Below are 144,179 nucleotides of genomic sequence, written 5' to 3' on the forward strand. Positions count from 1 at the left end.
ACATGAAAGCCTTAATACAATGGAGTAACAGTGAATACTCACATTTTCTCCTGCTGTACATGCATTCACATAAAAAGAGGTATGTTAAATGATTTCTTCTCTTTCATGCAGAGAAGGGCGACAAAGCTGGTGAGGGGCCTGGAGAACAAGTCCTACGAGGAGCGGCTGAGGGAGCTGGGCTTGTTCAGCCTGGAGAAGAGGAGGCTCAGGGGTGACCTTATCGCTCTTTTTAGGTACCTCAAGGGAGGCTGTAGCGAGGTGGGGGTTGGCCTGTTCTCCCACGTGCCTGGTGACAGGACGAGGGGGAATGGGCTTAAGTTGAGCCAGGGGAGTTTTAGGTTAGATGTTAGGAAGAACTTCTTCACTGAAAGGGTTGTGAGGCATTGGAACAGGCTGCCCAGGGAAGTGGTGGAGTCACCATCCCTGGAAGTCTTCAAAAGACGCTTAGATGTAGAGCTTAGGGATATGGTTTAGTGGAGGGCTGTTAGCGTTAGGTTGGAGGTTGGACTCGATGACCTTGAGGTCTCTTCCAACCTAGAAATTCTGTGATTAATCTGTGATTAATTTGATGCTTTCTTCTGAAGAATACCTCCAAAAACTGTCTGAACTTGTTTCAGCTTTGCTTTGAACAGCAGAGAGCAATCTCAACAGTTAATCAACCGCTTTACAAGGCTATTTCCTCCAATGTAAATACCAGCAACAGATTCACATCTGTAAAATTTCCTATTGCAGACAGTTCAGAACAACATGAAAATTTGCTTTCATCAGTCACTGGAAGTTGCCCTTGGTAATCCAAGAAGACCTATAGGGATCATGTCAGAGAGAGTCAGCACATTTGTTAATTGTGTGCTGTGCCTGTCTTCTGGCAGCCTGGCATGCACAGGTATGGAAAAACAACCTGGTCTTGTGTTTGATGTCCTGCTTTCCAAAAAGTCAAGAAGCATACAAGCTATTAGTGAACAAATTTTTAGTTTCTGTTTAATGACTGTTGGTAAATTAATGAACATTCAGTCATTAAACATTTTACTGTGTAAAAACATACGCACAACCTATCACATGTAATTTCTTACCTCACTAATCATTTTCATGTGTACGTTCTGTTGCTGAGCTGAAGAGGAATAAAAAAATGTCAGCATATTAAAGTGTTGTCATAAATAAAATTGTGAAGTTGCATGGGGGTAGCAATAGAAATGCCCAGTTATTCTTTTTCCTTTCCCAGTCTGAATGTTTTCCAAAAGTCCTTGCTTCATCCCTGGTTAATCCACTATAACCTAGGTCAACTGTGCAGAGCCAAAAAGAGTGTAGGGAGATGCTTCCTGTCTTCCCTCAGCTGCCAATGGTACCTTGTAAAATAAGAAATGATGAGTATCTTGGCTTGTATAGTTGTTAGTAATGACAAAAACAATAATGGGTTTATTTTTTAAAAGTTATGGCAGTGAAGAGTAGTATTATTTGAAAATCTCCAGCTCTAATACTTCTAGTCATATGACTCGTTTGCCTGCGGCAGTGAATTCAGCTAGCTGATTATGCACTACACAATAAGCTTCTCCTCAGGCAAGGCTATGGCATTACAGCTTCAAATTCTGCAGTCAGGTTGCCCCATTGTCCCGTCCCTGAGCAAGAGATGATGTAAAATACACTATGTTGTGAAAATAATTGACAAAACAGCTTGGTGAGTTCTGTGCAAGGCTGCTTGTCAGTGCATTCACCTTTAACACGGGAAGTTTCATGCTTTCTGCATCACTAATTTCAGCAGGTTGTCTGAAAAAGGAAAGACAAGAAAAGATAAAAAAGAAACAAACAAACAACTTGATATAAGCTGCACTGTTTTTTGCATTTCCACACTTCAGAGTCCAGAACTCACTGGATTATTACTTTGGGGTGTGCAAGAAGGCAAAGCACTGGTAAATAATAGATGCCTCTTTATAACTCCGGGAACAAGGGGAGCATAGTGATGCTGACCAGGAGACCACTGTGTATTAAGGAGTCGCTGATCCACAATACAGTTCAGCTGAGTATGCACAGGTCTGTGCTGTGTCCTTCAGGCTGCGTTGTGCTGCACTGATCCCTTGTCCTCAGGATAAACTCCACCAGCTCATTACAAAAAAGGAGCCTGCAGGCAGCTCCCTCTTTGTGCTAGCGATTACGCCACCTGCGTGGCCTTGCCTTTATCTGACAATGCAGCAAGAAGTTCTCATGCAAACATCCTCTATGATAGTTGTTTTCTTGTAAGAAAATTATACAAGAGCTCGAATAACCAAAGAAGGAGTTTCCTTCCACAGATGGCATCTGCTAGAGTGTGCCATGGGAGAAATCCATCCAGGGTCAGTCTGATGTTGTATGAAAGTAGGGTTCACAGCATTTGAAGAGGTGCAAGATTTACACACTATATATATATCACTTTTCTTATTCTTAGTAAAACAGATATTTCACTAAGCCATTTGTAGATGGCTTAGTTTTCTTACTGAGATCCAGAAAACCTGCTGGACTATTGCTCCTACTCACCAGTGCAGGATAGGGAGCTACAACACGACTAACTCCTGGCTGAAGGGTAAAGCCCCGTGCTGTAAGCACCGCACTGCATTGCAATGGGCTGTGGAGCAGGAGGGCTGCTGATACTTTGATCTTGCCACCAAAATTTATGATAAACATGGGGAAGTATATAAATATACATAGCATTTGTGTATGTAAAATATAATAAAAATAGGAAAAGAAAGGGAGGCTTGGTTTTATTGTGATGCTGCTTGGAGCAGTTATTGCATTATGAAAGATGGCTCAAAGCCAGAAACAAGAGGAAGAAATAAAACGAAAAAAGCTTAGGAGCAGCTGAGCATGTAAGAAAAAATAGGAATGTGAGTATGAGACTGTCAGTGCTCTAAAAGTAAGGACAGCAACCCGAAGAGCTGCTCCTAAAGGAAAGTCAATGGGATCCTTCACTGAAATCTCTCAGATGCTGTGTACCTGAAGCATCCCTGGAAGCAGGCCTCTTAACAGTGGTCAACTAATTTGAACTAATGAAAAGCAGGAGAAATCCAAACACAGTAGGTTTGTGTGATGTCCGTAGGTATGGAGCTGCCGTTTGCCTTTTGGTTCTTCGTTCTTAGAAGGGTAGAGATATACACAGCTACATATAAAAAAAAAAAAAAAAAAAAAAAAAAGTATGCCTCTTTACATATATCCTAAGAGTTTCACAATAATTGCTCAGGTTTGAACTTGTCCACTTTTGGAAGCGGAGTTTCGTCCTGATCTTTTGAGATCCTGCCTCATGGCACCTGTGACGCCTGCCCTGCTTTTCCAGCGCTCCTCCTGCACACAACACAGCCTTGGCCGTGCCCCCGCACCCCAAACCTTCCCCGCTTCCTTTAAGCCTGTCCCTGCAGGCTTTCAGCAGCACCGTGGGACCTTCCAACACGCAGAACCCCTCTCAGGTGCTGGAGGCCGAGCAGCAAGCTACGGGTTTTGGGCGAAGCGGGTCAGAGAGATGAAACAAGGGCAGGGCGGTGGGGGGAGCGGGGAGCAGCTCAACCTGCCCCAGCAGCACCCCACCTCCTCCTTTAGGGTGCTTCTCCGTGTGTTATTTGCAGGACCCGCGTGCTTACTCGCTTTCACACTTATATATATAAAACGAAGGCGATTTCCCAAACCACCTTTCCCTTCACAGGCAGCACAGCGCTGCTGTTTGCCCAGAGGCCTCCTCCGAGCACGCCCCCCACCCCCCCCTCCCTCCCCGGCCATGGCGGCCTGAGGGGCCGCGGCGGGGAGGCGGCCCCGCGCCTCCTCCTCCTCCTCCCGCCCCGGGAAGGGCGGTGGCAGGCGGCTGCCCGGCCCCACGCACCGAGGGGGCGCCGGGAGCCCCAGCTCGGCCCCTGGGCGGGCTGCCGGGGCCGGGGCGGAGCTGTGCCGAGCCCAGCAGAGCCGGGGGGGGAGCGGCCGGCGGTGCCGGTGCGTATCGCGCAGCGTGGGGCTGGGCGGCGGGGACCGGACCCCACCGCACCGTCAGGGCTGCGGGGCTGGCAGCGGGCTCGGCTCGGCCCCGGATGGGTTTTATCCCCCTCCTCCGGCCCCTCTGGCCCCTCCGGCCTCCGGGGTGTTATCACGGGGTCGAGGTGGCGAGGCCGGAGGGTGCGGGGCGCTGCCCGGGTTGCTCCGCCAGCCCCCAGGGCGGCCCCGGCGCTGTGGGGTTGGGGAGCGGGGGGCGCTGCTGCTGGGGTGGTCGCCCCCTTTTGGCGTCTGCTCGTGGCCTGGTGGTGCTCGTGGAGAGCTTGCCTCAGGTCCCTGCGATGGGAAAAGTGGTGGGAGAAGGGAGGCGAGACACGTGTGGGGTGCCAAAAAATGAGGGGGGGTCAGTTTAGAGCCTGCTGCCCCAGCGAGGGTGCTGCACCTGCGGCAGCGATTTCTCCTCAGGTAGGCACGTGAGGCGCCGAAGCACGGTTTGTGAACCCCATAACATCGCTGGGCCCTTGTGATATCCCACCTCTTTTCCCCTTGTTGTGCCATTTGCCGTGTGGGTTTGCTGACTGGTTGTGTCGGTGCGGTGGGGTGCTCCCTGTCCGCCGCTTTTACGAGCATCGCTCCATGAGGCGTGCTTGCTGGGACACGTAAAAAGTCTTCTTAAGCAACTATCGTCCTCTCCTACAGGAGCCCGATCTTCGCTGCTGGAGGGAGGTCTCCTGAAATACCAGCCAACGCGGTGCTCCCTGCCAGCCTTCCTGCGTGTCATGAATTGAAAGCTTCCTACGCTACCGGTAGGTGCTGACTCAGAGCCTCGACGTTAAATTGGGCAGTGCCAGTCCTCATTCTGCTGTTTGCAACTCTGTCAAGCTGCAGCAGAGTGCAAACCAACAATGTTCTTGTTAGCATGTCTTGTTGCTGTTCTGGGCTGTGTACGTGTGGCAGGAGGCCTTGGCAGGAGACAAAAGACGTGAAAGCAAATGGTTGATATCAACAGTATTGCTGCTTGGTGAGGGACAGTGCTTTAGGTCTTCGTAGACTACTTGGTGAGAAAAGCAACTACTTCTTTTTCTTCACTTGGATTCTTCTGGCAGTTGAGTAACTGCATTTGGTACATCAGCTGCTGTTAGGTCATCTTTCGTGGTTGAGTATCCTGAAAGACTCCTTAAGCATGTGTGCAAACAAAATGGTAACCTGGGTTCTCTAGTGTGTGTCGGGAAACAATCCCTGGCAGGTGCTGCAATTGAGTGAGAAATCACTCTGGTATAGAATTCATAGAGGAAGATAAAAGCAGAGCATCTGAAATGCTCTTCTTCTAGCCTCTTAAAAGATAAGATTGAACTAGCAGTCAAGTACTGCTCAGGTACTACTACTGAGTTCAATGGGAGTGCTTTGCAATCACATCTTGACTGTGTTGAAGGCACTATTATTCTTGTGCATTTTTCTTATGGTATAGCAGTGAGTGTATGGGCCAGTGTACAAGCCTTTCAACAGTAGGAAGCAAAAAGACGAGCTGTGAAAGGCAGTTTAACTTGTATCCACCAATGAATGGAATAAGCCAATGTTGGCAACATTGCTGACTGTGAACAGATGCCTGCTCTTTGAAGTGGCTGGTAGCTTTGCATTCAGGCAGCACAATTCATATAGGTTGACCTGGTACTAGTGTCTCATGAATGATAAATCGGAACTAAACTCTTCAGTTTCTGCCTTGATGATCTGTTTCAGTACCTCAAAGCCGGTAGGTGAGGATTTTGGAGCTATTTTGATGGTAGGCTATGTGACCAAACAATAAATTCCCTTTCGCAGTGGAACACAGGCACATGAAATTTAACTGTAAGCACGTAGAATTTGAGTGCCCACGTATTGATTTCTTTCAGTACTGTAAGCTTGCCACTCAAAATTCTCTTGGCAGTTGCTTGTCTCCATTAAGGAGCAAATCATATTGCTTAAAACAGGGTTTTGAAGACTATGCTGAGTTCTGTTAAGAGTCCCTTTGCTGTCAGCTTCATTTAGGCACTTAATTTAGCTAGTTAGCTAAAACTTCAGGCTCTGTATCACTTGCATAGTGAGTAACTGCACACAGATTCACTTTCCAGCCCCAGAAGTAGGAACAATTTCATGTGAATGGTCCTTCTAACTATGAATAATTGCCAGACAGTCATTCTTCTGCATCGTTGCATGCTCCAAGCTTACAAAGTGTATTGAAATTAGAGACTCGGCCTAAGCAGCAAAAGCTTTGGGGACTGAAACAGTGAAGCAAACAGACCTTTCTCAGCTGTGTTACCACACGTCGCTTTACTGGTAGTAATATTTGCTGTAAGAGTACAAACAAGTCACAGGGATTTTAACTGAATGACCGCTCGGGGAGGGAGAAATCATGCAAGTAGTTATACCAAGTGATTCAGCTCTCTGCTGAACACAGCCGTTTAACATTCTGCTCATGCACACAACTGCCCTTGCTGCATACAAGAGTTGTGCACTTGGATCAGTTTCTTGGTTCCTTCCCAAGCAGTCTTTTCTTCCTTCTCGTCAATATCAAATGGAACCAGCAGGTCCTTAATGTGTTGGAAGCGTATTGCTGTTCGTACCTGCTGTGTATGTGAGATGTTGACAAATGATAGGGAGTAACGATAAGAGAGTATTTCTCTCAGCTGATGTATTTAAGAGATTGCTAAAGAAATACTGTGTGCGTGTAATGAAGGATGAGTTTTGCTTCCTTCCCCTCCTCCTCCTCTCTGGGTAAGCCAGCAAAATGAGCTCTAACTATCCTCTGCAGCTTCTGTCTGTGTGATTCTCAGTGCTGTGTTTTGTGTCCCACTGAAACAGCATTGCTCAGCTTCAGGGAAACCATTGCAGACTGATAATACATTAACATACTTGATTTCAATCTTTCTCTAGACACCGGTGGAACTGAATCACTGAAGAAAATTATACCTGTCCCAGCAAAAACAAACCACTGTGTTGCCTCAGACAAGTGGGTAGACTCCTTTTTAAAGGAGAAGGTAGCTTTAGGGCTTGAAGGCTTACTAGAAGGACTAACACTGTTTTTCCTAGCAGAACTGAAAAGCAGGAACAAACAGGAGTATTTTAACCTCTACTGGAGAAGGAGGTTGTATCCTGTGTCTGTGATAGCTTGCAGGTGACTGATCCAGTTTGTTCTTCCAAAATGTGTTAGAGAGGGCTTTGTTAGTCTCTCCAGCAAAGCCTTCACTCTGAAAACTGATTCTATCCTTTAATGTTTGAGCAAAAGGTAGGTGGCCACTTGGCACTCTGTTCTACTCTAGGTTTCTTTCTCCCAGTCTTGGATATTAACAAGATCTGTTATTGTTACAGGCTTTCTTTTGCTTACCCAGTGCTCTTACTGTCTTTTCTTGCTGAGAGCCTTCTCGTCTTACAGTAGTGGAAGAGCTCCCTGCATCTGTTTTTAGTTTTGAATGTTTGTAGTGCAATTGAGCTGCCTCTCCAATGCAGCAGTGTAAACAAGTTGTGGAACTGCTTTTTTGATTTTCAGGTTAGTATAGGAAAACTAACTGTGTTAGACCAGTTATGTTCCCTGTAATCATTAACTGACTTTAGGAATCTTGATTCATCAGGCTCAAGCCTGGTGTGTCAGGTGAAGATACCAAACTGGAGACATCAAGTTTGGGCAAGCTCTTCTATTATTGTTGGTTTTGGCAGCAATACAATGTGTATCAGAGCCTTCTGAGGCTGCTTTGAAAATTTGACTCCTCTTACTGTACTCTTGTGCTTCTTAGAAAGAAGGTCAAATCTACAAAAATGTTTGAGTATCTGATTCCCCTTCAAATCAGGTTTGTGGGATCAGGTATCTGAGTTCTAAGAATTGATTATACCAGTCCCTGATGAGAATTTGAGGCCTCCATGTGAATGTGGATTCTGTTCCCCACGGTTAGCAGTCAAAATAAGTCTCAGTTAATTCTGAAGACGTGGGTTAAAAAGTGTACAACTTTTTTTTTCACCCTGCCCACCCCCCAATGCCTCTTAAAAGCTTAAGTGCTTTGCTAATATGAAGAATTTTAATGCCTCTTAGGGGCATGACTGCGTGCTGGACAGTTGAGAACAGCTTGTGCATTAAACGTGTTCAACATAGGAAATAATCATCTTTCTCATACTGGTGTTAATATTTAAGGGAGAAAAGTGAGTTATTATTAAGCCATATCTTATAGAAAAGACACTGCAAAATTGGTTCTTTTATGTCTTTATTAGAGATGAGTACTGAAGCAGAACAGCAGCTTCTCCATGATGCTAGAAATGGAAATGCTGAAGAAGTTAAGCAACTGTTGGATACCATGAACAAAGGAGAAATAATCTTTGATATCAACTGTAAAGGTTAGTAACCCTCCTCAAATGTTTAACCTCGCTGTTGAAGCCACAGATAGTGGAATTGTCACTGTCAGTATAACCTTGTTTTCTTTGGAGTGCTCAACAGAGTAATAAAAAAAACTTATACAACAGTTTTTACCCTGTGGCTCTTAAGACCATACTTGCATAGGGGAGAGAGCATAAAAGCAGAGTACAGAAGTATGTACAGAAACTGAGTAATTCACGAAAGCCAGAAATGTCAACAAGACAAAAAAAAATCAGTACCTCTTTCTACTTACGTTCAAGCTTATGTCAACTTTGGAGCTCTAATATTAAACAAAACAGACCATGGTGCCATGGGATGGTTCTGGGAGGTAAAGAGTCTCCATCAAGGCTGCAGAAAAGATCAGGTACTGTATTTGTGCTCTGCTAAATATGATTTTTAGGCCCGTGTTTCATTATCGTGCAATGGCAGCAGCTATATCTCTTGTCACGTGTGAGCACGGTTGGGATAAAGGCATAGCTTTTGCTGTGTAGTGTACTAGGTCACTTGGGAAATGAAAGTAAAACTGCTAGTTGTCTGTGTCTGGGTCTTTGGCCAATGTTAAAGTTTGGCATATGCATAGCTCACATAGTTAAGCTTGCTGAGCGTTAAAACTTCAAACCGGGGCTGGCTCAGCAAGCTTGTTAGCAGTAGCAGTCTGCCCTATTTCTTTATTCATTTAGCAGCTTTATATTTCTTTACACAAGTATGTTTCTGGTTGCTTCAAAAAAAGTGGATGTGTATCCCACTTTTTTTAGGCAGCCTGGCAATTCTATGTTTAACTGTTGAGCAACACTGAGACAATAGCACTACAGAGGGATGGGAGAGAGAGCAGCTATGCTTCCTGTCAGCCGCGACAGAGGGAACACCTTGCCCTAGAGAGCAGGGAAGGCTGTTATCTAAATAAGCTCTGATCCTTTCCCAACTCTAGTTCTTAATCAGCAGTTTACTCATCCTTTTGTTTGGCTACTCATTCGTGGCTGTGTTTTTCCAATAGTTAATGTGCTCACCTCAGGAAAAACAAGTTGTGTGGAAAACCCAGACTCCTGATACTTCATCCTCAGTGAGCTAGTTCATAACTTAAAAGGAAGCTAGGTAGAGCTTGAAGGAGCTAGAATCCTTCTCCCTCACAACCGTGTCCTTTGCAAATATTCATGGCATTGTGTGTAGTCTAAACAACTGGAATAAAAAAAGTGCCTGGAAGAGTTTGCAGAGCTTCTCAGATGTGTTTCTAAACATGATCTGAAGTCGAGAAAGCATAATGAAGTTGTATAATGTGCAGTCCTATGTTATGTCAAACAAATTAGTTTCTGGTCAGCATTCCTGCTCCCAGTTGAGTGTTGATATTGTGAAAGACTGTAGCTAGGTAGAAGAGATTGAGCTAATGAAAGGAAATGTGGATGATGTTTAGCTGTTCCTCTTTCAGTTCAGTAATACATGGCCAGCCAGCTAATACATGCTTGCTAATGGAAGGTCTAGGAAACTAGAGGGAATGTGCTGATGATAGTTGAGGTTAAACTAAATCTGAATAGGGAATCTATATGCAGTGAAATCTCTGTTATGTCCTGGTTCCTCTAAGTGTTAGAGGACAGAAGTGCAACTAAAGCGTTCTCTGGAGGAACTGTTCTGGTTGTGTGAAACCTGAGTTAAATCTCCATCCTTCCGCAGTCACTCTTTGGAGACTGGCTGTTTCAATTAACTCTCCTCCTGTAGAGTATCCCATTGAAAGCAGTCTAAGACAAATGCCATCCAACCAGCCTCTACTGCCTCCTCATTACCAAAACCACCGTGTATTGCTACAAATCCTATCTGGCAGTTCCCAAGAGATCAGTAATTGCATAACCACAGGATGATTAACTAAAATGCAGGCTGTAGACTGTAACTGACATTTTTGCAACCCTCAATCTTCCTCTCTTCAGCCTCTTGTCCTTCTGTCATTGCCTTCTGGATAATCACAGATCTCCCTAGAAAGTCAGGGTATGGGGATTGTCTTCAATGCTGCAGAAGTGCCTTCAGGACTTGCATCCGATGTGGTAAAGATGCTTGCCTTGAAATAAAGTACTTCTGGAGGAGGTGGAAGGATGTACTGGAGGTAGTGTAAATCGCTCCTGAGCGTGCCTTGGGAGACTCAAATCTGACAGGTTAATGCGCCTGGGTGTCTTGTCTTCCCAAGGCTGACACTGTTTCTGAGGCTGTACTCTAGGTACACAAGCATGAAGTCTTACAACAGTGGTCCCAAGCATCCCAATTTCAGACAAAGTGAAGAAAGGGAAAATAAATCCACACTTCTCACACTTGCTATTCTGTGGCTGGATTCTAGTCAGTCAGTGCTTGCAGATAAGCAAGATTTGCTTGATGATAATCCAGCTAAGCGGTGTGAACTTCCCTTTCCAGTTTTCTCAGTTTGCCAGCTTCAAAAAAAGATATCCACGTTAAAACACCAACAAACCAGGGTTTCATCCAAAACGGTCGTACTTCCTATGGCCATCTTCTTAAATTCAAGAAAATAGAATGTTTAGGACTTTGCAAACAAAACAAACAGAAAAACCACAGAACTGTGAAATAAAGACAATGGTCAATAGTGTCATGCCACGATATTCATTTGAATGACTATAGAGTAGCCTGGCAGACCACAACCAAAATATGACTGCCTTGATTGTCTTAATTCTGTAAATAAATGGTAACATTTGAGAGTTACAGCTAACTGCCATCAAAGCAAAGAATTGGGTAGGGGAGGTTGTTTTGTTGTGCTAGTCTACTTTTATATCCCTGCGTTCTTCCCGGTGTAATGATGTCCTGTTGTTAAATAAAGAAAGTAGGACACATCAAAGTGCAAACATTTGTGGTCACTTGAAGAGGAGTAACAAATGCCTCAAGGTTGAGAAGTAACATGTTGGCTAACATCAAAAATGCAAACACTGAGTGGGTGCAGAACAAGGGCCTCTGGCACTTTATTGAATAAGAACTGCAAATCTGGACAGGTTCCTGAATTTTTCATGACTGAAGTCCTTGGCAGCAGCATTGCCTTGTCAGTGCTATAACTAAGCACTGTCTTTGGCTAATTGTATGAATTCAGTGTAGCTAGGCTCCTTTTTGTGGTCTTTGGAAGAACCTTCTGCTCTACTAGAGTGAGGGGTGAATGATGTCCATTTAGTGTGTGTTACCAAGCATACATAGCCCCAAAGTTAGTGATCCACACAGCATTTGTCTTCTTTGGTGCTTGAGCCCATTGGTCATATGGGGCAGGAATTCTGTTGTAGGCCAGGCTGGGATGAGGGGAAGGTATTAAATCTGGGGTTGGAACAACAGAAGGAGCAGAGAAGAAGGAAACAAACCAAAGAAACGGCCAATAGAATATAGAAATATTAGCTGGAAACAATCATAAGAAATGGGAAAGTGTTTCAGCTGTGATCTACCTTCTAATGTTACTTTGTAAAATGAGAGCAGAAAGAGAATGACAAACTTGAAAGTCTGCTCAGCAGTTCTTTTTTCCTCATGCAAGTGGCTTGTTTCCTCATGGCAAACTTACATTGTTTACATGTTCCCAACTTCAGCATACACAAAAAGGGAAACATGAAGGTGGAAGTAACTTAAATTATTTTCTAATGCCTCATTTTCATTTTGCTTCCAAACAGAGTGATAGCTTTTAGGTGGCCCTCAGAATGCTGTGGGTCTGTTGCTTAGTAAAAAAGAAACACACAGCATCTTTTCTTAACACGTGTCAGCATTGCAATGGGCAAGTAAGAGGCATTTGTCAACTTAGTTATTTTTAATGCTTTAATATCTTAATTGTAAAGAAGTGATTGTAGGACGGTTCTTGACTTTCAATCATACAGCCAGTCCTCCAAGACATGCTTTAAATGCTCCCTAAGAAAGACTTTGTGGGTTGGAATCTGTGACTTTCTCAAACTACATAGTGATTTAATAGTTTAGATGGCATAATACTGATGCTTCCACCCTCCTTGTTCCTCTGTTACTGTGAAGAATGAGGGTACGTACAAAGCTCCAAACGCATGACAAAGTCTTTTTTGTGCTCTGTGATCAAAAGTTAATTTACCTGACTCTGTTTTGTGTCTTTTAGGCAGAAGTAAATCTAATATGGGTTGGACACCTCTGCACCTTGCATGCTACTTTGGACATGCTGTTGTGGTAGAGGATTTGCTGAAGGTATATTTCTATTTACCTCAGTGTATAAGGCTGAAAAATCTTTGTTATTTTAGAAGCACTTAGTATTTATTCAGTTTTTTGCAATAGAAGAAAGTATTTGTTGCAGAGAGACGGAGCCATTCCTACAGTTTATCAGCAGGTAATGGAGATAACTAAGCTGATCCTCAAAATGAACGAGTAAAATAGTTGCAGTATTAAGACCAGCCCAGTTTATAAGGATCCAAAATAGTAATATTGGAAGTCTCTGAGATACTGCAGTAGTATGCAGCTGTTACTTAGAACAGTGTTTATCAGTACTAGCAGTGCTAAGCTGACTTTCTCATTAAGCATGTGTGCCACCTATGTAACCATAACCAGATCTACCTTACTGTGGTATATAAAGTGTATAATTTAGGAAATTTCACTTAGTGAGTTGTAAGAAAGTCCAAAATGTTTCACGTGCAGGCACTTATGTTACCTAACTATAAGTTTTGTGTAGAAGTATTTGCAGAACTCTGTGCAGGGTAACTTGTATGCAGTTTTTTTTTTTTTTTTTTTTTTTTTTTTTCTAGGCACGTGTTACTGTAGTTTGACTCATTATTTCTTTTGTACATCTTTGAAATGATGAACTGTTAACCTTTGTGGTCAAACCTAACCTATTTGTATCTTTGTAGTCACATCTGCACTGTGTTTTGAGTTGTTTCTGGCTGAGGTTTTTTCCCCTCATCTCTCACAGTAACTTCAACCAATCCTACTTGTATTATACCATATTCTTGTTTGAAAGATTTTGCTGTAGATGGTAGGAACATGCGGAACAGTATCAAATACAAAGGTAGCTAATCAAAACTTGTATTTCATTCAGAATAAAGGCTACCAACCATAATCATGACTCTAAAGCAGGAAACAAAGGTGATATTTCTCTAGAGCTCTTCTCTAGCCTACGTGCCTGCTCAGTAGATAATGTTGTTCTCGATCCAAGAGGGCTACTTAAAACAAAAGGTAAAGTTTTGTCACTTAACATAGTTATCAACACTTCCAGAGATGAAAGGCTGTGTGTAATTTTAAGTGTTTTCTTCATAGCTTGTAGTGCTCTTGAAAAGGTATTATTTAAAGAATAAATAGAGTGATAAAGGAGGCTGTGCCCTGCTGGAAGCTAGGCATGTAGTGTGCTCTCTGTACTTGTGCCTAGGTTTTGTGCTCAATGACTTAGCAAGTGAGGAATTGTCAGGAACAGGGCCCTGGAACCAGAGTCAGACAGCAGTGGTCTGATTTAAATTACGTGACCTAGACAGAAGCCATAAAGGTACACACATTCTGTCCTCTTCCTGAGCTTCTGAGAGGTTAGGCAAAGAAGAATAGAAAAATCCCTACAGAAGACTGGTAAGATCTTCTGTTTTCCTATGTAGTATGCCAAGCAGTCTTCCTTTCAGAGAAACAGTATGGGATGGGGAAGGCATGTGACAAGAGGAAGTGGTATTCAAGCCAAAGATTACAGGAGGGAAGGGAGGAGATACAGGTTATATTTCAGGTAGGTACCATCTTAATGCTGACGAGGAAGTTTTCTCTTCAAGTGAAAGTGCAGCAATATTTGCCAGAGAGAATATTACTTGTTAAATTGGCAGCACCAGCAGACTAGTGCTGCTGTGTGTATACAGCTGTGATATGCACATTCCCATTGCTATTGCAGTTCTTTCAGTAAGTTGGAAAAAAAAATAAAATAAATAAAAATGCAAAACCGGCAAACTAAAAAAAACAATCCCACAAACTGTTAAACTTTTTCTGTTTGCCTTCTAAAAAGCAAAAGAGATGCCTGGAAAAAACACAAGAGACTTTTCCTTTTTAAACAGCTTGTACAGTTCTGGCTATGAATCTTGCATACATAATTCACCTTTATTTCCTGTATGGTTACATTAAGCTCTGATCCAATTTTGTCATGAGGCCCCCTTTAGTCAGAAGGAGTATCTATGCAGTTCCTGTTGGAAGGACATTCAGATACCTTTTGCTCTTTCCATTTAGGCTGGTGCGGATGTGAATGTGCTGAATGACATGGGAGACACTCCGCTCCATCGTGCAGCTTTCACAGGACGTAAGGTAAAGTACGTTAGCTTTTCTTTTTAACTTCACTCATGGGATTGCTAAGGAAACTCTAGCAGTAAGATCACTTCACAAAGATATTTATACAGCATCTCTCTGAAGAAGACTTATCGTTTGTTTTGGTACAGCGTGTTCAAAAGAACTGTGCACATTGCATAGCTGCTGTAACTCTGTCCAAAACAAAAACACGGTACAAATATCTTCTTTTCCTGAAGACAGGAGAAGACTGGTCTGTGGTTTTCTGTGGTAGGCTATGTCATATCTTTTTTGTTTTTTTGGTGGTGACAGTGTGTCTGGCAAACGGAAAGAAATAGTAGTGTTTGTCTTCCACTGACGTGCTGTGCATCAATTGTGTAACTGGAGCTTCTGCTCTGCTTCGGCTTTATGCCAGAGAAAATGCTTAAGTGTGGCACTATCTGTAGCTGCAGGTGCTAGTTACCATGTGGAGAACAGTGTAAAGATCTCTGCTAGGAGATCTCATCTACTGCTGAAGTACAACAGGTCAATTTGTGCCCGGTATGTTTGGGTAAGAGGAGTAGGAATTGTTCCTCCTAATTAAATGCATATTTACATAGACAGAAAGCACGTTTTATTTTAATCTCAGGGGCTTCTGGAGGGGCGAAAACATCAATTTAAAAATAAATTATCTTATCTTTAAAAATAAGACAGACCGTTTGCTGTCTGGAACTGTTGTTTCTTCATAGATAAGTAGAACTAGCGGGCTTCTTAAAGGTCTGTGATGTGAGACTAGTTTGATTTGTTCCCTGCTTCCTATCATTACTCCCAAACTAGCACTACATCTGTGAATAATCACTTGGCCCTAATGAAAGAGTGACTATTTAGCCATAAGATTTCTCTTATCAAGAGCCAGTAATATTATTTTAACCTGTTGAATTCAGTATTTGGACCAGATACACATACATGCTTTTAAATCAGAGTGGGTCTGTTCAGCCATAACCCTGTTAGTTCCCTCAGCCTGGCTGCTGTGAAAGAGAAGGTGGCAGCTAGTCCTGCTCTTCAATCTCTCAGAAACATTCCTTCCTGTTTTCGTTAGTGGTGATAGGTTATTGTACTACTCCTCCTACAGGATGTCAAAAGCTGGAAAGCTGGGTTCTGGTCTTACCACAACTGCAATAGATAAGCAGTGTTCTTCAAATTGTTTTCCAGGAGGTGGTGATGTTACTCTTGCAGTGTAATGCTGATACTTCTATTGTTAATGGGAGTGGAGAGACAGCAAAAGAAGTTACTCATGATAAAGACATAAGGAATATGTTGGAAGGTAACTTTAGTAGGTTATAGACCGTTTGCTAAACACTTGTACTTTCTAAAAGCTGTTATTTTCTTGCAAGCTATAAAAGCTCAATTGAATTTTCTATCTAAATATGGTAATTAGAAAGAAAAAATACACTTTTTTTTCCTGAATTACTGATGGGTTATTTTTTCTATGGTATGTCTGCAAGTGACTTGAAGAGCTATGTATTATAAATGTTAATAGCATTATTCAAGTAAATATTTCAATCCTGTTGGGCTGATCCTTGCTACAGCTCTGAATAGTACATGGCAGTCAATGCTGTAGCACTCTCAAAAAGGAGAAGTTGAAGTCAAGAATAGAAAATGGCTTTGTCAACAAGATTGATAAAAAGCAAAATTCTGAACAGCTTGCAAAGGTGACTCAGTGTTAGATCAAATTTAGAGCTTGTTGTTGCAGTCTTGGAGCTTATCCCAAACGAAGAAGAAGAAATAAAAACAAAAACCAACCTTCCCACATTTCTTCCACCATCTTGTAGGTGATGAAAGTGAGGGAAGTGGTGTCCAAATACCTACATAGCATCACTATTTACAGTTCTGGAGAGTCCAAGAGCTGTTACTTCCTAGTGTTACTATGTACTGCCCCTAAATACTGTTGAAGAGCTGCGTCCAGTGCTACAGACTGTATATGTGAGAAGGGATCTCTTCTGGTTTGACACTCAGTTGCACAGATAACAGTCCTTCCCAATGCTCATCTGCTGGATTGTAAGAGAATAATAAAACTTCTGTGGGATGAAAGGAAGAATAGGAGAGAAATTGAAAGGAACGCAAGGACGATATGATGGGGCTGGCATGTAGTTTTCTCATTTTCTATTTTACTGGAGGCTGGATTTGGGCTATAAGTGTTTAAAAGTAATTAATGCATGTGTGTACACATACTTGCATGTCTTGTCAAATATTATTACTTTTCTGAACATCAGATTTTTGTCTTTGACACAGTTGCTTCTGAGTAAATAATCCATTTATACCTATCCCAAATAAATAATACTGTAATTGCTACTTTCTTCCTATGCTTGTGTACTTTAGACATACCAGCCAGTTCATTGAGACTGATTGATTGTATTTTATTTTTATTTTTTCTCTAACAGCAGTGGAAAGGACACAGGAAAGGAAATTGGAGGAAGAACTCTTAGGAGCAGCAAGAGATGGGGAAACAGGGAAACTGTCTGCTTTGGTAAGGATTCAAGTACTTGCAATACTTCAGTGTCCAATGGTTGAAGCTACGACGGTAATGTGTAACAAAGTGACATTGGGCCTTACATTTCAAAGTGCTGTGACTTCCGAATGTTAGTGCTGTGTACAATATTATGTTGGTAAGATGCTGAAGCCCCAGGTGTTTATTGGCCACCTTGTTGGAGGTTGCAAAGCAGTTGTTTTCTACGTCTTTCATGTTAGTTTTCTAAATGGTCTTCATGTAGTTTTAAATTCCAGTGTTCTGGATCTCTTGACATAGCAGTGTGTTTTCACTGCAGTATGGCCTATTTTCAGTCTTGAAAGTAACCCTTTGTCCCCACCAACCAGTGCAGCTGAAATCTCTAGTTTTTAATGAACAGTAATCTGCACAACACAGTTCCACTCTGAGAAAAGCTTGAAGACTTTGTATTTGTACACACGCTGAAAGTAATTTAAACTGAACAGTACCATGGTATAGTAAGGCAATGGGAGAAGCAGAATCACTGAAAAATTGAGACCAGAATGTGCCTCTAAATTATCTAGTCCAATTAAATAACCGCTTGCAGAACAGAGTCAGCTGGAGCAGGCTGCCAAGAACCAGTTGTATTTTGAAGCAGGGCCTCAGTGTTTAACTCAAGTTTTCTTGAGAGTACTGAAGAGTTTCCTTGGAAGTCAGATGTGCATTGTGGAACACTTTCCATCCAATTAGTATCTTTAGTCTTAAAAGGTAATATGTTAAAGCAGTCTGAAGGCTTCTATTTGCTTTTAATGGAAAATTCACAACTGTGGGATTTGTATGTTTAATGATTTGGCATTCTGTTAATTTTACCCTCATCTAAATTGATCCCTTCAAGGCTGAAGAGCCCTTGTCCGTCCAACTACCTGCATGGAAACTTTTTAAATCTTCAGTTAGCCTTGTTGTTCTTATCTGTACTTCTTGTACTATCCTCTGAACTGGAGAGAGAACCAGAGATGTACAGAATACCTCATGTAGAAGAATAGTACATTAATGTACTGGCATGATTGTACTAATTGTAATTAATATGCTGGCATAAGTGGTCTGTTCTTGATTCTGGTGATTCATAACACCTGCTGCATTTGACGATGTGTGCCTGTTGACTATTACAGTAATATGGGGAAAGAAACAGAAAAGGGTGACTCCTCTTAGTAATCTGTTGTTAAAGAGCTTTGTGCTTTTTTTCATGTGCCATGTAACTGTATATCCACATATAATTCTTGCTGTAAACTTTTTTAATTTCTAAGCTACGTATACATTTCAGATGTAGCATCACTGAGCTGTGTATATGTGAGGACAGCTATATGTGGACCTCTAAACATCTCAGAGCACTTAAGTGTTTTTTGTTTTTTTTTTTTTGAGCCCAAGATTAAGTAGTGACATGGGTTTTTCCCAGAATCCTTTGAATTGGACCTGTGACCATTGCATTACAATTTTAAAACTACCGCTGATTCTTGAGGAAACCCAAAGAACTTTTTTCCACTTTACTTTTCTAACCTTAAGTAAAATCTCAATGGAGAGTTTGTGTAGCTCTCCTGAATGGCCCTTTATCTTGAGAGTTCCTTATATTTTGCCTACTGATGTTCAGGACTTCTCTGTTCCTTTGTCTTTTTTTTTTAATTATCAGACTATTATACTTATGAAACCACTTTAGCTGGTTAAGTCTTCTTTTGTGAGACATAATAGACTAGAATTTATTCTCTAGTGCCCTCCTTTTGGAACAGAACAGCACTTACTTGAAAGATACCTTTATTGTTAATTCTCCTTTATCCTGATAATTTTACTAAAAAATACTGTGGTGTGTATTTTAACCCAATTGTCTGAGAGAAATAACTTAATTGTATAGTTTCTCCATATAGTTCTCTCCATTTCTAATTGAACTTCAGACCATTTTCTCTCCTTTTCCTGCATATGTTTCTAACCTAGTTACTCCTATTGTAGTTTCTTGAAGTCAACCTACTGGTGGCTCTTGTGCTTTCCTTCTGTTGAGATTCTCACTAGATCATAGTATGTTTTGCTACTAAAAGTTAGACTTTCAGTAGCTGTCTTAAATGGTGTTCTTCAGTCTATGTGACTCAAAACCAGTAAGCATTCTTCCTCTGAGTTCTCAAAAACTTACTTGTACATACACTGACACGGCTGGAGGTTTTCTTGTCTCAATGAGTCTATGCATGAAACTTCCTTCAAATAGTACCTCGTGACAAGGTAAAAGATTCTGAAAGTACAGTCAAGTGGCTTAAAAGGTGCTTTGACAGGCAGTGGTAGAGCGGATATAAAACAGCTGCTCTGAAGGAGTAAAAATCTGCATGCTCAGGGGCTTGGGTATTTGAGATCTTGGTGTTGATGAGGTTATACTTTTACAAGCTGTTTCTTCTTGACTTCTCTTTCCAGTTAAACTGTACATAACAGTTGTAGCAGTTTATCCTTTATGAGGCACATTAAGCTGGTTAATATTGATGCTAACTTAAATTGTTGCCACAGGAATCCTGTTATTAAGGAATAATTTCTCTGATATAGCGTGTCTGATCTAGAGAAACTCAGTTTAAGTCTTCTACAATTGTCATCAGGCACTTGTAAATCTAGTTTCCCAAGACTGCTGAACACCAACTTAGTGTTTTTATTAAGAAAGTTCCATTTGGTTTGGAAGTTTAACGATAATTGTGTGTATACATCAAATAGCCACATATTACAGTGGAATTAGTGGTATTTTAGGGGTGGTAGTTGTGTCATGCTTAATAACGTTTTTCTTTGAGAAAAGGGTCGGTTTCTCGAAGCCATGTCCAATTAAAACTCTTTTTTTCCACTCCTCATTTACATAGCTGCTCAAATCTTAAGTTTCTGTGGTAGTTAGACGTGAGAATATAGCAAAACTGTATGACAGGCTGCCTATACCAGGAACTGTTAAATGGCTGTTGCTTTTGAAGTGCTGTCACTGAGAATGACAGGCCTACCACCCTACTACACAAAACCCTTATTCTCTGAAGCAGTGTGGCTGCATAAACTTGTTTTGGATGGAGTGCTGGCCAGTACTAACTTTCAGACTGTGGATAATAGTCTTCCACAAAAAACAGTAAGTTTTGGCTCAGCTCAAAAGTCGGATAATGTAACAGATGACTGAACTGTGGTTTTGGGGAGTTCTCTCTGACACTGTGTGGCTTAGCAAGATTCTGAGCAGAGAAAGAGGTGAGAAGGATACAGCATACAAAAAAAAAAAAAAAGAGTTCCTTACTGCAGCTGAACATTTTCCTTGATTGCTGTAGTCTTTGCCTTTCTCAGAACATCTGCTACCTGCCTGTTTCATTGCCAGACCTGCACAACTGTTCCGAACTAGGATACTTCAAGCTTTCAAAAGGATGAAGGTGGCATCTGGAGGGGGGGAGGGGAAACTGGTAAGCCAACCAAACTTTTTTTTTTTCCAGTTAAACAAGCCCAAACCACCTGATATCAACTGTACAGATCAGATGGGGAACACACCATTGCATTGTGCAGCATACCGTGCCCATAAGCACTGTGCATTAAAACTTCTGAAAAGTGGAGCAGATCCTAAAATAAGAAACAAAAATGGTGAGTACCGAATAAAAGTACATAAAGTGTTAAGATAAAACAAAAACTTAACTGTTTCTATAAGCTATGTTACTTACAACTTAATGTTCAGGGAAAATCTTAGTGCTTTACAAGCTCTGTATCAGTAATACAGGTAGCCCAACATTGACTAAATTGTAGGAGACTTACGAACTGTGGTGAAATACTTCTCATACAAGCTCTTATTTTCCTACCTTAGCCATTTCTAGAAAGTTTACTTGTTATCTGTCTTAACCATGAAACGTGCCCGGCTTTTGTTTTCTGATGCTAAACACTGAACTTTAGACACTGGTAACAAAAGTGCTAAGGTTGAAGGCATGACCCAGACAAAGTGACTCTTCAGGAAAAGGCTTCTGATCATTAGATTAATCATGAAAGCAAGTCCAGGAAATCTTTACGCAGATGTTATGCAGATTTTGTATTTGTCATCTGATTAAAGACACCTCCACCTTGATAACTGTGAATGTTCCAAACTGTTTTACAAACTGAAGTGCTGAAAACAAATTTAAATAACTAAGAGCAAAGGCTCCCTTGGTGGCTGGCAGAACTCTGTAGGGCAGCTCAGTGCACGAAAGTTCAGAATCCTTGGTCATCTTCTGCCCCGGGGGAGCTTGGGTTCCCCATTTCCAGTAAACTTCAGATGCCTGTGGGACCAGTGGGTTTGCACAGCGTTAGGGTGATTATCTTAAGCCAGTTGCATTTATTTTTTATCAAATTCTCATGCTTTGTCTTGGTTACTGAGCAGATCAGACACCCCTTGATTTAGCCCAAGGTGCAGAAATGAAACTGATACTGGGAGGTAAAACTGGAAAGGTAAGAAGTTTTGTACCCATTTAAAATGCCACTTGCAAAGGTTGTCTAGTTTTGAGCTATTCCTATATAAGCTTTAATTTTTGTGCAGGTTATCAACAAACCCTTGAGAAGATACGAAGGTCTCCTGTGGAAGGTATGTCTTAATTCTTTTTCTAAAATAGCGTATAAGATCTACAAGTATGTAACCTCCTGTACATAAGTAGCAGTTGATGGATGAGGGAGCTTTTCAATAATACATAACTTGAGTATACTGGACAAATTACAAGTTGGCTGAGTAAAGCAGTTATTAGATTTGTGGCACTCCGATCTTAACCTCTGTCCTTAGAATTACTTCTTGGTAATTTTTCTGACAAGGCTTCACTATAGTAAAACATTGTGCCTTTATCTGTGTGATAGGCAAAACACTTCTTCCCTGAATAGGTGTGTGTTTAATTTATGACTAATATTTTGCCACAAGTTCAACTTGTGAAAATCTTTAAAACTTTCAGGGAAAATGTCAGTCAAGTGCTTGTTTTTCTATAATATTTAAAGAACTTTTTTCCCCATTGAACTTGTTTTTTTAATCTTGTACAAGTGCTTTTTTATATTCCTTCATGAAATCTTTGAAGACTTGTTGAAGCTTTCTTCAGTGTAAATTTTCCTATTCGCACACACAAATATAAGAGCTGGTTTTTAAATCAAAATTACGTACCAAGACTTGTGAAAGGTAAAATTTTGCAGTTTAGATATCTTGATGTTTTGTTTCTCTTCTGATTTTCTTACAAAGTAGAATTGTGTGGTGATTAACAATCCCCGTAAAAGTAAAAAATAAAAAGCACAGTTTAAATATGTCAGTTGCTATATGACTGAATAGCAAACTTATTAAAGCTTTTGTCTTATGACATTTCCAGAAAAGAAAATAGCGCTATAATTGTAAAGTATTCTCAGATGTCTGCGACCAACAAGATAGCCTGAAGAAGAGAAGGCCTTGGGGTAACCTCATTGAAGCCTTTCAATACTTAGAGTGCTTATAAAAAAAGATGGAGAGCAACCTCTTGCTTGGGAGAGATAATGACAGAACAAGAGGAAAGAGTTTTAAACTAGGAGAAGGGAGATTTAGATTAGAGGTTAGGAGGAAATTCTTCACTCAGAGGGTGGTGAGGCACTGGCCCAAGCTGCCCAGAGAAGCTGTGGATGCCCCATCCCTGGAGGTGTCCAATGCCAGGCTGAATGGGGCTTTGGGCAGCCTGGTTTGGTGAGAGGTGTCCCTGCACATGGTGGGGGAGTTGGAACGATATGGTCTTCAAGGTCCCTTCCAACCCAAGCCATTTTATGATGTGTAGCAGGTAAAATGTTTTCCTCATGACTGATGGCTTTATGTAATCACCTTCAAGCAATCAAGCTTACTGGGAATAGTAACTGTTCAGCTTTTAACCTTACTTTTTTTCTGGTTTGGTTTTGTTTTCCTTAGAGCTCACGATTTTTTGGTTGGAAACTCTACTGGATAGTACTTGACCGTGGAGTCCTTTCCTGGTATCGGAGACAGTAAGTTCGTTATTTAAATTTCTAATAAGTGATTTAAATAATTCCAACCTTTGTTACTAAATCTCTTTTTCTTTCAAAGAGCTGATGCAGTAAATAACGAGCATCGTCAGGGATGCAAGCATCTAACACAAGCTGTGTGCACGGTAGGAAGTGAAATAAGACTTGTAACTACTGTATGATTTTTTTTAATTTGTTGTTGTTTTGTGGTAGTGTTCTGTTCCTAGATGATGAAAGCTTCAGCTAGGTTGCTAAGCCTGCCTATTATTTTTACTAAGTGAAAAAGCTTGCACTGTTGCAAAAACCACAGTGGTTCTTGTCAAGTAAAGTATTCTGTGTTGCTTTTTAGCTCTTTCACTTCTTCCCAAAGTCCTGAAAATTTAAACAAACGTAAGACTTCCTGATAGTATGCCTCTTCAGTTGTGCCAAACAGTTATCTGTAGCATGTGATACAGAATAGCAAATAACTAGTTCCTCTTGTAGCTGTTGCTGACTACTAGTGACTGAATGTGTAAATTAAATTCATTTCAGATGAGAACAAATCGGTTCTGAAGTTGACTTCTGAGCACTTCCTTAAATTCAGTTATGCTTGTTGGAATCCTTTTTGGGAAGGAAGGGAGGGGAAGACAGTAAAAAAAAAAAAAAAAAAAAAAAAAATCAGGTGTGACAATCCACCTCTCAGGAGAAAGAATAATTGTATCTCAGACCTTACTGCTGAAGTATGTGAGAAGGAAGGAAAGGCGTATAATGTGCAGAAAGATGAAGTGCTCAAGGGGAATGCATTTAGGATAATCTCAGTACTTCTGTAGATAGCCTGTCCTAGATATGTAAACTGGCACCACAAGCTCTGTTACATATGTTCTTGTATGAAAAGTCATTCTTTCCTTTTTATACCTACAAATTCCTTAACTTCAGTGGCTTTACACCATTACTGATATCTTGTCTGAATCGATTAATGCTATGCAAATATAATGTCTTGACATAATGAACTTCTGTATTTTCATATGGGGTAAAGTGCAAGTCAGCACATTCTGCACAACTGTTCTGAGAAAGCTTTTTTGCTTTCTCAAAAGCAATTCAAAGCTCAAAAGCGTATCTGTTTTGCATCAAAACGGAGGCAAAAACTTCTGAGAGTAATTCTCCACCTTGCTTACTCTTACTGTTTTGCCTTTTCTTACTGCTTGTTTATACTCATTTTGTCTCCTCTCCCCATTGCTTTAGGTAAAATCTACAGACAGTTGCTTCTTTTCTGTCAGGTGTTTTGATGACACCGTTCATCGTTTCAAGATCCCTAAAAATAGCCTTCCTTCTCAAACTAGAGAGGTAATAATGAGCTTTTATTAAAGGCTTTAAGATGTAATGATTTCTATAATGAAAATATTTGCATACAGCTATCTATGGGTGCATTAGTGACAGATTCAGGATCTTGACTATCAGGACTTGGTAACCTAAGTGCATGTGTTAAATCTCTTAGCATGACTACAGACTAGCTTGCAGAAATGGGCATATTGTTGCTAGCATCTTTAAAACTAGTGCTTCCTTCTTTTCCAGCCCTTAGTCTGTATTGTGCCCTGTAGTTTAACTTCTTCTTTTTCATTAACTTCTCCATCTGGTAGATTTCTACTGCAACTTCCTTCTGTTGTACTTTGTCATAGTTCGTTATCCCAAACAAAAGGAGGTTTCATGATATGGTCTACTCTTAGCCAATTGCCCAGATGATAAATAATTTTTTTTTTTTTTTGGGGGGGGGGGAGGGGGTAGAGGATATGGGGATGGGGACAACATGAGTTGTCTTTTGTTTTTTGTTTGTTTGTTTGTTTGTTTGTTTTTTTGTAGTGTAGTTAGTACTGTACTTCTATAGGTGTGCCAGCTAGAGATGAAGTAGAGGTGGAGGCACCTGGAATGCTGCGTCCAGTTCTGGGCTCCCCAATATGACAGATATATGGATATACTGGAGGGAGTCTGGTGAGGGGCACAGGTTGTCCAGAGAAGTTGTGGAGTTTCCATCCTTGGAGATATTCAGAAGCCATCTAGGTCAGGTCCTGGGCCAGCCCAGTGACCCTGCTTGAGCAGGGCTTGGACCAGATGACCTCTAAAGGTCCCTTCTAACCTCAGCCACCCTGTGATTCTGTGAGCAGTAAAAGAATCAACTTCTTAATTACAATAGTGCCTGAAGTTTTGTACACAGTTTGTCGTGCAAAAGAAGGCTGACTTTGCCATGGAGACCTTGCTGTCTGAACAGAAAACTGAAGGTGCAAAATACATTCTCTACAGTCTTTTATTAATCGATATGATGTTTTTATGTGAGCTTGGATAGACTTGGGGAGTGACTGGCATTTGTACTTCAAGTCTGATCAGTTAAGTCCTAGCAGCACTCTGACCACATTGCATCTTATCTTGAATATGTTGAAATTTTTGTCAGTCTCTTCTGCTCGCTAAGATGTTACATTTGCGAATGAATGTCATCTAGATAGAACGCTTTAATTTGCTCTTTTGCATATATGCTGTTGCCTTCGGGGGATGACCTTTGAAATGTATTAACTTTTGTTTTTCTGTTCAGAGTTGGCTGGAAGCCATAGAAGACCACTCTGCCTATAGCACTCATTACTGCACACAGGAACAGCTGAGTAGTGATGATGAGGAAGATGATACAGTATCTGTTACAGATCTACAAGAAACTCTGAAAGTATGTACTAAATGCTTGTTTCGTGTATCTAGGCAGTTGCACTGTTCCGTGCAGGGATACTTCAGTGTACTTTTAGCCAAAAATAATGGTTCTTCCTTTCCAGGGGTGCATAAATGCTGCTTGTATTTGTATTGCTTATTGTGATATATTCCTGTTTGGAATGTGTGCATAAAATGACATGTTTATTGTAGTTACAGGATGGTGGTTTTTTTTTTTTCTTTTCAATTTTACCAGCACTACTGTAAGGTAGAATGTTGTTTTTAAGTCTTTCGGCCAGGAGAGGGAGCCTTGTATACTATGCTTGTACTCTAGCTTTGATGTTACCGAAGTTAATCTTCAGCTATATGTACCTCTATAAAAGAGGCAGTGAAATGACTTAGAAACGAGCCTTTAACACCTCAGGACCCATCAGGTGTACTGCACAGTGATTGTTCAGGCCTCCGATGTAAATGAGTCGTCTTGTGATTATTTTAGCATCAAGGCTGGGATTCTTGTTTTTTGCTGTATGCATGCTTCTAAAACCCTTTCACTTTAATGAGGAGTAGGCAGAATTTCTGACTGTAATGCAAAAAAATAAATCATATGACTGAGCACCAAATGGTACAAGAGAATGGCAGAAAGGACATGGGAGGATAACTGCTGCTGGCAGTTCCCAGCAGCCTGCTCAAGAAGGTGATGTTATCAATAGACAACTGCAAGTTCAAATGCAGGCTTGGGATTTGATCTTGGAATGTGTTCCTGTAAGTCTCTGTACTTGCCAGATGTCAGCTAACTTATGCATTTGCTTACTCTTGCCTTTCTTATCAAAGGGCAAGCAATGGCTTTTCCTGGGTTTTCAAACTTTAATAAAAAAAAAAATAAAAAGAAAAGGGAGAAAAATTGGAAAAGCAGAACATATTATATAATTTTGAGGTTTAGTTTGTTATGCTAATTTAAACAAAATTAGTGCATAAATCTTCTGTTTGCTTTTGCCTTTGAAGGTAATTCAAAAACAAATTCAATTTTTTTTAATATGTAATGCTCTTCAAATTTAAAAGTTTCAGTGTACTTAAGATAATAGATGTATGCTTTCCCTAGAACAAGGCCCTCCTGAAATCACTGCCCTTGTTCTCTTCCAGAAAGCTCAAGCATGCCAACAAAGACTCAGTAAAGAGATTTCAGACTTCCTTGCAATGGTTAAATCTTTGGATGTTACAAAAGGTAAAACTTATTCTTATAAAATGCAGTTTGTTACCAGGCAATTTTCTTTTCCTTTTTTCCTTAAGCAGCATGTACTTTCATTTCACTGAAATGATATTTTCAAACTCCTGAAGACTTATGACTGCTTTCCTCAATTTATTAGTGTCTATAAATGAAGTGAATCTACCCTTAGATGTAGTACTTACTGGGGAGTATCACAGGAATATAAGGTAGAGGTTTACTTCCAAGAACTTTTAAAATCTGTAGTTGGTAGTTTATTGCAGAGTGTGTCACCTGAAAAGCACAAATAGCTGGCTCTCTTCATGTAGATTCCTCCTTAAAGAACTTTTGTTGTAGTGAGTAGAAACAGTGAAAGCTTGGGGCATAGTAAACAGGACACAAGCTGGAATTATAAAACTATACAGGGGAATGGAGGTATGGTGTGATGCGATATATTCCACAGACTTCTGCCATGAGTTTCATGCCAGCTTTAAAGATTTCAGGATTTATTTTAAGTAATAAATCTTAAATTGACATCTACCTGGAACTTCTGCAGCATAACTGACTGAAAATAACATAGGCATCAAGCTGTTAGAGATCAGAACACCTTAAATGTGTACAGTTCTTCATAGGTTAAATTTCTTATAGGATGCCTTTCTGTGTTCAACTGTTGTGCCTTTGTAACCTCAGTGCATCTTAAATATTGTTATTAAAATTTATGAAGCTCAAACTAGAAGACAAGTTTATTTGCACAAACCCATACCCTTGTAATACTTGCACAAATCATACCCTTATAATAGCAATTTTCATGCCTGTACCTTCTCAATGAGGAGTCTTTTCTCCAAATGCCACTGGGGTCAGTTACTTTGTGGCATTAACCTATCTTGCTCAAGCTGGATACACTTGCTCTAAGTGGATACACTGAGCTTTTGCTTCACAAAGAAAAGTAACATTTTGTATCAGATGTGAGTCTTTTATGACTAAGACTGTAATTCACAGACAAGACTAATTCATAATACAACAAAACAATCGTCACAGAATCACAGAATGGTTTGGGTTGGAAATAACCTTAAATATCACATAGTTCCAACGCCCTGCCATGGGCAGGGACACCTCCCACCAGACCAGGCTGCCCAAAGCTCCGTCCTGCCTGGCCTTGAACACCCCCAGGGATGGGGCATCCACAGCTTCTCTGGGCAGCCTGTGCCAGTGCCTCACCAGCATCACAGTGAAGAATTTCTTCCTAATATCTTATCTAAACCTACAGTCTTTTTGTTTAAAGCTGTTACCCCTTGTTATACCCCACGTCCTTGTCCTTCAGCAACCGCAAGAAGTTTAACAAGAGCAAGTGCTGGGTCCTGCACCTTGGACGGGGCAACCCTGGCTATACGTACAGACTGGGTGACGAGACACTGGAGAGCAGCCCTGCAGAGAGGGATCTGGGGGTTGTGGTTGACAGCAAGTTGAATATGAGCCAGCAGTGTGCCCTGGCAGCCAGGAGGGCCAACCATATCCTGGGGTGCATGAAGCACAGCATTGCTAGTCGGTTGAGGGAAGTGACTGTCCTGCTCCACTCTGTGCGGGTGCAGCCTCACCTGGAGTTCTGTGTGCAGTTCTGGGCACCACAGTACGAAAGGACTTTAAACTGTTGGAGAGTGTCCAGAGGAGGGCGACGAAGATGGTGTGAAGGGCCTAGAGGGGAAGACACATGAGTGGCTGAGGTCACTGGGCCTGTTCAGCCTGGAAAAGAGGAGGTTGAGGGGAGACCTTATCGTGGTCTACAGCTTCCTCACAGGGGGGAGTGGAGGGGCAGGTGCTGATCTATTCTCTTTAGTCACCAGTGATAGGACCCATGGGAATGGTGTCAAGCTGTGACAGGGGAGCTTCAGGCTGGACATCAGGAAGAGGCTCTTCACTGAGAGGGTGGTCACGCACTGGAGCAGGCTCCCCAGGGATGAAGCATGGCACCAAGCCTGTCAGAGTTTAAGAAGCGTTTGGGCTGTGCTCTCAGACACATGGTCTGAATTTTTGGGTGGTCCTGTATGGAGCCAGGAGTTGGACTCAATGATCCTTGTGGGTCCCGTCCAACTCAGGATATTCTATCATCCTATCACTACACTCCCTGATAAAGAGACCCTCTCCAGCTTTCCTGTAGCTTCCCCCTTTAGGTACTGGAAGGCCCCTGTAAGGTCTCTCTGGAGCCTTCTCTAGGCTGCACATCCCCAGCTCTCTCAGCCTCTCTTCATAGGAGAGGTGCTCCAGCCCTCTGGTCATCTTTGTGGCCCTCATCTGGACTCATTCCAACAACTTCATGTGTTTCTTGTGCTGGGGGCCCCAGAGCTGAACACAGTACTGCAGGTGGGGTCTCATGAGAGCAGATAATCACCTCCTTTGTCCTGCTAGCTACGCTTCTCTTGATGCAGCCCAGGATATGATTGGCTTTTGGGGCTGCAAGCACACATTGCTGGCTCATATTCAGTTTTTCATCTACCATTACCCCCAACTCCTTCTGTGCAGGGCTGCTCTTAATCCACTTATAACCCAGCCTGTGTTCATGTTTTGGAATAGCCCCCACCCAGGTGCAGGACCTGGCGCTTGGCCTTGCTGAACTTCATGAGGTTTACATGGGCCCACCTCTTGAGCCTGTCTCGGTCCCCTTGCGTGGGATCCCTTCCCTCCAGTATTTTGGCTGAATCACTCACTTTGATGTTGCCTGCAAACTTGCTGAGGAAATACTCAGTCCCACTGCCCATGTCACTGACAAAGATGTTGAATAATACCAGATGTTAAAGAATTATTCTCAAATTTTCAAAATTAGTATGGTGGTGGCTAAATTCCCTTTGGTAGATGTGGGAATGTTTTCTGACCCCACAATGCTGACCTGAAGAACCAATAAGGCCATTGACTTTTTTTCTTTTCTTTGAATACGCAGTTTGAATAAACAAAACCCATAGTAAAGCAAAACCAGATGCTATCTCTTTCCAAGAAACTGCTAGTCTTGGCCAATAGCAGTAATAAGTTCCTATTTTTTATTGTAATGAGTTTGCAGCTTCATGGGTCAGTGAACTGTTTACAGATTCACGCGTAATCTCTGTAGGTCTCAACAGAAAACTGCTGCAGCTCTCCCTGTTCTCAAAGTATTTGACAAGATATTTGGAGCAAGCCAGCGAGCTTGCTTTTGAGTAATATAAAAATGGCTATATTGGGGACTAGATACTTAAAAATCATTTTCTAGATGTCTGTCAACATGCCATTTATAAATCTAGGTATCTTTGGGATTTAAACATATTTATTACAAATGTGTCTCTGCCCCTGTATTCAGTGTGCTGCACCTCCTAGAGACGCTTGCTGTTCTTGGATGTTCTAAGCGGGAACTCCTAATTCCATTCAGATGGGAGCCTTGGTGTCAAAGACAACTAGTATGTGTTGTATGTGCTGTACCTTGTGTTCTGCACAAGGTGCAAAATAAATTCAGGAAGGTATTTTAAAGCTGTCATTGCTGAACCTTTACTGCTGTGGCATCAGCGTGGAGCTCCTGTGTTATAACGTGGATTCAACAGACCTAGAGGCTGGGACCACTAAAGGAACACTTAGTTTCATTGCAACAAATACACTGACTCAGAGAACGACGTGCTTCACTTCTGGGGAATTGCTGCACATCACGAAACTTGACAGATGAACTCAAATATTACTAAAATCTTGCTACCTGCTCTTTGGGTTATCGTAGTGTCCTGCTGGTTCTGGACATGTAGCCCCTGCCATAACTGGCCATAGCACAATGTGAGGTGGCATTGCTATGCGAGCCATGCTGCTTATCTAGGAGATGACTCCATGAAAATATTATCTCCTCCCCCTTTTATTGATCAATATCCTTATAGCTCCCCATCTATTTTTCAAAACTAAATCTCCAGCTGCATTGTCGTAAGCTTTTGCCTCCTGTATAAGTACCATGCTAGAAGGAAAAAACCTACATTTCTCACGTTAACTTATTTTAAACCAGTGCAGTGTCTTTTGTATTTGAATTCTAATGAGTCTCTTAAATCTAAACTAAGGTTGGACATTTGATCCATCCATGTGTCACTTATACCAATACTGGGTAAAGGATGCAAAAGAAAACCCACGTTTCTTCAGTGCTACTTCTGCTTGTTCTTCCCTCACGCTGACTTTCTGTAGAATATGAATGTTATGTCTGTATAATTTAGACAAAAAATAATAATTAAAAGAACCCTGTAGAATCCATAATGCCCCCCTAAAGCTACTAATCCTTTGGTGCTTTCAGGAATACCTTCTCCTCTCCTACAAAAAGTCGATGTAGTCTCTGAAGTATCCCAGGAAACTTGTGAGGCCCTGGCTGACTGCCTCCACCTATTCACAAAGCAGGAAGGGGTATGTATTGTGCTGTGTGTGGGGTTTTATAAAGGGTCTGAATAGCTTAGTATGTTTTGCTAGCTCCCCTGCTTACCTGCTTTAAACAAAACAAAATAACAAACAAACAAAACACCAACGCATCCTTAGAATTTCATACTGTTGACAGGTTGTCATTTTACATGCTGAATGTCTATTGAAAGCTTGCTCTTCTAAAGACTAGCTAAGTTCATCTAAAAATGGATATCTTAGTCTTTCTTCTGAATGCTCAATAGTCTGATTTGGCTTGCAAACTGCTGCTTTTAATGTTCAAATTGAATGCTTGAACTCAATGAAGCAGTTGCTTTGCTGATTCAAAGGTTAAAATATTGAATGTTTTTCTTCTTTATGGTGGCTAGCTGAAGTGTTGAACAGTACTGCTTCTGAATGTGTTTTCAGACCATGTGCTTAGTGGGTGTGTGAGTGATATCTGTTGAACTCCTGGCTTTTCCAGTGACAAGTATCTTGCGTGGTGCTAAACATAATGCAACCGCTTCAGTTTGGGTATATATGGCAAACTCATTACATCCTGGGTTGGAAGATCTAGAACTTCCCCCCTCCACCCCCTTAATCCCCCAGAAGACACCCTAGTGCCATGGAATAAATTTGTCTTCCTGAATTGTGGTAACAGTAGTGCTTCCCTTTAGCTCTTGTCATCAGCAAGCTACGTATCAAAATGAGGTTGTGTTCTTGCTGTTAGTCTTCTAGTTACTTAACAGTGAGCTGCAAACACTGGCTCCATTGTCTAGATTTGATTTAATATTTTTTTTCATTCCTTTCCAAGCCTTTTTGTCTCCAGTCACAAGTCTTCTAGACTTACTTGAGTCAAGCTCTAGCGAGAGAGGAACAAGAATTGCTTTTTAACATCTTGTTTTTTCCTTTAAGAAAATCTAATAGTGAAGTTGGCAGATCCATTTGTGGATGAGGGGGAAATTGTTACAACAGTGGGTGTATAGTGTTGGTTAGTATTCCTTAATTGTGCTGGCATCTTGCTCCGAGCAAGACTAAAATAGGTTTCCAGAGTGGAGTATGGCAAAACATATGGTGAAACTGTAGCTTCACCTTACTTGAACTTCAGCAGTCTTAGTAGGTGTTAAAGGCCTTGTTTCAATCTGGTAGCTCATGGATTTGGGCGCAGAGGGATAGGCAGAGGTGTGAACTTGAATTTCCACCATAGCTAGAGAAACCAGTCAGTCATGACAGGGGGAGATGTGATCCTGGGGAGTTTTGTCTCAAAATAGAATCCAGGGTTGTAAAGACACCAGAACTCATAAAGGGAAGGAACTACAGCAGAGATTTCTCCCTAAAACTTGAGCTTCTTGAAAAAGCACGTCCCTTAAGTGTTGCTGTGCTTAAACCCACGGTGTTTTTTGAAAGACACAGCACTGCTATTTACCATTCAGTGTTGATTTCCAGGCTGTAGTTCAGCTGGCATTGCCGAAGCGATATAGTGGGTTCTGTGTTAGCGAGTGACCCCACAGAAATCCTTTAATACTCCGTCAAGTATATGGAACAGCAAAGTAGGTCTGCTGAAGTATCAAACTCTATTATAAGAACACTCATCTAAACAATACTTAAGAACAAAAATACCTTCATTTGTTTTTCTTCTGACCATGATCTCGCTGATGAAACAAGAAACAAGGCTCAGGTGTTGTAACTGGGAACGACTCTGAATGCTCTGCTCTAGCAAGAAGTCGCTGCTGTGAGCTTAAAACCGCCCAGCTAGCTTTGGGAAGGGCAACCAACTACAGCAGCTGTTTTGAAGCTTATTTCGTGCCTGCCCTGCTGTTTCTGGGCCTCTTCCACTGCCCGCTGGGCTGTTTCCCTGCAGCTCGTCTCAGGGCAGCTCCCTGAGCGCGCTGTTTCTGCCGGAGAGGAACTGCTTGCTCCACGCTGCCTGTGCCATGCGTATCCCATGAAACCTGCTTCTGGCTCCAACAAACCCGTTTGCACCCTTTTTATCTTTCCTCTTTAAGGAGAATTTCTTTTCCCTTCTGGGTTCAACCATCAGCACACCAGGCGCTGCTGCCTGGGTGCCAACTGAGACAGCACAGCCCCATTTTGCCTCTCGGAGGCGAGTTTTGTTCCAGATTCCCCCCTCTTTAGGGCAAGCTGGAGCACAGGGAAACCAAACCAGCACCATAGGCGCACCAAACAGGGAAAGGGGCGATGCTCAACCCCCTTCCCCCTTGCGGCAGCGGTGCGGCAGGCGCTGATTTCCACCCCCCCCCTCCTTCTTCTTCCTCCTCCTCCTCCTCAGCGTGACCTCAGCGCTCCGTGACGCCACAGGGGGGGCCGTGACGGTGCCGCTGATGCCGCAGGGGGGTGTGTGCGCTGCCGGCACGACCCCCGAGAGGGGCGGGCCCGGAGCCCCGGCAGCTCCCAGCCCCATGCCCGCTGGCGGCGGGGCCTTCCCCGCCCCGGGAGCCGCGCTCCCGCCCTGCCCGCGGCCCCCCCGGGGCTTCGGCCACGTCCAGAGGCACCGGCAGGGCCCGGCAAGCCTCCTCCGGTCCCTCTCGGTCCCCGAGGGTCCCCCTCGGGTCCCCTCCTCGCCGCCCCCCGAGGCTCGCAGGGAGGCGCCGGCCCCGCCGGGGAGCGCCCGCGGCGCGCTGCGAGGCGAAGGACGGGGCTCCGGAGGAGCGGCTGGGCGGTAGGTAGCGCCTGCCCCAGGGGGGTTTTCCCCTTTCTGGCAACGGGGTGAGCCCTCCCGGCTCCGGGAGGACGTGAGGGGTGGGCTGGGCACCCCGCTGGAAGGTGCCGGGGGGAGCGGCAGGTGGGTTGCTCGCCGCCAAGCCGGGGCTGTGCCGGGTTTCTGCAGTGACTTTGGCACAAGGTGAGGGAGCGGGGTTTCTAGCAGGTAGCGGGAGCTGCCTTCTGGAAGCAGCCCGGTTCTCCTACCGCCGTGGTCCGCGGCGATTTTATATAACTGAAGTTTAACTTGAGGTTGGGATTTAATCCTCCGTTGCACGGTCGTTTTTGCTGGAGTAACGGGGTAAGGTTAAAATCCGTCCCTGCCATTTGAGCTCCATACGCTGAAGCCATACGAGCCTGAGAGGTATGATCTATCCTTCTTCCTTCAGAAAAGGAATCGGCTTCTTGTCTTTTTTAAGCTTGCTTCTTCATTAACGGGCGTTAGATAGTGTACTGATAAGTACCTCGACTCGCTTAAGTTTCACTTTTACTGTCTATATTTAGCATTAAATGCTGGATCTTGCAGTACGAATTTAGACCAAAAGCGGTCGACTTCATTTGCAGTCTGTTGGTGGCTTAGATTTTCTTCCTTTGTTTGTAGGTGTTGTTTTTTTTATAGCTTTTTTTTTTTTTTCAGAAGGGACTTTGTTTACAGGCTGATGAAAACCCTTTGCCACTGATATATAGGCTCAGAAAATGAAAGTTCTTTTTTCCTTCATCTCTTGGGTTAAATGAGTTGTATACTCAGAGTTTGTTGTAACATATTTAAGCTTGTCATTTCTGCAGGGACTTTAAGGTCAGCAAGCTGTAGGTCATAGTCCCTGGATTTAGTTATCTTTCCCATGGCGTAATATGTTATCTTCTGTATGTATAACTGTTGTACTGCAAATAGAAAAAAAAAAAAAAGTTCATGCAGTTCAATGAGTAAATATTAATCTTAGTTTAGAAGTCCAGTGTACTGCCTTGGTTTGTTTCATACGTCTTGAATATTGTGAGAGCATAATGGAGCATCCAAGGATTAGGTTTGTTCATGCATGTTTCAGTGAATGAATGTGTGCGTGCTCTTTGGGATACAAATGGTCTTTTGGTGTCTGTGATGTGGTCTGGAAGACGTGCGTGAGCATGGCTGTTGTAACATAGACCGGCTTATTGGATTGTGAATGAAGAAGGTGCTCGTAAGCTGTGGCCAGGTGACTTCGTAATGAGACTTTTCATTATCAATTCCCTCATCTGGGTTGAAGTGAGGGAGCAGCACTGATGCTCAGCAGTGGAGGGAGGATGGTTGGTTGATAGGGCACCCTGACCAAGTCTGTATAGAAAAAGCCCTGGAGGCAATCAGCGATCCTGTCCTGCCTGCTGCCTGGCTGAATACTCAGCTGCATTAACCTCTGTCAGGTAGTAATAGCCCTCCAAGTGGGGGAGGGAGAGGTGAAGATGGTTGAGGGACTGGAGTGAAACTAGGGAAGCAAAAAAACAAGGGGTTAAACTTCATGATTTTGGTGTTAGGGCTGGGGATGGAATCATGTTTTGGCTGGCTGGCTGTTGTGCTGGACTTAGCCCCTCAAGTCATGACATCAATGCCTTTTTCTCCGCTCTTTCTTGTGCTCAGGTACAGATGGCAGTCCTATTTTTTGTTGTTGTTTCTGTCAGTTGCTGGAGCACAATAGAGTGATTCTGTTATCCCTTCAGTTCTCAGCCTCTTGTTGAAGGTAGTGGAAACCAAGGTGAGAGAGACATTGGTGTGTCAAGGCCTTTAGGCAATGCTGCAAACAGTTGAAACACTGTTCAGCTTGTAAACTCGGTGAGAAGAGTTTTCAGACTGATCATTGCACTGGGCATGGTAAGAGGTGCCTGGTATTGAGAGACTTGAAGCGTCAAGAAAATCTTTATTGGCTGTAGGGGTCTCTGGCTTGACCCTATCCCCTCTCCCTCCAGGTAAGTACTAGGAACACCTCATTGTATTAATTACTTTAAGTAAGCCCTGAATCTTGTTCAGAAGTAACGAGTTCATTGGAAGGATCTCTATGCTAAAACAAATGCTGAGATAAAGACTGTATTTATCCCTTGAACAGGGGAGCATGGGATGTAACGTGCTGTGGAATGGCGTGTAGGCATGGAATACAAGAGAACAAAGCTGCTGACAGAAGTCATTTGGCAGATTGTTTCTCTCCTTCCTTGTCATGTCAACGGTTGTAGTCATGCCTTGATGATTCTTGCTGTGCTAATTTTTTGGTGCTTTACATACATATATGTCTTTTGCCTGTGCTAAAGCTCTAAAGATGAGATATTCAAATCAAGGCAATTCAATAGTGAAACGTTTGCAGATGGCATAATGTTCTTCCACTGGAAGCGTTTTCTTTACTTACTGCAGATTTGCAGATAGAAAGCGACCTAAAGGTCTGTGAAGATAGCATCCTTGTCAGCATTATGTAAAGGAAGCAATTAAGCAAGTCCGAAGTATCCATGAGATAGGGGAGTTCAAAACATAACTTGTTTTTTGCCGGGACTTTCCTAGAGCAGCCAAGACTAATAGGTCACCAGAATGGGCACGGAAGCTGAGCAGCAGCCCAGCTGGAGGCTTGGTAAAATAACAAATACTGGGACTCTGTTCAGGGAGAAGATAAGTGAGTATTATTCCTTTTCTTTTCTGAAAGAGTATTATGTATATTGACAGAATGCTTCAGTTTCAAAGCAGGTGATAAGATCTTTGGTCAAATGCTTATATGAAAGGCTGTTGGGCAGCGGACAGTCCTGGCAGACAGAAGGCTGCCTGGATATTACTACAGGACAAAAGATGAACGCTGCTGGCATTTGGTGCAGCAGGGGCCCAAAGGTTTTTTCCTTAAGCACGTATGCTTCAAAAGTTAATCCTTTTCTTTGTAGGTAATGATATGTTTGAACGTAATCTGATGGCAAATCTAAACACTTTTTAGTGGCCGGAAAACCCTTTGTGACTTGTTCTCTTACCAGCTTGTGTGCAAGCTAGTCATACATGTACCACTTGTCTGAAGGCATTCTGCACGCAGCACCGTATTGCCTGACTCAAAGCGCTCTGTTAACCTGTTCTTGCACTTTTTAGAGTGGATTAATATTTTTCTGAAAGCTTGGTTTGTAGATTTTTTGTTGTTGTTGTCATTCTCAGCAGTTGTTAAGCAGCCTTGTGTAAACTAACGTGGAATCAGTTCATGGGCCTCTGGGGAAACACAGTGTAAAAGCATATTAGCTTGAAATTAAACCCGTCCTCTCTGTGCTTCTGCAGCTCCAAGTCTGAGGTTTACTTCTGAGGTCTTGAATACAAATTGTTTGTGGATTATTTTTTTTTAAATGTATACACAGGGAGAAAGGGGGCTTAGCTGAGCCTGCAAGGAAAAGATGAAGCAGCAATCAAGTTTAATGGAATAGTATCTCATATAGTAAGCTTTTAAAATAGAAATCATCCAGTTCTGTTTTCTGTGAATGCATTTGAAAATGGTGCTCTTGTCTGTGTGCAAACTGACAGAGGGGAGCAAAAAGAAATGTGCAGAATGGAAACTGTATTTGGGTGTTCTTGCTCCTTATTATAATAAGGATGGTGGTTATTTTCTTCTCTACCATGCTTAGAAAAACAAACTGGAATGAGGAGGGTGCACATTTTTATCCTTCCACTGTCATTGCGATTTCATAATGGCATGTAAAGCTGACCAGCTTGTTTTTAGTTTTCTGGCTTAATTTGTATCTGATGTGTGTTGGAAGAACAGAGATAAGAAGCAGAGCTCTAAAACTTGCTAGGTCCCAGATCTAGTATTGTCAGATAGGGACTGGTAACATTTCAGGGGGAAAAAAAAAAAAAAGAAGCAGTAAAAAAAAACACACAGGATTTACGGTTGAATTTACGATACTTTGATCACTGGGATTTTGCCCACAAGTGTGTAAAATACTTGACTGCAGTGGCAGTCTGTCTGTGTGGTCTGTTCTTGTCTCTCAGTTGCATAAAACATTAGGATGCTGAACCAGGTGACTGCAGTCACACACGCTTACTAATTCTCTGGAGATATCTTCTCCATCTTGACCTTTCTTTCTCAGAACTTAGGGTTTTAATAATGCCTTTTTCCTTGTAAAGCTGATAAAAACTAGCTTCTTGGAATAATTTTTAAAAGTATATATTTCTCCACATCTGAAAAAATAAATTTCACTTACCCTGTTCAGTACTGGATATTAACACATGCTCGAGGGAGACACAATATTTAACTTTTTATTACCTGTATGTTTTATGTGAGGTTGTTTTAAAAAGATTGTTCTGAAGCCTTAAGTTACTTCTGCTACTCAATGTCACTTAACTGTTGTGAAATCCTCCTAGCTTGCCATGTGATGGGATTTTTTGGTATGTTTTATTTGACCTCCTTAAATGTCAGTGATTTAAGAGTTAAGATCTCTTGCCTGATGGCCTAGCAGGCTGTCAGTGTGCAGTCATGTGGCCTTTCCTTCAATAAAGGAGGGTGAGTCCAAATTTACTTTTCATGTTCTTTGCTGTGCTTTCGGGTGTATAGTTTGTTTCTGGCTCTATGAAATCCCAGGGTCTTCAGGGGTAAAGTAAGAGTGAAATGGGTGGTTTCCCATGTAGGCAGTATTAGCGGTGCGTACATGGGTGCCACTTTTTATAGTTAATTTCAGCTATCTGCAGCCTTGTCTTTTCAACCAAGCTATCCTTGTCACTTGTTTATTCAGAGATTCCTCAGAGCTGATAGCATTTTTATAATGGAGGTAAGCCATTGTGGAATTTGACCTCTTCTCTGATATATTTAATCTCACAACCTGAACGTGTACTTGTTGGCCTCTTGGTCTCTCCGACTGCTGGTGACTTTGAAAACATTTTTGGTGTTAATACGAATATTCAGAGCTGAGTTATCCCTGCTTGCTGTGCTGCCCAGTGAAGAAGTGCATTTGTGTAGTGCTGACTGCTGAGTCATTGAGGTTATCTCTAGAATTGGTAAATGGACTATATTTGGAAAGTGTTTATGTACTGAAAATAAATCACTGGTATTATACTTTTCCTTGGAGGTACATGCGAGGCCTGGGCATTAATGAATGTTAGTAACCTGTTCCTCCAAAGAGTGCTTGTTCTGTTCTTAGCATCGTTGCCTTTTAAATGAGTCGATAATAAACTTAAAAAATAAATGTGTGCCACATTATGCACAAATTGGAAATGCAGGCCTATGCTCACATAAGGACAGATGATAAGCACCCACAAAGCAAATGACGCTTCATTTATAGTAAAGAGCTAAGCTGAGTGTTGCTGCAAAGGAGTGGTAAGATACGGGGGCCCCTGATGAATAAAGCATATCCATTTGGTGTGAATATCCTGAAGAGACCAGTGCAAGAGATGTCTAGCTTTGATGTAAGGATAGCCCTCATCTGGATCTCTGTTGTCTTCACAGAATGCGTTTGGGAGTGACACCTGTGCTGTGTTTGCTTGGTTTGCATAGCTTTATGTTAAGCCACTTGTAAGGTAAACGTGGACTCAGTCAGTGGTATCTTGAGCAGGAGTGCTTTCTCTCCTCTTGTACTCGTCACTGCTACATTATTAATGTTAAAACTCGGATATCAATGCAATAACTCTCGGATCCATAGATATACTTTACAAAAATCCCTGTAAAGCATGCCTATTTGAAGGAAGTCTACAGTGTGCATCATAATGTAGGAGTAGTCCTTAGCTTATAACTGGAAGCAGGCTATGCGCTTGTATCTGCTTCAGAGAGGTTTGTGCTGCCACAGCTACCCTGCTTCTATAACATAAGCTTGTTTGGATTTGTTGTTTGATTCTTGAATAGAAATACGCCTTCCCATTAAGCTTGAAATTTGTTGTTGTTTGTTAGGTCTCTCTCTCTCTCTCTCCCATGAGCTATGGTGGCAGAAATGTTAGAGAGAAAAAAACTGCTTTCACCTTCTGGAAAGCAGAAACGCGTCTGCAGGAACTTGGACTTGAACTGATAGACAGTGGCACAAAGTCATACGTGGTGATTTCATCATTTTGATGGAGAATGTGTCAAGACAATGGTATAACTCCTCTAGGTAATGTGCTAATCCATATATGTCAGTAGTTTATACCTTCCTGGCAATGCCAAAAAGACTATTAATTGTGGAAGTGCTCTGTGCTATGCATGCAGATTGGATTGGCTGCTGTTCCAGTGTAACACCTTGCTGTAAGGTCAGACAAACCAAATAGAGGAGAAAATGAGCTGGCTGAGCCTTTAGCACAGCTTGAAACTTTAGGCAGTTGCAGTACCTATGGATAATAGGAATCTAACTTTATCTGTTCTATTTCTTCACCATCTCTACAGCCACAATTTCTGCTAAAGGAAAAATTCTAATCCCACAGAGATACAGGATGCTTGAGGTTGGAAGGGACCTCTGGAAGTTATCTTGTCCACTGCCTCTGTTCAAGCAGGAGCACCTAGAACTGGTTCCCCAGGGCCACATCCAGGTGACTTTTGAGCACATTCGACAATGGAGGCTCTACAACCACTCTGGGCAACATGTGCCGATGCTTGGCCACCCTGCATGGTGAAAAAGTGCTTCCTGATGTTCAAAGGGAACCTCCCATGTTTCAGTCTGTGCCCATTGCCTCTTGTCCTGTCACTGGACACCACTGAAAAGAGCCTGGCTCTGTCCTCTTTGTACTCTCCCTTCAGGTATCTATAGACATTGATGGGACCCCCCTGAGCCTTCTCTTCTGCAGGCTGAACAATCCCAGCTCTCTCAACCTCTCCTCAGAGGAGATGTTCCAGTCCTTTGATCCTCTTGGTGGCCCTGCATTGAACTCTGTCCAGTATGTCCATGCCTCTGTTTTACTGGGGAGCCCAGAACTGGATCCTGCGCTCCAGGGGTGGCCTCACCAGTTTGGGGTAGAGGGGAAGGATCTCCTCTCTCCACCTGCTGGCTGTGCTTTGCCTAATGCACCCCAGAATACTGTTGGCCTTGTTGTCTGCAAGGGCACACTACTGGATTGTTTTCAGCTTGGTGTCCACCAGGACCCCCAGGTCCTTTTCCACAAAGCTGCATTTCAGCTGGGTGGCCACCAGCATACACTGGAGTCTAACTCTCAGTTATACACAGCTTCCAGAGGCTGACTGCTTCACTGGAAAGAAGCAAAACCAGAGGCACCTAGTTGGATATGAAAGTCATCTTGATGTTGTTATCTTTGCTGAAACATCCACATAGTACTTAAGAGGCAGTGTAGTATAGTTGTTGGAGACACCTTGAAGGAATCATGTGTTGTAAATCAGCTGATAACATACAGTCTGTGTTTTTTAACTCTTATTGTCTTTCCTCTCACATGCAATTTTAAGAGTCTTAAAAGCAACCTGTCGCTCTAAGCTATCAGATCCTATTTCATTTTGAGAGGAGGGTGGTGGTGTGGTGGCATTCCTTAAGCTTGTACTTTCATCAAATCTACCTTCTAATTTTCTTCTAGGAGGCAGTGGTTTTTATTGGAGAAGTTCATAAAAGAGCTTACCAGAAGTTTAAGCTGGGGACATTTCTTCCTCTGAAGTGCAGGAACTACTGGATTGCATATTGGGGATTAATAAATGATTTATTATAAAAAAAAAAATTGTTAGATGAGCTAGCTGTCCACAGAAGCATACGTAACTCAGAAACAAGCTTGTTTTATTTCCTCAATTCTTTATTACATGTTGCACAAGAAAGACCTGGATAGCAGCGAATAGCACACTGAATTCTTGCCGCAGAAAAAGTGCTAAAACTCTCCAGATAAAGATAAAACTGACCAAATCATTCATGATGAGAAAAGATCTGTCCCACCAAGTGTGAACACTTGTTTGGATTATCTAGCTGTTCTGCATGGCAAGGGTGGTGTGTTGGGTAGCGTCTCATTGTAACGTAACAGTAGGTGTCATATTTTAGGATAACTGTAGTGTTTTTAGACTCTAGCAGTGTTTCCTAGTGGAAATGTGAACTGTGAGAAGGTATTTTGTACTGTCAGGAAGCAAATGTCTTTTTGCTAATTTGATAGAAGGGTGTGAACTTTGGATTTCTGTAGCCCAGAAGCGCAGTTGTATCTGCCCTAAATGCAGGATGAACTTCAGTACGACGTGCTCAAATTCCAGGAAGTGCCTTATCAGCCTACCCAGGGCCTAGCATGTGTCTGCCTGTTGTTGCCTGCTTCGGGGTAAGGTCAAAACAGCGCCCGAGAGGAAAAACTTCCCTAGAAAGAGACAAACTTCTTAACGCTGTAAGTCCTTCGCAAATCTCAACTAAAAATGAGATTTCTATGTTTGAAATCTTCTTTATGAAGTCTGAGTCTTTCATACTGGAACGCAGAGAAGCGTCTGTTCTCAGGGATAGGAAATGAGAATGCTTTCCAAAGTGGGTTTCGTTTAGAGGTCAGAACTCCAGCACTGTGTTGTGAAGCTAAAGCTGTTGACTTCTGGCCTAGGTAGGACTTCAGACTTTCTTATTTTTGAGCTAGTTTGTTTAGCATCCGTACTTGTTTAAGCATTCCTATTCTGAAGTAAGAACTAGCTAATAAAGCATCTGAGTTTTCATAATTGTGAAATAACTGTACAGCATGCATGGTTTTTGGAAATGCTTTAAAAAAAATTACTTATTCTTTATAATTAATTAAGAGGGTTCTGAATACAGAGCCTGCAGAGCAGACAACCAGCTTCAGAAGTGTTAATTTTTTGGATAGGAAGCTGGGCTCATTCTGAGTCCAAAATATGTCCAGTTGTGTAGTAGCACTAGAAAGCCAGTAAAAGCCAACACAAACATAGGAAAAATGTGACAGTTACTTCAAAAGGGAAAACATTAATACATGGGTTTGCTGTGATCCAGCTGGGAAGAAGTGTAGGGGAAGGGAGGGGATACAAACAGGTTGATCAAAGTAGGCAGTGGCTTATACTGAAAAAGACTTAAGGGAAGTAGCTAGATCAAAACTGCCTTAAGACCCGTTTTCAAAACAGTCCTTGAGAATAAAAAAGGAAATGTTTCCTGTGTGCGTTCTTAAGAACACTTACATCTTAGTCTCACAAACAGAGACCAGACTAACAATCTTCAAAGATGTCCAGAGCCTCTCAAAAGGAAAAGACCAAAAAAGTCCCTGGCAGACCTGAAAGCACGCAGCCATATACTGTTCTACTGCTGTTGGCAATATATCTGGTTGAACAAGGCCCTTAGTTGGGTAAGGTTACTTGTGGCATATGCCTCTGAGGAAACAGATGCTTAATCTTTCTAGGGCAGCAGAGTATCTTGGGGTGTGGGGCTTTTTTGTTTTTGTAATCCTGCTGCTCTGCAACTTGAAATGAACTTCCCAAACATGTACATCACCACTGATGTCATTCAGCCCCAACTTATTTTGGCTTAAGCTATTGGCAAATATGAATAGCAGCCATATTTAATTTCAGCTTGACTCAGAATAGAAACAATACTTAACAGAAAAAAAACAGAATCAGAAGGCTTTTTGTCTGAACTCCTGATATTTGACTAATCATCATTATAATAACACTGGAACACAAATAGGAACCAAATGTGCTCTGGAAGCTGGCAACTTCTGCAGCTCTCAAACCTAACTAAATTCCTTATGAGACTTATCAGCGTACATTGAATGATCTAAATAAAACGCAGCTGGGGGAAAAAAAAAGAAAAAAACTTTAGAGAAGACTTGGAATTGCCAAATAGTTTTATGTTAGAAACAAAACAGAAGAACTTCTGATAGAAAAGCTTAAGCCCAAGCTCTTAAGCCAAAGCCGTGCTTCGAATTTGTAATCAGAAATGAAGTCTTCACAATTAGTGCCTGCTCTCCCGGGTGGGGTCCTGGCCCAGAGCTGCAACTTTCTCCACTGGTAGAACTGGGATGCTTCCTGGGCCTCTGAAAGACGAACTTTGTTATAGCCAAATGTGTAAATAGGAGATGGGAAGCAAGGCAGCACAAGCTCCACATTGAAAGAGGAAGTGTCAGTGTCCTAGGAGGGAAAAGGTGGGAAACAAAAGGTATTTGTCTCTAGTATGTGAATGGTTCAGAAACCGTTAATTTAGGTGGTCTTAAATTAGGGATTTTCATAACACACGTTTGTATCCTGGAAGAAGATCAGAATCTCCAGCTTTCCTGTTGAATAACAGTTTTCTTGATACTTAGGTGTCCATGTGTGGCAGAGGTAAGTCCTGCTGAAGTCTGTGTTTCTTCTGAGTGGACAACAGCTTGGGTCTTGGTTCTAACAGTGGTTTTGCAGTCTCTGTTTTATGAGTGTATCTTGTCCTTCATTAGCAGAATTTTATTAATTAATCAAGTATAGGGATCTGTTGTAACTCTGCACTCAGAAGATTGAAATGTAGCCTTTCCAAATTAGCACCACTGTACTCGTCGTCTTGAACTTTGGGGTGAATGCTGGTAGTTGACTAACAATGAATCCTTTTGTTCATCTGGGGAATGATTGAGGCAGAGTCTTGTGACTTGAATCACAAAGTCTTTGGTTTCTTCTATGGGCTTTGCGTTGGGATGTGAGTGAATAGATGACGAGGACTAGGAATTTGTACGTATGGGATTTGCTTGTGTGTTTGGGGGACTTTCAGCCTTTGACCAAGAAGGAACTTTAATGGCAATGTTGCCTGTATATGAGTCTGACAGAGAGCAAAATGTTATGTTAGCATCTGGAGTTCTCTCTTTTGAATTTGATGACCTCAATAAGATGCTGTAGCTGTAGACTCAGCTGGCCAGACTTCTGTGGTGAGGGCTGGTGCTGTCTTGTGATACAGTAAGTAACCCTTTACCAATCATCAGAGAGATCGGTATCTCTTTGATTAACTGTTCACATCTCGGTTTGCATTTCAGTAATTGCACTAGCAGTAGTTCAAGTCACTGGCAAGTGCTACCTAATTATTCTATATTTAGCTAGAGATCTCATAAATCTCTAAAGCCAGGTAAATGGTAAGCTTATAGCACAGAGAGAAAACAAGAAGCAATGGTTGAAGTAAAGCATGGCATTTTTGTTCAGTTCTCTTCACCCTGGGGTGAGCAAAGGCCATGACCAAGTTTACAAGAGTTCGTTTCTCCAGGAGATGGGGATTAGGATATAAGGTCTTAACATATGTTAAGGTAGCGTATGTTTGTCGCAAGTTCCCCGTGGCTGATGGTGATTGCGAGTAGTGAGTCAGCAGGGCACTCTGTGGAAGGGCCTGTGTGTAAACAGATAGGAACTCAAAAGGTTTTGTAGAAAATGTTTACGTGTTTTAGGGCCTTAGGAATCTAGTGATGTATTCATAAAACTGTCTGGATCTGTTAAAGGAAAAAAACAAAGTGTTCCCAATGTGAGCTGTCACAGTTGCAGTTTTATGATGTGTCATAAGAGTATTCATAATGCACTTGAGCCTCTTGTAAGTCAAATACTGTACTTGGGCATGCTTACGTTATCCTTGTTTTTTGTTTTTTTTTGGGGGGGGATTAGTTAGGAAGGGTAGGAGAAAAGCAGGACCAAACATTTTTGTATTATACGCTACTAATTTGTGTTTAGTGAGTGTTAAGTCCCAAAAGCAGAGGTAAAATCAAGCTTTTTTCTCTTTTTTTTTTTTTTTCTGGAAAATGTCCTCTATTAAGGGTCAAGCATGTTTAAATCTATGAGAACTCCAAGTGAAAGTAACTGGTTTCAGTTTTCACTTCAGTAGCTGCTTAGGCAACAACTGAGTCCCACTCTAGGTAGTGGAAAGTCTAAAAACACTTCTTCATGGAAACAAGTCCTGTAGAGGTACAGTACTATAATAGCATGCTTCAAAGCTAGCTAACAAAATATATAGAACTGTTCCAGTTTTTAAATAGATATGCCTTGGGGAGGTTATTCTAAGTCTTTACTTCCTAGATGAAATGAAAAGACAGGTTTTCTCCAAGACACGGAGGCAGACCTGACTATGGAAATTATGTGGTGTTATTCCACGTTAAATGTGAAGTAATAACAGATTTACTCAGTACTAGTTCAAACTGGTCATCACAAAGAACTGGCTTATGCATGGAGGCGCTAGCAATAGGGGCAGTATTGTGCTAACAGCAAAATCGCAATTGTGAGCTTGTCTGTTAGAACAGACAAACAGTGCACATATCACAAACTGCATTGAGGTGGTGATTTGCTCTGTCAGCATCAGATTTTTGTAGGGGGGGAGTTCATTTGGTATGAAGATCACAGAACAAGGGGAAAAAAATCCTCATTTTTAATTCCCCGTGCTTCTTGTGAATAGTTTTCTACAGTCTAATGAGTTTCAAGGCACAGCTTTCTCCACTAGCTTAGGTCTTTCAGAATACCATGTGTGTTGTGTTGGAAAAGCTAATTCTGGAAACTAAGGGTTACATATAAATAGGTGTAGCATGAAACAGATTGCAGGTTTGGTTGGCATTTACTTTGTTACAGAAAGCAGGACTGCATTTCTGAATGTCAGGAGGTGTCTCCTGAAAGCTAACAGCTCTGCTGCAGCAGCATTTTTTAAGTAGTTTGCTTAAATGTTAATTTTCAGCCAGATATAGACTAGCCCTTAGCTTGCAACTGAAGACTTGAGTCCTTGTGTGCCTGTGCTTCATGGTAGGTGTCCCGTACGTGGTGATGTTTTGGGGAGGATGGAGTTTCTGGGGCAAATGGACAAAGCCATTCATTCTGAAGACAAAGCTCCACTTCTGAGCCACCAGAGACATCAGTAAGACAGTGTCATAGGCGGCTTTCCTGCAGTCAGCTTATTGCAGAGCCAAAGTGGTACGTGCTGTACCGACACTCGGCAGGCTGGCTTCGGATCCCCTGGTGGTTGCTATGTGGAAGAGGTGGTTCTTCCTTCCTACACAACTCGAAAGGCTGCATATTTTGGACATTCTTATTCCTAGCACTGAAGTTGAGTGGTTTTTTGAATGTAACATTTAACTAAATCATCCTGTGGTGTTGTGAAGTCTGCCTTTTCTCTCTTTCAATCCAGGAGAAGCCAGAGCTAAGGTACGCTGCGTTTTAATTTGCTGTTTTAATGCTGAAGGCAGGTAGCCCTGCACACTGTTGAGAATTGTTCTATGCTTTGCTTGCTGTGTGTCCTCTTCAGAGGCTTTACTTGCAGCTGCAATAGCATGTTGCTGAGATAATCATTTATTAGCTGGGCGTACAGTGGTGTGACCCTTTCCTACCGTACAAAAGTGCCACTGTTGTTGGGCCTCAATTTAAATTAAAAGCATCCAGCACCACACAAAGCAAGTATTTTGTGTATTGTACTGAGATGTCTTCAGGATGGACAGAGAAGCCTTGGTTATAGGCTACACAGATATACTTCAAGACTTCAGCCTTTCAAAAAAGAGGAAAAAGAAAAGTAGTGGTCTCAGGCACGTTACTGGTCTCCCACCTACCTCATGTAAGCTGAAGATGTGGAAAGGAATGGGACTGGTGTTTGTGACACACAGATAAGCTACTTGATATTTTGGAATGGGCACGTGACCTTTCTGCCAGAAACGTGCAGTGAAAGAGTTAACTTCTCAAATCATGCTCTTGGGCTTAGCAGCATTTCTAGTAGCATGGAAAGGCGATAGAAGTGTTTGCAAACAGCCTGTTGCTTTCATTTAAAACTAATAAAAGATAGAGGCCAGACAGCTACAATAACTACATTCTACTACTTAAATCCATGATTCAGTGCTTACAGCCTGAAGAACTTGAATGTCTACAGAGTGGACACCCCTTCAGCTAAACCAGAAGCGACAGCAGTTACCAGAACTTGGGTATCTCCAGTTGGAGATGTATTTAAAAAATAATAACAATAAATTGCTGTGCTGACCTAGATACTGAAATCTTGTCTTGGTGGTTCTGTGTCAGTGTATCAGTTTGTTGTGTTTGTAGCTGCAAGGTTAATGACTGAGTGCATGTTTATTTCTGTGAGACAAAGCTAGATGCTTTCCATCAGCAATTACAGATACGATGCTTCACTATAAAATTTCCTTCAGACATGAAAACAAAACTGATGTTCAACTGTCATTGTCTTAACAGGGCAAGCACAAGCCCAACCTTCTTGATCAACTGCAGTTGCTGTTGTACAAAATAGCTCCTGACAAGGGTAGGGTGCAGAGCCTGACCAGTTGAACACCGAGAACTCGGCTGGCCTCATGCTGGTCTCACTGGAGCGCTCTGTGCTGCTGTCCCCACGGAGCTCTGAGAGCTCACAGTGCTGGCATTGGTGTTGCCGGGGTTCAGCAGCAGGGATCAAAAAGATGACAGCCATGCCATAGCTGGAGGATGAGGAGCTGAACCCAGTGTGATGCGAACTGCCATCTGTCTCTCTCTCAGCTCAGGCAAAACTACAAAAGGTACAAAAACCATGGCTGTATCACAAGCTGTGCCTTACACAGGCTGTCAGTAGCATGTCTCTTCTGACATTTTTATGGGCATGCTTAAACTGAATTTTCAGAGCTGCATATACACTGACACCTGCAGCATTTTGTAGTAATATTTACTACTTTATTTTTATTTAAATATTTTTATCACTGTGTGTAAAAGGCAGTGAAATTCTTACTAATGCAACTTCACAAAATCAGGTGATAGTCCACAGAAAAACTGCTCTGAATCAATTTTAATATACTGAAACGCAAATTCTTCTGAAAGCTCTCTACTTTACGGATAAATCCTAAAGATTTTGTGTTAATAAGCATTTTAAAAACTAGTCTGGATGTTCCTTCTGTAACCTTGCAGTTGTTTGTATGTTGGGACACTGAGGAAAGTCAGGATGGGGAATTAAAAACTTGAGTGGGAAAGGGGATAAAGCTGAAGTATCACCTCCAAAAATGGTGGTAGCCAGCAGGAAGATGGAAGCATTCATCTCAGGACTCAAGTATTGGCCAAGTCTTGTGAATCAAAAAAATAGAGTATGGGGAAAACATGCATAAGAGCAAACTACTTCTTACACTTTGGGAAAACCTATAGCTCAGTTGGTTATGTTTTTCAATAAACATGTGCTTTGAAAATACCACGAATCTGCTCGCATCTTTCTTCTTAAGCTTGGAAGAATGGAGTGTGTAGTTCTGGAAGAAAATTAAAAGTCCTAACTTCACAGTCAAATTACCGCAGGAAGATTTAAAGACATAGCTGATCAATAATAGGCAAGATGACAAAAAGGTGGTATCACTTAAAGCTGTTTTATGTTTATAAAAGTAAGTACTAACATTTGTATTTTAAATGATTATTTCTCCAGTGATACTTGTATTTTTAAGTAGATTACATAAAGGCCGTGTTAGTTCTATCTCTGCAAGCATAGAGGTGAAATTAGTCAAATAATGGTAGTAAGACCGTATTTTTTTTTCCCACACCTTTCACATTAATATTGTTGAGCTGGTTTGGTGCTTAAGGGCATCACTTCCAAACCACTGCCTTCAGAGCTGTGGGAGTGCACTGAGCTGCAGGCTGTAGACATTTGTGTGGCTACCTCTGGGCTCTCTTAACACACAGGCCATCCTACAGACTCAGGACTCTTGGCAAAGGTTTTGGGTTGGACTTTCCTTGTCCTGGCCCCAACTACTGGATTTGGGCTGCTTCAAAACCTGGTCATTCATTTATGAATGAACACCCCCTAAATTGCAAGCTACAAACTTCAGCACATTTTCTTTTTTCCTAGAATCTGGCTAACATTGTGCTAATTAAGTAACAGATGGAAAGGCTTTTTCATTACCTACTAGTAGTGTATAACTGCTATACTAGTAAGCGTTTGGCAGCTAGGAAGTCTGGAAGTACACAGATAAGTGAGTCTTACTGTAAAGCTGGCTAATTATTCTCCAAAAGGTAATTTGTTTTCGGTATACTTTATGAAATCTTAGGTATTTCTCTATTACAACAGGACACAGGAACCTTAAAATAAAGGATTTTTTTGTTTTGTTTTGTTTTAAGCTTCTATCTGTTGCTGCTTGTTTAGTCACACTGCCCTGCTTTTTGTGGAAGCAAAAAAAAAAAAAAAAAAGGTTTATCTGGGTTTTGTTAGATATACTTTGATTTTTCTTTCAATTTCTTTCTGATAATGTTGAAATTTTAGTTTTAAATAAATAAATTACTCAAATCATAATCAAAACAAAACATTAGAAGATAAGGGCATCAACTCTTACAACTGAAAAAATACGTAAATACCATTTCAATAACTGGTTTCCTTTTAATGCTGTTCAATAATAATGAAAAGCACCACTTTATAGCAGTCCTTCATGCTCTCTCTCTCTCTCAAGAGGGGGAAATATTAATGCTGTTTTGTGTAGATGGGCAGTTCCTTAACTGTTTTAGTATACAAATGTAGCCCATGCAGAACCTGCTTACTAAATAAATGTAACCCCTGCAGCAGCGCATCTGACTTTTATGAAACATTGCAGTAAATGTTTTCACTGGAACCTCCAAAGTGAACTTTAAATGAAGGTGACAATAACTAGTCCAGGTTTTTTTTCCCCCGTTTCATTCAAGGTAAAACTATTAGACAGTAGGTGACTTACTGATTTTATTGCTTTCAATTAGCAACCCAATTTTATACTCTTTAATTATCATTTAATTGGACTACCCTTCTACACTCAGAGCCTGGCAGCAAAACCAGCTGATCTACTCTTTGGCACCACTGAGGGGGTGAAAATTTCTTCCATAAGTCTTTCTCCAGAGGATACATTACTGCCAAAATAGAAACTCTTCACTGGAAGTGGCAAATCTGCTATGGTATTTCCTTTCTAGCCCATGAATTCCCACCTCCTCATTTGTGCCCACCTCTGAATACTGTTTGAGTGGTGGTTACAAATGAGGGGGCTGAAGCCTCCAAAGTGAAGCTTTTGTAATTAAAAAGTAACCAGATAGGGACATCCAAATGGTTCTTAAATTAGATTCGAAAAGGTAATGTTGGTATATGTGCAAGTTGCTTAGGGACATGTGTAAGTTGTCCCTGTGATTGTTCCGAGAGTGTCACATCCGTGCGTGTTGGTAGTGGAGGGGGAGTTAGAGTCACAACCTGACCTTGAGAGCAAGCTGGAGTACAAGGCAGTATAAGGCTGGAGTACAAGGTGAGACACACGAGGAGCAGCTGAGGTCCCTTGGTGTGCTCAGCCCCGAGCAGAGCAGGCTGAGGGGAGGCCTCATGGCGGCCTGCAGCTCCCTCACGAGGGGAGCGGAGGGGCAGGCGCTGAGCTCTGCTCTCTGGGGACAGCGACAGGACCCGAGGGAACGGCATGGAGCTGGGACGGGGAGGGCCAGGCTGGGTGTTAGGGAAAGGTTCTGCACCCAGAGGGTGGTTGGGTGCTGGGACAGGCTCCCCAGGGCAGGGGTCATAGCACTGAGCTGCTGGAGTTCAAGGAGCATTTGGCCAATGCTCTCAGGCACATGGTCTGATTTCTGGGTGGTGCTGTGTGGAGCCAGGAGTTGGACTCAATGATCCCTGTGTGTCCCTTCCAACTCAGGATATTCTATGAGCTCTCCTCCTTCCCCTGAGAGGAGGAGGAGGAGGAGACAGGAAGCACCAGCAGGAAAAGAAAAAAAAAAAAAAAAAAAAAAAAAAGGAAATAGGAAGGACATGTTGCTCTCCTGTTACTAGTCCTGGACTCAATATGCAGATATCATTCTCCTCTCTGATGGTGATTACATGTGTGGGCTTAAAAAAACAACAAACCTTCCACCATCTGGTGGCTGGTCTTCTTTCCTTGTCAGCTTCTGGCTCCTCTGTAAACTGTTTTGGGAGTGGGGGGAGAGAGCTGTTTATATGGAAGGTAAATCAGTTAGTAGAGGAATCTCTGCTTTAACCTCCTTCTTTAATCCTCAGGGTTAAATGTTTTCGGCTCACAGTTTAGCTGCAGTTATTTGTAGCTGGCATTGCCATTTGCTTTGTAATTCAATTTAGATGATTCTTCTTGGCCCAAATTAGAGCAGACTAGTACAAGGAGCTTGGTGCATGTGGAAACTGATCGCTGTAACTCCATATTTAAGGTTGTCTGAGTTGTAAGTGTTTCCCCTGAGTTTTAAGGTACAGTTATTTGGTTTGAATTTGCTTGTGGATTTTTGATTTGTAATATCAGATCTTACCTGACAAGATTTCTCAGCTACTGAAAAACGCTGAGTAACAACCATATCGTGGTCATAGACGTGCTGTAATATTCTCCTTAATCAGTGTGGCCTCAGTTCCAGCTGTTTGCCTTCGAACCAGTTATTTATTTGAGTCTATTTTCTGAATAGCTTTCAGCTACACATTCTTTGGAGAGATGAGATTTTATTCATACATGTATCTACTTATAGGTGAGGAATTTGAAACTGGAGCATGAGCAGGAGAAAAACAAGATCTTGTCAGAAGCATTAGAGACGCTAGCTACTGAACACCATGAACTAGAGCAGTCTCTGGTTAAGGGATCTCCTCCTCTCAGCATCATCAGTGAAGAGCAGTTCTATGATGCTGTTTCAGGTAAGTAGTTACGTCCAGAATGCAAGTGTGCAGCCAGCATGGTGATCTCATTGAAGGGGTGGGGGGAACTGTTGCACTTTAAGTGAAATCTTTGTCTTTCTAACATGGAACTGTCTCTGAGGAGAATGCTTCATGTGCTTGGTGACTGAGCCTCTAAAGTCTTGCCCTAGTTCACCTGTAGAATTGTATTGTTTCATGTGAGTGTGACAGAAAGCTGCAAAACTCAGGACGGTCATAAAAGGTTTGACTGCTTGGGTGTCTACGCCCTTTTTTAAAATAGCAAAACTTAAGACTCCTATTTTGGGAGATGTAACTGTATCGGGAAGCCTTATGACTTGCATTCTTCATGGTGGTGCTTCTTTTTTTTCTTAAGATCCATGTAAGAAACACAGGTTTTGAGGGATAATGACTTTAAGAAAGGCTTGTTTTATTTCACTTACCTTAGGTGTCGCAGGTGGAAGAAAAGGATGAAACAAAGTATTTTGTGTATTCCTGAAATATCTTTTCTGTCTACTGTCTGCTCTCCAGTTTAGAATCTTTCATATTTTTTGTTTGCAGAACATGCAGGTAGTAATTTTGGAAAACTGAATTGCATGAGGGTGGTTACAGTATGAGTTAGTGTAGAGGCTGTACGTGGTGGAGCTCAGTAATAGCTCTCATTGGGTAATCCCACAATGCAAAGCTGACTACAGCTAAGAAGGGTCTGGAAAATCTGAAGGGTGAACGTAGGCTAAATGTAGTGGATAATTAGATTGGCATACTTTACGAGGAAGTATATTTGGGGTTACTTTTCTCCAAATTCAGCTGTCTGATGGTTCTGACAGATGAGGAGAAGCAGCACTCTCAGTCTCCTCGATGGGCGTTGTGTCGTGCACAACTTAACTAAGCAGAGAATAAAAACAGGCAGAGTGGATTCTGTGGTCAAGTTCTCAGAGTATCTCAAGTGCAGCACAGGAACACAGTGGATCAACAACAGACTACTCCTAGGCACAGTAACGAATTTAAATCTTCAGCAAAGGGAAGAGATTGAAGGACTCTAGAAACAGGTTCTTCAACTAGAACCCAAAAAATAATCCTGCTGAAAGGCCTCGGGCTCTTTGCTTGTTGTAACAAAGCAGAGATTACTTGTTTATATGGTGCTGCTGGAATGTAGCCTCTGCAGCCAGACCTGCTTTGTGCATGTGAGAGAACTCTCAGCTTTAGAGATCTGTTGTTCTATACCTCTCCTAAGTCCTTTTCTTGAATGAAAGTGATGAAAGCTGCTTGCCTAGTTGAGAGAGGTGGTGTTTTTGCCTCTCGAAGCTGCAAACAAATCACACAGAGTCAAGTAGTGTGACATTTTCATTTGTATGTATACATACATACATATATACACACACACACAGTTTAACATATGCCAATTCTCTCTCCCAAAGGAGAGAGTTACATGACATAATTCATCTTGATTGCAATTTAAATAATTTTCCAGGACACACTCACTTTCTTGACTGTCAGCTTCACCAGACTTGCATTAGATTCTCTTCTCTAGGCTGCTCACATGTGGTGCTTTGTAGTGATTTGGGTCCTCTGTGCCTTTGAGGACACGTGTCTGGGGGAAGGGCACTCTGATTTTGTGGGCTAGAGAAAGGCAGATGTGACGTAGTTTCCTGGCTGCTGGATGCATGTTACGACTTTCACCATAAGCACAAAGGGATTTAGATGTTTGTGGGTGTGATATGAAGCATGTTGTGGGTGTTTTTTTTTTTTGTTTTTTGTTTTTTTTTTTAAGCTAATCGCTAGGGTCCTGATTACTTTACTAACCCTCTTGCTTTTCTGCCATGTCTGTTGAGTTTCAGCTAGAAGGACTGTAGTGCACCACCATAGTGAGAGCAGAGGGGTCAGGGGACACATGACACTGGCTCAGAGTTTGGGAATGTGGGTCTCCTTTCTTGGGCTATTGAAAGAGGGGATAGGGTGATATTTTCCTAACAGAGAACAATGGACCCAACTGTCACAAGCGAACAAGTTTTAGAAATCTAAAATACTCAGACTTTGGGTCTTCGAAGATTTTACTAATTCTGTTTTTCAAATGTCTGTTCATTTTGGATAAATGGGCGTGTTCACAAATCATCTTACTAGTCAGCAGGAGAGATTCAGCAAATGCCAATGTATTTTAACAGGGTGCTGTGACAGGTTATAATGTCTGTCAATGGACTACTTGGAGAGCATTTTATCTGTTAGTACCCCATCTTTTTCCAGTTATGTTTTTGCCTGGTTATAGTTCTCTGATTTTTTTAAATTTTCACTGTAGGAGTGAGTTTACAGAAGTGAGAGTGTTGCATAACTCAGCTTGCACTTTGAGCTGAAGAATCCTTAGCTTTGACTTGACAACTTGAAAGAAGGAGCCACTGCCGCTTTTTTGTTCTTTTTTTTTTTTTTTTTTTTAAAATATTTATTTTGGAATTTACGTGCATTAGACACTTCTGCTTGTTTACTCTCAACAAATGTATCACTAGCTGTGACAATTGGGAGCAAGGCAAGAATTTTCAAACGTGTTTTTGAACGTGAGATGTAATAGAAAGAACATGTTCACAGCAGCATCATCTTGTCCCCATTGACCACGGTCTGATTCATGCTTCAGAGCAATATGAACGCATGAATTGGGCTCTTGAATGAAGGTGAATCAGAAGATACAGTTCAGTTCCCAGTAGACACAGATCCATAGTAGGAGAGTAGAGCTAATCTGAGGAGAAAACCAATAGAAATGTATCTAGTTCAAGTGCCAAGTCCTCAGCACCATCTGCTTAGTCTACAGATCTGCTCCAGCTGAGGCATGCTATTTGCTAATGTTGGCATAGGCTAAGCTGGTCACTGATAAGCCTGTGTTGTGTATTTCTGGTTGTGGGTACTGTGGAATTGTGTTCACTATTACAGAAATGCCCTATTTCTTTTCCAAAACCGGGGTAAAGAAGATGTTTATAACTTGGTAAGACTGCGTACTGTAGTCGTTTATTTGCCGAAGTCTTCCTTTTTTTTTTTTTAATATTATTTCTCTTTTAATTTTAAGTGATATGCTGCTATCAGTGTTTTCTGGGTGTTACAGTAAATGCTGAATCCCCCGCAGTGGGAGGGCAGTAGATCCTGACCATGAAAGGAAGAACCTACAGGAACTAGGAGTTAGTTTGCATTACAAAAGCATGATTTCCAGAGTTCAAAACCAGCAAAATTTTGTGTTGTTAACCTGAACTCTGTTAGTAATAGGTCATTTAACAGTGCTTCCTGGTGCTTTCACCTTCTCATCCTGGGAGTGGTGGAAATGTTTATTAGTAGCACGTGAAGTGCCTGAGCTCTTGGCTGCAGGTTTGAATGGTTAACATGTGCCAAACTCTCCTACATTCAGAGCAGAGCAGGGCAAGGGAGGCATTGTGGAAGGGAAGATGCACTGGACAAGTGGCAAAATTTACAAGGACCAGTGGCATCTTCCAGAGAGTTGGAGACGTTACCAGTTTCAAGCACACAAACCTTAGGAAGCATTTGAAGACAGAATACAAGTGCGGTCATCTGCAATGCTGAAAAGTGGCTAAGCAGGTCAAGAATTATAGGGTGAAGGTACTTGATTTTGCCTTGTCCCTAATTATCTGCAGATCAAAGACCCAATTTAGGAAGAGCTTGTAACTGTCTTGATGTTTTTTTGGTAAAAGGTTTTATCCAAGAAGGTTTTCTCTTTGTTTTGCAAACAAAGCTTTTGTGTGCGTTGAAGTGTGCGTTGACAGTTTTGCACAGATGTGATCTTACTATAAATGCAGTTATTTAGCTGCAGGCATATGTAGATTATATTAAACCTAACCTGCCATAGTACGGCTTCAGCTGTTACGTGCTACTCATGGGTGCTGTGTTCATCAACACTGTACTTAAATGCTGCTCTGCTAGAAGTGGTAGATGAGTTCTGGTGCTTTTGTTCACTTCTTAGTTTGTTTCCAGTTATCAGCTCACTTAAAAGTCATACAAAAAAAGCATGGGAACTTACAGCTCTTCCCTTCCATATTTAGGGTATTTTGTCAAATGCTATATTTGAATGCACCAAAAATGTTCCACAACCTCCATGAGAATATTGTTGGCTATGGGCTTCTTGCCTTAAAGATAGTTAAAAGAGCAAATCCAAGCATCTCAGAGAGAGGGTGAGAACCACCTGGTCAGTGTTGAAACACAACCTTGCCGGTGGTTAAACAATACCTTTTGAAGGTGTATTTATTGCTCTAATACATTGACCAATCTTTTCGTTGGAAACTGGAGGCTGACCAGTTGTTGCAATAAGAGATGACCTTCTCTTGACTTAGGTGATCATTGCTTTTGCTCTCCCACTCTTGTAAAAGGTAGCTGACGTTTTACTGTTACCCTGACACTTTGGGTTTTGAGCTGGAGAGCTTTATGTTCAGCCTTTTCTTGTCTTAAAGATCACTTAAATCTTGGCTTCTGAATAGGGAGTCTTATTCTGTCTCCCCCCTCCTCGGCCCACACCCCCTTCAGTTCACTAGAATAAAATCTCATTTTCTCCTAGTCATCTGTTTGACAGCTGCTCTGTAGCAACTTGTGAATATAAATCCTTTTTTTACTGTAACGGGGGAGTATGCAAATCTTAATTCAGAAAAGAGATAGCTCTAAGTACATCGGGAAAAATTTGCTTTGAGTTGCCTGTTGATCAGGCTAGTGATACAATACCGGGTTTGTTCACTCTGACACCTAAGCGAACTCTCAAGGCTTGTTAATCTGGTTTTGCCAAAAAGATAGTTGAGGTTTTAGGGATTAGTGACTGAGCTCTTTAATGGCAGGAGCTGTTGTAGACATGCTTTCTCAATGAGAGCCCTTTCTCAGAGATATGGGAGGAGCATCTATAGAGAGTGAATTTCTTCTAACAGTGTCTGGTTTTCATTCTGGTTTCACCATTCTTCATTGCACAACATGCTTTTTATTTATTTATTTATTTTGATTAAGTAAGCCATGTGCCCTGGAGAAGGCTGGCTGGTCATTGTCCAGCCCTGGAAGAGGTTTGCAGGTGCTGGGCTCTGTCATTTCAGCATAGTTGTCTCCTGGCACTGTGACATATGGCCAGCATTTGGAGACCTGAGCACATGTAGTCTTTAAAGATTCTCGTTAGGCTGAGAGGCATATCAGTATGATCAGTGGTTCTGGTGAAGCTTACCTATCCTGTTCTTTCCACCTCTGGAGTCCTAGATCTGTTGCAGAAATTCACGTTGAGGGAGTTGTGGGGAATGTCGTCATGATGCTCACCTGAAAACAAGACAGCCCCTGATGGTGTAAAGGAGCCTTATGGCAGGCAGACTCCTCTGCTGTGTTACAGGGTTTGGTCCTTGTTTCATGCTTTCCCTGTCACAATAACTGTTGGCACAGTTAAGCAGCTACTTAACTAGAAAACTTACCTGGGAGGAGTTTAGGGCTTGTCATGCGTTGGCTGTAGGAGGTGGTCAGGGTGCTGAGGGCCCAGTTGTGTTACACTGCTAGCGTGTCCTTTCCTCTGTGCTATTTGAGTATGCAGCAGTGTTTTTCTGACTACCTAGGCTTCTGGTCTCTAAAGAAATCTGTATTTATGTAACAGTTGTCCACAGGTAAAAAATAAAAAATCATCTGCTTATCCTACTTTTTATAAACAGTACCCACCCAACTAATTCTGTGATACGTTACGTCATAAATTGGCATGTAACTAGACCGACAAATTTGGGGAAACTTGTGAGAAGATTTTGTGGAGTGCCAGTCCACTTTTTTAGCATATCCTCAGCACCAGCTGGCACTTCTTTTCATTCCCTAGCAACTGGCTTAATTTCAGTACTGACTTGATGAGAATAGAGATGGATGTTTTTAACGAAAGCAAAGATCTCCTTTTTGTTTCTAGAGCTCATCCTCTCTAGAGGATGGAGACGTTGTGGCATAGTACATCCATTAATCAAGATTTTGTCCTGTTCTTAACACTTTTGTGGTCTGGATGTAGTAGAAGGTCCTGTCACAGTCCCCTTCACCAAAGCAATGTGTAAGTGACATGATATGGAGAAGCTACTGGGATTGCTTTTTAAGACAAAACAGGAAAGTCCCTGGCAATGGACAACTGTGGCTGAGATATTGGTTTGGATGGGCTACTATGTCAGTGGCTTTTGGTTGCTGGTTTTGAATTAGAATCAATGTATGAGAGTGACTAATTTTGCAATTATTTCTCTGGGTATTTGCAGCCAAGAGCAGCAACATATGTTGAAGGAAGTGCAGAGCAGAAATGGTGTCTGCGACAGTTTGGGTTTGCTTTTTTTGGAAGATGAGGCTTGCATTAGGCTGTCTACCATTCATTGTTGTACCTGGTTTCTGCTAAAGGGCTTCCTAAATGAGGTAGAAATTGGTGCATCTTCACTTGTCATGAGCTGTTCCCTTGCTTCTTGGGACTTGCAATTGGATAATCCTTTGGCAAACTTGTCAGGTTTGAAAGAGAGTTGACTTGGGAGAAGGAACAGAGTGCCTCTTTAGCAAGTCTGCTGATGATACAAAACTGGGAGGAGTGGCAAATAGCCCAGAGTGCTATGGGGCCATTCAGAGAAACATGGACAGGCTGGAGAGTTGCGCAGTGAGAAACTCATGAAGTTCAACAAAGGCAAGTGCAGGTACAGGCTGGAGACTGATGTGCTGGAAAACAGCTCTGCAGAGGGGAACCTGGTGGTCCTGGTGGACATCAGGCTGACCATGAGCCAGCAGTGTGCCCTTGTGGCCAAGAAGGCCAACGGGATCCTGGGGTGCATTTGGAAGGGTGTTGCCAGCAGGTGAAGGGAGGTGATCCTGCCCATCTACTCAGCCCTGGGGAGGCCACACCTGGAGTGCTGGGTCCAGTTCTGGGCTCCCCAGTACAGGAGGGATGTGGGGCTACTGGAGCGAGTCCAGAAAAGGGCTATGAAGATGGTTAAGGGAGTGGAACCCCTCTTAGGGGGAAAGACTGGGGAGGGATCTGGGCCTGTTCAGCCTGGAGAAGAGAATACTGAGAGAGGATCTTACCTTCCCTTTAGATATTTCTATACATCAGTATCAGGAGGATGGGGCCAGACTGTTTTTGGTGGTGCCCAGCAACAGAATTAGAGGCAACGGGCACAAAGTTAAACCCAGGAAGTTCCAGCTATATATGTGGAAAATCTTCACTGTGAGAGGAGCAGGGTACTGGCATAAGTTCCCCAGAGAGGCCTGTGGCCTCTTTGGAGATACTCAAAACTTACCTGGACGTGTGCACTGTGCTATTGCTGACCCTGTTTGAGCAGATGGGTTGGACTAGTTGATTTCCAGAGGTCCTTTCCAGCCTCAGCCATACTGAGACTTTGTGCCAGGAGGTTTTTGCCCCTGAATTTAGGCCAAGGCGATCTGTTCTCAAGTGCTGGTTAAGCACTGTCTGACCAAGACACAGGTTGGAAGTAAGGTGTTGTTGATATTCTCAGTTGTAGCTGTGATGTGGATTGTACTATTAACCTACCTTCCAGAGTACAAAGCTTATCTTATTGATTGATGAGCTTATCGTTTAGACTTTGCTGGGACTTGCGTGGCTAGCATATTGTGTACAACACCTGCTTTTGTTTTTTGTTACTTGTTCAGTGAGTTGGGAAGTGAAGTCTTCTGAAAAGCACCGAGTGTCTAAGAATTTTGACCAAACTGAAATCTTACATAGGAGGAGCCGTCAGTGCTTGACTGTTGCATTAACTGTTAGGTAAGCTACTGGCATCTTTGTGACGCTGGCGCTTGTCCTAAGCAATTTGTTGTAGCTTCAATTTACTAAAAACATCAGGTTTGGGCTCTGTTGGATAGAGGAGTTTTAATCTACTGTATTCTTTAGTCTACGTCTAGATACCGAGCCGCAGTGGTCTGTGACAGTACTAGTTACTTACCAAGTGGATGCTGTCATCAGGACACAGGAGCCGACTTAGGTTTCAGTTTTGTACAAGGAGAGAGGATCTGTTAGTGACTGAAGTCCAGCACTGGCGGCAGATTCATTAACATGCACCTGCTCTTTTGCAGATTCAGAATCTGAAAAATCATTAAGTGGGTTTGAAACAACAACAGCGTACTCGCTGGAGGACAGCATGGATTCGAAAGACACGATAACTTCAAGCGTGTCCGAAGAAAAGGTTTGTGGCAGCGGAGAGTCCATGTCGAACGGAATCAAAAAGCACAGGTAGGATGTTGCCTGTTCTTAAGGTATTACCGCATGCATTAACGGCGAGTGAAAGACCACAAGAATCTCTGAAAACGTAATTGTGGAAAACTTCTATAGCTTTGCCAGGGATGGTTTAAAAATAGTTCTAAGATTTTATGATGAGTGTTTTTCCATGGCTAGCGTTTTCCTTTGCGTCTTGCTTTTCGATGATCAATTCTGAATAAGTAAAAATAAAATAGATTATGCTGTGTAAAAATGAGTAGGTCTTATTGAAGTCTACGTGGATTTTTAATTCCTTCATGTATCTTTAATGCCTCCCATCGCCTCTTTAATTTCCAGTCATTTGATCCTTCTGTCGGTATTAGGAATGAATGAAAAAATATTGCTAGCCTGCCATCAGGAACTCAAATGCAAACAAAAGGAGTCTTATTCTAACAGTCTCATCTATGTTTTATGTGCTTATTTTGTGTTGTCAAATGATCCATTTTTGTTTGTTTCCTTGCCTATAAAAAGGAACAATAGGTCTAGAGTTAATGAGACGTAATAGACACCATGATTCTCAAGTTTCAGTGAAGGGCAACGTGATGTTTGTGCTACAGATAAAGTCAGACTTCAGCATGCTTCAGAAAGTCTCATTTGGGAGCGGTTTGGACACGCACAATGATGATGAGGACACCAGATCTCAGTAAAAACAGGGAATTAAAATTTAATTTTACTAAAGCAAACGAGACGTGCTTTAATCACTTGGTATCTTAACTAGCTAAATTGCAGCGACTGTCACAGCATGTGGCAATGTCAGAGACTTGATGTCTCAGGGTTCAACCTCTGAATGCATGTCCCTCCTGTAGCAGGCAAAGACTAAGGCAAATGAGGGCTTGGGTGGAGTAGCAGTGTGGTTAGGGAAGGTAATGTAAAGCAGCTGACTAAGCGTGCTGCTCTGCGCTGTTGTGCTGTTAGCAGGGCGGTGTTCATGGCCTTGGTTAAGTGCCTTTCCTAATTAGCACAGGAAGTGTAGGGAGGGGAAGCACTAGGTGAAGGTGAACGTCTGAATTACGTTCCCTGCCTTGGAAAGCAGGAGGAGAAAGGAGGCAATTCATGATCAATGTAAAAAGGATGATGAGTGTTGACATGCATTGTCTGGGCAGTTTTAACAGCAACTGATAATCTACTTAGTGTGAAAAGAAATAACTTGGCAAGTTTCCATAATGCTGCACTGTGTTATCAGAACTGCATGGAGCTGGGTGACTGGAGGAACATTTAAAATCTATTTTTATAAGATATGAAAAGGTCTACATATCTGTCCATAGGTTGTTCTCTTTGAGTTGCTTAAGATGTAGGATATTACAGTAAAGCCAGAGCATAAATTGGCTGGCTATTAATATACTGCACAGGAAAAGTGGAAACCTCTCTCTTGAATATAGATAAGAATGTATGGTCACTATAGATAAGAATGTATGGTCACGCTTTACATGACTAAATAGCCAGAGCATGTTTTAGGTTGAGCTGTAATGTCAAACTTTTACCTGGCACCTTGGTGACATGCTGGGATTTGTCTGTAAGTCTATTGATGCAAACTGTTTTTCCCCAGAGCACTACCAATTTAAACTTTACCTCCACGAGAGCCATCTCAGGGGATGGGAGTTGTGTGGTGCTTCTAGCGTTGTTTCTGAGACTCGTGGTGGCTGTGGTGTTTGTCCTGGTAAGGGATCTGCTTGCTGTGTCTGGCTGCAAGTCTTAATTCAAAACTGTGTCACCTAACTGGAGTTGCTGGTTCCGATTTGTGCCTGTTTTGGGGCTAGTTTATAGTGCAAGTAGACAAATACACATCATCCTGTGTCCTTTTCAGAGCAGAAACCTTACCTTCTTCATGCCATGCAAACTGTAGGGAGCAGAATTTTTTAACAGCACTTAATTCCATCATTACACTTTGTTAACCACATGTAAGCAAGTTTCCATAATGCTTATAGAATATGACTTATAGAATGACTTATTCTATGCTTATAGAATAGACTAGATAAATTTCTTTTGATTAAAATGCTTTATACCTTCCTGTGGTTTATTAGTTGTATAGAGGATCTGCAGCTGTATTTGGGCTGCACATAAGTACCCAACACTGTATGCCTGTCATTATAAATAACTCTTTCCTATCTCCGTTTAGAAAACCTGAGCTGCCATCCACCTTTGTTTTTTTTTCTTTTTTTTTCTGAGCAGCATGTGTTTTGTGCAGGGAGGCGGAGGTTGCTTTTTGTTGGTTTGTTGTTGCTTTGGTGATGCAAGAGTCAATCTGTTGGTTTAAAAACAAATACCAGTGTTGGGATATACAGGTGTAGACAGGTGAAGCCAGTGCCATTAAATATTTCACCAAAGGTGCTGTTTGTATCAGTTACAACCTGATTTTCAACAGACTGTTTGCTAGGCAGGTGCTAGGTAATGAAATGAAAATGCCAAGGTTTAGTTATGACTTGTAATTTGCTGTTTAAGTCTGGTTTTATTAATATAGCTTGCATCCTACTGAGTGGTCATAGTGCTTGAAAGAATGTGGCTGATGTGACTTCTTGTAGTTTTAGGCTGATTTGAGAGTACACTTCATAATTTTTGAAAACTTCATGGGAGAGGATTTGTCTAGTTAGGGGGAGTAGTACATTAAATAACTAGCTTGGGAGCATTCGAATCATTTCTTTCTTTGAAGGGGAATTTTTTAATCTGAGCCAAATTTAAAAAAAATAAATAAAAATCCATGGAAGTGTGGGATGTAACATAGTGTAACATCTATTTATCACTGCTGTTTCCCTCTTACTGCTGTGTTTCTGTAGTCAGCTTTCCCTTTAGGGGAACCTTTCAAAGGTGTTTGTGCTTGGCTTTTCATGAGCCAGGAGGTCTTTTGGTCAGGTTTACATGAAGAGCGAGCTAAACATGCCTTTTTCATGCCCTGTGTCTCCTTCCCAGCAGGATTCCTCTAGTAGTTAATCTGCTAAAGGTAAAGCTTGGACAAGTGTTTTTCAGTGAATGATCTTTAAATGCACCTTATCTGTTCTACATGCAAGTAAATTCCTGCAGATGTTTTTGTCACAGCTAAAATTAACGTCCGGAGGTGTTTCTAAAATTGACATCTGGGAGGAAATTTGTGCACTCACAAACCTTTCCCTTAATCACAGGGAGTAGGCCAAGGTTAGTAGGCCTCAGGTCTTGGCTGCCTGTCGTTTTTGCACGTGTCCTCACTTGTCCCCCACTAGCTTTCTTAGTGGCTTAAAGCAGTTCTGTTTCCTTGTTATGTATGTGTTATGTGGAGGAACGAACTGAACATCACATCGGTTTTGGCTCTTACACTCACAGGAAGAAATGTGGGTGAATGGCTTAAACTGAATGCCAACTTCCATGTAGTTAAATTGAATGGAGATTAACTTCCATGAAAATGTAAATTTTAATATTTAAGGCAAGTAATCCCTATGTATACTTCAAGCCAGAAGTATGTGAGTGTTTTACATGCAGAAGGACTTAAAAATATATGCTCTGCTAGCTCCACTCATTCGAGGACACACAGAGAAATAAGTCAACACTGAAAATGAAAGTAAGGCTGATTGCTTGGTGGACACTGTCCTCTCCTGGGCATTTGTATCAAAGCATCCACAAAAGTGTTTTAATACTTAATAAAATTCAAAATGATCTGTTTCACCACATATTTTGCTATGAGTGGAAAGTTGGAATAGGGAATGAGTGATACCATGTCGATCAATTAAAATAAATCCTGCTACCCACTCATGCTCTCTGCATGGGAGGCTGAGTAAAACAAGTCAGCGTTAGGCTGCTAGCAAGTAAGATGAAACGTAGTTTAGTACTTTAAGGAATTCAGGCTGTCCTGGTTTCAGTTAGAACAGAATTAATTTTCTTCCTAGTAGCTGGTGGAATGCTGTGTTTTGGCTTAGGATGAGAAGAGTGCTGATAACACCCCGATGTTTTAATTGTTGCAGAGCAGTGCTTATACCAAGCCAAGGACACCTCAGGCTTTTGCTCTGTCCTGCCAACAGGCAGGCTGGGGGTGCAGTAAGAGCTGGGAGGGGACAGACCCAGGACAGGTGACCCGAACTAGCCAAAGGGGTATTCCATACCATCTGACGTCATGCTAAACAATATATAGGGGTGGCTAGCCGGGGGGAGGGGGCCGGACTGCTCGGGGTTAAGCTGGGCATCGGTCAGCAGGTGGTGAGCAATTGCATTGTGCATCACTTGTTTGTACATATTATTATTAGTAGTACTATTATCATCATTGTATTATTATTATTATTATTATTATTTTCCTGTCTTATTAAACTGTCTTTATCTCAACTCACGGGCTTCACTTTCCATTTCTCTCCCCCGTCCCAGAGAGGGAGGGGGGAGGGTGAGCGAACGGCTGCGTGGTGTTTAGCTGCCAGCCGGGTTAAACCACGACACAGGCATATCCTATTTTTTGATAGGATAGGTCTTGTATTTTAAGGAACATTTTTTGTTTGTACTGAAAACTGAAAGGTCAACCTTGGTAAAGGTGTTTTAGTAATAGATAAGTATGGAAGGTAATTTAGCAAATAGGGCTACTGAAACTAACTTAGCCCGAGTTAATTTTTTTTTTCTTCCCACATGGCAATGTTTCTGTTAATCAAAAAGGTGGGATGGAGGAGGCACCTACATCCTATTCAAACTGCAACTCTTAAGAAAATAAAAACGTATTGCTGTAGCTACTGTGGGGGGAAACAGCACCTTCCTGGTTAGGAGGGTGCCAATTGTGAGGCAGAGTTGGCTAAACTTTGAAATTAAGTAGTTGTTGCTGTTTGAGTGAGCTGTAGATAGCTCTTATCTATTGAGGATTTTCCTCATTGGTAATAGCCTCATAATCCAAACACTGATTTCAGTGTTGCTGTGGACAAAAGGCATTGACCTATATTTCTGCCTTTCTCTGGGTAAATTGGGTTAATAGTTGAGCTGGTTGGTAGCAGTACAAAAATGGAACAAAATCGTTACCCAATTTCAAGTAATGCTGAGGAATACAAGCTGTATGGCACAGCCTAAATGTTGGTCTTGAAAGTACGTTTCAGACCTGCGTCCAGATATGTCAGCCCCCTGTAGAAAAGGTTGTTACCTGTTCAGCTCTTTAATGAAGCTTCTTTTTCTGTTCTTTTTTTTTCTTTCTTTTTTTCTTTTTGAGGGTTGATTATAGTTATAGGCAATAAATGGCATGGCCCGTCATTGTTGCTACACAGGTGACTAGCAAGAAGAAACCCCACTATTTAACTCCCAAATCTGTTCAGACATAGTGAATGTACCTGCAGTGTCCTTCATGAAAAGGAATTCTTTTCCATTGCTCTTATACAAAATGAAGAGAATGGTACTGGTTTTGGAAAAATTCAGCTTTCTGGTCAGGTAAAGCAGCTTATATGATTCGAAGTAGGACTGTTGTTCCCCTTTGGGTTTTAATTTTAAATGTATGATGATGATTATTATTATTATTATTATTAATTTAATATATGGAATTTTGTTTAAATGAGCTTATGGACATGAAAGTTTAAATGAGATTGGTATTTGTAATGAAAGCTTCCCAGCCCTTTTGTGCTAGCTAAGAGTGGTTTGGCTTTACAGTTTACTGGGTGATTTGGAAAACTCTTACTTTCAAAGAAGAGTAGTTGGGTTTATCAGTCACCATTAGTAATGGAAAACTTCTCTTACTGTTTCTCTTTCTTCCCCATTTCTTTCCACAGAACAAGCTTGCCATCTCCAATGTTTTCCAGAAATGACTTCAGTATTTGGAGTATCTTAAGAAAATGCATTGGAATGGTGGGTAATCAGAAAGCTGTGATAAAGGATTTGAAGTTACTGTTTCATTTGAGGCCTAAGTGAGAGGGGAGAGGGATTTATTTTTTTTTTTAATTTGCTTCTTGTTCTTTGTTTATTTTTAACTAGGAAAATTAGAATTGCTTAGTGTAATACTGCTCGATTAAGAGCATTTTCTCTTTAATTTAAGCCTTAAAGTACTTTGTGGTAGCAGTTTGCTGTTTTTAACTTTCACAGAAACTTTAACTTTGCTCTTCTCCCTGCTCCCCTAGTATTTCAGTCTCCACTCCTAGCAGTGTTACTGGCCAGTGAACAGATCAGAGGTTAGTTGGCTGGCATGTAATCTGCTTCCAGCTAAGGGTGAATTGTGAAGTTGTTCTCCCAATTAGATCCTGCAGTGGGCTGAAAGTACTTACTGCTGATAAACCTCAATCATCCTGTAACACTAGCCTACAGAAGGGCATGTGTGTGTTTAGTCACTGTTGTTTTTTCCTCCTCCCCTGCTCTGGTTAGAAACAGCACACAACACCAAACAAGAAGTGAAAATGCTAGGGAATGCCTCTATTGGTAGCTCCAGGTCTCCTGAGTTGTGAAGCATCTGATGCTTGTCACAGTGGCTTTAGCAGAGAAGTGTTATATCCCTAAAATACAAAGAACAGATTGAAAGCCTATCTTGCAAAAGGTGTGTGTAAGGAGGAAAAACAAAAACAAACAAACAAAAAAAAACAAAGCCACAAAGGTGCTAAGGTGCTAGATCTTGTTTTTGTGGTTAAGAACAGTGCTGTTTACAACATGCATTGCCAGTGGTCATACTATGCTTTTAATTTGCTACTGCAGATGGCTTTAAACATTGCTACATCATGCATTCAAAGGGCATGTTTTAAAAAATATGAAAGAGAATAAACAGCATCAAAACTGCATTAAATTTATATTCCTGTTATAGAAATTCCCTTTTCAGAATAAAAAAATCCTGTTTGTATTCCTGTACAGTGACGTTTTGTCGTCCATTCTAATCCCCAGCCTGCTCACCTGCCTCCAGAAAAGATAATATGTTTAAGTAATTAGGTGGCCTATATCCTTTTTAAGAGTAATAAATAACTTAGTTTTTGAAAGGACCCATCGTACTTCACTCTGTTGTTTTGTCTCACTTTCTTAATGTGTGTGTTAGTGGGAAGTTAGTTTATTTGATGTTTTATTTTCTTTTTGTTTCAAAGTAGCCTTACATGCCAACACAAGCTTACCAAGCTCACGAGGGATGTAGAGGGTTTTTTCCTTTTGGCATTAGCAGAGCCAGATCAAGCACATTGCATTAGCACTAAGAGCATAATTTATTTTTGTAATAAGCCAATTAGGTTTGGGTTACTACAGGGCAGCGTATCTACTCATTTGTTTTTTAACACAAATTTCATTTGTGCATCAGGAGTTGTCCAAGATCACAATGCCAGTTATATTCAACGAGCCCCTCAGCTTCCTTCAGCGACTTACAGAGTACATGGAGCACACATACCTCATCCACAAAGCCAGCTCGCTGTCTAGCACGACGGAGCGAATGCAGGTACTTTGGCTGTGATATTTTAAATGCATTTGGACATTTTTCTTTGTAGATAGTCTCTGTATAGGAGGAACTGCTATAATCTGCTTCATGTCAGATGCTCTTGTTAATCAGTTTTACGTACCTAAGAAAGTGTTTTGCTTTTCCTGAGGCTTGCTCTTTTTTTTTTTTTTTTTTTTTTTTTTTAGCATTTTTGAGGAAAACTATTTATTGCCCTCCCTTGAAAGTAGAACCTTTCTGTGCCACTTCAGAAGAGACATTCTATAATACTGTGACTGTTAATGTTTGATAAAGACTAAAATCCTGGAGATGAACTGTGTGCTCGTTCTTTTTGAACAGTGTGTAGCTGCCTTTGCTGTGTCTGCTGTAGCTTCACAGTGGGAACGTACGGGGAAGCCGTTCAACCCATTGCTTGGAGAGACGTATGAATTGATCAGGTAATGAACAGAAGATGCACTGAAGAGCAAAGGGTGGTATTTGATGTACTAATGTTTGATTAGATTTGTCAGGTGGCTCGTAAGATGCTGCCTATTCTCGCAGCTGCTGAAGGTGTTTGCAATGTGCTGGTGTTCAGCCATGTGCCCCTCAGGGAAATTTCAACCCCCAGTGAACTTTTCAACTCAGAGAAGGCTACACAATTTGTCAGTTCGAAAAGCAGGCTTCTTTTTTATACAAAAAATGACTTTTCTGAAACCGTATCAATGAAAAGATGCACAAGATGTTAGAAGTATCATATTCATTGTATGAGTGTCCAGAATACAAATGGGCTATGCTAATATGGTACTGTGCAGCTGCACTGAGGGCAAACTCTTCTCTAAAACAAGTGAGCATCTGGTCTATAACTAAGCAAAAGTTTAAAGAAGAGGTCACTATCAAAGTAAACACACTGATCAGATTTGGTCGTTATTGCTACATCTTTACATGATGTCCTCGGTTATTTAGAGTGAGGATATTTTATGTATGAGTTGAGCTGTTTTTTGTCCTACCTTAGGGCTTTAACTAAGTCTTGCACTGAGTAGAGCAACTGTGTGTGGGTCCAACTATCTATTTCACCATAGGGAAAAGAACCTCACTGTACTTGATACCTTAGATAAATGCTTTCTGTCATTTTTATTTTGTATCTTCAGAATACTGATTTTTAGAACCTTTATTTTGCAGAGATGATCTTGGATTTAGGCTTCTCTCAGAGCAAGTTAGCCATCATCCACCCATCAGTGCTTTCTATGCTGAAGGTTTAAATAACGACTTCGTGTTTCATGGATCAATTTATCCTAAACTCAAATTCTGGGGCAAGAGCGTGGAAGCGGAACCAAAAGGCACAATGACTTTGGAGCTCCTTGAGTAAGTTGATAAGTAAGAATTGCGTAGGTACATGGCCACATCTTTGATGGTTAGTGCGCATTAGAGCCTCGTGGCTTAGGAATGAGCATGTCTAACGCCCACATCCTAATGTTTGATGGCAGATTGCTTTGTGGGGTGGAGGGAGTGAGAAGATGAAAGGAACTGCTATCGCTTGCCTTAATGAACTGTGTAATAATAGTAGTAATTGTTGGTGCTTATTACTGCGTTCTGCACAGATGCCTGGGCATCCAGTCCTACTAAGACTAGCACACTTGAGTCCTATTGGCTTTCCTAATGTCTGTCATTCAGTGTCTACACTGAAGTTGCTGTTTAAGGAATTGATAAAACCAGTAGCAAGAGGTTAATAAAACTCTTACTTTGCTGGGCTTCTTGCTATGTCTGTTTCAAGACTTGATGCCATTTATGGAAGATGGTTTATTGCAGCAGTGACATTCAATACAAAGATACAAGTAACTTATTTTTATATCCCACAGACACAATGAAGCCTACACATGGACAAATCCTACTTGCTGTGTACATAACATCATTGTGGGCAAACTTTGGATTGAGCAGTACGGAAATGTGGAAATAACTAACCACAAGTAAGTTGAGAATGTGAGTGCTTTCACTTGCTGCGAGTTCAAAAAGGAGAAATATTTGGAAGTAATTGGTGCCATCTTGTTCTGCCTGCAGAACTGGCGAGAAGTGTGTACTAAGCTTCAAGCCCTGTGGCCTCTTTGGGAAGGAGTTGCACAAAGTTGAAGGATACATTCAGGACAAGAGGTAACAGTTTCATTGCTAATAAGAAGCAAGTTGCTGCCCTTTGTTTGTGAAGGGAACTGTAGGCCTGAATGTCCTTAACACAGTATGCCAAGGGCATAAACCTGAAACAGCAGGTTGTGAATTGTGTAACACTAAGTGTGCAGTTTAAAAAAAAAATTGCCCTCAAAAGTCCTTTTTTTTTTTTTTTTTTTTTTTCAGCTATTTTTGTCTGAAATGAAATAAATCTCTTTAAGCTCCTTTGTAAACTTGGTCTTTCTTGACAGCAAAAAGAAACTTTGTGCACTGTATGGGAAGTGGACGGAGTGTCTGTACAGTGTTGACCCAGCTACTTTCGAAGCTTACAAAAAAAATGACAAGAAAAATGCAGAAGAGAAGAAAAGCAGTAAACAGGTACTAGTCACGTATGAAGGTGGTATCTCAGAGGCATGATAGGGCAGCTAAATGTTTTTGTAGCGTTTAAGAGCATTAGGATTACTGTTCACTTGTTCTGTCTTTCTTAGTGATCCCACAAAACCAGACTGGATGAATATCGGTATTAAGGGATAAAAGGCATGTGCTCTCACAGATTTGTATTAAAGCTTCCCAAATATTGGAGTTATCTAGCTGCTGGCTGGTTCAATACCTGCCCCTTCTTCCCAAGGAGGTATTGCATATTTGTTAGTTGGACTGTGGTTCTGATAATGTACGATAACGTTTGTGTTTTAGCAGGAGAACTTGGACTTAGAGAGGCAAAATAGACTAGCTTCTCATCTTAATAGGAGATCCTATTTTTCAGCTTTTCCAAGGTATTGTTTTCTATTACATTGTCCCAGCCATAGAATCATTTAATTTTTTCTCCCACAGTTGCATTTTTTTTCTTTATTCTGGGAGAAAAATTAAAATGTTCTTAATTGTTTCAGACCTCTGGTAGCTTTTTGTTTAAGGTGTATGGTGATGGTGGCCCCTTACAGCTTGATGAAGAACAATCATTCACAGTTACTTAAAATAGGGATTGTTCCCCTTTGGTGACTATAGCCAGATTTCTTTGTTGGTTTTGGTGTTGGTCATTTTAATGTCAAAACAAGGGAGATAACTTTTGAAAGCAGTTGTTCCTGTGCAGGTTCAGACTGTTGCTGTATCTGAGATTGCTCCAGTGCCTGTCATCAGGAGAGTACTAAGGCACTGGGGATTACTGCTTCTCCTTGAGTCTGGCCTGGTGAGCTCTAGGGAGAAAGGAGCAAAGAAAAACATACCTTGTGTCTTTGTTCAGCTACCACTGAACAACAAAGCTGAAGATGGCCCTTGCTTTACAGGTCAAAATGAAGCATGCTGTTGTGTAAAGCTCAAACTACGTGTTCCTCTGACACAAGTAAAGCACGTATTTTCTATTCATTTAACAGAACTAGTTCTGTGAAGAAAACTGAAAGCTCTGTAATGCACACTATCAATCAGCATAGTTTTTGTTGAATATGTAATCCCACTGCCCCCTTGTGTTCGAGAAGCTGATATTGCATATAGGTTTTGACCTCGGTGACACAAGTCTCAAGTATAATATCTGGATGTGGTTTGTTTGTGTTTATTACCTTCAAGGTAATAAAGCTGTTATTCAGGCATGAAAGGAATTTGCCATTCAAATTCCTTTTAATTAGAATTTTCAGATTTTTTTTTAGTTGTTTTCCAGCAATTCCTTCTTGCTGTGTTTTTGCTAATGTAGGATTTTTTCTGTCTCCCTTTATGGGAGCAGCTGGAATGCAAGTCCTTTTTCAAAATGCCCCAGGTTTTCCATCTAAATCTCTGATTTTTATAGGGATGAAACTACTGGAAATATAATTTGTCAGAGGGCTGAATTAGTCTTAATGTATGCAAAGGTAGTATTTTACCAACATCAGGATAAGAGTAGACCCTTGAGTTAGGCCAAGATAACTCTGCTCTGAATAAACTAGAGCTTTTTTTTTTTTTTTTTTTTTTTTATCAAGATGAAACATTTTGTGCAGAATTTTCAGTGCTAATATGTGGAAGGAAATACTGTAAGGCACTTGTCCTCATTTATGCCTGGTTACAGACACTAGAGATCTTGCTTTGGCAAGTCTTTCACTATCCTTCTGGTAGTATAGCTTATGAAAGAGATATTGGGCAGTGCTGAGTATAAAGTAGTCAATGTTGTGGCAAAATCACTTGAAAAATGCTTTTTTTTTTTCTTTTTTTTTTTTTCCCTGAATTCCTTTTAATTCTTGTGGCATTTTTAAGATCATGTATCAAACCAGACTCAAATTGTATCATGCATTCTAGTTTTTTTCTGTAAAAGTTGGTTTGGAATTTGACATCTTGTTACTGAAGTGTCCTTGTTCTGCTATATGAGTACTTTTTATTATATTTTGTTATATGAGTTTTCTGATCTATTTTGCTTCAAACTCCTAATTTCTGAAAGATTGAATCAGCTTGGAGGACTGTTGAGCCCATTCTAGGTGGTGGGATTTATTTTGTACTAAAACATCAGCCTGTATTATCTGATACAACCATCAGAGAGCAAAGCTTATTAGCAGCAGGATTAAAGCTGTTAGCACGTAGGCAGAGGTTTTAGAGCATTAGTTGTCTTTAAGTTCAGCTCTGCTCTTCTGTGGTCTCTGAAATGAACTGCTGTGTTTAGCTGTGATAGTAGCACCAAATTTTCATGGGAGGGTCTTGCTGGTTGTCTAGCTGGCTTTAGTTCAGGACAGTAACATAATCTTGTGTGGCTGAATTAATGCCATCAGGTATAGAAGTGCTTGTATTTGAGTAAATGGGACATTTTATCTAGTAGAAGAATTGACCTTTCTTAATACTTGATCACCCAAATTTTATCCATGAAGATATCGATGTAGGAAACTGCTGGTAGTCTTTGCTTGGGAGGGAGTACACATCTTGAAAAGTTTGTTCCTGAAATTTACATTTGGTAAAAGTAATTTTACATAAGTTCCAGTGCTAGAAAGAACAAGTGTAAATTGTTTGACTCCTTAATATTGCTGATGATGCATTTGGGCTAGCGCAATCCTAAGCACAAATACAGACTGGGCAGAGAAGGGACTGAGAGCAGCCCTAAGGAGAAGGACCTGCAGGTGCTGGTTGACGAGAAGCTTGATATGAGCCAGAAATGCAGGAGAGGGACTCCTTATTAGAGAATGTAGTGGTAGGACAAGGAATAATAGCTTTAAACTAAAAAATTGTAGATTTAGATTAGGTATAAAGAATAAATTTTTCACTCAGAGGGCAGTGAGGCACTGGCACAGGTTGCCCAGAGAAGCTGTGGATGCCCCATCCCTGGAGGCCAGGCTGGATGGGGCTTTGAGCAACCTGGTCTGGTGGGAGGTGTCCCTGCCCATAGCAGGGGGGTGGAACTGGATGGTCTTTAAGGTCCCCTCCAAACCAAACCATTCTGTGATGATAATAAAAATAGTAAAATATTTTCATTTTCTTTATGTGCTACTTTTAGGTGGGCAATACCGAGGAACCCGATGAGATGCCATTGCCAGATTCTGAGAGTGTGTATGTTATTCCTGGAAGTATTTTGCTATGGAAGATAACTCCAAGACCTCCAAATTCAGCACAGGTCAGCCGTGCTTCTGTTTATTGAAAAGTGCATGCTATCCTGTTGTTCTGCCTGATCAACACAAAGCAGATTGATTTGTCCTCTTTTTCACTAATGGATGCGGGTTTGCCTGGTCACAGCAACAAACTTTCTCACTACAGTGTTAACTGTAATGCGGGGTTGGAGGGGTAACCTCCACACGTATGACTCTAGTTAGCTCAATTTTTCTGCAAAATGAAGTGCTTTGTGCAGCCAGAGGTATGGGCAACTTCCCCTCTTCTTCTCTCTACTCTGTTCCCCTGCTGAGGCACATACCTCAGTGGTGTGTGAAGGGTTGTGGAGCTGGAGAGCCAGTGGGCAGGGACTGAGGGCATGTGTGCCACTACGGGAGGAAAAAAAAAAACAACTGAAACAAGAAAAGGTGCCCTCAGTAAGTTAATCAAGGGGGAAGTCTCCTTACAGAGCTGGGGAAAATACCAGTAGGACTGGAAAAATAAGATAAGAGAGAAGTAGTGCACTGAGTAATTGGATGCTGTCCTGGTTAAACAGAACCGCCAAGGATCAGCTACACTCTTCCTGACAGTACAGCTTTGCTGGTGTCTTCAGTATTCCTATCTTGAATGATTAAATAATATAAGAGCATCTGGATGTTTGTTTTTATACATCTGTTCTGCTGTGTATTAAGGCTAGCAGCTAGAGGCTTTGTAAGAAAGTCAACTTTCAGCTGTATCTCTGTATTTCAGATGTACAACTTCACTAGCTTTGCCATGGCTTTGAATGAGTTGGACAAAGAAATGGAGAGCGTCATTCCCAAAACTGACTGCCGGCTACGACCAGATATCAGAGCCATGGAAAACGGAGAGATAGGTACGTTTTTATTTCTTGTTAAAACTGAAGGGCTGGAGGGAAAAAAAAAAAAGGAAACAAATTCCATTTTTCAATTATTAGATGAACTTTTAGAATAAGTAGTGACCCATGCTACAAGACCATAACTCTTTAACTGGTGTGCCTCTAGTGGGAAAGGTATGCTGCCCACCTGTACTGGGTCAGGTACTAACTAATTTTGTTCGTAGCAGCCTAACGTTACGGTGCTGTGTTTTACACTGGTGCCCCAGGCAGCACTGACGACATGCTGTTGAATGTTTGTGCAGCATCAAGGCCACCTCTGTTTCTCCTCTGTCCCAGAGCAAGTGGGCTGGGGTGAGTGCAGTTAGGAGGGGGCACAGTGGGACATCTGACTACAACTGGTCAGAGGTTTTCCAGGCTGTTAACATCATGCTCAGCAACAAAACTTTGTCAGGGAGGATGTTTTCCCAAAGCAGCTGTTGCTTGGAGACTGGCAGGGCATAGGTCTGCTGCTGGGAGGTGATGAGTGATTGCCCTTGCATCACTTTCTCCTCTTTTTTGTCCCCTTCACTTATTAAACTGTCTTAATCTTGACCCATGAGTTTTTCTTGCTTTTGCTCTTTGATTCTCTCCCTAGTTCCTCCTCGGCAAATTGGAGAGAATGAATGGCTTAGCTCCTGTCCAGGAACACACTGCACCACCTACTTGGTTGTGTTCTTCCATATAAGCAGGAATCTTAAACTTCATGCTATGCTTTTTATTTAGTTTGAGACCCTTTGTTGTGCTCTGTAGTCAAGCCCTATACTTGGAGACTAATCTAAGAAGAGAGTCTCAGAAGTATTTGTGAACTTTTTGGTTTCTGTTTTCATCAGCCAGTGCAAAAGGGATATTTTGTTGTGCCAATTCTGACTAATGCAGTCCAAAGTATTTAAGTTGAAACTGCAACATCAAATGTACTTGCTGCAAAATCATTCTTCGCTGGGAACTGAACACTTTTGTTGTCCTAGAATAGTGAATTAGAAGTGAATGAGACTTCAAATGAGTAGAAATTGTGTGCTTTTTAGAAACCTCATAGAGATTGTTACTGTAATGTCATGGAGTGAAAAGTGTCTTTTAGTCTTCTGATGTGCAACTTGGTGTTAAATACTTGATTATGGTGTGGAACAACCTCCCCCAGCCCTTTTTTGCCCCTCTCTCTTTGTCATTTTACTTATAAAGCAGGGTGGCCACATTTGTAGACTAAAAGCATGGGGGCTTCTGATATTTTTTTTTTCTGGCTTGTTAAGTGATTTGGGTAAGTCATGAAACCTCTGATTCAGCTTCACCTACGTAATAGCATGATGACTGTGACTGCTTCTGATAAATAGTCTGAGACTTAGGTATGAAAAACAATGAAACAGACATACTACAGTGCAATTGTACTTCTTTTTCTCAGAAGCTGATAATTTCTTTGAAGCTTATAAAAAAAAAAAAAAAAAGAAGAGACTGCTTGTAGGAATTCATTGATCTGCTGTCTGCTGGATTGTTTTATTGCCAGCAGGGTGGACATTCCTGGTTCACAGCATCGCCAATAACTTGTGTGTCTAAACTTGAAGTGCAGTACCTGTGCCTTTAACAAGAGTTAAATGTTTCTTCACTATACTAACAGCCTAAAGTTGATCTTGCAGATAGACTGGTAACATGCAGTTGGTCTTCCAAAAATAATTCTCTCAAATACTTCTTTCTGAACTGTTTGTGAAACACTTTTTGAGGATTCAAGTATGAAAGAGATCATGCCTTTCATTTAATCTGCTTCTTAGTCTGACTTCTGACTTAGTCCTGAGACATTCTGAAGGAAAAACAAGCCCGTCCTTTTGGCCAAATGCAAGCTTACTTTAACAACAACAACAACAACAAAAGTGTGCTGCAAAGATTATTCCTCATGGTTTGGAGATGAATATTGCAAACCCTTACTGACCAGAAACTAAGCGCTATTAACAGCATACCCAAAACTCTGGCAGGCGGCCAGACTTTGGCAATAAATCCAGCATTGTGTTGTACTTTATCAGTTTCCCTACTGAAATAAATTCTAGATATGCTGCCTCCCCTAGCTCACATTTGCTGACATGGAAATGTTTTCATGGACCTCAGGACATGAATAAATGTGTATTTAGTGGTCACGAGACCGGAATGTGTCAGTGGCTGATCTTGTGCCACAGCTGGCCTGGCTCTGCTCTTAGGCTAGAACAGGAACATTACTGTGTTATGTTGATGGCTTTTTAAATGGACAATTTTTCTACGTCCCTTGTTAATTTGCTGGGTCAGCTGTGACTCTCTCTTATATACAAATTTTTATGTACATATGTATATACACGAAGGCCTTGTGAATATTTATTTACCTGTGTATTTTTATTCCTTCAAGACCTAGCTAGTGAGGAAAAGAAGAGGCTAGAAGAAAAGCAAAGGACCGCCCGCAAAAATCGTTCAAAGTCAGAGGAAGACTGGAAGACAAGGTAAGCGTGCCCACGTTTCTGCACGTGGAGTTAGTTGTATAAAGGCTTTGAACACGCAGGTTAACTGCCACCACGCCAGCGATGCACAGAGATGTGTCGGTGTGGAAGAAGCTGACGTACCTGGTTTGGTGGTGGTGCTGCTGTATTTGCACAGGCTGTAGTGCTTCCAGGGTCAGGCTTGTCTACAGTCCTTCCTTCTCGCTGTTCACATGCTAAGTGCACTGTCTTTTCTGGGCCTCTGTTGGTTCTGGCCTGGCAAAGATGTTGCCTCTGATAGCTGCTTGTAAGGACTGCTGGTGATTAACTTCTAATTGCCTCAAATTTGGGTGCTTGGCCAAAGGGAGGAAGAAATGATTCCTCCAGTGAACTTGACAGCTTATTGACTGCTGTCACTTCTCAGTTGCTGTGTGTCGGCAGCGCTGCATTCCCACCACAGTCAGCTGTTTTCAACGTGGTGAAATGGCTTTCTCACCTCACTAAATCATTTCCTCCTTTCTGAGAGCATGACCAACTGCAAAAATTAGAACTGAGGCGAAAGTTAGCTTACTTTTTAGCATCTGCCAGGATAATTTTTTAAACCGTAAGGTGAGGGAAGTCAGTTGGGAGCTCTTAAGCACAGCAAGCTAAACAGAAGTCTTGAAAACATGACCATATAAACCTAGTTTGACTGGAGTCTATTAAATTTATATCAATAGGTTGGTCATCCCTTCACAGGGAAAAAAAAGGAAAAGAAATGAAACAGTAGGGCTAAACTCTAAAAGGAACCAAGCTTCATCTCTTCTTTACTAATTAGCTATTAATACACCCAGACACTATGGATTAAAGGTCTTTAAAATGTCTATTTGTAACTGTAAATCACTTTTTGTTTTCTTTCCTCCAAATGAAGTCACCCATCAGCCCAGAGTCCCAGGTTTGGTTATGTCTGAACTGTCTTTTTCTTATGCCTGCTCTCTTGAAGTGTTCGGGTTTGTCTGCCCTGAAAATGGTGCAAAATAACATCTTTGTAATGCTTCTGAGTAAATGCTGGACAGCCTTACACTTCCCTCTTCCTTTCCTGAATTCAGAGGCCTTATAAGCTTTGGTTCTAACTCCTGCCAAATGTTTTTAAAGCAAGGAAAACTACACTGTGTTCCTCCAGGTGTCTGAAGTACCTTAAGGCATAGCTCAAAGCACCTGGACTTTGAGTATCAGGAGTAGGGGAATTTCCAGAGCACAAATCAGAGCAGTGGTTTTACAAGGTCTGTAATGAGTGCAGAAACCATTCCCAAGGTTCTTCAGCTGTTGTAGTGCAAGTAGACAGTGCATGAACTTTAGACCTGCTCACCACTTGCCTGGTATCCTTTAAGAACTCCTTGGTTTCTTTTTTTTTTCCCCCTAGTATTTGATCTCCTCAGTAGGAATGCCAAGTACAGCTGCTTCCAAAGGATGAACATAAATTATGTAGGAACAGCTCCTTTCCATTTTAATGCAGAGGGTTGGGCTTGGGGGGAAAAAAACATACTGTGAAGGGAAACTCTCCTACCTGTTCCCAGTAGGTCAGCTGTAGGTCTTCATCTGCAGCATGACGTAAATTGATGTAAACTGCTGCACCTTCCAGGCCCCATAAAGGTATATTACTTAGCTTGTCTAGCAGATTCTTCCCTCCTAAGAGACTTCTCCAACGTGCCGAGCGATTGTTTATTTTGAATCCACTTCAGAAGGGGAGCCTTGGTGTTTCTGAAGAAGTGATTCATGCTGAGCAGCAGTCTGAGCTCTTGAGTAAAGACTGGTTCAGTTCTGAAGCAGAGGGGTGCTTGTTGCTGGTGATTCAGATCCCGCTCCTTCCCCTGTCACTTAGCTGCCTATCACTTTGGCGTCCCCCTGTCCTTCCCATGCTGGCAGCAGCAGCACTGGAGGATGCTCCGGTGTCCTGATCTGTTCTAGTGCTGCAGATGCTGCAGTGAGGTACCAAGGGGTGAAACTCCTTCCTCTGAGGGATGAGGCGAATGTGTGTGTGTGTGCTAGGTGCCATGCTAGGCAAACGCATGCACACACACACACATTATATCAGAAGAGCTGATGCATCCTGCATGGAGGTGATATGGTCATGAGCCATGTACAACACAAGGGGCGACAGCTATTTCTGCCTTCTGTTGACTCCTTAATTTAATCAGGGCAGGACCACTGCTGCTCAGCAGGGCGTTACTTCTGATACGCATCTCAACCCCCCTGGACCCAGCCAGCCTCGCCTACAAGCTGCTCCACTTTGTGGTGTGGCACTGTAGGGCTGGCTGCCTTCAGGCTTTTGCTTTTCAAAGTCGGTTTCTCATAATTGGTCCGAATTTGATTTAACTTCTGCTTGGGACCCAATGATATCCTTGAAGGACAGAGTTGAGTTTAAGTGGGCTGCCAGGCACACGCGTGATTTAAGGAAGGGCACTCACTGCAGCGAGGCGTATAAAGCACGAGCTGGCTTTTGTGACCACTGAGGTGTTTGGAGCTTATCAACCACAGAAAGGGCTTACAGCACCCTGCCTCGCACTGTGAACGTGGCTTGGCAGAACGCAGCAAAACCTTTAACTGCTAGAGGGCTGGTGGCATGCGGTCTGCTGCTGTGAGGCAGAAAATCGAGCTGGGCCCAAGCAGTAAGCAGTGCTCAGTAATGCCATACGGCATTGGCGTGAGGGAGGAGGACAAACTCCTGTACCGTGGTGCTCTGACAGGTCCTACTTGCCACTGGGGGCCGCTTGCCAGCAGTCTGGCCTTGTGAAGTGCACCCTACTCTACAGTCACCCCCCTACCCGTGCTGCTACACGAGTGCACATCTGTGGGCATGTACACAGCTTGCTTCCAGAGGAGGCAGGAGGAGAGAGAAGGGAAACGAAGGCAGAGCCACATCCAGAGTGCCTGGCAGCAGCCAGCTCAGCAGAAGCTTGCACATAGTTTCCTGCAGCTGGGACCAGCTTTCTTGGCTTTGGGGTTAGCCCCACAACGCTGACACTGGGGTGCAAGGCCTTACGCGGTGATAGGCCGGGACTTCCCCCGCAGTCCCTGGGGGGAATTTTGTCCGTGCTGAGGGGTGCTAACACGCTTGTTGTGAGTTAGTGCACTGCAAAACAAGGTCGTAAAACACAAGGGGAAATCTAGATCCTAACGTTTTTCTGTTTCCAGGACTGTGGTGCTTGCAGTGTTTAACGTGTCTTGAAAAAACTGTTAGTGCTCCTGCATGCCAAAATGACTGTTCACAACTGCTTTGAAGTCTAACTGGACCTGTCCTTTCTAGTCTTGACTGCTTCAAGTGACAAAATGACAGTGTCAGCTACTTCACCTAGGAGACACTAAAGTGGTGTTGAGAATGGGGAAATCTGACTTAGGAATTTAAAATCCAGAGGGCTCCGGCATTCACTGTAGTTACTTTGAGCAGTAACCACTGAAGACACAGCAAAGCAGTTCTGAACTTCCACAGAAATGCGTGAACAGCTTCCCTAACGTGCTGTGTGTTTCCTTACAGATGGTTCCACCAAGGCCCCAACCCCTACACCGGTACACAGGACTGGCTTTACTCTGGCAACTACTGGGACAGAAACTACTTTAACTTGCCTGATATTTATTAAAACGCAATAAGAAGCCTGTGGCTGAGACACAAATAAGTCTTAATCTGTTTTAATGTTTTCCCTCGTTTTACTTACCTCCTGAAAAAAACTGACATGTTATCCAACAGAATATATTATACGTCTCCACAGTAAAGCTGGTGGTACATGACCTGCAGTCCCTGAGGTAGGGAGTACTTTTTGTGGCTGATGGTGGGTCCCGTGCGGACAAAGCCAGTACGTCGTCATGGTGTAGAGCTGCCCCGTTTGCTGAATACACCTATATTAGGTTGTGGTGTATGAGGACTAGAACACCCTCGGCTGTTCTGTGAATACTTTCTTTCGTAGCTAAAGTCGGCACAAGTAAAACTGGTTTTATTTATTGTGACATGGGAATGTTTAAAAGCACACAAAGTAATTGCAATAGTCTGTTCTTAAAGCAAAGAAGGGTGTGTCACTCTTGTAAAGATGTAATTTTTCATAAAGTGACTTTTCTTTTACTAAAGCAACTCCCTTGAATCCTGAGCTCTGGCCAGATTCCAGAAGCGTGCCCATTTCTGGAGCATTCACGCAGTTGTTTAAGCTGGTAACATTAATCAGAGGTATTTATTCAATGTTTTGTGCAGTGTGTTTTGAATTTTGCTCTCCTGTTTTGCTACCAACCTTATGGTTTATGGAATTAAGAGCCATTTAAACACCTACAGATCTGATTCGAACTGCACACTAGTAACAGGTTTAAAAAGAATCTGTTTAATGCACTAGAAGTTCTGGTGCCCAGCACCACTGCAAAAAGGCAAGAACTGATCCAGCCCAGGACCCAGCGGGACACGGTGGTGGGGGACAGGAACTGTGTCTGTACTGTGCAAATTCCCTGGGAGGAAGTCTTGTGCATTTCAGAGGTAGTAAGGCACCTCGGTGAGGCCTCCTGTGCACAGCTGCTTTACCCCTTTTCAGTGGGGTGCATTCAATCTTAGAATGTAAGTTTATATTGAACTGTGTACAGAGCTTCTAGAGGGCAAGCTGCTCTTTGTACAATATTTTAACTGCTGTCTGGAGGTTAGTGTTAATCAAATAATTTAATTGCTACTAAATAAAGGCTTCAAAACTTCTTGCATATGGTCTAGAGTGTTGTCTAACAGCGCTGGGCATTTCAGAGCAGGCCTACTGCAAAAGCTGCTGCAGTGGAGTGGGTAGTGGGCTCCAGTGCCCTCTTTTCTGCTTATGGGAGCTGGGGATGGCTGGGGAATGCAGTCCCTTCTTCCTGAACTGCAATGAGGCTGCGGAGCCTCCTGCCTGGAAGCTGGACCAGCAAAACTGTACTGAAGGCAATGAGATACTTTCTATATTTACTGTGCACTACTACAATTACCCAGGCAGCGCAGTGATGCAGTGACGTTTGCATAGATAAGGGGAAATGCCTTCTCTTGGCAGCCTTTCATGTGAGTATAACCCCAGCAGTACAAGCTACAACTACACTTTCTGTTTTCTTTTTTACACTACACACTGAACTAACTTAAGCTGTATATAATTTCTGTGTAGTTTGAGCTTATGCGTACACCGTTAGCACAGTGAAGGAGCTGGAGCCCTCAGCAACACAACAGCTGTAGCCGATGTCTCTGGTCATATTGCAATACTGCATTTTCATAGTGCATGCTGGAAGTTACACTGGGTATGTCGTGCTGGGCTAGAGAAGTATAAAATGCACAGGATGCAATTCATTTTTATAAAGCAGTTTTTAATATGTTAAATTCCATTCCTTACGAACGTATCCTGAAGGCCAGCCAGCGTCGCTTCTCAACCTGTTTAAAAAACCAGCATGAACTCAGTACAAGGTGTATATATACCGAGAACTACAATTTAATTATGTCACCAAAATGAACTCTAAAGTTAAATAGTATTTTGCAACACTGTCATGCTACACTTGCGGTTTGATTTTTTTTTAAAAAGGTTTGAGCTGTATGTAAATATCAGATTAAACCTTGGTTACTGTAGGCTAAAACCAGAGCAAGAGCAGTAGTACTAACTGCAAAGTAACAAGCTGGGCAAGGCCTTGGGTCTGTTATGCATGACAAGTAGCCTTAAACCTGACTGTATTTAAAGATGGGTTGAATCACACTTGTCAGTAGCAAAAGCCAAACCCCTGCATCTCCCCTGTAACCCTCTGCATGGGCGTTTATACCTGCACACGTGTCGCCAGCTGGTCAGCCTTGCTTGGCAGACATCACCATATCCAGAGGGATGGCAACCGAGATAAAGTCTGGCACACAGGGCCTGTCTGTTTCCTCATCAGCTGGCCTGGCTACGGGGACTGGGACTACCGTGAGTCTCCTGGCACCTGCCCCTTGCTGTGTGAAGACAGCGTGGCTAGGAAGAGACTGCCAGTCCTGCCTGGTCTGAATGGTAGAGCCCACTAAAATGAAAGGTGGAGTGTCTCCCCTCTTGTTCTCTTCTCGCATCGCGTAAATTGGAGCAGACACTTGTGGCAGCTGACCGGGGGATGGTGGCTTTTGACCTTGCCTCAAGTCAGTTAGGCAATAGAGGGTCCACACATTAGAACATGGTGGTGGCTGTCCGGCTTCCCTTGATGCCATGGCTACAAAGACAAAAACGTAAGAGGGCTGGTGTCAGGAGCAGTGAATTCCAGTCACAGTCTAAGTCCTTACGTTCAAGACAAACATACCTACGCTTTGTAAAAGCAAGCATGGTGGAGAAGAGAGCTGGGATAGCAGGTGCAGTTTGCAACACGGCTGACAGACACCTGCAGCCTGGGGAAGTGGAACTGCTCATGGTCAGAGGCTCTCCTGAGTGAGCATTTAAGAACTCAGCCATTTGACCAGCACTTCTGAAACTAAGGCTTGCCAAACTCTCCCAAAACCATGTCTTAAGAGGCAACATTGTTAATTTAGAGATCTGCTCAAATTCAGCTCTCCTCTACACCATGCTTTGCTGAGACCTCACAACTGTATTACTTCTCCTAGCACCTGGGATAAGGCTTGGACAGATTCTGCAGAACCTGGGAGACCTGGGGCAGGGAAGCTCCACCATGGAGGGTTTTTCCAGCTGGGCGAGGGATGAGCCAGGCACTTATCACCACATGGAAGAGATGGTGATGAGGGCTTCACCAAGAAACAGAGCACCAGCTCTCTTCATGTTTGCAGAACTGATGGCCAGTGCTCAGCCCACCCAGCGCAGCTGCAGAAACTCACCAGTTTCACCAAGACAGCACAGGCAACCACCACCATTTGTTTTAAATGGAAAACCTCATACATCAATGCTGGAATGTGAGATCTTTGAAGAAGAGGAGCTCTTACCAGTCACATCTTCAGCCACAGGCCTCTCCTACCTGCTTCAGCAAGTATGGCTTGTTTTGAGCAAGACCGTTTGGGATCAAGGGCTACCTTCCCTTTGCTCTCATCGGCATTTATCCACAGGAAAGCAGCAGTCCTGCCCAGAGCTAGCCACACTTCTTGGAACAGATCGCAGAGATCTAACATGCGCTGTGGCCAAGCAGTGCTGGTACAGTAGCTTCTGAAAAGTCACTGCCACTCCGCTGCGCTGATGTAGGTGGTTTTCCATTCAATAACCACCGATGAAGTTAATAGGGCTGGCCGCTGAAACAGGAACATGACACAAGGACCTTTCTTACCTGACATGACATAAACTTGCTCAGCTGACTCCATGTGTGCTGCGGATTCCACTCCCTCAGGCTGGCACACTGCAGCAGCAGCAGGTGGACCTAAGGTCTTGGCACATGAGACCTGGCCTACATCGATCTTTAACAGATAAGCTGTTTGTTCTATAAAGGGAATGATTATTTTCTCTGGGAACTGCTCTGTGAAAGGTGGAACCTCTGCATCCACCGTCGGCTTATCCCAACCCTCAGCAGTTGAGACAGGCTCAGCTGCGCTGCCGGAAGGTGCAACCTGCAACTGCCCTTGGGAAGAAAGTGATGGTTGTGGTGGTGGTGGTGGAGGAAAAGGGTCTTCCTGCAAAAGGGATGATGAAACTTGTTCTACATCATTTGCTGAGACATCAGCCTGGCTGTCTGAGGGCCCTGGTTCTCCAGCCACGGGGGAGTAACACTGCACTCCTGGTTGTGACCTAACAGCCTCGACAGAAGCCCCAGCTGCCAAGGCAGCAGCAGCATCTTCTTCAGCATCGTCTACTAGTGTAAACGAAGTCTCTGAGGCTTGAGAGTCTTCATTAAGAGTCTGCACGCTGGTTGCCACATCCCTCACAGAATAAGCAGAATCCGTATTACCTAGAATATGGGTAGCGAGCTGCTCGGGATCGGCAGGCACATAGGCAAGTTCAGGGCCCTCAGGGGCTGAAGCTCCATCAGGTCCAGTGGAGGGTTTGTTTTCTGCAACAGAGCCGACAGCTGACGGGCACTGAATTACTTTGGAGCTATACTCGATAGCGATGTCTTCAAGAAGTTGATCTTCCTCTGTATCAGTAGAAACTTCCTTCTTCTGGGGCTCACTAGAAATTGAAATGTCTCTGTGGTCCGATGCCTTCCTTTCTAGTTCCCCAGTTGGATTTTCTGCAAAGTAAAAAGTACATCATGGCAATAGATTAGCAAATGTTTCCATTTAAACAAAGAGTGATTTCCGTGTCAACCCAATTAGATGTTGTACTGCATAATTATGAGGCTTCCTAGGCTGCAGAGAAGTGTAATTTTTTTTTTTTGGGGGGAGGGGGGGGTTGCTTGGCTATCAGTAAGAGGAAAGAAATTTCAGAAGGCAGTAGCACAACTTCAGAAGCGAGGAATCCTTAACTGTATTCCTGATCCTACAGCGATGGCTACATTCTCATCTACTGTCCACAAACACCACTTAAAAAAAAAAAAAAAAAAAGGAAAAAAAAATAGATTTTTAATGTTAAGCATATTAAATAAGCCAGTTAGAAGGCTACAGTTCACCTTTGCAATGCCTGAGAACACTTTGGATCCACACAAATTATTTTAGATGCACAGACAGTGACATTTGAATTTCCTGAAGAATCTTGATTGCTTGACTTAACACATACCGAAATGAGGAAGCTAAGCCATGAATAGATTTTAGATACAGAGTGAAAAACAGCTGAGCGATTAACTATCTAGGGAGGAACACATGAGAGTACTCATGGGATCAAAAGAGTGTTCCACCGCCTGGTTCATAAACCCCTCAACACTGATTAACAACATGAGCAAGATCTGTTGGCTGTCATGTTCAGTGAGCATTAGCCAATGTGTAAGACTGGTACAGTTGCAGATGGAGCACAGAGTAGAAAAGTCAGTGACTCTTTGACGTGTCATCACAGCTTAGCATTGAGCTGTTTCCTGAAGTCATGACTGGATGAGGTCAGAAATGAAATGGCTCAAAGAATGACTGAGAAATCCTCTCTCAAAACATTATTCTGCTGTCCCCAAGCCAACACCTATTCTTGGTATCAGAGTGCTACAGAAAAGACAGGCTCCCCTGCAGATACAGAAGCTAACTAGCTACCTGCTAGCACGCAAACAGGCCCAAAACTATGCTCACAACATAGAGGGAAACTCCAGAGTAAACCTTGCTTGAGCTTGTTACAGAATTCCTCTGATCATCCCTTGCATTACACTAGGGATGTTAGATGACTACATGGTAGGGAGCAGGCAACAGGGGAAGAGAGGGGCTAAGCGCTCTATAAGGGATGAAGGGCAAGGCTGGCTTGTATGAACAGAATGGCTTGGGTGGAAGGGACCTCAAGGATCGCCTCGTTCCAGCTGCCTGCCATGGGCAGGGACACCTCCCACCAGACCAGGTTGACCCAAGACCCCATCCAGCCTGGCCTTGAACACCTCCAGGGATGGGGCATCCACAGCTTCTCTGGGCAGCCTGTGCCAGTGCTTCACCACCCTTTGAGCGAAGAGTATTGGAGTGTGGTGATTATGTTGGGGTCAGTGTACAGTCACATAAGCGAATCACTGACAGGTATTCAGACAAAATGTGACATTATGCAAAAACAGCTGTGTGATACAATTAATGCAACATTTGCAAATGCACCAAAATTCAGCTTTCATTGATATTTTAAGTCACACTGCAATCTCCACCAGACATTTTTACAAGAAAACTGCTTCTGAAGTCAGTGGTTCTAAGTTTTTTTTTGGGTGACATCCTAAGCTAGGCACAAGATAATAGCACTTTCTGTTCATAGCTGAGACATCTCATCACTGCTGTAATTTCCTCGGTGCATAACTCTCAATCTATAGACCAAGACTGTCTCCAGTGCTGGCTAGTTGCAGGGTTACTCAGAAGCTAGCTAAGGTGGACTCTCAGCAATGGTGATAACGAACTCTATCCCCTGATTTCTGCTAATACAGTTAGCAAAACTAATGCCATTTTAGAAGGCAAACAACCATTACATGTAAGCAAGCTGGTCATGTATCAACCCAACCCTTCTCCCCATCATCCCCAGCCTTGAAGGTCCTGGGTACCAGGCAGACATCTTCCCTCCTCACCTATCTTCAAGGCCCTGGACACTGGGCCAACTTTCCCCTCCCTGCCAGCATCGTGATGGTCCCATCACCAAACAGGGAAGCATAACAGCACACAGAGCACTGCCTAGAAAATCATGCAGCTGCAAGTCCTAAGTAGGGCTTGGACCAGAACTGCTGCTGGACAGCAAAACCAATGAACCCCCCCGGTGGTGAGGAATGCTCCCACTACTGACTGTTTCCTCCAAGGACTGAGCGAGTGACTCGTACTCCTTTATATGCATTTTGAGCCTCGATTATCATTGTTGCATTGCATACTATGTATTAAGATTTGACCCAATCTGCAGAGGCTCCAGGTGCTCAGAACAAGCAGTAAGTAACCATAAGCCATGTTACTTATAAAATTCTGTGCTACAGTGATTCCAATTAGAAAAATCCAATGCTAGGCTAATTACAACATTCTGTGAATTAATAAAGCTTTAATCACAGCTACAACTTAGAAGCATTCTCATTCTGCCCAGGATCCCTAAAGAGCCTGTCTGTCCCATAGCCCCAAGTGATGGGATATTTGAACACGCTGGTATTTTTGGTAAGCAGACAACAGAGACCCAACCCAGTAGGATGGATACCAACAGGCTGCAGGCTAGAAAATGCACCCATCATCGCTCCCACACAACCCTCCAGGTGGCACCATCTACTCCAGCCCTTACAGCCAAACCCAGGGAGCAGCTGAGAATGCCCAGCACTTCCCAAAGGAATCAGCAACATGCAGAATTATTATTATTATTATTATTATTATTATTATCATTATTATTATTATTATTATTATTATTATTATTTTATAAACAAACAGTATCTATTTGCAAATAATAGGTACAATTTGTAAAGTCGCTATCCGCTTAGCATGTGATAAATCCTACTTCAATATCTTAAAATGCCCCAAAGTACCCTAGCTGTCTCCTATGCTTGAGCACAAAGCAGAGCACCCCAGGGGACTAGCTCTTCCCACACTACATGGAAGTGCTTTCTAAAGATGTCCACCTCTTCAACAGCACAGAGCCTGTGTGCCTCTTTCACAGGGCTGCATACAGATAGGATGTAGCCCGCAGTAAGTGAAAACTGCTTGCATCTGTTTATGTTGGAACATGGTCTCAAAATATTTCAAAAAGAATAAGCAACAATCATCTTACCGTACTTGAAATCAAAATTTTTCACCACTTCCTCTAAGTCCAAATTTAGATTGTCTGAAAATAGAAGCACAAATTAAACTGTAGTTAATGCCCGAACAGCTCGTCCTTTTCAGATAAGGATTGGTAGGAACAAACCTCTATGAAAGGCAATGAAGTCTTGGAAATAGAGAGCTACAAACTCTGCAGTGTCTACTGGTTTGTGTTTTATGACTGCTGTGGTCACACCCTCAAGTAAGGTGTGAAGGCTCTCTGGAACAGATAGGTCGGTCATCTTCTTCCGTTGGAAGGTGCCTTACAGGTTCTCATCTGCAACAAGGAGATGGGTAAGTTGAGCATCTTCTACCCCATCCCAGTGTGTCCAACGTGACTGTAGTGCCTCATCTCGTGCCACACCACCAACAGCCCCTCTCCAACACCTCCCAAACGTTCCTTAAATGTAACGGGGGCAGTTACCATGTGCAGCATCCAGATCATTCACCCCCCACTGCATGGCCCTTTGGGCAGCACAGTCTGACCCTACAGCGAGGAAACCATCATGGTCATTTAAAACTGTGCCAACACACATCCCCTTAGGGCAGGCCAAACCCAAACGCCCCCGTCATGAGACACAGGAGGCATCTACGTCTCAGCCTGGGACATTCGCAGGACATGCCCCGCTCCCTGCGCCCCCAGCCCCGGTACTTGCTTGCTCAAGGGCCCCCTCCTGTCGCAGCCTCCCCACCGAGGCCGGGGTTCCCTGGGCGGAGCCTTCCTGGGGCCGTGACATCACAGTTCTCCTGCACCATGGCCCTCACGTCACCGGCAGATCCCGTGGATCCCCACGCCGGTCAGTTCTGACCCTTTTCCATCGATGACGAGGAATCATCACCCACCTACCTGCTGCCGGGCATCTGCGACGCTGCAACAACCTGGGGGGGTTTCCAGGGGCACAGGTGATCTAAGATTGAAGCGTCCTTGCTGCTGAAGTGTGTAGGTGATCTACAATGGCTTCCTTTAATAATAAGTAACACATATTCATAAGAGTTTACTCAAAATTAACAGAGTATTGAACCACTTTCGAGTTCTTTCACTGGAAACTATGTTAGTGTTAAACACCACGAAATGCTTCTTCCGTAAAAGAATCCTTAGAAAACAATTTCTCACGAAGAAAAATCCCACATACAATACCTCATCGCTTCTGGAGAGTGACAATACAGGCCATGATGTTAAAAAATAAATAAAATCAAAGTTAAATATCAATATGCTAAGACTTACAAAATTAGGAAGAATAGCTTTTGTATAATATAATGTCACGGAATAGGACATACTTTGAGAATGCATGTGAGAACTACAAAATGTATTACTTATGGAGTCAGAATAATCTGAAGTTTAGATTTCAGTATGGAGAGCATATGGAAGCAAGAGGACTTCATAAGCACACTAAACGTACCTGTGTGCAGAATGTCATGTGAACATCTCAATGAATGCAGATCAAAAGACACCTTATAAATATCCTTCTTTGGAAAACTTTCAAAATTCTAGGCCTGTGAAACTGCACATCAAAAGCTTTGAAGATGTTTAGATACAGATATCATAAAACAGAAAGTAATTAGAGGTCACTGAACAGAAGCGTAACTGTCCGTAAATATTTAGAAAGCTTCAGCCACTAACAACGTCTGTCTGAAACTTAAGAAGAGCACAACACAGGAGCTTATAGGAAAAAAATTTCTCTGGGAACTAATCCACTGCACTGGAACTTGAATGCCAGTTTTGGAAGCCACCTAGACTAAATCCATGATGAGAACTGTAGCAGCTGCTCTGCTAAAACACATCGCCCTTTGGCCCATAACTGCAGGGCCTGTCAGCCTAAGAGCAGTCTGCTTAACTGAAGATAATGACCTTGTCCTGCCGTCTTCTGCCCCATCTGCATAAGTAATAGCTTCCATACAAGGTTAAAATCTTACAAGAGACAGAGACTAGTTACCAGACAGAAGTTCAGTGACTCAAGGTCCCACAGAACACTTGTTTCTGAGAAAAAAAAAAAAAAAACAAAACAAAAAACTACAGTTCGATTATTAACTCTTCATTAAAGACAGTCTACAAAAGATAAATGTTTTTTTTTTTTTTTTTTTTTTTTTAACTTGGAATTTCTTTCCGCTAAATGGGTAGAACAGGACTTGCATTTTTCACACGCACCACCTGCATATTTATACTTCCCAGAAACCCTAGTCTTCCTCTGATGGCCCAGCCTCGTCTTCATGCTTAGTCTTAGCAGGAGTTTCTCTGCATTCTAAACAATCTGACTCTCTAAACCATTTTTTCACCGTACCTACAGGGGCAACTTGCACTGCTACAGTTCATTTCTCTGACCCAGTCTCTGGGCTTGCCACAGGGTTGTCATTCATCTCCAGAGAAATCACAGCATTAACAGTTCCATGTCAAATTAAATGTTCCTATACTATAAGCAAAGACGAATACATCATATTGGTTTTACTTCTCAAACCCTGGCTCGCTGTGCTTTATAGTGTTATTCCATCAAAACCAAGAGATGGGAAAACAGTTAGGTTTAACTACTAGACAGCAGTCCCATAAGTATGAAAGACCACTTCCTTATTCTCCTTGCCTAAGGATTGTATAAATCCATCCTAGAACTTATTTTTAAAGCCTGGCAAATTTAAGGATACTCAAGGAAGAAAAAAATTGATTTGGATTAAGTTTGTCAAAGAGCTTTGAATTCATGCAGTTTGGTAGGACTAAGCTCCAAAAAGCAAACTATTACTCCATTTTTTAATATCTTCTTTTGTGGAGACATACTACTGTTCAGTGCTCATTAATATTTTTTCAGCTGTTGATGACTTTATGCTTCTCAAGGATATGCTAATTTGTTATCAGGGTCCTTTAGAAGAGTCTATGTTGTACTTAATCGCTACCAGCTTATATAGGGGGATCTGCTTTTGCTGAAAGATGACAAAAAAAAATCGTGTACTTGCCCAGCTGTTGATGCTTAAGAAGAATATTTTCACCTGCTCATCTGTGCCCTGCTAAAGCCATGGACATTAGTCAGTTCTTTGCATGCAAATTAGCTGAGCCACAATTTTTGTCTCCCCGTCTTTACACATTCCCAAAGGAGCTACAATTTATAGGTGTAGTGAGGACATACGGACAATAAAATGGTTATTCACTGGCGTGCTCATCCTGCAGCTGGCAAATTCAAACATAGAAAATGTGTAGCAGCTGATAATTCTTATAGAACGGATGTCTTTTCATAGTGAATCTAGCAAAAATAGAAAAAAAAAATAAAAATTTTCATCTGCTTCTATGTGTACATTTGATGCTCCAGTGGACATATTAAATAGCAATTCTCTATGAAGATTCCTTGAGAAATGAAAATCTTGACTCTGGAAAAAATACATGATAATAGAATAGAGAAAACTCCATTAACTCCTTTTTCCTCATTCAAAAGCTAATTTGTTATAGAAGTAATTCCCCAGCTGCACCCAAATTGAACACATTCTTCATTTTCCTTCCTGGCTTTATCTGGACATTAAGGTAGAACTTTGCTCCATGCAAAGTTTTGGTTTTTGTTTTTCTGGTATGGAACAGCAGCAGCAGTGATGTGGTGGAGGAAACAGCAGATGATGGGAGGCTCTTGGCTCCTGCACTGGATATGCTCTCCACCAGTCAGAACTACAGCCTGGGGCTTTTTAACACTATGGTGTCTCTCCCTGTCTCTGGGCATAATATGGCTCAAAAGAAAGTGAGGGCCTCTGACCAGGTATGCTACTCCTACCTGTCTGACTTTTTACAACCTAAGCACTAAAATAAAATGCCTATTTTGAGATAGGCAGTGTGTAAAATCTGTGTCTGTGTGAGGAAAATTATCTGTCATCTGGATTTTAAAATTATTTTTTTAGACATTGAGGGCAGTAGGCATGAACAGTTAGTCTGTATCCCTAATGTTAAATCATGCCTCTAAATCATGGTGGTATGAGAAGCACTGCCACCAGAAATGTTCCCTGATCAGTCGTGAGCCATGCCAGGGAATTGATTGGGAAAAATGGTTGATGCGCATGGACATGTACATGGACGTGTTGGGGAACATTCACACTGAGGAAAAAAAAAAAGAGGTTACTGGTGGAACTATTTGGCCTGCCAAAACAAATCAGTGAACCAGCAGGCAATATTCAAAACAAGGCAGAAAAATATGATGCTTCATTCTGCCAAAGTCCAAACAGTTAATTCTGAATCCATTTTTCAAAATCTTGGCCAGGAGCTTGGCTTTTTTGATTCTTTATACTGCCCGGCAGTATCACAGGTCCTGGGAACAAGTTTAAAGTAATTCTGTGCTTGTCAGTAGTGAGCTATTCATTCCAGGAGAATTCCTGGCTGCCTGGTGCTATCCAGATTGAGTTGAAGGTGTTAAGAGTTTCTCAGGGGAAAAAAATAAAAGAAAAAAGGCTCTTCTGTAAAGCACCCTCTGTGTTAGTGCCACCATGGTTATACCAGGAAGTGCTTGAACTCTCTTTCCTCATCCTGTAGAAAGTGCTACCTGTAGAGAGAGCAACATACAGGTTGCCAGACTCGTTGCTGTACTGCCTAGGTTGACTGATTTATCTCCTAGGACACTGAGGCAGGTCCTCTGAGAAAGCACTAATGCTCCAAATCTACTATTTTGGCTCTTTAATGTTATTTAAGCTTTCATAATTAACAAAAACCTCGCCCCTCTGCCTTGAAAATTGTATCCTTTCCTCCTAAAAAAAAAAAAAATACTTTAAAGATGAATTGAGTAGGTGCTCTTTATTACATTCATTATCTCTAAACAAACAAAAGAGGAAACAAAAATTGAGGACAGGTTACATCATGGGACACAGGAGACAGAAGTACTCCTAGACCACGTTAGTGCAGCTGGCAGTTTAGGCATGTAAGTCCATCACCAACCATACTGCTCTATGTGCACCTGTGATGAGAACAAGGGCATGTTGAAAATAACGTATACTATACAGACTATGCCTAAAGACCGTGTAAAAAAGGTTGCAATTGTCTAGGCTCCAGCAGCTAGGAATGAAAGTGCTCTTGAATATGTGGTAAACTGAGGAGGAACAGTCAGCTTCTATCTTTAGCATAGACCTAGAGTTGATCAAAATGGTGAAAAGTAACCTGGACCTAGCTATGGAGTGGCTTGCTACAGAAATTAAGCTTATGTCTACCTGGCTGGAGGCAGATAGCCACAGGCAGACAACAGAAGCAATTGGAGTCAGGAAGCACTGAAAAATTTCCATTGGCAAGGAATCATTGACATTTCAACCACAAAAGAGGTAATCCCATAACTTCAGAAATGCTCTTGGAAACAGGCCATAAGCTGCTTATGCAGAAGCAAAGTGTGAAACATTGGGGCTTGTGCTTGTTATTTGTGTTGCACTGAACTCAAAGTTAGCATGAAGTGTTAAGAATTTTTGTTTTCCAAGTAAAGTAGCAGTAAGTCTTTGTAATTCAGCTTGCATAAAGACAAAGATAAGATAAGAAATCTTTCAGGAACCAGAATCTAGGCAGTAAATAACAGGAAATGTGCGTGTGTATATATATATGTATGTATATAGAAAAGCAGCATGGTTTCCCTCCTTGTTTATGTTCTCATTTTACTTTTGCAGAAATTACATCTTCCATCTTCTCCATCTTCATTTATTTCACCTTGTAAAAGACCTTTTAGTAGATGTCCTTTCAAGGTCCACTCACTGAAAGTCAGACTCTATGTGATAATTTATCTTCTTAGTCCTGTTTGCTCCTAGTCTTTTCCATTCCTGTCTACCTATACATTTATTTTCCACAGAATAAATCCCTGTTTTTTTTTTTTTTTTTTTCAGCAGCTCTGAGGTTGGGTTTCTTGATTTAAAAAAAAAAAAAAGGGGGGGGGGGGAGAGAGAATTTTTTTCTCTTCTGTTGGAAAATAAGCAGTGTCTTAGCCTAGAAGTACACAAGCATGTTCTTCATGCTTTGTTACGATTTGAACAGCATATGTTTGCTGACAGTGCTCCTCATGCTAGGCATGTTTTTAGTAGCCTGAACATGGTGACAAACACATCGTGGCTATGTGAGATGAAGGCTAAGCAGCAGCCCCAAGGCTAGAGCTGGCCAGGCCCCAGAACAGATGATTGGCTTTGCCTCTGGAGAGGGAACAAAACAATTTTCTTCACCAAGTGCCAGATGTTGATGATTCACAGACTTAAAAATCTTTGGCATATTTCATTTAAATACTTCAATGAGGGGTAAGAAATAAAAAACTGGAGGGAAGGGAAGAGTATGAAGGGCTCAGCAGGAAAACTTGTTTCTTCCAGACTGATAACTTGGGTCCGACAATCATTGTAATGAAAAGAGAAAGCTACATACCATGTGGCTTCATCATTATATCCAGTACATGGTATTTGCTATTCTGCCCAGCTCCCCAAGTTTGATTTCAATTTGTTTTTCTGCAGGAAGCTTCTATTCATCATCAGGCCCAAACAGTCAGACTGGGATTTCTTTATTTTGAAACGCCCCAGATAACACAACACCTAGCCAAGATTAATTCCCCTTTCCTTCCTCCAGTCAATGACTTGACTTCTACTTTTCCCTGAGACCTCAGCTTGAAGAGAAGTCCAAGTACAAACACAAGGACACTTGCTACCTTGAGAAGGAAGCAGACAGATGCAAAAAGAATATAAATGCAGTTTCTGGAGCACATGAAGAAAATTCATATTTTTTGTGTGGAGGAGGGCACAAAGAGAAGGGCATCTGACTGTATACAGACAGACGCAAAAAAAAAAGTAAAAGAGCATTATATTGAAAATACTTCTGAATTATTATTAATATGGTATTTTTCTCCACTACAGGTTTGCATTTAAACAAGAAGGAGTGTTTTTCTATAGATACATTTAATTTAGAATTACAGATTGAGACTGAGGTCTCAGGTCTGTGGGCAAACTCAGAAACAGCAGCCCAACTAGTTCTCTCCATAACAGACACTGCTGTAAAAGCAAACAAATTGAAAGATCATCAATATCTAAAATTAGGCAACAAAGGATTTTTTTATTTGTTCTGTGTTTATAATTATTAATTTATCTATTGCCTAAATATGGCCCCAACAAAAAACTTACCGGTTCTCTCAGTGGCTAAGTAGAAGCATTCACCTAACTTGGTGGCCCCTATTCTTAGTTTGTGCTGTTTAAAATGTTTGACTCAAAACACTGTCCTGAGATAAGAAGAGTATTTCTTTGAATGGAAAAATATTCAAGACAATGAAAAGTTTTGATTTTCTGTAGTAGTTTTGTAGAGATATCTTGAGGTCTCTTCCAACCTAGAAATTCTGTGATTCTGTGATATTTGGAGTCCCAGACATTAAAAGCTCTTTAGTGAAGAGTGAGATTTAGTCAAGGGATGGGTATTTCATTTTCAAGATTTACTCTGTTAGTCACACTACTGAGCAAGAATAGGGACTCCCCTTCACTTTCCCTCATTTAAATCACAGTAAAGTTATTTAATCCATTGCTTCTGTCATCAGGCAGATGTGAAGCATAACAGTATGCAAGTAAAAGCTGGATACAAGTGTTGAATGGGCAATGAGAGAATTGCATTTATGAATAAGTTTTTCCAAATTAAGAAATATCACTTAAAAGTATACTAAAACATAAACTTGGATTAGTGGTTTTAATAGTTATGAGTAATGCAGCAATAAGAAGGTTTTCGTAGTCTCTCTCAGTGGAACACTCCATTTGACACTGAACAAGTAGCTGCTTATTCACAAGCTTGTAACACCATCTCATCACCATGGCTACAATTTTAATCCTTTTCATTACTCTTTAGGATAAAGAAAAAAAAGTTTCTAAAAGCAAAACATTATGGGGCTCTTTACTCTCAACTTCGAAATCACCAAGAAGGGGATCAAACAATGTCACTGAAGTACTTTGGGTACCTTGGTACATACAGAGGAAGAGTCAGAAAGCAAGACATATTCCACAGAACGGAGTTGTTGCTAGAGTTAGGGGACCTTTCTGGGGAGAGACAGCTTCACAGTTGATCCAGGCAATGATACTGCAAAAAGGAAGGGGCTGGGTGTAGACACCATAGCACAAGCATTATGAAAAAACTTATGCACGATAAGTTGTACTGTACTTCCAGATGATGCAACTCTGACAGCAACATGCCTGTTACAGAGCAAGGAACATTCTTGGAGGCCATAAATGGTTGGCAGATCTCAGCCCTTAAAAACTACAGTTTTCAAAACTGAAGACAAGTTTGTGGTGTATCTTTGCAATGTATCAAGCAAGGAGCAAGCTTGTACTGCTAGCTAAAGCTACTAGTACTAAAACTACTACCAGCCTCTCTTTGAGCTTACCTTTAACCACATATCAGAGCACAGAAGAATATATTTAAGTGGACTAATCTGAGAAGTGTTTAAATGCTAGCTCATACCATTAAGCTTATGCAACACTCCCTCATCTGCAAGTCACCTTAAACAGGGAAGGTAACTTACCTGAATTCATGAGTCCTTGTTTGGAGATTGTAAAGTGCTTCTTTATTTTAAAGCAGAGAATATGAATAAAGAGAGAACGGCTTTAACCTGCTTTTCCTGTCTTCACAATTGACTCTCCAGTACTGATTGGTGCAATTAACCCATTTCCCTAGGCTAATTGCTAAACCAGGAGCAACCGAAACAGCTTCCTCAAAATAACAGTTTCTTAGAAAGAGCTTGTGTTAGAGACGGCTATACCCATAAAAGGCAGAAAAGTTAGGATAAAATTATCTTCCACTAGCTATCTTCAACTCTCACCTTTATTACACAGAAAATTCTTTAGGTGGCCAGTGGACATCAAATTACAGGGGATAATAAAGAAAAAAACTTCAAAGCAACTGTCTGGATTAACAAATAAATGAAGTAGAAATAAGAATAAGTATCTGACTAGCAGATAGCTCCTGTCTGCATCATAAACAATGTCTGACAGCAGCTCTCCTTGTCAGTGCAACATTCAAAAACACCCTGTCAATGCAGCTTCTCTCCCACAGAATAACATAAACAAACAACTAGCAATGTTTCCATGAATCAACAACAGTTAGGATTTTTCCCCCACTCAAGACCACTCTTATCTAAATCTCTGTGACCTCTTTTCCTGTCTCACATCAGTCAAAATTTTGTACATGCATACAGACTGAGATAGCATGGTTATGTGCACGGAGATGCTATGGAAAGCCATTCTAAAATAGAATGAAGATTAATTTGTGAAGATAATTTATTATAAAAAAGTATTTATATGTTGTAATCCTTTAGACTGTTCAGTTCTAATGCATAATAAATGTACACACTAATTATTCTTTATGTCATAGTTGGTCCACATGGTTATTTACTAACAAAAAAAACACTGAAAGATGTGTATGGGACCAATACATAAACAGTAAACTTTTACAATTTCAATTAATTTTGAAGTGAAGAAAGCCCTTATAATAAGCAGGAGCATAAACGTTTGGCATACCTGCCTGTATCATGCAGTTATATTAATACAACTCACAAACTGATGAACTCCTAAAGTAAAGAGAGAAGGCGGTTCCATTTTCTAAGTGAGTATTGGTTTTCTGAGTTTGTCTCAATCATTTGCAAAACTCCCATATTATTTGCCAATATAAAAGAGAATTTTTTAATCTATATTAAATTAATACTGTACTATACTATCAATGGTCCTCTTACAGGAAAAAAATAAATAAAAAGTCTGGTACCTATTTTGATTCCTAAAACTGCTACTCCCTGTAAAATGTAATAATATGCATCTCTACAACAGCTTCAATGCTGGTTAGCTTTGCTTTCTTTTTTTTTTTCCCCTCTTCTTTTGAATTCCACTTAGTAAAATAATCATGTTTCATTTGTTTATTTAGACTAATAAGCGAAGTGACAAGACCCAGCACACTGATAAAGTCTGAGACAGTTATGTTCTCCTTTTTAGTTGTCAAAATATATAACAAACACTGCTAGTAAATACAGAAATAACCTTGAAGGATTTTAGATGTGGGATAGACAAAAATTTGCAGTATGTTTCCTAGGAAATTAAATATATTTTTATGCATTGCTACTTAATCACTGTGCTCCATCAGTCCAAGTCAAAGAATGTTAAAATATAATTAATTGTTGGGTTTCTCTTTAAAAAAAAATACATAAAATGTAAAATGAACTTTTTTTCTCTCTATTTCATTCTTAAAGATTTCCTTCACACATATTTAACTCTTGAAATTATTTCAACAGCATGGAAGCAGTTATAAGAGAGAAAAACACTGAGACTGTATCAGTCACCATAAGAATTCTATTATAGAACAGGTCTCATAAAAACTGAGCCTGCGGGGGCTGCCCACAGGCAGCAGCTCTTCAAGCACTGCTCCCACACGGCTCCGTACCACGGGGTCCATCCCCCAGGAGCAAACTGCTCCAGCACGGGTCCCCCACGGGTGGGCGGCAGCTCCCCCCAGATCCCCTGCTCCTGCATGGGCTCCTCTCCACAGGCTGCAGCTCCGGCCCAGGGCCTGCTCCTGTGGGGGCTTCTCCATGGGCCGCAGCCTCCTCCAGGCCACATCCACCTGCTCCACCGGGGACTCCTCCATGGGCTGCAGTGTGGAGATCTGCTCCATGTGGGACCCATGGGCTGCAGGGGGACAGCCTGCTCCACCAGGGGCCTCTCCCTGAACAGGCTGCATGGCATCTGCTGCTGCCTGCCTGGAGCACCTCCTGCTGCACTGACCTTGGGGGCTGCAGGACTGCTTCACACTCCTTGCTCTCCCAGCTGCAGTGCAGCAGCAGGTTTTTCTTTCCCTTTTCTTTAATATGGTCTCACACAGGCACAAACAACATTGGCTTGGCTCTGGACAGTGGCAGCCCCCTTTGGAGCCAGCTGAAACTGACCCCTATCTCACATGGGGCAGCTTCTGGGCTCTGCTCACAGAGGCCACCCCTGCAGCTCTCCCCGCTAGCAAAACCTTGCCACGTAAACCAGCTGCAACTTTTATAACCCAAGTTGAGATGGCTGAAAACAGCAATTAGATTCTACTGCCACCCAAGCCTTCTCTTCTCTAAGAAAAACAAAGAATCACTGAATCATTAAGGTTGGAAAAGACCTCAGAGATCATCTGGTCCAACCATCCCCCAACCACCAATATTACCCACTAAACCATGTCCCTAAGCTTAGCTTAAACGCCCCCAGGGACAGTGACTCCACTACACCCCCAAATCCAGTTCTCTCAATATCCCCTCCTCTGTAACGTGCTCCAGCCTCCTCACTATGGCACTCCATTCTACTTTGTTACTAATAACTGACCACCAATTACATGTTGAATTCCTGACTGCTACTGTTTGAACCCACGTATCCACTGTGTCCAAGGGAGACTGCCACAGGCTGTGCTAAAATTAGGTGAGTAAACAACACCTACTATTCATTCTCATCCATGGAATCAGTCATCTCATGACAGAAACACAGAAGGCAACCAGGCTGGTCAGGCGTGATTTGCCTATGTTGAATCTATGCTGGTTGCTCTGAAATACTCTTATTCTTCATATTTCTGGAAATGTCTTTCAGGAGGATTTTCTCAGTAATCCTTCCAGGGCCTGAGGTGAGACTGACCAGTCTGTAGTTCCCTGGACTGTCTCTCTTCCTTTTTCTGCAGGAGAGTATGACATGTCTCTTGTAGTCATCAAGGGTCTCCTCCAGTCACCACAAGTAGAGACACAGATTTTATTTACTTAGGCTACATTTTATATTACTGCAATAAGCACACACTGTGGCTGACATCCTCCAAAAACATTTCTACAAAGAAAAATTTCTGCCTGTCTAGAGTACCAAAAAGTGTATCATAGACCCTGTGTTGGTGCTATTATGATGTTACTCAGCATTTGTGTTCTGTTTTGTTTGAACTCTGCTATGGCTGATCTTAAAACAGAGCTGAACTATTAAGAAAAGTTTTAGTAGACTTCAGTAAGAATTGCTATTTCAGCAGTATTTCTGAAGAAAAACAAAACAAAACAGTTCTGAAATAACACAGGAGGATCAAGAAGCTTCTCCAGAGAAGTGTGTGAGTAGCGAAAAATAAGTGAATCAGTTTACCCATGATTAAATTTGCATTTTGCAATTGGGATTATTTAGGTAGATAAAAAGGGAAAGAAAGGGCTTGTGGTATGATCCACACTACATCACTGGAAATTAAAGACTAAAAAAAGATGTTCAACTGGAGTTTTGACCACACCCAACATTAAAAATGCAATTATTATGTAAAGTTTTCCAAGCTATATACACTTTACACAACTGTGCCTATGTCTTTGAGCTGGCAAAATCTGACTCAGGTGCTAGCTTTTAGGAAACTTCATAGTAAAGGTGAGTTTATACTTTCACAAGCCAGAAAAATAAAGTATGCAGAAAAGGGATCAAAACACCATGGTTAATCTGCAACATAGTTTTTACATCATTCTTATGGGAGCACATAAGGGTGGGAACACCTTTCCTTCGCAAATGTAAAGGAAGCCAAGAATCACAGATCCTTCATTGATGTACCATGAAGTATCATTTGCTATATTTTGTAGCTACCAGTAATATATAATTAAAAAAGAAAGACAGACAGACATAACCACAATGAAGAAAAACTAATTTTCTCTGGTTACTTTTTAATACATTTACTAATTAATTCCTTTGCTTGAATTTTCGTATTTGTGAAATCCTGGTAACATAGGTAATCGTGCAGCAGGATGTGGGACAGTCAGAGCAAAGAACTGAGTTTCTCTCTTACTCTGTGGTGTGAACTCAGAGGTATTGAAGAGTTTTGCCAGATTACTTGCAAAAGGAAGCATGCATTACATTATTAACAGCTTAATACCTGTAACCAGTAGTGTTTATACCACTATGAAAAACATTGTTTTCACTTCTGATTTAAGAGACACAAAATGTTATCAAATGTACTACAAGCCCATGGATTTGAAGCAAAACCAATAAAACTGAAGACAGATAGTCTCCACATGCTTTTTTTTAAAAAAAAAAAAAAAAATTTACCTTTCTTTTTTTTTTTTTTTTTTAAAAAAAAAAAAGTAAATTAGGAGCTCAGAATTACCCTCTACAAAAGACTGCCTCCCACGGGATTATATTCAGGTCTGTCATTATCCCAAGGTGAAGGAGGGGAAGTACATAGGTATAAGAACTCCTGTTGGCGCACCTTGCTTGGGCTTGGCAGTGTGTTTCGGGGTGCTATGTGCCATGCCACCTGACAGCTACGTGTTGCCCCCACACATCTCCACAGGCCCCCCTGGGGACCTGGTGGTGGATGCCATGCTCCCAGACCCAGCATACCAAGCAGATGCTGTCTGCAGCTCGGATTTCTCCCACCTTTGCTGCACTGCAACCCTCCGCAGCTGTTGAGAGGCGATTTTACTAGGGGTAATTGCACAAAACTCTTCTCTCCTGCGGTACAGCTCTAGCTGCTGAATTTTGAACCCTCCTCTCTGCAGTTACTGTGGCCTCTCTGTTGTTCCCTAAAGCGAGGTGGGCACGCATTTAGCTCCTGGCTGTGCTTAGGAGATGTGTCATCAGTGATGCCTGCCCGCAGCCAAACCTGCTCCCGCAGTCGGACCCAGGGGTCCCCCCAGCCAGCTGAGAAAGGTCAGTGTGCTTGCTCTTCCTCACCTTTCAAAGTGCTCAGCCTCACTGGGAGGGGATGGGTTGACTTATTTTTGAGCCCAGGCAAGTCTGTGGGTCAGCCCCCCCCAGAGCCTACCCCAGCTCTGGAGGGGGGGTTCTGCTTCCCTCTCTCATCCCCAAGCATCCTAAAGGCACTGGACCCTGCCTCAGGCTCAAGGCTTGGTGAGCTGCCATGAGCTTGGTAAGGGACATGGGGGGGGCTGGGGAGTCCCCACGTGTAGTTAGTTCAGTGGTCACCTTAGGGGAGTGTGGGGCTGTGAGCTATTTCCTCTCCCCCTGCTCCCATCTCCAGTCCTGTCAACCCCATGGATCCCACCAGCACTGGTGATGGGCAAGAGCAGCTGGTGGGGACCATTCCTGCTGTGAGGGGACCATGGGAGCCTCAGCTGAGCCCATGGTGATATCCTGCTGCTCCCAGCAGGTCCCCAGTGGCAGGAGGCACATGGCAGCTGAAAGGAGGACATTAGTGGTTGGATGCTCTGGAGGAGACAAGTTTGAGAATAACCAGGATCCATGCCTTTCCCCCCTCTTCCAAGTCCTCTTCGCCACCAGTGGGCCTGGCCCCTCCGCTGTGGCCATGGAAAACTCCTCACTTCCAGAGCTCAATTAGTCATGTGCGCCTGGGCACACAGACTGCACAGGGAGAGGGGATGAGGGGCTGAATATTCATATTCATTTTGTCCTCTGTTAGCCCTCCAAGGAAAAACAAACTAGAATGCTGTAAAAATGATTGCAATCTTACTATTTATCATCTTGGTGGTCTTTCTTGTTCTTTGCTGTAGCAGGGTAACATTTTGTTATGTATTTGCCCCTCCACTGAGTACAGAGATGTAGGGAAATGCAGTTAAAGAACGGCATTTCCACTTACACAGGAAGGGAAGATGGGTTTCAGGAGGTACATAAGGATTCATGTGTCACATGCTCAGATTTGCAGATTCTTCCTGAAAGTCCTTGTACTAGTTCCCTTCCCACTGCTGCAATCTAATGCTCTGTTATCGACACATGGAGAGCATCTTTCACCATATCCTTCCAAAGAGAACCCAAATAAGAATTTTACTTGTAGATCGCAGCAATACAGCAGATTTGCAGTTATACAAACCCCAATACATTATAACATCATGTAGCTGTGTTAATGGTTAAATTATTTCTGTGTGAGTCACTAATGTTCTGTGAGGCAGCCGGTGCCAATTTCAACACCCATTCCAGCTGTAGTGGAAATGGAAGGATTACTTTGCAGGACAATGATGTCTAATTCTGCTTCACTAAAGTCAGTGGGTAGCATGTGACTGACTTGCATCAGTCACAGAAGCTGTCCTTTGTAAGAGCAAGTCCAAAAAGCATTGAGGACTCATTTCTACACATGTACAAAAGCATGCCGCAGGAACTAGTGTCCCACTTCATCTTGCTTCTTGAAAGAAAAAATAATTAGCTTTTCCCACCAGCTGCCTGTTGTTTCAGCTAGGCTTTTACATTGTACTGATGTTTCTCTTTGGTCAGTCACTTGCTGTGCAGAAAGGTTTCATGTTCCTGTCTGATGCACTTTCTGGCATTTTTCTCTGCACAGGCCAAGTTGCAAGGTAGGTCCCCATTTAGGCTGCTAGTCAACACACACATCACCTCTCCTGTATCTTTAAGTCATAAGATGTGCAACATTACTTCTGTAAACTCTGCATACAGTTCTGAAACTAAACAGCATTAAAGGAAAAGAGATTTTTTCCAAGATTACTGTGTTTTCATTGGTATCCTTCCCTGGATATCAAGAATGAAAGTCAAATACTTTTTTTTTTTTTTAAAAAAAAAAACAAACAGAAACAATCACTTTGAATAGTAGCACAGATTTGAGCATTGTTCCTGATACTGATGCTGCTACACAGGTACATTTGTCTTATCACCTACTGGGACTTGTCTTTATCTTAGAAATGTTACTGACATTTGAGTAGTTCTATAGAGTACTTCTGCAAAACCTGGTCTCTAGCTAAATACCAGATGCATCTCTGAGATGCTCAGTTGATGATAACCATAGGTTATAAGGACAATCTGATTTGTATTTCATTTTTGTCCAGTTTTGAATCTCAAAATATTGTGTTCCTGAACAATATAATCCATTTCAAGATCTAAAAAAAATAAAACGAAAACTTTTACACTACATCAATGTTTCTTTAAAGAAAGATAATATACTAAGTATGAGGAAAAGCATGCTGTAAAAGAAAATTCTCTTTGTCTTCAATTCCTGTTGCCCATTGGGGAAATATGGCAAGTGCCATATTTTACTAAAATTCTCTTATTTCACATTGTCTTGTACTGCTTGTCTTTTTACATCTGAGACTCAAAAATGCAAACATCACCACCTATGTTAAACACTACCCTTCCATATCTTCCTTCTCATTCTGAAGTCCCACCATACCTGTTCTTCATAGTAGGAGGACTATATGAAGAAGACTTCAGTGTTTGCCCAAATGCCCAGAGTTTTCCCACAGCATCTAATTGCAGAGATGGCTAAGACTCAACAACAGCTCAGCTGTGATGAGGGTGCTCCGCTCAAATTCCCGTGGGGCAGGACTTCCCCACACTTGGCTGGGCTGTCTTCAGTGTACATGACATGTCTGCAAGGTGGGACTGGACCCTGTCCTTACCCTGCTTCAGGTACTGCAGTTGGACAGCTACTAATAAGAGAAAGGTGAGACTGAACAGCATGGAAAATGCTGAAAGCTAAGTAAGGCCTCCTCTGCCTGGAGAAACTTTGGCATTAAAACAAACAATACATATTTTTCTTCTCTTGTTCCACCTTTTAGTATAGGAAACAGAACATTCTTGGTCCAAATATGACCAAACCTAGAAAGATAGGGAGAGGTTAGATCTTCAGCTCTGCTGGTCAGCAAGGGCAACTTGGTGCTCTTTAAAAGAGAAACTTTGACTCCCTCAGAAGCAGTAGAGGATAATATCTCAGCAAAACTTGCACTCCCATAAACCTCTATACTTCCTTTCTAGAGGAGGGATTTATCCTCCTGTTCAGCCTATGTTTAACAAGCTATAAGGACATTCAGTGGTGTCAAATCTTGAGACACTATAGTTGCTGTAAAGATGTATTAATGAAAATGAGTAAGCTAAAAAATAAATCAATTTATCACAATCACAGCACAAGTTTTCTGTGTGACCTGCTGTGGATACTGCAGGTAATAAATACAGACTTTCAGGAGAAAAAGCAGAGAAAAAGTACAGCCAATATAAAATAATAAAATACAATTAAGAATTTTAAAAAGGCAGACTTCTTTCACTATACTGAAGGGGAAATGAGAGAATTTGCAGCCAAGTCATCACTATCCTGTGATATATCACCAGTATATCCTGATATAAAATGCTTTGGATTAGCAAATGCAAGATACCTAATCCTACTTGGTTAGTGGCTTTCTCTCAAGTGGACCTGCATTTTCAGATGGAAATGAATCCAGGATGAACTGCAGATCCAGATGGCTAGTAGCACCCTCAATGTGGGCATGAGCTTCTCAAAAAGAAAAACACAGACTTTACTTCTGCAGAGGAACATTGTGAGACAGGTATCAAGGCAGACAACACCTGACCTGCTACATCCTACATTTACCTAACAAGCAACTACTTGTAGGCCAGACAGGCCAGGAAAGAAAGACTGAACCCTGTGTGGATTGAGGTGTCCTGACCACAGGTAACTTATCACAAGTGGCAGGTATCCATCCATACATAGAGCTGATCCCACAAAAGCATTCTTCAGCTAATTGTACTTCACCCTCTGTTTTTAATCACCCTTGACTGGGTTGGTGTTAAACCCAGCATTTTGAATTATTGGCCCCTACCTACAAGTATGTAGCAATTTATTTGTATGCACATGTGTGTGATTATTTTTTTTTTTTTCCCCAGGAAAACAAGATGGGGAAAGGAGATGGTGCTGTAGTTTCAAGACTGTGATTAGAGTACCAGGAAGATGCACCTGTATAATGCAAGGTGACTTTGCTCTGCTTGGATCAGGGACCCAGAAGGGTCTGAGCCTCTAATACAGCAGAAGCACAAAGGATGGCAAGCCTGCAGCACTGGTTCTGGCACACGGGGCTCTGCCAACAGCCCAATCACCAAACCCACATGCACCATTCATGGATAGGGACCTGATCTGCAGACACTCAGCCAGCTCCTTCTGACTGTACTTGTTTTGTGAGCACCTTTTGATTAAGGATTAAACCAATAGTGTTTCTGAGGTACTGACTGTTGTCCACAAGAAATCACAAAGGTGCAAAAAGGCTTTAACAAATTTCTCAGCTGACTACCCCAAACCTATAGCAGTTAGTGGTAGCCAGCATTTCCAGAGCTCTTTTGGGCTCCTCCAACACAATGCCCTGACACCAGAGGATTTCGGCAGGTTTCTCACTCAGGTCAGGAAAGTTTTTTTTTTTTTTCCTCCATGTGGAGATTTGCATCATCTTTTCCCCTGAAAGCCGGCATAAGGGAAGGGATACACCACGCTATGATATTTTTCATATCCAGATGCACTGCATCACTGGATGGCCAAAGCAGCTCTCAAAACATACATCTGCTCTGCCATCTCTACATTTCCCGTCCAATAAATTCTGTGCCTATATATCATTTGCATTTTAGCGATCGATTCTCTCTGATTATTTGTCCCAGAGCATAAAGCTGCCCTGAAGCCAGGAGAAGCATCAGCAGTCAGTAGAAAGAGCGAGTGTACAACATCAAAGAATCACACAATGTCAGAGTACAATACTCCCTGTGTCTGGATCCAGGGAAGGAAGACCCTGGACTCTATTACCAGTAAGTGCAGAAAGAACAGCTCATGGCAGACCAGCCCATTCCAGTTAGAATGGTCTGCATTCCTCTCCTTTCCTATCCTCTTTCAAATAGTTTCATAGTAGTTAATAGAGAAAGCTGTACAATTTTGCTACTTCTAACCATAAAACATGATTATAACTAAAGATGATTTGGCATTAATCTCTTGAGTGACAGAAAACCAATTTCTTTCTCTTTCGATATGTAATAAAAAAAAGAAAAAAGCCTCTGTGCAAGTGTTATGGATTTGCATTTTTTCCTATCTTCTTCCATATTCATTATGTTACGAATATGTTATTTGAGGCTCCACGACTACCTACAGAACCTCTATCTGCTTACAAAACCCTACACCACCAGAGGGGGCTCAAAGACAAGTTTTTCAGAAACCTGCTGCGTGGGAACTCGAGTTGCTGTCTCTCCTAACACAGATCAAGCATTTTCTATGGAAGCTCTTTTCCTTATATTTTACTCGCATGCATAACAGAAGCAGGATATTAGAACGGCTTTAAGGAAAGGCTTAAAAATATAGGTAAAGAACATAGTTTTTAGGTCATAGTTTTCTAAAGGTGTGAGCCCAGAACTTACAAAACAGTGGTTTTGTAAGCATGCTCATTAGATGTATAGCACTTTTAAATGCCACGAAGCATAATGTTTGGACGTAGCTGAGGGGCCATTTCCTCCTGTACATTCTCACTCCCAGTAAATCTGCCCCGTGGGTAGACTGTTTTTCAGGAGTCTGACTCACACGAAGCTGATTTCACAAAACAAAGGCAGTGTTGGCTGACAGAGACCACCTTTCCTCCCTCTCATTACTCAAACCATGGCCCGAGCTTGTATCTGGGCAAGGATTTGTTTGTCACCGTACTGTGTTTCCCACTATTTTTATCTGCTAGATTTTCCCATTATTTCCGTTTTTCCTGTCCCTAGCTCCCACTGTGTATCCCCAGGCTGTATTTAGTGGTTTTTGCACTGATTCTCCTTCCAGCTCTCAGCCTCTAGATGGCACTGATTCTTCACTGAGAAGACATTGCTCTTTTCCTAAAACAGATTTAAAAACAAACAAAAATGCTTCCAAGAGCTATGGGATATGCCCACACTAATAGAAATTAGCCAGTCTTCAGGGAAACAGCAAAACACTGGGATTTTTATTTATTTTTTAAATATAAATTATATATAAAGCAACTTGAATACACAGCAGGCTGAAGAAGGAGAGTACATGTGCTTCAGATTCAGCTCACTGTATTCAGGGAAATGCCTGGGCTGTTCCACATGGCTGCAGGAGAGTGATCAAACTTTCAATAAGCCTGGCTCTATTTTAAATGATATGGGCAGATCTGGCTGGTAAATGCAATTTTACCCTTGAACACATCTTAGTTCAGGCAAGTCAGGGAATAAATGCTGTAAAAGCTGCTTATTGAACCAGGGTGGAACACCTGCAGAGCAGATCTTACTACACTCAAATACAATGTTGTGATGTGATGTCCCCATCCACATGACTGATATCCAAACACATTTGAGAAATTCTGGATGTTAGTACTTTTCAATAGAGAGTGCTTGAATGGCTAAACGAAGTCTGCTGAAATAGAATTAGTTTAGGTTAAATCTAGATTATAACTCCTTACTGCTTCCAAATTCAATTTCACAATGCAGACTCCTGGCAGATCGGTAAGATAACAGCATTTCAAGAAGAACTCACAAATTCTTAAAGAAAAAAATTGTGATTTTCTTTAAAGAAAACATGCCTCAAAGCTTTTTTTTTTTTTTTTAAATGTGCATATTAAGAAAAAAAATTTCTGTTAAGGAGCAGAGTGTTTACCTGGCACCTAGCAAAATTTTGGAGAGCTGTAAGTAACACAATGGATACAGTTTTTAATACTTTTAATACATGAATAACCATCAATGCAATCTGTTTTTCCTAACTTATTACTGCCTAAGATTTTCCTACAATTCCCATAGATAATGTAATGAATATCTAGGTTTCTGCTTCCCTCAAAAAAGTATGCCTTTTCTAAAGTCTGTATTCAATTCACCTGTAAACTGAATCTGAAAAGTTACATGTAGGCTTTTATGCCCCAGTCCACCGAGTCTGTGTTATAAAAATGATCTTCAACTAAAGAAATTACTAGACTAATTTCTGGTTGGCATAGTGACACAGCAGCAATAGGCTATATAAAACTTTCATGTTCCTTATATTATGTACCTATAGAAGATATTGTCTTCATATTTGATGAGCCCTTGTTTGGCATTTGTTCTGTGATGAGATACAGCTACCCAGGTATTACTAAGAGCTAAAGCAATAGATCATTTTTTCACTTCTGGTAATACAACATGCTGTGGGATCTTTGGACAAATAAAGCTGAAAATCTCATATAGAACAAGAGAGCAGGTAGCTGTCATCTTTAGGGAGCAACTTGACCAGTTAGAGAAAAGCATAAAATAAAACCTCTCTATAATAATACTTTAGGGTGTATTGCAGGATTAAAAGGAAAACATTCAAAAGAGTGCAGTAATCTTTCTTCCAAGGGTTCCATACTTATCTAACTGCTCATCCAAACATAACATGGAAGTTGTGGCTTAACCCAGCTGACAAATAAGCCCACACAGCCATTTGCTCCCCCTCCCCCCTCCCTCTCTTTTCAGTCTCACTGAGAACATACAAGGTGAAGGAAGTACTCCAACTCCTCAACATTAAACAATGGTAGAACTCAGCAACACTTACCTGCCAGCTTCTGAACTTGAGTCACTTCCAAGCTACTTCCCAGTGAAGTCTGACCACCAGGGTTTTACTGTACTGAGAAGGCACCACCAAGGTAACTAGCTAATAGTCTCTAAAACTCTTTCACAGAGACAGTAAAAAAACATGAAGGAAAAGCAGCCTGCTGGGGAACACTGAGTCCATTTCACCATGACACTAGAAAGGTGCCCTAGGTAACCTGAGCCTCAAACTCCCCTGGAGAGGCAATTCTTTCTATAAGTCCTCATGCTTCCTATATAGCAAAGATGAAATGATCCCCACCTGGCAGATTTCACTTCACATGTGTGGAGTCATGAGACCTTGTGGAATAGGCTCAACAAGCTCGTTTCAATGTTTAAGGTTCAATTGCTCCTTATTGCTAACAGAAAGAACCTGACAAGGGGCTTAGTGGTTAGAGTTGACCTAATGAATTAACTACAAAAGGCATGTAAGGGTCATATTTCTGCTAGTCATTCTGAGAGGAAAATTAGTACAGAGCCTGATAAAATAAGATAAATAAACATAAATAAAAGAGAAAATGATCTTAAGGCAAAATGGCTATCATAGATTTTCATCTGTCATCAAGTGTTTCTCTAGATCTGGAAGTTTGAAGAGGGTTGCAATCTCCAAGCTCAGATACAGCCACATCTGGCACAACTGATTTCTGTGTTCCTTGCACTAGCTGTTCCTTCACCTCCTCTTAGTGATAAGGAACACAAGGACTTGTGTCTCTTTTGTGCTCCTCCGTTAGCAAACAAACCAGGACAGATTAAAGCCACTTTCTTCAAGTCAGTAAAATACTGGGCTACAAAGATGGTGAAGGGCCTAGAGGGAAAGATGTATGAGTAGCGGCTGAGGTCACTTGGCCTGTTCAGCCTGGAAAAGAGGAGGCTGGGGGGAAACCTCATCGCGGTCTACACCTTCCTCATGAGGGGGAGTGGAGGGGCAGGTGCTGATCTATTCTCTTTAGTCACCAGTGATAGGACCCACGGGAATGGTGTCAAGCTGAGGCAGGGGAGGTTGAGGCTAGACATTAGGAAGAGGTTCTTTACTGAGAGGGTGGTCGCACACTGGAACAGGCTCCCCAGGGAAGTGCTCACTGCAGCAAGCTTGTCAGAGTTTAAGAAGCGTTTGGACTGTGCACTTAGCCACAGGGTCTGAATTTTTGGGTAGACCTGCGTGGTGCCGGGAGTTGGACTCAATGATCCTTATGGGACCATTCTGACTCAGGATATTCTATGATTCAATACTGCCTTTGGTTTCAGTGAGAAGCCAGGCCCTAACAACTCAAGTGTCTTCTGGACAGTGTTTCTTCTGGGTAGGATAATTTCATTTCCCTTTGGAAGACTTACAAGGATGTAGTAACAAAAGCAAAGGCATAAAACAGTACCTGAGGCATAGGCTACTTTTCAGCCTGCAGCCGACTAGCTAAGTGATTATCATATCAGACAAATATGATCTACATAATGTGAAGTGTTCTAGCATGCTTATAATCCACCAAAGGCCACAAAATGGGACCTTCGATTTAAGACTGTATGGAAAAGAAAACAAAGACAACAACAACAGAGAAGGAACTTTACCTTCACCTAAATTTTATTAAAAACAAACAAACAAACAAAAAACAACAACTTTTCCTTCACCTAATTTTATTATGTTGCATCTCCTTCAGGTGTCCACCATCACCAAAAAAAAAATAAAAAAAAAAGACATTGTGGCATAGAGGTATTTCAGTTCATACCAGAAGACATTCTTCTCACTGCGGTACAGTTAAGCCCCACAAAGTGCCAAAAATCCCTCCAAAAAGTAATGTATTTACAAATTAGTTTTACATGTTGGCATTATTTACTTGTCTGATCTTGCATTCAGGGCTCGATCTCTCTGGAGGGGAACATGTAATGTCGTGCAAGGTTGTTTGGTTGTATGACTCACAACAGGACTTTAAAAGTTTGAATGGTTTTATAGAAGCAAAATACAGAAGAGTACACTATCTCCAAGGGAAATATAGAAAGCTACCTGTTACTTCTCAGGTTTAAAGTTTTCCCTGAAAAGGTGTAAGCATCTGTTAAGGTGTAAGCAAAAGTGTAATCAACTGTTTGAGTACAATTCTTACATATACGTGAACATTTTCCTCTCCAATTTCCAACTTGGAGTGCAACATTTTTCACCATACTCTTAGATCAGGATTCTGATTCTAATAATGGTTCCTAATGCAAATTTCCAGAGCAGAGAGAAGCAAACCAAAACCTGACTGCTTTGAATGAGATGGAGAGCAAACAAACATAAATGAAGAAAATAAACCTGTAGGAATGCTATTAAATAATTGTCAGTGTCCAAAAGCTTTAAATCAGTTGAATCTTTGAAAGTTAATTAATGTAAACTCGGGTTGCATCACTGAATTTGAAGGAGTAAGATAGACATGCCATTGAAGAGCCTCAGTCACAGTTCAAATTGACACTGCCTCTAACTTCAGAAGAATGAAAGAGAAAAGCACATCTTTCCACCTTGTCAGCTACTGTCAGACCTAGAGGGGGAAAAAAAAAAAAAAAAAAGAAAGAAAAAAAGAAAAAAAAAAGTCATTAAAATTAAAAAGTAATTTTTTTTTTTTTTTTTTTTTTTTTTTTAGGACATTTCTCCAAATATGTAATATTTAGTAGTAACCAGACTACAAATGAAAGGGAAGGTGAAACAGTAGAAGGTACTTGCATGGCCTTAATTTACATGGCAATTGACAACAACCACAATCTGCAATGATTTGTAAATGCCTTACACCTTCACCCTTGAGACAGAAAAATGAGATTTCCACATTATGTAAGGGGAGTGCAATCCCTCTCAAAACATGGGAGTCTGGGATACACTACTGAGTATCAAAAATCTTAAGACTAGGCAGCACTGAACTCAACTGAGAAGGGAGGATGAGTCTCTCTGGATGTTCACGAAACAGAAAGGAAACTCAGATATTAGCCCTAAGCAACTATTTCTAGAGCTGGGATGGAAACAGGTTCCATCTAAGCCAGGGACCGTTTCAGCATCTCCAAAGCTACAGGAATGGTTGATTGCTCTGTTGACTAGTGTTGCTGGTGGAAAAATTCTGGGGACCAGATCTGGGGACCAGATCTGGGGATCAGGTTTAAAATTAAAACATAAGTTAAAACATCAGTGTGTTATCAACACTCTTTTCATCCTAATCCAAAACATAGCACCCTACCAACTACTAGGAGAAAAATTAACTCTACCCTAGCTTAAACCAAAATTTTAGCAGTCTTCTCAAAAACTTCAGTTCTCAAAAGCTTCTGAACAAAGTTAAACCCAGTTGACTATCTTCTTAGTGTAATGAAGCATTCTGCTAACTCTTACTTAAATTACATTAAAATTAAAAAGGCAGCAAGTAATGTTATCCAGTGAAATGAATCCTTGTATAAATAGCTTAGGATACAGTTAAGTAAGCCAGGGAAAGGCTGAATATAAGACAGAAGAATGCAGAAATAATTTGAATAGTCCCTGCCATTGCTAATGATGATCTTCAGATTTGGTTTTGTTTGTTTGTTTGTTTGTTTTGTTAGTTTTCCTGTATTGATATTAGACGTTCATTCAAGGCTTGCTAAATTCATGGTTGTCAATTTCCACTCCTCTGTGACTAGACAAGGAATATTGTCTTGACAAGACAAGACTAGACTAAGTGTTACGCAGAGGTTATGCTACATAGCTAATTTTTTCAGCTTTTGAAGAACTGCTACCATTGAGTCACATTACTGCAGGTAAAAGTACGCAAACAAAGAAACAAAAAAAAAAAACCAAACAACTAACAGTCCAGTTTGCCAAGTAGTCCGTCTCCAAAAGGATTTATAATGGTGACTTACAGCTGTTTCCAGGGACACTATTATACTGTGTAGGTGGGTGATATACAGCTTGATCAGTCAGAATTAAGACTGGAAAGGCAGAAATAGAAACCCTTTAAAATTATTTGTATTTGTACAATGAGAGTGCATAGTGGCCCTGGAAAGATTCAGGTGGGCTGGCCATTCTGCAAAATACTGACCACAAGACAGTTTGTCTATGAATAAAGCTAAATCTAATCTCTTTTAAGACAAAAGTAACTAGTAGATAAATGAAGAATTCATAAAGAATCAGAAGGGTAGGAAAAGCAAAACTAATACAGGAATTGCAAAGTTTGATTATCTCCCAAAGTTGTGGATGAAGACATATTTGTTTCCAAAAGATAGCCTGAAAATTTAGAAGAAAGATTGTGGAAGAGAAGAATAGAAGCAGCCCTCTAGTGAGCTAGAACAGCTAACCAGATAACCCTACCTGCTGTAAATCATCCCAGTCACCACTTTTTTTTCACTTTCTAACACCAAGTTTAACCAGAAAATATTTCATTAACATGCTATAATTACAGTTTATAAACAAAGAAACAGTAAAACTAATTGTCAGGTTTTGTGTTTGTATTGCATGTTATTATATGCAAGACTTTAGCTATAATATGTGAAGTAGAACAGTACAGATAAGAATGGATTTTTCATATGTATAGAAGTCATTTTACAAAAATTAAGAATAATTGCAGATACCTGAGAAATTTATTCACTGTGTAATTACAAAGTCCTAGAAGTCCAATTGTAGACTTTTTGATAATTGGCAAGATTTTCATTTTCTTCCTTCTTAGTTTAAATATTGCTTTATCTAAGACGATTTATTTTTTGTTTCATATCAAGTTAGTAGGTTTCCAAAGGGAAGATTTTTCTAGAGCTTTTCTATTTGTTTTGCTAGGAAATAAATTTCCAGGAACTCTTTATGTGTACTTTTTATATTAAGGAATAAGCTTACTGAGTCTTTTAAATAAAAACATATATATATATATATATATATATATAAAGTATATTGAATCATTTAAATAAATGCATAAATAAAAATCATGATACAGAAAATCATTTGGGTCATCAGTAAAGAATTACACAGCTCATAAAAACTTTCAGTTGAGAAAGGAATAGCCAAGAAATCACAAAAGTTATTACATAATAAAAGCATATTTTGAAAAGTAAGTTTCTGAAGACTTCCTAGAGTGCTTCGGTCCTATAAAATTAAATGAACCCTGTACAGCATATTCTATCTTTTAGAAGAGAATAGAAGAGAACAGAATAGCTCAGTTGGAAGGGACCTACGAAGATCATCAAGTCAAAATGCCTGACCACTGTAGGCCTAACCTAATGTTAAAGTATATCATTAAGGGTATAATCCAAATGCCTCTTGAACACTGACAGGCATAGGGCATGAACCACCTCTGTAGGAAGCCTGTTCCAGTGTTTGACCACCCTCATGGTAAAGACATTTTTCCTCATGCCCAGTCTGACCCTCCCCTGGCACAGCTCTGTGCCATTCCCAATCATCCTGTCATTGGTTCCAAAAGAGCAGAGCCTGGCACCTCCGTCCACTTCCCTTCCTCAGGAAGCTGCAGGGAGAAGCAGGGTCTCCTCTCAGCCTCCTTCTCTCTAGAAATTCCCTGTAGTTTGAAAGAAAAAAAAAAAAAACAAGACCTTGAAATCACAAGCACAAACATTGGCAATGTTTATCTGGAAGAAGCTAATTCAACTGCAACCAGACTAAGGATAATTGTTCTTTGCAGTGCAAAGCTTATAATTAAGAGAAAATAATCAAGACTTCAGACGACTGGAGAGCAACAGACCATAATATTCCTAGCAGGAGTGATGAATATAGGCAAAAAGAAAGAAAGGAAGGAAGGAAGGAAGGAAGGAAGGAAGGAAGGAAGGAAGGAAGGAAGGAAGGAAGGAAGGAAGGAAGGAAGGAAGGAAACTAAAATAGGGGTACTTAGTTTTATCTTTTCATATTTGCTTCATACCTTCAAATGAATAAATGATGCTTTGTTTAAAAACTCCAAGGGCAAGGAAACAGACGTGCAGCTGGGGTCCTGCTCCCCAGTTTCTCTCTGTTATTTGTCCACAGGCTGCCTAAGCCAAACCCTGTAGCATTTAGCCAGCACAGACTGGTTGCAGGAGGGATGTTCTTCCCAGAATCTTCTCTGTGTGTCCTTTCAACTAAAGACCATGCTTACCTACCACAAAACTAACGATTGCCTGGGCTGCCAATGGATGTTTCCCAATCTAACCAGAGAGTAATGAATTTTCCAAAGGTCCCTTGCTCTTGAAATGGCTGACATGTGTGAGTGAAGAAACCCAGTTTTAACAAACCTGAGCCTATTAAGAAATCATTTTGACAGAGTATTTCCAACTGTCTCTGTTGAAGACTTTCTAAAAGATTCTTTTATATTTTTAATTTTATTTTTCTTACTATTGGTCTACATGCTGTCGAAGAAAACAGAGCCACATAACCATGTCACACCTCATGGATTTGATTGTTTACATTTTATATTATTACAATTATTACAATTTATATTGTCACAACCAGAAACAGGACAGGTGGCAATGGGTCTGAGCAGCAAGGCTGAAGCACAACATAAGTGGTACAAAAAGCTTAGTGGTGACAAATGAATTTCTTCAAGGCAAAAGCTATGCAAGAACAAGCACAGTGAGTATTTGTTCCACTTCACAGGTGTCTCATGAACATAGTGGCAGAAGCCAGATCTTTTCAGAAGTCAGGTCATAACCAACAGCAACATAGGCTTTGGAAAAGAGTTACTTTGCTAAACTCAGAATCACAGAATCACAGAATTTCTAGGTTGGAAGAGACCTCAAGATCATCGAGTCCAACCTCTGACCTAACACTAACAGTCCCCACTAAACCTTATCCCTAAGCTCTACATCTAAACATCTTTTAAAGACCTCCAGGGATGGTGACTCCACCACTTCCCTGGGCAGCCTGTTCCAATGTCTAACAACCCTTTCGGTAAAGAAGTTCTTCCTAAGATCCAACCTAAAACTCCCCTGGCACAACTTTAGCCCATTCCCTCTCGTCCTGTCACCAGGCATGTGGGAGAACAGACCAACCCCCACCTCGCTACAGCCTCCTTTAATGTATTTATAGAGAGCGATAAGGTCGCCCCTGAGCCTCCTCTTCTCCAGGCTGAACAAGCCCAGCTCCCTCAGCCGCTCCTCATAGGACTTGTTCTCCAGGCCCCTCACCAGCTTCGTCGCCCTTATCTGCACCTGCTCAAGCACCTCGATGTCCTTCTTGTAGCCAGGGGCCCAAAACTGAACACAGTACTCGAGGTGCAGCCTCACCAGAGCTGAGTACAGGGGGATAATCACCTCCTTAGCCCTGCTGGCCACACTGTTTCTTATACAAGCCAGGATGCTGTTGGCCTTCTTGGCCACCTGAGCACACTGCTGGCTCATATTCAGCTGACTATCCACCATCACTCCCAGGTCCTTCTCTGCCTGGCAGCTCTCCAACCACTCATCTCCCAGCCTGTAGCTCTGCTTGGGGTTATTGCACCCCAGGTGGAGGACCCGGCACTTGGCCTTGTTGAACTTCATGCAGCTGACCTCAGCCCATCGGTGCAGCCTATCCAGATCCTCCTGCAGAGCCTTCCTACCCTCAAGCAGATCGACACACGCACCTAACTTGGTGTCATCTGCAAACTTACTGAGGGTAAAAAACTCCTGCAGCACTGTTGCTTGTCAGCTTCTGCTGGGTACTTCCCTGCAAGAACCTGGCTTTCTTACAATACTCCTGCATGGTTTACTCTTTTCACAACAGTAAATATATGTAACAACCTTCTCAGTCGGTTGTTGTCAAAATACAATAGATCATATATATATGAATTTGCATACATAGTGTATATATATGTACAATATTGCTTTTGTCTCCAAAACCACATCAGCTCAAAAACTCTTTCAGGATGTACTTACCAGGAGCACTTTATTTGCTTTGTTGCAAAAAGCACATGAACTTTCTAAAGACAAAATAAACATTGTCACCTGAAAGCTAATTTTACACACCTTTCTATTTCCCAGGGAAATTCTAGTCAAATTATTGATTTTTTCCTCTTACACAGATCAGACACCTTTAAAATATGCTAAACAGGAGATATAACCCAAAGATATTTTTTTTTTCCCAGAATACAATCTAACTGATGATTTTTATTACCCTCATTACAAGAGATACCCATTCAAAAATGTATGATGTGGGAATGGAATTAATGCTCACCAGAAAATCTACTGCAGCATACATTATAAAATTAGAACTCCGCTGAAGTATACTTCAGAGGACAACTATTGTTCAGGGTTGGCAAAGCAGGAATAAATAAATAAAAAGGATTTCTACCTTGCTTTGGCTGAGTTATGTCCAAATCCTGAGCTTGTTTTTGCTATCTTCTGCCAACTATCTCCTCAGGAGAAAATTCTGTCTGACTGAAAATAGAGTGATCTGATCAGACTCCTGCTTTAGCTACAATCTGCTTTAGCTGAGCTGAAGATGGAAAGCTCTTCCACTGTGCTGTCCTGAAGAAAAAGCTGAGGGGTCATCTATTGTAAACTCAATGTAAGCGAAAAAGAAAAAAAAAGTCTTTGCATTGTCACAAAGATATTTTGGATCACATTAGGGCTGTTTCAAGTAGATTACTCTCCATTTGTGTCAGGATGTTTGCCTTCAAGAGAAACTGTTTTCCCATTGAGATTTTCAAGAGACAGCATTTTATCCAGGCAGCTGGGTGCTGGAAAGAGTTTTTCATTAGGGAAAAATGAATGATGCTTTGTTCAAAATAAATACTATTGACATTTTAATAGTACTTACTGCTTTGTAGGATGCAGGCTTTATAAATATTTAATTTAATCCAGGTATATCATTCCACAGTTATGCAGACCTATAGATTGGTCCAGCTCTCAAATCAACAACCCCATAATAAGACACTATAAAATAGAAGGGATTATCCAAACATGCGAAACAGACCTGCAAAATAATGTCTTTGTTTTAAATGGAAGTGGTATTGACATCTATGGGAGTTTTGCCAATATCACAAAAAAATCAAGTTTTATTTTTGTTATGTTAGTGTATAACTTTGTAGTGACTGAGTTTCATATACAGCAATCTATGAACTCTCATTGACTAATAATTTATATTTTATATATTCTGTTGTTCTGCTTTTCAAATTTATTCTGGTGTGACCTTTCCTTCCACACATGTGATGTTGAGGATGCCTTCAAATTCCTGCTTATTGTTGTTCCTGGAAGCTAGAGGGTTACTTTTGCCTCTGAAACAGAGAGACTTGTTTTGATATCTAGGATCAAAAAATCCTGCATGAAAAGAAAAATATGAATTTCCATAAGGATTAACTCATCTCAATGATGATACTTGTTTCTTTATTTGGATTTCGTTCACTAAAAATCATATAAAAATAATGCAGTAATACCATAAGCACAGGAAATAGTTGTGCATACACATACAGGGTACTGCTCCATATCTTTAACATTCAGTACTAATGGGAACTAAAATCTCGTGAAGTGCAATCTCAGATAGTTTCACCCCATTAATTACAGAAAAATTACCAAAATGATAAATTAAGCAACCCACAGTGCAGTATTGTAATGAATGTCTCTAACCCACAGAGAACCCCGTTCTTTACCAGTACCAGAAATAATGCTGCTGAGCGGTGACTGAGCTGCCTAAGCAGCTCAACCAGTGTTGAGAGATGGAGCCCAGAAAGCCAGAGGGAGGGAGAGAGCTGCACAAACAGAAGATGCCAGCTGTGCTGTGCCAGGGCCTGGAGAAAGCAGGGTCCCTCACACAGCAGAGAAGGAGGCTGTGCTCCAGCATGGGGCTGGCACAGAAGTGCAGCAAGCATCAGGGCTTGCCAGAAGCAGCAGAGATGGTTGAGAAATTGCTGGATCTTTATTGAGAATGAATGAATGCGAAAGCCATTTGGGGTTTTCTAAAGTGTGTTGTCACTTCTCTTCCTCTGCCTTCCCCACACAAGTGCTCTCAGGTATTTAAACTTCAGGTATATGTTTTGGTCTGCTTTCATAATGGGAACACTTTGTTTTGAAAGAGTTTCTAACCCAGAAGTTGAGAAAATATCCTTGAAAACAAATTATCAGTCTGTTCTTTGTCAAGCAATGAACATCAGTGAACAAAACAAAGGCACCAAAGGGAGCGTTTAGACTAATGATAATAATTATCAGGGAAGGTGATCTGGAAACACAACTTTATTTGTAGACTCAGGTAAGAAAGTGGGATTTAAGCTTCAGAGAAAACAAAAATGCACACTGAGAAGTTCCACCCAAGTCCTGTCAGCAAGATGCTGTTTACTTCTTTTATCACACATGGGCACGTACCTGGGAGATTGCTCAGCAGATCAGTACTTCATCCACTTCAGTGGGTGAAAATCAAATCTCCTGTTGAGCCGTAAGAATTCTGTTGAGCCAATGAATCTTCAAATGTCCCGTTGAGTCGTAAGAACTCCTTTCTCATCAGTGGCCTCATTTTTTCTCTGGTTTCTCCACATCTGTACATATGAAGACCTTCATATTGATACAGTAGTGAGGACAATGTCCAGGGAAAAAAAAAAATTCTTTTATTGCCTCCTTATTATTCAGAATATTAAAAGCATCACTGTGACAAAACTTAGAAAACAAGTCAGTGTCTCTGCAAGTTATTGGGAGTTTCATCACTGGCTTCAATGGTTCAGGGTTTTACTTCTTCCACAAGTTTCTAGTCACAAGAACTTGCCCTAGAATAACAGGTACAGACTCCCCCAAAAGTTAGATGAAGAAAAGTGATATCCTGCAAAAGAAGCAAAACGAGAAATAATATTATGAAGGGTTCCTGTAGTTCTGCACAAAAAATTGTCTGAAACTCTTTTTCCTCATGCGATAATATAGAACTTAGGCCATGGATCAAATACAGTGATTGGGTGATATCACAATTCCAGGAAAAGTGTAAACAACTGAGGAAACTCGTTCTTCTTTTTTGAACCTACTAAATTAAGAAAAAGATAGCAACTTCAGTCCCAAACTGGATTATTGAAAGCCTAAGTATTTCAGCACGGTAAGAAGACAACAAACAGATACCCCACCATGTTCAGATCAATTCAATTGCTTTGTTTTAATAACACTGTAAAGTTTAAATTACTGGCAATTTGTGTAAGCTAGATTGTCTGCTGTTTCACTGTAATTAAGAACTTACCACATTGTCAGGTACAACTGAAAGGCAGAATGCTATCTTAAGCTTTCAGTCACTAAGCAAAGATGAAGACTTGGCCTTATATTAAATGAGGCACAAAACCAGTTGAACAGAAGCTTATCAGATTGAACTCCAGGTGAACCACACCTTCACAGTGCAGATCCTTATTCTTTGGAAAGTGAGAGAGAAGGAAAAGAGCTGAGCTGAGCTGAGCTACATGCTATCAAGAATATAAGATTTTCTCGCAACATTTGTGAGAAACCCAAAGTTTATTGAGTTATAATATTTTTATTCTGGCTGTTACAAGAATAGAAACAGAATCGGTATAGATAGAATTAAAATATGGAGATAGGATTTCTAATGTGGCGTGGATGTTGGCAATTTAAGGGAGGTTTTAGATGTCTTGGTTGCATTAATTAAAAAATATCCACTATGGGAAAAGATTTGTGTGTTTCACTTAATCAAAATTGAACAACCTTCTTTACAGAACAAAACAGCTCAGTAAAGCAATGTTTCTTTAAGTGGGAGGCTAAAAAAATTGTTTACACCTCTGAAAACTTTCTGACAGTGACAGTCACCTGGGATTTCTCAAGGTGTGCTGTCCCATGGTAGATTTATCCCACATCACATCACCAGCACGGTTCTAGTACACATGAAGAATTCCAGTCTGCTGAGATTCTTCACCCAGAGTGTGGTGAGGCACTAGTACAGGTTGTCCAGATAGGCTGTAGATGCCCCATACTGGTGTTCAACACCAGAATAGAGGAGGCCATGAGCAACCTGATCTAGTGGGTGGCATTCCTGCCTATGGCAAGGGATTGGAAATAGGGGATCTTTGAGGATCTTTGAGGTCCTTTCCAACCCAAAACATTCTATGATGATTCTAATGACTTGAGCTTGTTCAGGAATAAGAGAGGAAGGAGCACCAACACAGCCCAAGACCTGGTCCTGGTAGAGCTCCTCCCAGAGCCGCAGTGAAAGTGGATGAGAAGTCTTCATGCATGGCACACTAAAGGAAAAGGGAGAGAATTAAAAGCCTAAGAAGAACAAAGACTTTCCGGCACTGTGTTTCAGGTTACAGAGATGACTGACAATTAAAATAAATAAATAAATACATAAAAACAGAATAGGTGTGTATTTTTTTAAAGACATGCTTACATTACAGCTAGCATTGTAGCCACACTCATGCTGATGAGCTGCATCGCCTTTCTACCTTCTCCCAAATGCAGACTGTGCACGTCCTTCCAAACTCTATGTAAGTTGCCAGGGAAACCACCAGTGTGGCTGTAGAAGTGGGGGTGAATTATAATAGATTTCCTCCACATATATGTAGCATCCTTTCACACACACAAAAAAGTAAAATGACACAAAACAACAGGCTCTCTAGGCCATTTTCACCCTGGGGGAGGAAGGATCCGACTGCAGAACTGATCGCTATTGATCCTCATCCCTTTGAGCCAAGGGTACCATGAAGGAAAGCCCATCAGTGCTCTGTCCCTCTTCAGTTGAGATCAGTGCAAAATGCCAATCAATGTCTGTTTCATTTGTTTTTATTTTGTCGAACCTTTGTAATCTGCCAATAGCCACATTTTCCTTTACTCTGATTTTGCATGTTGCTCTTACATACTGACATAGCATCTGGAACTTATTCCTTTTTGTAAGCTAAAATGTTTGAGGATCATTTCTATCCTATTAGCTGTCTAACAAGGCACTGTACACAGATGTCTCTGTCTCAAAACTTAGCCATCTGAAAAGAAAATAGGGATAGTGAAAAAATAAACAAGATAGTAAAAACAACATTATATGTCTCTCACGTAAGGTAGATGGTTAGCTCCAGCCTTTATAATTTGTCCCATCCATTTGAGAGATTAAAATATTCCTAAATTGTTTGACAAATTTAGAGAGAAGAGGTAAAAAATAGCACTGTATGTATAAAGAAAGCAAGCTGTAGAAAAGGAGAAAAGAGAGGTAGGAGACTTTATTAATTGTTCTTAGGTTTTATTTTACTGGTTTAAAATTAAAATGCGCTTAAGGAATCTTCTGGCAACTCAAAGCTTTCTTACGGCTGTGTGTGGAAAGACGAAGTACACTGGAATATTCAGACCAGGTTACTGCGGGGTTCTTCATATTGCACTAGTCTATTGAATCTTGTTTAGGGAATTGGGGGGAACCAGAAAGTTTTTGTATGTGTGTTTGTTTATTTGCTTGTTTTTCTTCAATGTAACAACAATGCCTCTTAATCTGAACAGTATTTTTCATGACTGATTAACATTGTCTTAATTCTTTACACCATATTTTTCTTTTTACTGTTCTTTCCTGCTCCACTGGAAAAAGAAAAAAAAAGGGGGGAGGGGGAGAAAGAGGAAAGAAAGAGGAAGGGGAAGGGGAAGGGGAATAAGGAAAGGAAAGGAAAGGAAAGGAAAGGAAAGGAAAGGAAAGGAAAGGAAAGGAAAGGAAAGGAAAGGAAAGGAAAGGAAAGGAAAGGAAAGGAAAGGAAAGGAAAGGAAAGGAAAGGAAAGGAAAGGAAAGGAAAGGAAAGGAAAGGAAAGGAAAGGAAAGGAAAGGAAAAAGAATTACATGGTAAATTAAATTTCACATCTTACAGAGCTATAAAGTCTAGGCAAACGTTGCAAGCTTAAGATTAAAAAAAAAAAAAAAAAAAAGGCTAGACCCCAATCCACTAAACACTTATCTAGTCATAAGCACATGAGTAATTTAAATGAATTATTGGATTGAAGCCAGAAGATAAATGTTAAATATGTGTCTAGCCCAGCCAATGCACACAATCTGTTGCTAAATGTGACATTTACGTATATATATATTTTGCATTTTCAGAGATAAGAAAAGCTGTTCATAAACCAGAACATAAGGCAAAAATCGTGATTAAATTCATCCTGAAGTATTTCTAGTGACATAGTGCAGCATTGAATAATTTTGTTTGGAAAGGTCTTGGAAAAAAACAGAGATTGATACAATTTACATTTAGCTCATTTTTAAATAAATATGGCAGGCAGACAAGCTATGAAGAATAAAAGGTACCATGCACAATTCAAAATTTCAAGACAACTAAACACTATGGAGTGTTTTTGATACTATGTTTTTTAGTGGCATTGAAAGACAGCTGTGAGTTAAAATTACAGTTTAATTGGCATTAATGCATTTTCCCCAAAATCACAGAAGAGCAGCATCTTACCTTTTTTTTTTTTTTTTTTTTTTTTTTTTTTTAACTGAAAGTGAAGAGGAAAAAAAAAAAAAAAAAAAGACTTTTGGCTCTCCAAGGAAAATAATTGTTTCATTTTGACAGGAAAATTGAACCAACTGCAAAGAACGATGAGTGAGTGTTTCCAGTCTCAAGTTTTGCAGGTTTACCTGTCAGATAAGTTCAACTTTTCTTGGTTCAGATAATATATTCATATTCTCATAGGTGTGGTTTATGAAAAACAGGCAAAGCTAGTGTTAAGTAAATAGAGATACCTCAACACTACCACAAACCAGATACTTAAAGAAAAGGAACTTTCCATATACCAGTATCCTGACCTATGATATATTCACCTCAGTAGGACTCTTTGGCTTAATTCACCTCAGTCTCATAAATTTGAAAAGGCATCCCTAAACCTTACATTCGAATCCTATTGATGTCAACAGTCTTTGCATTAAACTCAAACAGCCTAAAGTTAAATCTTTAGGGCACTTTGTGCTTATTATTGCTACACTTGGCCTTTACATACCTCATCCTCCAGGAAATCCACTTACACACTGGGGCTCCCTACAGATTCATAGCCAGAGCTGGCAATACACAGCAGAAGGGAGGGAGACACTAACATAAGCCTTAGAGGAGAAGGAAACTTAATGCTTACTCTGGTACACCGGAAGGGAACTCCCACATTTTACAATTCATAACTCAATAACCTAAGCTAACATTAGCTACACAAATCATATTTTTCAAAGTCAAATGAGGCCAGACCATTTTTCCTAAAGAACACTGTAGCACTGTGTCACCCCCAATTCAGCAGTGGTTAGTGTCCCACTTTTCCTATCAATAAGAGATGTAGCTTCTAACCCTCCATTTTGATAATGAAGTTTTAAATGCAATTTTCCTCCTGTCCAATGTTTTTCATTGCATATGGACCTAACTATCTTCCCTTGTGTTAAAGGGAATAGCTAGAAATTAAGGGAAACCTTAGTCCTTAAACTTTCTCAGAACAGAATCTCATAGTCTTGTATACCATAGATTGGAGGTACAAAGGTCCTAAAGTTGTCACTGGAGGAGAAGTGAAATCTTTGATAGGCATCTTGGAAATTCATAGGTCTGACCTGAAAGGATTATAAGTGCACATAATTGCTCTTCAGCAATGTGGCCATCCCTGCAATCTTATAATCCACTGTGAGGAACAATACTGGGTGCCAGTTTCTCAGGTTGGGAAACCATCTTTCTTTTGGTAAAAGGATGATGTCCTGCTTCAGAAGGAGAGAACTAGTCCAAACAGCAGCAGAGAACAGAAGCCACACCTAAAAACCCATATTAAGCCTTTTAATGCCCAAGACCTTTTATTAGATATTTGGCAGGAAGCTTCCAAGAAAAGTGGAATCTCCGGTATTCCAGTTCTTCATAATGATCATTGCAGATCTATATCATATGATCTACCAAGCACCATAATGAATGTGAAAAGATGGCATACACATCTTCAGATCTCCAAAAGTATTTCTATATTTGCCCAAAGACAGGTGATATATGTGTTTTTCTCCAAGGTATTGGCATGTATGCTAAAGTCCATAGCTACACACTCCAAAGAAACTACAAACACAGCTGGACAAAGACATCCCGAACCTGATGGGCTCCCATCATCTGAAACTGATGCTCCCATCATCTGGAATTCATGTTCCTTCTGCTCCATTGCTTCATGCATTGCCAAGAAAGATCAGAGAGGTACCTCTGAGAAAGACATACTATCACCACATCTCACCAATGGCTAGTTCCTGTAAAATGTCATATCAAAAAAGCCTATTGTTTGTGTTCCCCATATCCCACCACTTTTATTCTAAGGTAAAGATATACTTCTCCTCCACACAGGAGAAACAAGACTCCTACTCACTACAAAGCCCAAACCCTCCATACCTACCCTGCTGAAAAGCCAGTAGATCAGCCTCACTGCAGAGAAGGGTCAGCCACGTGTCAAGGATGGCAGGCTGGAGAACTTTCAGTTGATTTTTTCACCTCTCCCACTTAGGAAACATGGTTTTAGAATTCCAAGATATTGCCTACATGCTCCCTTCTCTGACTTGCAGATATGTATAATGTCATAGTTATACATGAATACATGTCATTCAAACACAAGTTTCTCCTCAAACACCAATTTCCACAACTGAAGGAGCAAGAAGATAAATATACTGTCAAACTGAAATGAGTTCTAGCAAAATGTTTGTCCTGAAATTTCTTCACACATTTTTGCAGGCAATAAGCCCTCCATTGTACAGGAAGGCTGCATTTGTAATCAGGTTTCTCTCAGGAATTCCGCATACTTCTAAACTGCACTACTGTTGAGGTAGACATCACCACAGTACCTTAAAAAAAAAGAAACAATAAATACATAAATCTAACTTTTGCTCACCACAGGTACTTGCCCAGAACAAGCTACTCATGGGAGTATTTATTCAACTTTTTAGACCATTTGTGACCTGCAGAGAGCTCCCTACTGTCCTGGCTGTGCTGATTACAGGTTGGTGAATTTCACCACAGCTCATAGAAGCTCAAAGTTCTCCATCTATGAGAAACAGCTGAGAGAGTGTAGATTTAGACTAGGTATTAGGAAGAAATTTTTTATTATGAGAATGGTGATGCACTAGTGTCCTGGTTTCAGTTAGAACAGAATTAATTTTCTTCCTAGTAGATGGTAGAATGCTATGTTTTGGCTTAGGATGAGAAGAGTGCTGATAACACCCCGATGTTTTAATTGTTGCAGAGCAGTGCTTACACTAAGCCAAGGACGTCTCAGCTTCTTGCTCTGTCTTGCCTATGGGCAGGCTGGGGGTGCAGCAAGAGCTGGGAGGGGACAGACCCAGGACAGCTGACCCAAACCAGCCAAAGGGGTATTCCATACCATCTGACATCATGCTAAACAATATCTAGGGGTGGCTAGCCAGGGGAGGGGGGCTGGACTGCTTGGGGTTAGGCTGGGCATCGGTCAGCGGGTGGTGAGCAATTGCATTGTGCATCACTTTTTTGTACACTTTACTAGTAGTAGTACTATTATCATAATTGTGTTATTATTATTTTCCTGTCTTATTAAACTGTCTTTATCTCAACTCACGGGCTTCACTTTCCATTTCTCTCCCCCGTCCCAGAGAGGGAGGGGGGAGGCTGAGCAAATGGCTGTGTGGTGTTTAGCTGCCAGCCGGGTTAAACCACGACAAGTAGGATAGGTTTCACAGAGAAGTTATGGATGCCCTAGGAATGGGACATCCACAGGAAGGCCTGGTTGAATGGGTCTTTGGGCAACCTGAACCACTGAAAGTTTTCCCATCCCATTGCAGTGGGGATGGAACTTGATGATCTTTGAGGTACCTTACAAACTAAATCATTCTGTGATTCTATTCTATGATTCCTTGAAATGTGAGCAAAAAAAAACAACACATGTACAATGATTAGTGATGCCCAAACTGTTCAGCTGGATATGAAATATAACACATCTTTAGAGATATCGATTATATAGATTATAGAGATATTAGAGATGTCTGTGCTTGAGCTTAATGTCCACACTTGCACACTACCATGCACGTAGCACAGTCCAGCTGCAAGTGTGCATTAAATTCACCCTTTTCCAAAAGTGTCAGACTGGCAGTGCTACATCTTCAGTGTGTATTTCCTGTCTGTCTAATTCCCTATCTGTACACCACCAAGAAAATTCAGGAGGTTCACCTCAAGCTATCTGTTGTGACAAGTAATAAGGATTTGTGGACATAATGTGTAATGTATATACTGTGAACCTGATCTGAGAGTGACTAGGAAATGCCTCTTGCCATCACAGCAATTTATCTGTTCTGTACCAAGAAAAGGGATTAGGTGAGTGTTTTCCTGGCATACCACAGGTGGGACCAGACATCCTAATGTGACATGCTGGAAATGTTTTAAAGGCCTACATTTAAAATTTTTCTCTACTAACACTTCAAACACAGTTTTTCTCTAACCCGAAAGGAAATCTCATTTACTACGTTGAAATTGCTAAATATTATCACAGGACCAAATTCTCTGAGTTTTCTCATTTCTATTCACTGATCTGTTTTCAAGTATGACTTGCCAATAGACACTGAGAAAAACAAACAAACAAAAATAATCAACAAATTTAACACACACACACAAAAGTGTGATTATGAAGCTGTCTTCACATAGGCAATGTTTGCCAGTAAGCTGAGACATGAGAAATGATAATTTATTATGTGGTGAATCTGTTTTATTTCTTTGGAAAACCAGGTCTGACATAAAAAAACAGCCATATATGCTGAAAGATCAAAACAAGTGTTCTTAAGTAATTCCATGGGTCATGTATAGTGAACAATCAGATGCAAAAGCATCAGTGATAGTCAAAAACTTTTGTTCAGCTAGCCAGCTTTAAAGAAACTTTTCCGCAACTTCAGCAATTTGTACAAGTTCATTGCAACCAACAACATATTTTCTGTTCTAAAATATCAACCCATTACTGTACATTCAGTGTATGGCACATCATAAAGACATGACAGGTTGCAGCACAGCCCGCAGTATTCAAAAAATCAGTTATTTCCCTGAAAATTCTGAGCAAATCCTGCATCCTTTCACAAGATTTCCCATTTCAGCTTGGGGTTTCCCCAAAAAACTGTGGAATTTGACCTATGAAAGAACATGGGTTTTGTCTTTGCTCACAGGTTTAATTAATCATTAATGAATAATTTTATTGTGTACTCTTCACATTTTTGTTTAAAAAGTGTGTTGTTTCTAGATTCTTAAAGAGGTCAAGAACAACCTGAGTCCCCAGTATTTTAATCCACCTCACCGTAGTTCACATATGTGGAGCTAGATGATTCCAGTGATTAAGGACACGAATTTCTCTTAAAGAGATTTTTCTGTGCACAGTTAGTGATCTCACATACATGAGAAGCCAAGTGCCTGTGAGATGTTTTCAGGTGATAAGGAGGAGCTCAGTGACTACAATTAAACAGCTGCGTTACTGCAGATTACATGGCAACTTCGCATCTAAAGCAGTCACTAGCTGGAGCAAGCCTCTCAATCTGGGGATCAAAGTTGTTTCTAATAATGAGTTTGGTTTAGCTCTGATAAGACTTACACAGTTCAGGACTGCTTCAAAATAGTTTAAACTTTTATCCCAATTACTTAAAGTGTTGTTGTTGTTGTTGTTTTTCACTCAGAAGTACTTTTGTCTGCCAAGTCATTGCAAGAGGAAGAATTGCTCTTTTAGCTCAAAGTATGAACAAGCACAAGTAGGATCTGGTCTCATGTTATTTTAACTTGCATATTTCTACACTGTACAGTTGTGATAAGAATGTACACTCCAAAGAAGACAGATGCCACCCAAAAGTCTATTGCACCATGAATGACTGTAAAGACAAATTTGGTAGTGGAGCCAATAGACTGTACCGACTGGTACAGTCTAAGAGGTTTTTCATCAATTTAAGTCTAATCCTCAAACCTCAAAACAAAGTAAAAAATATCCTAAGGCTTCTCATTTCACCGATAAAAGCTTATTGCATTGATTAGCTTGAGATACAAGTAAAATAACCATTGCTAATAATATAAAAGACTTCAAGTTTGTGATGCATGAGAGGAAGATAAGGAAGAAAAAATAAAGTTTGTTCCAAATAATTTCTACCTGATTAGTCTCTACAGCTCTGAACATGCAAACTGAACCTAGAACAAAGAGAAAGAGTGGTTTGTGAAAAGAAATGTGTTTCCTATCTAGCAAGGCAACAACATGAGCTATCATGTTATCCCAGATATTCTGCTGTGACCCTGGGGACCATGTCCAACAAGCATACTTGCTTATTATAACATAAGTCCTTAAATTCTTCCAAAAGCAACAGGAGCAAAAAAAAAAAAAATATATATATATATATATATATATATATAAACACATATATGGATATGTGTATATATACATATATAAATATATATATTACATATATACACTATATATATATAGTGTACTATGCACACCTTGGCTCCTCAGTACCGTTTCACTCCATGAACTGTTTTTTTGTGCTTCACTGTGTGCCAATGCAGATATTGTTACTTCCATTGTGTTCAAATATCATTTCAAGGACCACTGGTCAGAATTGTGGCCCTAAAAGTTCTCACAGGATTTGACTACAGGAATGTGAAGTCGATATCTAATATGTCTGTCTGTGCCCAGAAATGTCTCTATGCTCTTGATACTTTGCAGGAAGAAGGTGCTGTTCATCAGCTACTAAAATCATTTTGCACAAGCCATAAAGTGGGAGATACTTCCAGTTCGGTGCATTTGCAGGTAATAAGTTGTTTATAATGAACTCACCAACCTCACAAAACAAAAAAGTGTTTATTTGATTTTCTATAAGCATCTGGATAGAACTGGGGACAACAGATTGGCTGCCATCATACTAGCAGGGTATTTGATGAAATATTAAAAAATATCAATATAATTTTATTTAAACAAAATTATTCATTTCTCCATTTTGCTCATTTTTAACTTAAGGTAGCTTCTTGGAAGGTTATGTAAGTCTGATCCAATGTAATCTAATATTTGAATTTGAACCAACATAGTTTAATTGATACAAACACCAACTTTAAAATTTAATTCCTATTGAGTAGTAATATTCAGATTAACTAAATGTCAATAAATGTTGATTTAATTTAAATTGAAGTGCACTGTAATTTTACCTCTACTTCAGTTTACATTATTGCTTTGCAAACTCATGATATAAAATATCTCTACTAGTGTAGAGAAAAACATTCATTTTTCATCTACTCTGGAGATTAAATACTATTGAGATCAGTACAACTTCTTACAACATAAGATCCTTCTGAACCTACTTAAGGTTACCATAATCTTCCTGTTCTAAATTTAGCTATACTTTATCTCCTAGATAGATTAACAGTCATTAAATAAGAACTCATAGGTTATAATGAGTAGTCTTTCTTGTTTCATGTTTCTTTCAGTGTTTACTGGGTTAATGTTGATAGATTCCCATCCATACAACAGCCCATCAATGCCAGTCTAATTTTACTTGTTTTGTCACTTATCTTTTGGAATTCCACATTGGTGAAAAAATATTTCAGAAACTCATCTTCCTATACAATCTTTCACATATTCTGGATTGCTGCTAAAGCATCTGTTGAAAGCATTGGCCAACGGTAAGATATTAAAGTTTTCCTTTCATCTCTGCCATGGCTTTATTCCAACACTGTATTTTGGCAGAAAGTACACTATTCCCATTTCACAGGCAAGATCTCTTCTTTCCGATGCCTAGAAACTCCTGCTCCCTATGAAATCGCTGCTTCAAAGCAATAGATGTCATGTGGCAGCAGTGACTCAGAGAAGCGGCACTTCTGACAGAAGGAAGGCACAATGACAATTTTACCCTTCTGTACTCTCTTCCCTTTGCTTCACACTGCTTCCCTGCAAACTTCTGAGCACTCCCACGTGCTTTGTGCTGAGCTTTTCAAGGTGCTTCTCATATTTTTCACTCATCTTTCATGCTGTGGGAGCACAACGTGCACTTTTAGGCACGATACATCAGACTGCTGTATTTATGTCAGGAACCTCAAATTCACTGAACTGAATACACATCTCACGTTAGCTCCATTGATTTTATTGTCTGCATTGATCTATCAGTCATGTTCACACCTGTTTGCACATACAAAGTTGTTTTTAAGGCTTCCTACCTCCCTTGCCCAGCTGAAAGGATCTCTTTCAAACTAGCTTTGAAATCAGCCTGAGGATACTAAACCCTTCTGGTATCACAGTTTGAATTTTCTCTTAACATTCCATATAATAGTTTTTTAATGGATATAAAAATAGAACTGGGCAAAAATAAATTCACTGGTGATGTATGTTCACAGTGACTAGTAATTATAACCAATTCATACTGCCTTAATCAAACCATTTCAGCTGGGAGGAAAAAATAAAAAAAAAAAAAAATAAAAAAAAAAAAAGGAACAAAATGATCTGAAACCCAAAATTATTGATATTATGACTGTTTACTTAAGATGACCTAAATACTTTTTTTTTTTAATAGCAGTTTTTATTCAACCAGAAAATTTAACACAATTTTCATTTTCAGTTAGTATAATACATTTAACTCACTTATTTTCCTGTTTTTCTGCTATGATATTGCTATGATATGCCACAGAAATTCACGCATTTGTATGGCTTTAATTAGTAAATATTGGGTGTGAGGAGGGGGGATAAATAAGTAAAAATAACAGTGATCGTCAAATAAATCAGTTTGTTAAGATTTAAAATACATTACACTCTCCTGCGCGTTTTCATAATAAAATCATTATTAAGGTGGATTAGAAACTAAAACTCACCTAAATTAAATTATTGCAGTTAGAGTTCACTGTTCATTTGCAGACTGAAATCAGTTTTTGACAATTTTAATCTCGAGTAACACTGCTAGCTTTTCCCTGGTGTAATGAAATAGTTGTCTTTTGCGATGTTGCCTTTCCCATTTCAATTTTACTTTGCAGTTTTTCATTTTCACAAACTGGTTGGTTTGAAAGACTAAAGCTTAACTCTTTAACCTAGTAGCTCGGAGTTTGAAGAAAATCCCATCTGCCTTCTCAAAGGAAGATGCTGCTCTTGGCTGACTTCAGGATACAGGGCACCTGGGGCTAGGACAAGGTGTAGCCTGCCTCTCGTGTTACCTGGCAGAGGAGGCTAAAGGCTCTAATTTTAGCTGTCCCTTTCTCCCTTGGTAAATCCATCCTTGTCTTTTATTTTTCTTTTGAGGCTGGAAACTACTGGAGTCTATTAGTAAAACTGCTGGAGCCACTGCTTGTTATTGAATAAGGCACCACTGCAAAATTGAGCCCTTGGGTCAGTTTTCTCTTTTAAATTGCACAGCTGAGCAAAGCAGCCCTGTTCTGTGATGGGACATTCTGTTCTCCTACTTCTGGCATAATTATTATTCTCCTGCACAAACCCAGCCTGAGTGTATTGCTGCCCTGTCTTCTCACTGCAGCATTTCCACATCTCATCTGTTGCTCACTCACAGAAAGAGCAAGGGGAGGGCTTGGATCTTTGGAAAGGGTTTCTGCATACAGTAAAATATAACAGTTTCTAATTGGAAGTAACTGAATAAGCCATCCCTGTTGATGTTTCAGAGTCCCTCATCATACACGGATGCACATAAAAATATTATAAAGCACATTAAAATTCTTTACTCTTACCATCTTGGCAACAAAAGCTGAACACATCCCTTACAATCTAGTGCTGTTACCAGGGTAATGCTCTGGGGGGAAGAACAAGACCAGCACCTTAGGTGCTGTGCTGGCAGGCTGGATGACAGCAGCGTAGTCCCCATGGGGAAGGCTCATCCCCACAAGCACAGAAACACAGGGTTAGGTGCTTGCTAGTATGCTCTTTGTAACTGGATTGGCTTCATAACACACACCACTTGTATGCATCATGATGTCAGCTATTTATCTTGGGGCACTAATTTGAGAGAACTGTGGAGGTTGCTTATGGTTATATCAATCATAACAAAATATTTCATTCTCACTTACAGAATATTGCTTCTTTTAATGCCTACCTGGTATCACTACACTTTCTGTAAACCCTACTTCTCCCCAGCTTTAGAATATTTCCTCAGCAGAATTAAAGAAGAAAAGAGAACACAAGCTTTAGAAATCCCGATTGTTTTGGATTGCTGTGTTTTGCACAGTAATAACAATCACCGGATGTTAACGAAATCGGCTTTTCCACAGCTGGAATAATTTATCATAGCCCCTAGAAGTCCCTATTTAAAATCTCTTTCTAAATGCTTATTTTAGTAATAGCTGGTTCTTTTCTTGAACATCAAGTTGTTTTCATAAAATGAAAAAAAATCCAATACTGTAAAATAAAAATACAATAAAAAATCCAAGACAATATATTTTTTTTTTTTAAAAAAAGAGTCCATGAATATTACACTTTCGTCTATAGCTGAATTTCCATGAGAATTACCTCACTCTCAGGGATTTATTTAGGGATTTATTTGAAGATCCAGGTATAAGTTATTATAAATTCCATATTACTGATCCTAATCAATACCACCCATATGAACTTCCAAGAGACTGCAGGTGATCTTCTACAACATTTTAAATGTTGAGTGTTCATTGCTTCCTCTGTTCACTGCAGATTTGATTTTCCCTTACTATTCTGAACACAAAAATGCTTTAATGATTTTTGCTTAAGTGCTTTTTCCCCGATTATATTTTATTTTAAACAGCATGTCCTTTTTGTCTAAACAGACAACATTTATTTTAACACTGTCATGCCTGGGTCATTCTAAAGTAAATATCCTGAGCAGAAAAGATTATCTATTTCCTTAGTTCTTAGCTTGGCAGAAAGCCTTTGTTACAGGCAATTTGAAACTGGGTGGATATTAAGACTCCCAGCAGACATTAGCATACATCTCCTCGAACAGATACAACCTTAGTTCAAAAAAACACATCCAAAGGTGTCAAAAGTAAAATAGTTATTTGACAGAAGTTGATGCCTTACTAATTGGCTTTAGGCACTTGTTTCTTTAGCCTGCCCAAAGGGTGTTACTGCACTGTTAAGCTGAGGGGCCAGAACAGCTTGTTTTTCAGTGAACTGAATGAATATTAAAAGATGGGCATTAAAGAGATTTAGTCTCTATAGTCTTTACCTGTTTTTATTTAAAAGATTATAAATAAAGAAGCTTTGTTAGATTAAGTGAATTATATTAAGGGTAAGGGATGTAGGTAATGGTTTAAGAAAGATAAAGGAGTTATTAGGCAACAGCAAGAAAGGGAAAATCAGCAGAAGGAAGGAGACTTTCAGACAATCTAATTTCAGTAGTTGAACTAATGTTGTCAGTAAGGCTCCAAAGGTGATTGAGAATACCTGAATCTGGACTCTAGTTCTACTCTGTCTTTTTAAATAACTAAGCCTTCCAACTTAAGCATCTAATGTAGAAGACTATATAGAAACAGAGCTAAATATTCCTTTAATTTTAAAACTGTGTACAGCCAACTTTGTTTTGTTCTGTTTTGTTTTGTTTTTCAGTTGTATTGAAATATACTTTATAGTCAAATGTTTTTCAGATAAACTTCCATTGGTATAGGAAAACTACACTAAAGATGTATTTGGTCTAATAATGTAGTTTTAAATAATTTTCTGTTCTTGAAAATTGATACATTCATAAACAATCTCTCACTAAAAATTACCTTCTCTCTGATATGCATTGGCTTTCCAAACTTCAAAAAATTATGAGTTCAAATACTTTCATTTGAAATGAACAGCATATTACGCTGCATCATTTCAGCATGCCAAAAGTAAGGTTAATAAAGTGTGATCTTGTAATTGCTGAATGGGTTTTCGTATCAGCAGTATCAAGTAAATCTGTCACCTATATCATCTGTATTAGCTTCAGGCTATCTCTTCTGCCCTTACAATAAAAATGTAGCGTAGAACATCTTAAACTTTTCCAAAAGTGAAGTACTGTTCCAAATCTGAGGAATACATGCCTAAAAATGACAGTCCATTATGATTGGATATGGACATCTATTTGCATTTAACAAAATGTAAAAGGATTTGATTGTTCATTAGATCTGCAATATGTGTATATTTCTTCAGTCCCTACCTACCTGTTTTTATTCACTTATGGAGAATTTTCATTGCAGCAAATGTCTTTCTGGGCCAAGGACCTTGACTTATAAAATAGGAAGAGATTAGATAATGACAATCTTTATTTGCCCATGGCAGTAACAATTCTCCTTCCCTTCCTTGAAAATGAAGAGTAGTGCTTCGAAGAGAAAGAACACCAGAACATCCTTAGGATATGCGGGTCCTGAAGAGAAAGGAAAGACTATGTAAAGAAGGAAATGTTTCTCTTGCAAGAATAGACATTGCTCATAATGTCAAGAAAACCATCTGTCTGATAAGACAGAAAATAGTGGAAGTAAAAAAGGCTTGAGTAAAAGTTGGGAGAGGAAGGAAAGTGGGAAGGATAAATTAGTGGATGGGAAACAAGTCAGACAAGATGAAAGCAATGTAAGAGCTGAAGTTTTTTTTCTAAGATAAATAAGAAGTACAGAAGAGTGATTATTAATGGAAGTGGATCTAAAGCATGTGGTCCCTCTATCTTTGGCAGCAACATCATTTGATTCTTCCAAGATCTCTTGAACCTCAGCAAAAAAAAAAAAATAATTCTACAGTTGGAGAATAAGCTACAGATGAAGCTTTGAGAGAACATGCTGACCTCTTCCAGGTACAAGAAACCATGAAATTTTGAAACAGAAAGCTATTTCAGTTTCATGTCATTGAAAGATATTCTGGTATTAGCAAATAAGATGTGCAATTTGCAAAAGATGTGTTCTTAAATAACTAAATATTATGGATGCTTCTAAAGATTAGTCATTTCAAAATGAAATAGCTGTGTACAACACTCTTTACACTGGAATTCAAGACAATTAAGAATCTGTACTTAGTCGGCAAATAAAAAAGGAAGAATATATAAATATAAAACTTCATATTTTAATTTTTATTTTATAGCTTATCACTAATAATCTATGACCTATCATGTAACCCCTTCAATACCAGTAAAATTCCTCTAAATATTTTCCATGCAAACAATTAAGAATTTTCTTCCAAATCTTTTCCTTTGTGATTCACTTTGAAATGTTTTCAAATGCTACAATTACAATTAAAAAGTATCTCATCATTGTGTTACTTGTTTCTCTTTTATTGTTATTATTTTAGTAACATTTAATTTTATATTTGTTTAACACACCAAGACATTTCTCTATTGCTCAAACAACTTGTTTCCTGACAGTAAAATTAAAAAGCTTTAGTGTTGATTTTTTGTTTGTTTATTTCCCACAGCTTTTAGGGTACCAATTTCATATCTTTGGGCATATGTTTTGTTTCTCTTCCATTCTCTGCTGTCTCTTTACCCCATGAGCACTTTACATTTCTGAAAAGTGATGTTTAAAATTCACTCAATTGGTTTCTCTCCCTGGCATCATCAGGAACCTTTTATGAATCCCCACTGTCTTTGGAAAAGCACATAGGTGATAACGGTAAAACAAAACTTTGCTAAAGGCCAAGGCATATTTGCTGTTTAGATTTCAGTACATTTACAATACTTCAGATTCTAAAATCAGGTCTTTCCTACTTTTGGATGATCTGAGATGGTGAAAGGCCATCTAATTAAAGAAAAAAAAGTGACATTACCAGTCTGGACAATGGTAAGAGACACTTCCTGTATTACATTTACATTACCAAGTTAAAGGGCAGCAAGAAAAATAGCAAGGCAGGCTATATCAATAGATGTTTTCTCTCTTACACACATAAGCAATTTGTTTCCACTAAGTCTCAGTCTACTCGTAGTATTGTTTTAGTCCCTTTCAGACAACTTGGTCTGTCAGGTATGATCATTACAAAAATAAATAAGTAAACAAAATAAAACTTTTTTTTGCCCTAAAGCAATGTTTGTCCTCAAAGAAAACAAGAACACAGATATGTACATCACATCTGGTGTTTTTTATTCCAGATTGTCCTATTTGCTCCTACTTTGTGTTGCTGTAGTCTTAACTTTAAAATTAGCTTTAATCTATACAAATAGGAAGTCTGTTAGCTCTGGAATTGCACAGACTTCATGATAATTATAATCTACAGAGAGAAAAAAAATCCTTCTGAGACTGCCTCTCTAAATCAGTGGAAACAGGAGGTATAAAATTTTAAGACTTTTCATTGCAGAATTTCTTTGCCAGAAGGAAAACATAGAACATCTGTGAGATTTTTTTTTTTTTTTTCATTTAAAGCCTTCAGTAGAATACCATATCAAGCACAAATCTTAGGACTTCTAGGACAACTTGCTGTGCAAAGTCGGCCCTTCTAAGTGAATGCTATACTGTTTTTCATTACAGAACTTGATCATTCACAAACTTTTTTTTTTTTTTAATGTAATTTCTAAAATTCACTCAGATAATTTCTAAACCTGGGTGTTTGATTGTTTGTTTGTTTGTTTTTAATTACTGTTATGGAATAACAAATAATAAATGAAAGGAAGCAGGATCTTATGTCCTCCCAATGCAGGTAAGTTTGCAGCAGGCGGGACTTCTCTTTGCCATTTTTTTTCTGCTATGTGGCAAATTTCTTCGTAGAGTCTCACACCAGAAACATGGTCCAAGAGCTCAACACCTTTGAATCAATTTTAAAAACTCTTTTGTCTGCTTCTGCATCAGATTTAGTTTCAGTTTAGACAATAAAACACAGTAGATTTGGGCCTTTAACCTAAGCCATTTATCTCACAGCAGTAGTTAATTATTTGGTTCTTTTGAAACTTACAAATGCATTGTAAAGTCTCACTCTAAAAGCACAGAGGTTATAGAAACATTTGGTATTTGAACTTTTTGTTGCTGTTGTTATATTCAATATAACTTATGAAAAGAGGTTGTTTTAATTTATTTTCTTAACTTGATTTCACCAAGATGACATTATATGTAAATTATGTCATCTTATAAGAAATATGTCATAAATAATAAATAATAAGCAATAAATAATAAATAATGTCCTCTTATAATAAATGTCATAAAATAATAATTGTATTTATTTATTTATTTACCAGGTCTCGTTTCTCAAAGTGACAAAATCCTGCAACTTCCATTCTACTCAACTGCTTAGAAGAAACTCCACTGCTTTTGGATGCAGGCCCAAGCCTGAAAACTTGGACAATTGTGATTTTTACCTGATATGTGACGTGCTGCATATCTAGACCCTGCATGTCAGGGTCCAGTTTAGTAGACACTGTGAGATTCACTGATGTAAAAGTAACCCCCACCTTGACTGATCTGCCAGAGACTTTTCATTTATTTATATCAGACTGCAGTATTACATGGCTTATTGTGCCTCCAGTAATTCAGTCACTTGAAGACAGTACACATAATCTGTTTCTCACATACTGTGACAGAGCCTGTCTTTTTGCCATGCCTAGTATATATATTTAATTGTAGTCGACAGTGTGTGGGTAGGCCTGAATAGCTCCAAGCTGGAGGACAGAAGTTGTAGTGACAAGCCCTGTAGGATCAATACTGAGCTGCAAAGTTTCCTCTAGGCTTCCACCACCCCTCAGCTCCATCTCATCTTTACAGCAATCTCCTGGAAGTGGTGTGACCTCAACCATCTGCTCCTCACACCTACCCAGGAGAGGGGGAAGGCAGCTGTTAGCTTTCAGCCCCTCAAGAAAATCCTAACATGAACACTGAACCTGCTTTTATTGTTCATGGCAGTATTAAACTGTGATTCCTGATTAATGCAAAAGCACTCTAAAGGAAATCAAAACACTACCATATAGAAAGTTTGTTTCTTTCTGAACTTGTAAGAGGCAAGCTTTAGTATATACAACTTTAACATGCCTATTTACACCTTTACTGCCCAAAGGAGCTGGGATGTGCTCCTGGAATGTGCCACATTCATTCCCATCATCACATGTAAGACATATTTATGTTGGAGCCCACACAGTCCCACATTTTTAGAGCAGCCACAATCTTTGCAGCTCCCCCACCAACTCTTTTTGAAGAAGGAAAGGGCCTCAGAGCCCAGGAGCTTACACAATATCATCCAAGTAATGCAAGGGTATATGAAAAATTATGAAACTTGGAATGTGTATTATTCTGTAAGGGATTGCTTGGACAATTCCTCCACTTTAAAAAATACCTATTAGTGATAGTGTAAGCCTCAGGGGAAAATATATTAAGTATCATATGCAATAGTCTAAAACAACTGAAATAATTGTTAAAATTCTTGTAATTACATTTTTCTGCAACTGAGTAATAATCTCATTTGATATCTAATTAGCAAAATAAACGTTTACCCCTTCATTGTTACTCCTTCATTACCCCAAGGAGTTGTTGAAAAACGGAAGTCTAATTTGTTAAGAGATTGGAAAGTTTTTGCTAATCATTTTGTGTCTTTGTTCTATAGTTGTTACATTGCTAAGAAGTTACAGATAAATAATATCTATAATATTGTCTATATTAAATTATAGTTACTAAGGAGAAACGAAGCAGAAATGTAACTGCTTTCCAAGTCAGACCAAATTTTGGAAATTTCGAAGGTGATTTTTTTATGAAATATATCAAAAAATGAGCATTTTTGGTCTTGAACTGTGACTACATTTCTAAATCAAGCATGTCAGAATCCATTTGTTTGATTCCACCATCTCTGCCGTTCTCAGCAGAGATGACCTTTCATAAAACTATAGTAATAGAGAAAGACGTTTTATATACATATATATATATATATTTAAAAAAAATAGTATAGATTAGAGTTTGTGTAAACCTATTATTCCTGGAGTTTGGAAAACATCATTCTCAAAAAAATATAATTGGTCTAGTTAAGATGTGGCAGAAGATGCTCAAAAGTCAAAGGGCATCTGCTAAGGGCAGAAGTCAGATTTCAAGCACCTTTCTCATGAGGACAGTGACATTTCCAGCCTGTTTCTGGGCACCTTCCTTGTATCCACCAACTACACAGGGAGCCTGAAGTTGAATATCCAAAATAGTACAGGTCAAATACCTTCATAAGGGTTCAAAATTTTTTAATTTGATGAATCACCACAATATATCTTTCTCAGATTGATGGAGATTTGGTTGAGGGAATCCAACTCCACTGTGCTGTCTAGCTTAAGTAGAAGTCAGATTTTACATTTTTCTTCCCTTCCATTGTTTGCTACATCATATCCTGCAAAACATCTTCTTACTGTAATTACTTATTTGAGGTCCATTTTGTTACTGTCAGAGAAAAATACATGCAATGAATTCTCCTTATGTATGCTACTGAGTTTTTATTTTTTTTTACTCTCTCTCTTTCTGCTTCTATTCAAAGACCATCTTGCCACTTTTCACAATCCAGTCAGGAATTCAAGACATTCATATTTTTAGTTATTAGCTCTAGTTTTGTCTGTTCATTAAGGTACAAGCAACTATTTCCTTCTTTCCTGAAATCTTTCTCATTACCACCACATCTATACTTACATGAATACATTTTCCAAAGAGAAGATAGGAGGATAAATTCAGATTACAGCTGAATTTATTTCTGCCAGGTCTAAAGTCACTCTTTTGTGTCTTTATTAGGAGAGGAACATTGTGGCTCTTTTCATTATTGTTACACATTGTCCTTTTCAGTCCTCCATTATTCTTACACTGTAGACTCTTATCCTGTTGTATTCTCCCCTTTATTAGCTACCAGTCATCCTGTTTTACATGAAGCCCAGACAGTCTTAAGTGTCGCTGTTAGTACAACTAGTCACTAAGTACCTCAGCTAGAAGTGAGACTTTGAGTGCATTTAACTGATTTTTTTTTTTTTTTCCTAACAAAAACACTGGTTTGGAAGAAAATTGCATTTAATGGTTGTGTATATCTCCTATGGAGCACTTTCCGTATTTACAAATGTTTCCTGTGCTGGCAGCTTTTGATTTGCTGTTGAAAGGTTTTTGGCAATTTTGCAGAACTCAGTGGTGTACCATCATTCATTTTTTACAAGAGAGGCCAGAAGACTGGCTATTTTTTTTTTCAAGTCATGATATCTCAGAAAAGGGGATGAAATCATTGTGTATAAAAAAGTGCCTTTGAAAATCATTTCTTCATAATGGCTTTTAAATTTGGTGATCAAATGTCAATCAAAATTGGCAGAAAAGTTGGCTTTGTAAATATTTGAAGTTCTCAGAAATTTCATGAGGTAAGGCAGCTGGTTGGAGGAGAGAAAATCACCAACAGAAAAGTTGAATCTTGCATTTATTAGTGTATACATTGTATTAATTTATTAAACTTTGTATATTAGATCACCTCTAAGATTCACGACAGGATTCCAACAATCAAAATAGACACCAAAATGTGAACAAGCACAGTCATCAGTACTTGTGCCTTGACTTGATGTACCAGTATTTTCACTCACCAAGTCACTTAGGCATGTATGCTTGTGAATATGCACAGAAGATTACTAGTCTAATGCGCATTAAAATTGTCCATTCTTTCCAGTATCAGGTAGCATTTGAGATTATATTTGCCAGCATACTATCCTAGTGCCAAGTTTATTAAAAGTTAAATTTTTTAAAAATGGCCTATGGACTGATATCCTGCTGCATATTTCTGTATCTAGAGGTTAATGACCTCTCAATTAATGCCATAAAGAATCATGGATAATCTAACTGTGGGAATAAGTGATACTTAGGAGTAATCCTGCAAGAAGTAGCACGTTGGTATCTTTAGAGAAACATCACACTTCACTGTAAGATTTTCTCTAAACTTCAAAAGACTAAGTACTGTTTAAAGTTACTCAGCAGCCACCTCATGCTTTCAGCTGAGTCTTCTACTGCAAATGGTCCAACTTAGCAGGCAAGCTCAGCAGCTTACCTGGTAACTCTTGGTAAACACCAAAGACAACTCCACTGTCTTTAAAGAGAGTGGAATTCACATCGAATGGCACTCTTTCCCCACATATGATCTTCAGTAGCCTTCTGGTCAGAGGCTTCAAAGATACAGGTGGACTTCTCTCCACCCCAACAAAACTAAAGCTATTACACATTTAAAATGTTGTCAGAAAAATTCAGGAAGAATAAAAGAAAATCAGCATGACTATCATTACTTATTAGGCAGCTCTCTTGAGAAAGGGAAAATCCTGTTTTATGTTCATACGTTAAAGCTGATTTCTGTCCTTGTCTTTACTCAATCATTAGGTAACATGCAGTCCTTAGAGAAAAAAAAAAAAAAAAAAACATAGTGCATGGCTTACTGCTTTTTGCATTACCTTGAGAGCTGACAGCTGTTTCAGACCTTGCAGGCAACTATAATAATTTACCCAGGAGTGAAGGCTGGTGAAACACTTCAGTTTTTTCCTAAAAGTGAATTGTCTTGGGCTGTCATCTTAAGGAGAAGGTTTACTACAGGAGGCTACAAGCCCATGGAGTCCAGGTTTAGGTACCTGAGCTCTATATAGAAAGGACTTTAAACTTATTCCCAACATCAAAGGGATTTCTTTTGGCTAATGTTCTCCACTTCCCTTTCCATTCACCACGTAATGTACAGGAGCTGAGATTTCACCTTGCAAGGTAAAGAAAAAATAGTGTGTGCAACCTAAAAATTGTTTGCAAGACAGCCTTGCAATGCCCAACCATCTTTGTGGATGTCCAGGAGATGAAAGATGAAAATAAATAAATAAATAATAACCTTGATTAAGTTATAAATCTGATGTAGTTGCCCAGGAGTCTGTGGTGCCTTCTTCTAAGCTAAGGGATAAACTATCAACTGTATCTAAATGTTCCTCTCCTAAAAAGAGCTGTTCTAAATATGTCCTAAGTCTTTCCCAAAGTTAATTCTAGAGGATGGAATACAGTTTAATCTGGGTGAGCATGACTCACTATTGCAAAGTTGCTCAATGTCTTAAACCTAGAATACAGTTCAATGAAGTCTTAATGAATATTGACCGGATAAGAGTTTTCTCCTAACCTAGAATATAAAACTGCTGCAACATTAGAATACCACACAGACAGAAGAGGATGGATACAGATGCACACAGATGCACACAGAAACAGGCTTAGATCCTTCTTTAGGACCAATGTCTTCAGCCACCACATGTTGCCCTCATACGTTTTAAACTATTTTTTAAACAGCTCTCAATTCAGCTTGGTCACATACCCATCTGAGAAGAAATATGATGGTAATTTTTTTAAGCCCCTCACATACTGTTCCAGCCTTGAAGACAGAACAACATTTGGGAATAACCACAACCTTTTAACATTGTTGAGATCACAATGTACCAAATAATAGGCTCAGAGCAGAGGATTTTTTTTTTTCACCCAAATTCTCTTCATAATGGGTTTTCATAACACTGACAATAAACTAATCCATTTAGATGCTTTCAGGGAATGTGAGTGAAGCCTGGAATGCTCCCAACCCCAGATGACAGTTAGCAGCAGGCTCTCCAGCACAGCACTCAGTTGTCCTGGAGCCAGCTCTGTGGGGCCATTTCTGGCTGGGTTTTCACAACTAAATATTACTCCTGAAAATACTGGAGACTGAGTTACCCTGTTCAAAGCCCACAGAAGCAAATAATGAGTCTCACAGAGGTTCATTGTCCTGGCTTCAGCTGAGATGGCTTAATTTTCTTCATAGTGGCTGATATGGTACTGCGTTTTGGGTTTAGTTGAAATATAATGCTGATAACACACTGATGTTTAAGTTGTGGCAGAGCAATGCTTACACAAAGCCAGGGGCTTTCCAGCTCCTGGTGCTGCCCTGCCAGCAAGGAGGCTGGGGGTACACCAGGAGCTGGGAGGGGATACAGCCAGGGCAGCTGGACTAGGCTGGCCAAAGGGATGTCACATACCATAGGGCATCATGGTATAGGGCATAAAAAGGGGCAAGTTGGCCAGGGGGTAGCAGCTGCTCAGGGACTGACTGGGCATCAGATATCAGTGGGTGACAAGTGATGCATTGTCCATCATTTGCTTTGTGTGTGTGTATATATATATATAATTATTATTATTTTCCCTTCCTTTTCTGTCCTATTAAACTATTGTTATCCCAACCTACAAGTTTTACCTTTTCCAGATTCTCTCCTCCACCCCTCT

The 144,179-nt window shown here is 40.8% G+C and overlaps 1 protein-coding gene across 3 annotated transcripts; it reads left to right on the forward strand.

Annotated features, from left to right (window-relative positions):
- The first annotated feature begins 3,903 nt into the window (after positions 1–3,903).
- Positions 3,904–81,527, forward strand: OSBPL1A (oxysterol binding protein like 1A). Of its 3 annotated transcripts, XM_032181271.1 has the most exons (29): positions 3,904–3,942; positions 4,639–4,745; positions 8,176–8,298; positions 12,396–12,481; positions 14,477–14,551; positions 15,722–15,833; positions 16,951–17,036; positions 20,471–20,615; positions 21,379–21,446; positions 21,535–21,579; positions 22,897–22,970; positions 23,050–23,113; positions 24,189–24,290; positions 25,528–25,653; positions 26,772–26,853; positions 31,112–31,218; positions 52,155–52,317; positions 60,346–60,502; positions 66,214–66,289; positions 67,707–67,841; positions 68,178–68,275; positions 68,997–69,179; positions 69,674–69,781; positions 69,873–69,962; positions 70,226–70,352; positions 73,411–73,527; positions 74,250–74,373; positions 76,754–76,844; positions 80,335–81,527. In XM_032181271.1, exons 3-29 carry the CDS (start codon positions 8,178–8,180, stop codon positions 80,435–80,437), a joined length of 2,865 nt encoding a protein of 954 aa, XP_032037162.1. In that variant the 5' UTR covers positions 3,904–3,942; positions 4,639–4,745; positions 8,176–8,177; the 3' UTR covers positions 80,438–81,527. The 3 variants fall into 3 exon arrangements, with proteins under 3 accessions (XP_032037162.1, XP_032037164.1, XP_032037163.1); XM_032181273.1 differs by lacking the exons at positions 3,904–3,942; positions 4,639–4,745; positions 8,176–8,298; ... (11 more) ...; positions 26,772–26,853; positions 31,112–31,218 and adding an exon at positions 33,672–33,886; XM_032181272.1 differs by lacking the exons at positions 3,904–3,942; positions 4,639–4,745; positions 8,176–8,298; ... (12 more) ...; positions 31,112–31,218; positions 52,155–52,317 and adding an exon at positions 33,672–33,886.
- The last annotated feature ends 62,652 nt before the right edge of the window (positions 81,528–144,179 follow it).

Source organism: Aythya fuligula, chromosome 2 (assembly GCF_009819795.1).
Source record: "Aythya fuligula isolate bAytFul2 chromosome 2, bAytFul2.pri, whole genome shotgun sequence".
In the NCBI taxonomy this organism is placed as follows: domain Eukaryota; kingdom Metazoa; phylum Chordata; class Aves; order Anseriformes; family Anatidae; genus Aythya; species Aythya fuligula.

Bases quoted from the DNA above. Each gene is read 5' to 3' on its own strand.
- OSBPL1A (XM_032181271.1), top strand. From the start codon at position 8,178: ATGAGTACTGAAGCAGAACAGCAGCTTCTCCATGATGCTAGAAATGGA. The intron at 15,834-16,950 runs GTAACTTTAGTA...TTTCTCTAACAG, and splicing joins CATAAGGAATATGTTGGAAG to CAGTGGAAAGGACACAGGAA. The intron at 26,854-31,111 runs GTAAAACTTATT...TGGTGCTTTCAG, and splicing joins ATCTTTGGATGTTACAAAAG to GAATACCTTCTCCTCTCCTA.